Consider the following 121,896-nt stretch of genomic DNA (forward strand, 5'->3'; position numbering starts at 1 on the left):
TCTAAAGCCTAATGTTTTGCACCACTGCTCTATCTGGTTTGTTAATACATAAATTCATTTCGCATCGAAAATAGGATGTCGGTAGACAATTAATAATATTTGTCTATGAAGTTTCATGGTGGCTTTTAATTCAGTGTTATTTTTGTAAATATATTTTTAAGGTATTTTTTCCTATAAATACATGTAAAGAAAATCGCATCATCATCTTGATTAGATCTTAGTTTATAAAAATTATGACACATTGGACTGATTTAGCCAAAGTGCTGCTCAAACACTGGCACCTAAAAAATCTAAGATAAATGTACCAACCTACAAATAAATAATAAGTAAATAAATAAATATTTTAGGACAATTTACACACACGGCACGATCTGATCCCATACTAAGCTTTCGCTTGTGTTATGGAAACCAGATGGCTGATAAACATACATATATAATTTTAAATAAATACTTATATAGATAATTAAGACCCAGACACAGAGCAAATATCTATGTTTATCACAAAAATATTTGCCCCGGGTGGGAATCGAATCCACGACCTGTGGCTTGGAAGGCAGGGTCACTACCAACCACGCCAACCGGCCAGTCGATAAAATAAATAAAATAAATTAAAATAATATTTATTTGCTTAAAACATGGTACATATAGATGTCAAAATATTTCCATTGTTCATCATGTTTTGCTTAGTCTAAAGCATGCAAATACTCAATCAATCTAAATTAAATACATTATTGAAATAAAATTACTTTACAATTAATTGACAAATAACATTCACTATACATACAATTATAATAATTAACATTTATAGTCAAAAAATTCTTTTATGCTATAAAAACAATTTAGGATCAGCCATTTCTTCAGGTTATTTTTAAATACATTAATCTTTTGGTTTCGTATAGGTACCTTTGGGAACACGGTTGAATATTTTTATGAGCATAATAGAGTCATGATGACTTATAAAGTAAAGCGCAGTTTTACAACGTGGCATAATAAGTTTATCAGGGTCTTTAGAGGGAATAATGCTCACGTTAGCCGCCCTTGTGAAATATTGGGGGTGTTTTTTTACGATATATGTATAAATATATGTACTATTTCTTCATAAATAAAATGAGAACTACTCACCGTCTGAAGTCCCAACCCAGTTCTCATGCGCATGACCTATTTAAGACCATGAATAGACATCAAAAAGTCCAGATTACCATATGCCAAGCAAACAACACTAAGACATGAGTCATATTGTAATAATGCATTGATTGTAATTGCAAAGATCACGCGATTTATCAGTAAGTCACGGACTCCGATTATATTACGAGGTGTTATATTGTATGTTGATTAGTATGTTGTTTGGTAAAACCGATGAAATTCCGAAGTATTCAATACTGTTCTTATAGCATGGAAGAACATTAGGGATTAGTAACGTCCATCTCGTATTATTAATTATTGTAATGAATGTAATTGCAGAATGTAATAACTCTAAACAGCAGAACGATAGCGTCTTATCAAATCAAACGATAATAATTATTATAGAAGTTTTAATAATCAGGATATCAAATATAATTATAAACTATTCAGTGCGGTAATCACATTACGAAAAAAATTTTGAGCTAAAAACCGACATCGCCATTCAATTAATTCTTTATTAATTTATGAATCAAATCGTAAAGAACGTTAATTGGGAAAACTGGTTTCGCTCTATAATTATCATAAAATGAGCGAATTTAAATAACACTAAAATCAAGTGGCATATGAAAAGGTAAACTGCATAAAAAATAAGAATAGCAGGACCTACCTCTTATAAACACTGTATTATTATTAAGATGGACACTATGAGGATGGTGTATATGTTTACTAACAACACAGGAATGCAAATATGTATGTTTATTTTTTATATGAATCGTAGTACCTTTTGCGGCGTAGACCTACCGGTTCTGTGGCACCTGCCCAGAGTCCAGTAATAAAATTTACACTTCAATGTGGGTAAACAATTTTAGAGTTAAAAATTTAAAGTGCTCTTGTTAAATGATAAAAGTATGTAGTGAACGAGTCACGGCGTAAGTGTGAGTCTCCATTAAGCAGTTATTTGGTAGGTACCTATTATAAATCCATGTGTAATCGAAATCTTTTTGTAATTTAATGCATTACGTTGACATTCTCTTGGCTATAATATTTATAGTACTTTCATTATATAAATACATACATTTTTAGTACCATTTTCCAATATTTACAAATTAACTATTAGCTCTATTTCTGTCTACGTTGTATTGTGCTATTGTATAGTCATTCTAATTTAACTATCGTAACAAAACATAAAATAGCTTGTTACGAAAGCATTACTGATACGAATTTACTTCCTGTTTCGTATCAACCTGAAAACCAGGGGTAATAGACCTTGAAAACGAGCCCGCTCATATCAGTTGGCATTAAACTGTATTTAGTGAACTAACAGAATGCTAAAACGTTGCCAAATCCTATTCTCTACAATTCCTGATGTCTATGTTTTATTTTAAAATAAACGGTTTCGAAACAAAGGGTATATATTGGGATAATATCCAATGCTATTTTCGTTTGCGCTTGTTATGAATAAACATCCGGAGCCCCACACCTCGTTTTATGAAGTACATTGTATTTAAAGTGTAAAATCCTTTGTTTAAGTGACATTGGAAAGTTCTTAATTGAGGTATAACAATATATCACAACTTTCATTGTTTGGCTTTACTTTTATCGTGTTCTTTCGGAGAAGTGATATGCTTGGCTACGGTAAATTAAAGCTTATGTTGATATCTCGATGTAACTGACGAACACACAATGTAAGTTTAGGGGAATTATAGACGATGTTTAAAAAAGCTCTTCGCTGTATCCTACAACATATAAAAGAAAATTCGTGCTTTTTATGATGTTTGAATTAAATTGTTGATTTGAATTCAGTAAAATGTACCTATAGTAATATGTAAATAAAAAAAAATGTGAACAGAAACGTCTATGTCATTTTTGAAATGCGACTCTATATTCCATGCCGATATAATAAATCGTAAATTTATGCATTGTACAAGAAAATCTTCATGCTCCTGTCGCAATAACTGTCGGAGTTCCAGCTTAATTAATCTAAGCTTTCAATTTATCGTAGCACTAAGGAAACTCCGAGTAATCTAGATTTGAGTACACCGGGTTTGTATAAAGCCTACATAGATAGCGTACTTGGTGACTATAGATCACTCGACACCAAGGCTCAGCCTTGAAAGTTGAATTGCAATGCGGTACTGATAGTCGTGCCCGCCTCATGTACTACTACTGTTTATGTTAATTTATTTTATTATTCGATTAACATATCAACTCAAAATTGCTTTGAAAGAGCCCTTCAAATGAGCGTGGTTACTATGTAGGTATATGTTTGTATGTAAAACTAGCGGTCCGCCCCGGCTTCGCCCGTGGTACATGTTTACGTTTTCTCTACATAAGAACCATCCTCGTACTTCAAGGAATATAATAAAAAAAGAATTATCGAAATCGGTTCAGCCGTTCTCGAGTTATGCGCTTACCAACACATTTTGCGATTCATTTTTATACAGGGTGTCCCACTGTTGGTATACTAAGCTCAAAGGAGGTTATAGTTTTGCATACGCTGAGTACGTAAAAAATACTTAAAAAATTCCAGACGTATTTTTTTTCAAATAGATGAAATCTTAAAACTCTATGTGTACACCCATAGCAAGCAACCCGCCCATTTTTGCCACTAGCACGTGAGCTATCGTTTAAGATTATGTTTTCATAGACAAAATGCTCACATTAGAGAAGCGGTATATGACAGCTGCGCGAAGCTAGAGAAGAAAACATGGATTTTCAGGAAAAAATTATCAAAAATTTGTTAACGTAATTTTGTTGTTTATGTATTTTTTCGTGATCAGTGTATGCAAAACTACAATTTCCTTCGCGCTTAGTATACCAATAGTGGGACACCCTGTATATAAGATTAATTTAACACTTAAAATATTGCGAAGCATAAAGGTTATAAAGAACATAGATGCTGCCGTTGATTGTGTGTTTTTTGTGTTAGAATATAAATTAATATCAATTGACTTTAAAGAGCAAGACCTGAAATAAAAAATAAATTAAAGATACTATTCATTTTCATATTTATATGTAGATTGTATTTGGCGAGATTACGTAAACAAGCCACAAAAATATGTTTTCCAATTAAAGCGCATATCTTTATTCAACAAATTGTATGTTTTATAATTAAGGTCTTATCGTTATAGATTGCTTTGCTAGCCGCGGGCTAATGTAGAGCTTGCAATACGTCAATTGGGTATATTTGTCTATGGTAGTATGTACGAACTTAAAAGTATGTACATAGTAGCTTTCTTTTATACTAATGTCTAATGGCTTTGTGAATAAAATAATTGACGAATTCGAATCCAGTTAATTTATTTTTTTATAGAAAAAGTATTTCAATTTTTGTAACGTTTCAACAAGTTTAGTTAACCACAAAATATACTTTTTTACACTTCAAAGTTGTGTCCAGTAAAAACAAGATGGCGCTATGCGAATGTCGAGATCGAGATGTTTACAAGCTATTGCATTCACTTAGCGTATGTGACGTGAAGCAAGCCACCTAATTCTGGTGAGAGGTGGTTGCTCAAGCTGCTTGCCAACGAGGAAGCGATGGAGCAAGTGACCTTGGTGCTGCTTGCGTGTTGATAGCATTACAATCGCTGGACTACTCATCCGTTTATATAATGTAGATTTGTTTTGTAATCCACGATGGGTTTGATTATCCTTGGTCCTGTTTTTTAGATATCTATTTCGGATAGTGTGTATGGATTAGGATTTGGACGTTTATTATTTTAGGTATACCTACTTTCGTTATACTTACGGGAACTTTTAGAAATATATACTTACCTTTAAATTTAATTGACGATCAATTTAATTGCTCTTCTTATCTTCACTTCACTTTTCTTATTTTCTAATTAGGTATTGTAATAGTAGATATCTTTATTTTGCTCTTCCAAATGAATGATTACCTATTTCGCAAAAACAGTTTTGTATGTTTATGTATCTACACAATAATCTCGAAACCTATTATTAGAATTCAAATATATAATTAATTATATGCCTATATGCATAGTAAATAAGTATGTATACCTACTAGGATTGGCCGGTGGTCGAAATTCGACCTTCTAATGCTAACGACTCCCATCTGCGTTCCAAGACACGTATCGCGATTCGCGATGAAACAAACATTGGTCAATGTAATATAATAATAACGATATTATTTTATGTTGAGGAAATAGTCCATAATACGTATTAAAAGTTGATCTACTACGTATTTGATATGTATAGATACTAGTTGTCTTATACACAGGCATGCAAAATATTATACATGCAACACATCACGTGTCTATCTTTTATAACAAAGAGATGCGTAGTGATTGTGTCAGCGTATAAAAAGCGTTTTTGCAACACCACTGCTATTACTATGAAATTAATGTAACACGGCCGTTACTAATTTAAAATTTAGAACAGATATACAATTGCGTCGATACATGGCCGGAGCTGAATACATTTTATCCGTCATTTATAAACGTCAACTCAAAATTCATATTCAGTCGACTTTAACGCGACATCGAGTGAAGGAAATGCTTTCGAAACATCTAAAATAGGAATTTTCTCAAGGAAAATTTAATCGAAAATTTGACAACGATACGCAAGTACATGTCTAATACATGGTGAAATAGAATAAATTGGTTCCATATCAATGCCAGAAGTTATCAACTGTTTATACCGTATGTTGTACCTCAGGAGTCAGGCTACAGTAACAATGCTCATAATAAACTAAAATTTCGTGAGGTAACCCTAGTTGAATAAAAATGGATTCGAAATTATAAAACAACAAGTCATACGCGATGCATAATCGACCAATGTTACATGATCCGTCTTCGACGCCCATGTAGGTACTTGAAGAATACCTATACCTATAGGTATACTTACCAAGTATCTACAGCAACTACTTTCCTTCAAAACTTTTCTTTAAAAAGGAGGAAGTGAATTAAAAGAGCACTTACATAAGAGCTAAAAATACCTCGCTTATTTACTCTACATATATCCGATTTACATTCGTTTATTGATACTTCCTATCTTGAGTAGCGAGTTCCTTAAACAAATTCGCCTTATCGCCGTCAAACCGACACATTAAATAGTCTAATGTTTACCTTGTGAATTGATAAACATGCGGGTCCGCCAATCAATATTATGCTCTACTCCTTAAGTGTGTCTTGACAACGCGTGTGTGACTTGAACCATAGTTTGTGACGTATTTTTGAGACGTTTCAACTATTTGTGAACCATAAGATTGTAACTTTTTTCCTCCGATGATTTTTTCCTTTCAACATTTTCTTTCGTGGATAAAATATGTTCGTCTAATCTTTTGGAAATTCGCAAGACGCCTTCTATAAACCGGAAAGTAATTAAAATTAAATATAATGTCTAATGATTAAAGTGAATTCACAGTACATAGCAACTAATCATTGAAATATTAAGTATTAAATTCTTACTCAACCCTAATATGAACGCCTACTGGATTACTCAACATTATACGCAATTGCTTGTTGTATTAGGTATATCTTTTCATCTGATCGGTTTCTAAAGTAATTGTTGCTTTTAACTTCCAAATCTAGATTCCATGGTGAATCAGAATTATTCCAAATTCCGCTCTAAAAGTCGAATTCTTAAATCGAACAGTACGATTTTTTTATAATTTATTACGAAACTCAAATAGGAAATATTAAAACCAGAATTTAAATTATAAAATTAAATTATACAATATATACATAATAATATAAGCTATTAAAATAATATCTTCATCAATAAAGATTACACCCATAATATGCCTGGAGCAATTAAAATTGTGTTTTTTGAAGGTTTCCATTGGATTGTTGTGAAGGTTTTAGTACCTTCACTCGACCTAGTCAAGGCGAGCCCTAAGGCATTATGTTAGAATATATAATAGTTTGTTGGGAGGATCGTTAGCTTCCACTTATATTGAAATGAAACGTAATTTAAACGAACTGCATTGACATTTACTATCGTTGGAGATGACTAAGCTTTTGAAACTGGTTTGAATCATGACGTTGCGCACTAAAGTTGTGAAAAATGCTGTCCATATTAAAACGATACAGAGCATTCAAGTTATAAATACTAATATATATATTTTATTTTTAATCGTCTCGGTTAATTAAGCATAAGTGTATAAACAGTAAAAGTCATCAAATCCTATAAAAGTTAATATGAACGAACCTTGAGACTCTATGTATGTTTGCAAATAAATACTGTTATGGTCATGAGTAAGGAACCACATTTTTCCTTACACGTGTAAGTAATAATTTAAAAAATTGCATATTGTATGTGATCGTGCTGGAGCTGGAGCTCATTATGTAGGGATTGAAAAGTTATTTGGATTGGTGATATACGGAAAGCATTTATAAATAAAATACACAGTCGTTAAACCCAAATAATATTATAACATAATATGTAAATTATATTATATAATTTTGTTCAGTCCTGTATATGTTATGAAAGACTTCTTTTTAGATGTAATGGAAAATTAAAGTTTTGAAATGTTTAGTTCTACCCTAGTTATTCTAGAAGCCTGTACCTTTAGCTAAGTTGGATATAGCTGTTGAACATTAGAATTTCTTGAAGCTTGTTCTTTATCTGCAAGCTCGTTATCCTATAATAAAAAAGATATCTGAGGCCATACAAATTTAAACTCACTTTGATTTAACTTTTCTCTCGAGATTTTTCATATTTACCACATATATTTATCTGCATAAAATAGTTTTGAAAGATATAGTTAATATTGTGTCTTAGCAAACAACGAACAGTCCGTCATATCAACAACGCTAGTTTGTCATTTCGGCTCACCCACCATCGGTTCCTTCTTATCGATAGATAGCCTCGACCTCTTGTCCTCTGCTCTGTTGAACCACATTCATCTTTATGAATCTATATTTAAAGAAGTATATTGCATACATTGATAACCCAAATTTTGTTTGAAATTGTCATTAACAAAAAGTGTTTAAATTTGAAGAAAATATGCATTATCGCTCCCGCAGTTCTACATATTTTTGGAATGGTCGTTATATAATTTTTTGTTTGCTTTGTACACTCATGATGAACGTAAATACAGAATTTTGAAATAAACTTTATATGTATTTAATTACCAGTACAAAAAAAAATTATAAAGTGTGTTACTCCTATTTCAACTTGTTTTAATGTAAACATACATATTGCCTGCTTAACTACAATTAATGTGGTTAACCATCTAGTTATTCTTACCTATTAAGAACTGATAACTAATTCGATTGCCTGTATAAGCAATAAGGAACCGAGCTGTTATCAAAATGGAGCGATTTATAACAGATTGTAAGCCGACTAAGTATTTGGGTGTGGTAACAAGCTTTAAGTGTGAATTAAATGGACTTGCAAATATCTATCATTTATTAATATGCATTATAAGTACAAAATGAAAACATGCTTGCTTATAGAGAATCTACATCGTTATAAGTGGTTTAAATTATATTATTATAAGAACCTGATATTGTTTTTATGTATACATTATGTATTTTATGTACACATGTAGGTAGGTTCATATAATACGAGAGACATGTGAAGAAAGTCTTTAGTTGACAATTATGGCGAAAACATGTTATCAATGTTCAAGCAACTTTACATACATTACCTACTGTTTTGTGTCTATACTAGAATAGGTATGCCATATCATATAGATTCATATTATTATTAAAACAAAACAAGAACGCATAGTTCGCTTAGATACGCTAATACAGCTGTTTATTCATGAGCATTATTTTTTCCTGCAATAATATAAACTATTCATAATTTCATACCATATGTATGTGTTTGTTTCTATAATTAACAGTGTATAATAGCCATTTGCTTTGTTATTGACGTAATATGATGTGTAAATTGTGTAGAGTGTAAAGTAATATTTGAATAATTCAAAATCTTAGAAATATAGTCAACCTAATCTAAACCTATTAATTCACGTAATTACTGTTCATATTTAGATACTTAATATTTAATAATACTTATACATATTTGGTTAAATAAAGAAGTCTTTTATGTAGCAGTATATTTGTACATTAAAAAGTTTTGATGTTTTATTCGTGAACGTAACTCTGCAACTGACAAGAGCTTTTAAGCTCGCTTGTTCACGCGAAGATAGTCTAGGAGCGGAGGACTAAAGAAAATTATTGGAAAAACGTTACTGCAATAAAGTTGTAATCTTTCAATGTAATAATGGTAGAGTTGTGAGTAAATAATAAGAACATGAAGAAGTTTACCCGTCTATTATTAGTTAGTGATAAAAATACGCGTATTAATTGACTAAAATATTACATAATAATATTTCATTTAGTCATGAGAAAATGTATCGTGACTTTTCTGGTGAAATTTCGTATATCTGCCGCAATGTCGGTTTTGTAATAACGCGCCAATCGCAAATAGGATTACAAAAAGGATAGGGATTCCAAATATTTTATAACAAAGAGTAAATTTTATTCATTTTAATAAAATATATAAGACAACTACATTGTAGTTATAATTTGTAATACATAATATTAAAGTGTTTATTGACTCGCAGTCTATATTCTATACAGAAAGTTAACTGCGCTTGGTTCTAAGAAAGCCCGCGGTGGTCGCCACAGGGCTTTGTTTTCAAACGTGACTCGCGTGATGGATGCACGCAAATTAGTTAATTTTGGTCTGAGCCAGCAAATTAACGTCTGTTTGAATTTGCACAACTTTCTTCTAATGTAGTGTAAATGTAATAAATAGTCTTAATGTCGGTGATTTAAAACTCTTTTACCATTCTTGTAAGTTTCAATCTATTTAATTAAAGTATATTACGACGTCTTTCCGTTCTTAGAAAAATCCAAGGCGATTGATATTCATAATCCTCATTAAATACTTATATTTCAATGATATTCATCGTAAATTGCAATAGAATAATTATCGGCGTTAATCGCTCGCCAACAAAGTTATAACGCAATGAACCGCGCTCTATTAAGCATAATAATCATTGCATTAGTGAATGAAACTGTTGATCCATTTAGACACCCTTTCCGTACTTTTAATAACCCGCGTAGGGGAGTGAAACAAGATTGGCACGACTCATGCGGGCGGTTTCCCTCGTTGCTCGCATTCCCCACGCGCTTTTTCATTTAGTAACGGTTGCCTCGAAATTACCATATTGATTTCGAGATAAGTGCATAGTAATGAATTGATAGTTTTAATTTGTAACCATTGCTTGATTGCAGCAATTTATATGCATGTGTCGTTATTAAATAAATGTTGGTACAACCGGTTACATAGACACGTACGCTTCTGCACATAGTAAAATAATAGAAGAGAATGATTCAATTATAGAATCGTTGGAATTTGGAAATTGATTCTTAAGTAAATGAATTATAATGAAGTGGTCAGAGTGCTGGACTTAATGACTGTCATAAATTGTTTAATTTTGTAATTATTTATATTTCTTAAGGACATTGCATGAATATTTTACCATTTGATGTGAACATTAAAATAAAATAGTATAAATCTAACGTTTTATATGACGTGAACATCCATATTCGTTATGTTTGTCATATGTTTGAAGTTTCCGCAGATTAGGCAAGCCACCCCAACTGGTAGGTACCTAAGGGCCAATGAGGGGCAAAACATGCGGGTTAACCACCGTATTATTTAATTATCAGATTTATTTAAGCTATTTGACACATTATTATGAAAGTGTTAAGGTTCAATGTTATAAGGTTGGGTGAGAACAAATTTTCGCAATCAGCTATTAATGGAGAAATCAAAACAGGGAAGATTGATGCTCTGGGAATTTTATCGTGGGATCGTAGTGAGAAAATTGAACCCGAAATTTAATTTAAAACATGTTTTTAGCTATTTCATAATAATAAACCTAATCTATAGCAATATTTAATAAAAACACATACGATTAATAAGAATGGGATGTTGATGACGCTTATTAGTAGACAGTAATAATCATTCTCATTAAGTTCAATGGCGCAGTAACACGGCTCATAATTATTAATTAATAATTAAATTTATTTATGCTAAAGCTTTTTTTAAATAAAACCTGTTCATGATGAGATAAGTTATTTTAAACCTGGAAGATTTAAATATGAAAAAAAGTGAATACAAGTTAATAACAAAAATATTTTTTAGTGTCATGTTAAATTGTTTCTGGTAAAAAATATTAACAAAGGGCCGTTGAATTCAAACAATACACTCTTTAAAGCAACGTTTAGCTATTTAACACAGAATCTATGTCAAGGGTGCTTCATTACAGTTATATTTAACGGTCAAGTATACGAGGGGATGAGGTTAACGTATTTAGTTATCGAGGAGGGTGGCTAACTCTGTAATACAATATGTTTCATGTTATTTTACTGCTAAGCCAAAATAATTAACACTCATGACTGTTCTATGATTTCTGCATTAGCAAATAGATTTGTCTAGTTTAGTACCTTTTATTAGAAGACTGAACGGATCAACTTATTAAACACGTTTTAAGTCAATTTGGATGAATAATATAAGAGTATATAATATATACTAATAATAAACCCAAAATAACAAAAATAAAATTAGGTAACCTTTTCAAGAAATAAAGTGAACAATGTTGTTTCATTTGTATCTCGCCTGGCTGAGTTTCGTATCTTTAACTAATTACATGATTTACATGGCCTATATACGTAATATATTTACCAAAAATAACATATTTTTTTACAATTTAAAGGTTATATTTTGAGTAAATCTTCATGAATAGCAGCGCGTATTAATGTTCTATCTAAATTAATTGATCAGAAATTTGCGTGCGAAGCTAGTTCATAATTATCATACAAAATCTTTAGTCTGACATTTCGTATGACCTCACCATCACACCTTTTAGATTTAATTCGTAATCCACAAGTAGGCTTTCATTTTTTTATAATCATATTATTGTTTACATTATTCGAATCCGGCTTACAAACATAAAAAATATATATTTCCGCGATCGTATGTCATTATAAACAAAGAATAATATAGATGATAAATTTAAATCGTTATTCATATAACGTTTTAAAGAAGACACGCGAATCCATAATGATGTATGAAGTTACAATCCGGTTTCGAAATATCAACCGGGTACTCTGCGTATTGAGTTAATTATGTAAATCTGTTTATTTGTGGCGGGGAACCTTGATCTTTCACACTTTCCCTCTTGCTCACCCCTACTAATTGCTTTATAAGTGCTCCCTTCTTCAGCACTTACCTATAACATTGAGACTATGCAAATAACAAACAGAAGTAATAAATAGGATGTCGCATTTTTTAATAATTAAAGCTTAGAATTAAAGTCTATTTTTGTTAAAATGTATACTGAACATTTAGACGCAGGTTAGTCATTTCTTAAAATATACAAGAGCTTGTCATCATAAATTGTGTATTTTCCGTGTTATTATTAATAACATTTCCTTGTATCAAATTAAATATATTATAAAAAAAATGAATTCATCGTATCCATAAAGTTCATTATTGTCTCTACGGAAATCACGGTGATATAATTTATGTAAATATTTTTGTTTGTAGCGGAGCATCGTTCTCACCTTCTGAACCTACCCCAGAGTGTCATAAACGAAATATTGTCGTTTAAATGCCTGGTGTTTTAATATATGCGTGTTCCAAGTACCGAATAAAGGTTTTTATTGTTAAATTTGCGTGGTATGGGGGACACGCGCGTCGCACGCGACCCGCATTCGTTGTACACTGTATAGTTTATACTGAAGAGGGTTCGCTTTGTCAAGTGCGAATCCAAAACGAATAGTGTGGGACAAACGTTACTCATAACATACTTAAAATATCCTCCGGCAACAATAATCTTTTTATTTTTCATGCACAAAACGGAAACAAACGCGTTAACGCTCTACGAGAATTTGAATAAAATATGATGTTAAACTATTCATTTCCGTAAAGTTAGACTATTATCTAACACTTTTAATTGTGTGGTAATATGATTGCCTGTAATATGATTAAAAATATTAAATTGTAGAGAATTATGTAAAGTGCATTGAATTATCGCTTTAGGCCGATCCCACAAAAATCGTCTATCGACTATAAAAGTATCGTGTTCTATTACATGTATGTATGAGGTGGCGTGGGTATGTAAATCGCATTTTATATTCATAAGCTCTTTAACACACCGATACCTTGATTTGCTGTTAGTGTTGTATCCGAGAACTGATAAATATTAATTCGTATATCGTAAACAACGAATCCTTTACCCCTTTATACAACGGGATAGATTTTTTATGTACCTACTTTGTGGAAAATTTTGCGTCGTATTATCGAAGCTGCACAAAGTATCCGTTATATTATGAAATTCATATTGCTCAAGCGATAATGTTTTCAGCGGTTTCTATTTCACAATTCACAAATCAAAACAAGTGCGTGCTAAATCAATCAGTTTACTTTCTAGCACCTATCAATTTGCGCATCCAATTACATATTAAACGTAGGTGTGGTTCAAAAATTGTCCATTAATGGTAAATTTCCATAGTCACTGTACGCATGTTTTACTGTATTTCTTTCATGTTATTTTGGTCGTAACATATGTTAGTTGCCTAAAATAACATTGGGATGCCTGTCACGTCGAACTATGCTTAAATAGTTAAATTGCCTTCATCGTTATTTCTTGACATATTACGTATGAGGTTTGAATAAAAATTGTATATTAGTCGATTCGTAACAGATTTATGTATAGTTGTGGCCAATGTTTGCATTCGTCTGATTAAATTATTACGTTTAAAAGGGTTAATGAACGAAATAATACTCCTATTTTAGTTTAATTGTAAAATTGGGAAGCAAATCGATGGTAACAAATGTTACAAATTAAAAAGAGGTTCATTAATCATTCTTGGACTTACGAATGAAACATATTATGTCATAATTATTATTGCTATTCTTCTCTGCAAGAATGCAATATCCTGTTTCAATTAAATTATGACAATAATGTGACTATCGTGCAAATTGTTATATTACGACCCGACTACTAAGAATGGTAGAGCCCAAAAGTTACCAAAATACATAAAAATATAAAACTTTCATTATAAATAATAACTCTTTAAATGTTAAGTAGATAAATAATCGAAGCGAAAACGTTGATGATACAGAAGAAGTTATATGCAGATAGAAAAATAATAACGCAGTTATTGAGATTAATTGTCGATTGTTTGAAGGCTTTAAAAGGACGTAAGATAAGTGGTATACTCGTATTTTGTATGAGGCAATATTGATATATTGATGTTTGTGTAAATCGCACACAAGTTATTAATTGTACATCGAAAATGTACTTGTTATTAATATCAATTGATATGAAAAATGAACACTCGTTTAAAAACTGTGAAACATATTTACAACATAAGCAGGATAATTAATGTCTTTGTAGGGAAGACGGCAATTTATTAATAACGATTAAGAAACCATATATTATTTTCCTTTATCTTTTTTTAGTTTAAAATTTTTGACGCTGCAAATATAGTCACATTAAAACCATTAAAATATTATTATTTTTTGTTTAGCTGTACACACATTTCCCTAATACTGTAATTTATTGCACATTAATTGTTTTTAACTTCCCATTCTTTACTATAATAATTATTCCATCAACGTATCCAAAGAATCGTTCACAAAGGCAACGTAATTATTTCTCTAACAAAGATCAAGGTTGCTATTCGGAGATAAAACTTTTTTGCCATCGTTCGTGACCAGTCTTTGAATTTAACAAAAAAAGCGCGTGTTAAATCTTAAATGGACCCAAAATAGATACCATGGCACTTAGCGCGGTGTGCCGTGCAGTCTTTAGGTGGCTAGAAAGTACTGTTTTGATAAAACATAGTACACATAATATGTTGAATATAATATCAAATATGCCAACAACATATATGCCAAAATTGTAAGCTTTGACTGTGTGCTTGTTCAAATATTATGTTTTAAAGTCGTTGAAATGTGCTGATTCGGAGGTCTGTGTTGAAGTAGAATTTTAAGAATTTTATAGGGTCAGGAGAAATTTAATTAACAGGGGAATGTTTAGGAATATTCTACTAAATTTGAGTCCATTTATTTCAACCATAGGTTTCTGCCTGGTTATTGCCTTAATTTTTATGACTATAGAACGAAATACTGGAGAAAAGGAAGGTTTCTTTCAGCTAATGACGTCTGGCTAAACAACAATATATTTTATGGTAAATCTAGGCTTTTCATTAGTATGTAGGTATAACAAATTCCGTTAGTCATACTTATAAATTAACTCTTACATATATACATTATATCTATGGTTGCATTGTAAGTATTGTAGAAACAATGTCAATTGTCAACATACCAAACAGTCAAATCTTTGGTAAAATTCCTAAATCAATTCGTTTGACTTATTTTCGAGTTATATACGGTGATAAAATATAACAAACACTTAAATTCTGATCCATAATTTTAATAATTTTCATAACCTTTGAAGGAATAAAATATTTCAGTTCATTTTTATTAATTAATAAAACCGGCCAAGTGCGAGTCGGGCTCGCGCACAAAGGGTTCCGTAGCAGCAAATATAATAAATTACAGTTAAATCAACCTATCTCAAAAACTATAAGAGATACTTTGATCAAACCAAAAATCGTTGAAAGAGTTAATTAGCATGCATCACCTCTATTTTTTTTAGAATTTTATACCCCGTAGTTATAAAAATAGAGGGGGGGGGACATACTTTTTACGACTTTGAGAGCTGATATCTCAAAAACCGTTCACTTTAAGAAAAATGTTTTTTAGAAAACTTTATATCATTTTAAAAGACCTTTCCATTGATACCCCACACGGGTATGTACATCGAAAAAAAAAATTTCATCCCTCAGTTACATGTATGGGGGGCCCCACCCCCAATTCTTTTTTTTACTATTTAGTGTCATATTTTTGTAGCGGTTCATACAACACATATTCCCATCAAATTTCATCACTGTAGTACTTATAGTTTCCGAGTAAATCGGCTGTGACAGACGGACAGACGGACAGACGGACAGACGGACATGACGAAACTATAAGGGTTCCGTTTTTGCCATTTTGGCTACGGAACCCTAAAAAACTGATACGATGTCTGGATTACTACAGATAGTTTTAAAAATAAATTCATACTCATTTAATCGTCTGGATAAAATACTCAAAATCGAGCCTTATCATGATGGGACGTTATTCTATTGTTGTAAGGCACAGGTATCCAATTTCCATGATCGCGATACGGAAAGAATTAACTTACTGAGCGAGCATCCAGCCAAGGCCGCCTTATGCGGATATGCCTAACTTAATATTCATTTGTTGCCAACCCACAAACATGCCCGGTGTCTATGATAGACACAAACCGTGATGATCACTCAGTATTCATATAATTATTTATAAGTAACTCATGTAATAACATTTTTTTATAGTCGGGCGCAAAACATGCAGCTTACAAAACATACGCAATGGCAAATGCTTTATAAATTTCATAATAGCAAATCTGTCTGTTTTACCATATGTTTATAATTTAAATATGTATCTTAAATAAATATGAATGGTAGGTATATCGGCAATTTATAAAATTTTATAACGTATTGGTAGTAAAAGTCGATCACAACATCATATGATACGATACGGCCTCATATGGATAAATATTTGAATTTAAGTTGAACACAGTGAATCTATAAGATACATTTAAACGCACAAAACCTTATTTATGCGTTGGCATTTCGTGATTCAAAATCAATTAATTCACGTTCATTATTTTATAGAAAGGGCTACCTCCCGTTTCAGAAAAACTCGAGATTTCACGCCTCGTCAGATACACTTCTATCGAATCTGTGTTACTTATTTTTTACAGATTAAATTGGTTCGATATCTTTTGATAAATATCTCTCCGTAACCAACGATTCGTAAGACATTATGGAAGCATTTGAAATTTAATCTCTCGTTAACTACCAATTCCTATATTATTATTAAGAAGATTTTATTACTTGTACAAAGTTGATTTTTTATCCTATTAAGGAAAACAATCTTTTCAATAAAAAAGGGTAGAAATAAATATACTTATGTAGTTTGCTAACTTTAATTATTACTCCTAAGTATACGTGCTGTTTGAAATAAATGAGTTATTACGAAAAGCTCTCCCAAACTCAAATGTTTGCACATGTATGAACTACCTATTTGTTTTCTTTTTACACCAAGCATCCACAAAAATACAAGTCATGCCGATCGTTGATTTATCACAATTCACATGTCGCATCACGGTTGACAAGTTAATTATATTCCATTAATGGTTAAAAACTATTTTTTTTAATTTGTTTTGAATTTTTCTTTAAGTTTGGACTTCAGTTTGAAAAAAAAATTAGTATCTGTTTTCTGAATGGAAACTTAATAGTGATAATTATATCGATCTAAAGTTATATAACTTCTATAACAATATTTACTACATTTCCATAATATAAATTAAAGAAGTTTCAATCTTAACCACAATTTCACACTCATTAGAAAGGAAAAGCTATTCCATCGACCACGTAATGTACCTGCTTCACAAGGAAATGGGAAACAGTTCGCAGACTTAGTGTTACCATAGTATAAAGTGTTACGATATGTTCAGATAAAACAATGGATATAAATACGGAAAAATTAAATCACTAGTGCATAAGGCAGGTACGCAAAATATGCAAAATAACTTACAAGCTTACGATCTTACTTAGTTTATATTTAATTACTCTACCGTGGAAAATAACTCTACGTTACTATGCCATTTATAAAACATCAGTTTTAAGTTTAAACTGTTTTCTAGGGCGAATAAATGTAGAAGTTTATTATTCGAATCATATTTTATAGTTCTGTAGGCACCTATAGGGCAACCATGAAGCACTAATTTCCTTATGTCTTGTGCCTAGTATGTTCTATTTTAATATATCCGCATATGACAACCCATGAACCTAATTCTTAGAAAAAGGTTAGGCACGTGTTAAGTGTATATTATGTTTCTTATAGTCTCAAAAAATCTCTTAAAAATTCAGTCAATACTAGAGTTGGAGCATTAATATAAGAAATTTAAATTTAATTTAATCTTATAGTTATAGATATATTGTAAACGGCGAAAAGCAAATGACGGGTAAAGAAATAGATAACATTCCTAGTTTAAAGGTCTTTTCTAATTTACTAAACGTTCGAATCCTATTGTAGGTATGTAATAAGTTTCTTGTGAACAAACGTGAGATGTTTCACTGGTTAGACAATAAGATTTGAAGAATCTAGGCTTTAGTTATAGCTAAAACTGTATTTAGGCTTTGTTTAACATTTTCATGTCAGTCTGGTAATATATGAATCCTTAGTTTCGCACTTTGCTAAAAAATCGCACATTACACGCATAAAAGCTCTTTTTTATAAAATTTAACGTTAACTGTTAAGTAAAATATGTAATAGGATGAAATAATATTCAAATTCAATTCAATGGTTTAAAAAAGATTTTAATTACTTAGCCGAGAAGCCTTCTGTTTTCCTTAAACCACAAATGTTTCGTTGAAATATCTTCAAATTAATAATATTTATTATAAAATGTAGTCTACAATAAAAAAATATAACGTACGCATCAAATATACCAAACTAAAAAACTAATGGGATTTCCCACGTTGAATATAAAATATAAATTTGAATAAACAAGTTTGTAACAAAACACAGTTCCGAGTGCACAATTTAGCAGATGCGAAAACAAACGATGTCTGTGTGTGGGTACTGTGTGAGAGTGTAAGTGAGGCAGTAGTGTAGTGCGAGTGGTTATGACTATTATCTAACAGTGAAAGTGTAAGTGTGTGCGCGGTGACGTAACGGCCTGCGCGGGCGCTCTACTCTCACTGCAGATCGCTGATATTGGAACTAGGAAGTTCCAGGGTGGGCCTATGACGTCATAAGATTAATACATATTTTATTCAGGAAGTTTATAACAACGTTACAATATATTGTATATTATATTTCTTGTCTTTTATGCGTTAGACCATATTTATTATTAAAAACCAGAGATATCTTATTCTTTAATCACTTCGCTAATGATTTCATAAGGATCACATCATGAGTCCTTTTCAATTAAATTGAGAACAAACAAGCAAATGATTGCTATCTAAGTTAAAAATAATAATTATGAGAGTTATGGAGTGAAAACTGAAAAATGAAAAAACTAGGTCTATACCTAGTTTTTTCATTTTTCAGTTTTCAGTATACTATTATACATTTAGTAAACTATTATACTATACCTAGTTTTTTTCGCTGAAAGTGATTTATTTTTAACAAACTTCACAGTAGGTATGACTTTCGACAAGTTATCAGTCTAATTATTCAAAATCTATCAAGTTTGGTCGACTGGTCCCGTCAGTTCGCTCCAATGAACGTACTAGTTTACGTATAATAGTTCCACTTCGTTGGAATATTATTTTATCACGGTTGTAATCATGAATAATTGTAATGTATTCTGCATTCACTAAAACTATTTACATAACACTAAACTAGTGTAAGGGTTATTAGTAAAACTGGGTCTACGGAATTTGTAAATTAGTTATAATAACAAATAACAATTTGGCCTAATCCTTTGCGAACATAATTTTCAATTAAAATAGTTAACGAGTATCCTTACTAATATCTGTGCTAATATTGTAAATGCTAATATGAAATATCTCTCGCTATCATGGCTAGTAGAGCAAATTTTGAAGCTCAATTAATGAACCCTATTAACTATACATACTAATATCACAGTATTACCATATTTCCTACAGTAGTGCGACGAATGTACTTGTGCAGAGAAACGGAGGGGAACTGGCGGGGGTCGGGCGACGCGGGTCGCGTAAAGCAATCACGCTGAGATTGCTTTACCTATCGCGAAAGGACGACGCAGTCGTATTTTTTGTGTAATAATTTTATTATACATAGGTACTTACATATTCTATTATGGCGCGCACAAACTGTTCCGTTTACGGATGTAAATCTACATTGAAATCCCAGAAGGAAACAATATTTCAGAGAGATTGTATTACCTAATTTTATCTGTTGAATTAAAATCAAAGCTATGTATATGTTGTCCTCATTATTTTCTAATCAGATTGTACATCCCAATGCGAATGCATTACTTAGTTAAATGTTATAAATTATAATATACAATTAAGAACATCCAAAAATAAAGTGTCCACGTAAATAATATTTAGCAGTGCAATATCTATAATTATATATTTATGAACAAATAATTACATCAGATTTAATAATCGCAATTATTTTGAATGTACATATGAATAAATGATTTCATCATAATATTAATAATCACAATTGTTTTATTTCCCATTTGTTGCAACCCTAGCGTATTTTCGTGTGGCAGCGTAAGTACCTACGCTGGCGGCGGCATCGCGCGACATCAAAGGCGATTCCTTACTGTAGGAAATAATATTGTAATACTGTGCTAATATTATAAAGCTGAAGAGTTTGTTTGTTTGTTTGAACGCGCTAATCTCGGGAACTACTGGTCCGGTTGGAAAAATTCTTTCAGTGTTAGATAGCTCATTTATCGAGGAAGGCTATAGGCTATATATCATCCCGCTACGACTAACAGGAGTGGAGCCACGGGGGTGAAACCACGCGGAGCAGCTAGTTTCTCTATAAGTTTCAAGTAAGAGATTTTTGTTTTACCTGCAGCGTAAAATTGGTAGTTAATAGTTATAAACAACAAATCATTCATATTCAACAAATACCGATAATATTATTACGTTTATTCTATCTTAATTTCTTGAATATAAAGATAGCCGAGTTGCGCCTTGCAGTTAGGCCTTTAATATAATCATTATCAATTATCATAGCATTGGTTCGTTGCTATGTTGATAGTTGATACATAAATATCTTTAATCTAATTTTATTATAAGTTTATATATGTAATTGCAAATCATCACACGCATTCTACACAATCTAGTTGCAGTTCAAAGAAAATTAGATTGTAAATGTTAGATTGATAGATTCTTTTAACAACTTGTTATACTTTGTTTTAATTTTAATGACATTGTTAATGAGAGTTAAAATAATACAATTACGCCGTTTAATAAAATTCACATATACAACGTATCTTTTACAAAAGTATTTGAACTAATCATTTACATAAATGAAAAAGAATATCGGGCCCAAAATGGATCCCTGCGGGAACACCCTTTCGCGTCATTGATCCCCAATCTCTTACCAAAAAACCGTATCTTTCGTCGAGATTCCGGTAGGTTACTTGTAAGGATGACGATGCATGTCCACTGAGGTGGAGACCACGTTGTGACCGATTCGAGCCGCCACGGTCCGATACACAAAACTATTTTAAGCCTTTTATCTCTCTCAATCACCTTTATGACTAACCAATTCTTTTACTTACAGCCAGTGCACCAATTCTTATGCTTCTGGAACGTTTGATGTACATGGGTACGACCACTGCAAATAATAATTTAGACTAGGAGCTTTCCCAAAGTAAAAAGCTTACCGATGAATTTGTAAGTATCAATGTTGCAGTTTGCGAATAAATGAATCTGTATATTTTATTCTATACTCAAAATAATATAAATTATTGTAGGTATTCTAGTAACAAATGGTAGACGAATTCTAGTTAAGCAATTTGGAAGAGCTTATAATATTAATGCAGATAAATATATTTTGCTCTTTAAAACCCTGAGTTAACAAACAACTTAAAAAATGGCTTGCTTTATTTACAGTCGGTTCAAATACAATGAAAGTATCTGTAAATATTTAAGATGTTATACAACAAATGCCAGCATGGATCATCTTGTACGCAAATTCGTTTTGACCTTTCAGCTTAAGGTGTTTCGGAGTTGTAATGGAAAAGGTTATGACATTATTCTTTGGCAACATGTGGTACATGATGTATTGTGTGATTTCTCTTGACTCCTATTATTGAACAAACGTTTAAGAATTATCTTTTGTAGTTCATGAGGCAAATTGTGTCTCTGAAGTGACACGTGCCGTAACTTATAATAATAACACCTTATTTCTAATGCTAAATTAATTTCGTCATACAAAAGTGGAAAAAAACGATAAAGCTTCAGTTTATTATGAGGCAAGAAGGCTGAAGAAATATGCATGAACATAACCATATACATATAATCGTAGTGATGACCGTTGATGACCTCTTTAATTCATGCATGACCCCAATCGGAGCTAAACAGTAATCCTCAAATCCCATGAGTGTAGTTGAATAATTAAGATCTTTATTGAATTTTAATACACGTTATTAAGTTATAAATTAACAAATAAATATCAAAATTATAATTATTCATCACCCTTTATTTACAACTTTAATCAAAATAATGATCGCATTAAAACACTATAATCCCGTCTATAAAATCGATCATTAATATTAGTTACCACTTGATATAACTTCAAATAATCATACGTATTTTATATAATAGTAGCATATTGAAAAGGAAATTTAATGCAAGGTATATAATTTCATTATTAGGTCCACTTATGCGAAAATAGAAACCTTGTACACTGTTCCAGGTATGTACTGTAACAAAATGCTGAATAACGTAAAAGCCTTATTACCTGTAATTGCATACGTTACTTTGTAAGATGATATAACAACTTCTTTGTTGGCACTTAGTAAGCGTGAACAACAAATGATATTCGATGTTTGTGTTGAGTATTAAATAACGTTACAAAAATATCATTTTAGAAATTTATGTCGCTCGTTATAAACTACATTTATTTAGTCTTTATTTATCGACGAAACCAATTCTGTTACAGAACATTTTTAATAATTAAAACTTCATTTATCCCGTTGAAACATATTAATTTCAAGAAGTTATTAAATATAGTTCCTCGATTTAAAATTACGCGGTGTGCACTCAAAGCTATGTTCTTAGAATTCGTGGATGGAAAAAATGACATTGATTAATAGTTCCACGCTAATAATATATCGAAATTATTTTTTTTTATTAACATACAACATTTGTGCTAATAATACAGCAGCAATAATGCAAAACACAATAATTTATACATATGTTAATTGCCATCGGAGGTCAGTAGTTAACCAGGTCAGTTTTAAATTCATCAAATACGCATACATTTGCTATTAGCTCAAAGGTAAACGCGAATGTCATCGAAAAAGTTCATAATATTATGTAAAATGTTGACATCGTTGACGCAACGTGTTTTGGTGGATAAGTGTGCCGGGTATTACCACAGTATTACGGCCAGCCGATGGCACACTGCAGTGACATAACTAAGCTTCCGCCGTTCGCTAGTGAAAGGCTGAGGAAACATAAAGTTACCTGCGAAGCGGTAACAGCTCGACCACGATTATATCTCGCTGACATATTAATTGTTCGAGATTCAAATGGGAATTAATGGTTCTTGGTGTATGAAGAGCATACCAGTTTGGGATCTAGTTTTAAAAACTTCCTCGAATCCTTATCCATATTTCGTTTTTATAATAATCCCATATTGAGCTTTAGTAGGACATGTCGGATCTTTGTTAAAGTTGTACTAGGAAGTTCATTTTATTTTATGTAACTAAATAAATATACCTAAGAGATTGGACGATATGCTGATGTCCTAGAAAAGATTACAAATGACGAAAAATGTATTTATGCACTAATAAATATTTATACTAAAGAAATAAAAATTTAGTTTACAAATACTCTAATACTACTCACTTTGATTTTAATATCATTATACTGTAATCTTATGATATATTATTATAACATGAATGTATTCACTTTATCAAGTACTAGTAAATAATATTCAAATTACATAAATTACTTTATAAAATACAATAACTAAATGTTCACATGATTCGATTATATGTATAGCGAACAATACTTCTTAAATTAAATAACATTTTTATGTAACAGACTAATTATAATTTTGGGGTTTATAACACGTTTGCATACTTGTATAACAGCTTTACCTCAGAGATGTCATTATCAATGTCGGACCTACTTTTTGTCTTAAACACATAAATACTCGTACTTTACATAACGTGGAAGTGGGTTATGACGGCGCCAATTGGTTTTATTTTTTATGTTTTATTTGATATATTGCACGCAACAGTTCGGAGTTGTTATTGTTATGTAATGAGAAAAAATAAGTTTATGGTTGTTGGTTTATCTTTGGCGACCATTTATGGATTTAATATCTAACGTGCTAGAGTTTTATTGGTTTTTATTTGTTAATCAGTTATATTCTGGTTATATTATTCGGAATCATTTTGAAATTACATATAATCAGAGCGTACATTCAAATTTCTTCGCAGTACCTAGAGAATCTAATTATTACATGAAACTTTTAGATGAAACTCTTTAACAATTCTAGATATGTATTATAATTGTTGATTCATATTGTACATCTTCTTACAAACTAAACAGTATTTTAAAATGTATGTTATTGTAGTGAGAATGATGAATGCATGTTAAGTATGTTTACCATGTGCCTCTATCTAATTGGTTTATGTTGATATCACGAAATATATATATTTATAGTACGTATATTATTAGCAATATTTATTAACTGTAATGATTTAGCTTGTTGGTTTTATATCCCAGTAATTCAATCCGAAACTATTTCGAAAATCGTAGCACGTGCTTAGAACCTCTTGTCCACGAATAAACGTTAATCGATAATGGATTTTAATGGCTCTGTATTGTGGCACTGAAATATCAGTTTACAAGCCAGTTCCGAAGATATTGAGTTAATTAAAACGCAATAAATAAGGCATTGTGTTACAATACTAAACGGACCGGCCGAAATGCATTGGAAATGTTAGTGTCATTCGACGTTTTGCTGTTTATGTCGCAACGTTCATAGACATTTACTTGTAAAACTAGATGCCTAGCCAGCGGAGCGTGGCTTATCCGTGCATACTCGTAAAAAGTTGAATTATTTCCTGGTCATTCTCTATGTTACTAAGGCACAACTAATAAAAAATACAACGTAATATTATTCCTATTAAAGTGCGAGGACATGGATATACCTTACTTATGTTTTTTTCAGTAGCAGAAACCTTTCAAGTACATTTGTTTCCACGTTCCTGGACAGTAACATTTCCTTATAATATGTTACATGTCAGATATCACAAAATTCCTATACATTACCTTGCAATAAAACATTATGCTATTATCTGCATTAAAAAATATCATGAGTGATATCCAGAAATAAATTAAACAGAGGAAGTAGATTCAAACATCCCACGACTTACCATATAATAATATGTAAAACCGCATAACGTAGTCAGCGTATAACACCAAAATTGGTCTTTCTAATGTTGATTTGAGTAGTAACTAATGAGTTATATTTGTAAGCGGCTCGTTATATCGCAATCTTGTACTTCCGTATTCGTAACAAAAAACTGAGACAAGTTTCGTCATAATTCTCGTTTTTAAGTACCTCTTTTGCTAATACGAAACTTGTATGGTTATAGTTCACGGCACACATAAGTTTTTTGTGGCCGATTTTTTATTTATGATATAAATAATAAAACTCGCTTAGTTAGTTAATTTAAATTCTGTTACAATAATCACGTGACGTCCGAATTTTATTAAAGAAGAGGTAACATTTAATTAATGTACATTTAAAACAAAAATATATTTGTTTTATGACCTATTTCTTTATCAAATTAAGTAATGTATAAACATCCGGGTATGCTATTAATTATTCACACTTCAAAAACAATGCTTCAGAACTGCTTAATATAGAAGTATTTTAATTTTTAAGTATGTATAATGATTATGGCTCACATAATGTTGTTTATCTCTTTTACTTTACTGCATTACGATTTGGGGTGGCACTTTTAAATCAAAATTCATTAGTATAGAACGGGCACAAAGATCTATTATTAAAATTGCGCTATTTAAGAAAAAGAGATATAGAACCGATACCCTATATAAAGAAGCAAATGTCCTTACGGTAAGAAAACTATATATTCAGCAATGTATACTTAAAACTCATAAAAACATAAAAGTCGACCCAAACATTCTAAAAAAAAGAATACCATTCTCCGTTCTACCACAAATAAATAATAAAACACTATTTGCCTCCAGACAATTTTATTCGCAATCAATTAAATTATATAACAAAGTGAATAGAACTCTAAATATATACACAATGTCCTTTGCAGACTGTAAAAAAACAGTGCATAAATGGCTCAAAACTATCACTTATGATGATGCGGAAGATTTGCTATTGTAAAAAAATAAAAAAATAAAATTGACATGATTTTGTTTATATAAATTATTCTATTTTATTTATATATATGTATTTTATTTATATATATGTATGTATATTGTATATATCTTAATATAAAATATTCTGATTTTATTTATTGTATTTATTTACTTATTACTTATATAATATATTTATACATTTATTATTACTTAGTACCATATAAATTAAATAATTTTTGTGTTGTATTGTTAGCATGTAGCTATATTTCAGTAAGGAAGAGGGAACTTCCCTACTACAGGTCTATATGACTTAAAAGGGAAGTTCCAAATGATTGTGACCACACCACCATGCTGAACAATAAATAAATTGTTTAAATTGTTTGTTTAAATTGTTTAAATGTAGCAAAAAATAAAAAAACAATGAGAAATATCGCTGTTTAGTTTAGCTCTACATCATACAGGAACCAAGGCCAAACGCTCTATGGTAACGTAGAGTATGGCGCCTACAATCTGCAGAGTGGGGTCAATTGAAAGCTAATTGTGGAAGTCGACTGGACGCTGCGAATCATGCTCTACGAGTCGTTGGCCTACTAATGTATTTTTAGTAACTTTCCCATTAATAAAATGACGTCCTCCCCGTACACGCTTTATTAGTTATTACTACGACAAAGAAATTGTAAGCGGCTTTGTAATAATTGTCATTTATAATCGCGTTAATTATAAAGTTATCGTGCCCCAAATCGAAAGAGACATAAACACTCAGCTATATTGCTGCGATAACAATCATTATATGTCTTTAATTCAACTTTAAACGTAGATTTTTGCTTTAGATCTTACATTGAAGTTTCAATGGGGTTTTCTAATGGCTTTTACGCAATAATTGTGTTGTAAACCACATAACACAACATATTTATCACGAAGTTATAATTGTAGACATTCTCAAGTAGGTACATTTTATTCTTAATTGATTAGTTCTTTATACAATTATGTGGGTATATATAATTAGATATTATTATTGAACTGTTTATTAGTCTTTAGTTGTAATGATGTGCGGGACTGCGTTCAAATAGAACCATTCACGATTAAGTGGCTCGAAAATGACACAATGAACGATAACAGCAATTTAATAATCAGTCGTTGATTAGATATTTAGGAGCGCTCTTGAAAGTAATTCGCTTCAATTTAAAGATATAACGACTTTCTGATACATTGTTATCACAAGCGTGTCGAAACTACTTTATACATATTTATTTCATCAAGCATTTATTCAATACTAAATCGAAACCTTTAGATATTTGAGCTAACGTGGTTTAATGAAAGAGGTTATTTGTCATTAGTTGTAATTTAATGGATTCGTTTTTTCTTTTTTTTTGTACGTTAAAACCTTGATACTTTGCGAATGGTATTTTTTTATTTTATTATATTAAGTATTCAAAATAATTCCAGTATGATACGGTAATTACTTATCAAATGAATAAGCATAAATATTTAATGATATTAAAGACTGAAAAAATAGCACATATAATTAAAAAAAACACACACAGAAAAAAACTTAACAAAAAAACTTTAATTTCAACATCTGTGGAACAAATAAAGTTCTTACCAATAACACTTTTTTTCTTTATTGAATCTATATTTATAGATAACTGACCTTGGAATACTATATTAGTACATTACACATAAGTATACAGGGTGAATTACTTGGATTTATTATATCTACTTTTGTCTACATACCATATTTTATATATTAAAAAATATATATTAAAAGAGCTGGCAAAGCTAGTGCAAAATAAAAATTGCAAACATAAAAACTTAATAGATAGAGCTACAACTAATTTCTACTCTCAACTTCTAATTACAAAAATAAAACATAAACAAAAGGCAAGAAAAGACCTCAGTCGTACAAAAAGAATTATTAAACGTACATAATATAGTTTCTTTAGACTAAATATTACCCATTTAAAGCTTAATAGTTAGAGCATAATTAATCTCTTCAACTCATTTCTACTGTCAACTTCTAATTGCGATTAAACAAAATTAAGACCTCAGTCGTAAATGAAACATGAAATATCAATAAGTTATGGAATATTTATGTAGTGACCATGCCTCACTATCGGGTGCGCAGCGTGGGGTCGCGCTGATAACGCTATCAGGGACCTCGGAGCGTTCAATACAATTATTATTTGCAGGACATAGCTTTTGAGTTGTGTTGAATTTTGTATAACGCGTTTTTAAGTAAGACGAAGGATATTTTGAATTCTGATGTTATTATTTAAAATGTATATATGTATTTTATTAAATTTCGAAATGTGTACGTTTGCAGGAGGAAGGAAGTACTGATCCGATCTTGAAACTTTTTTGACAGACAGAAAATTAGGTACACTATTCACGAGTGACATAAACTATTATTTTACTCAGTTCAACGCGAGTGAAGACGGGGCTAGTGGCTATAAGTACCTATATTATAGTACCCTAGAAGATTCATTTCAGACACGTGTGCTCGACACACACGCTCTTTTTTTGTAAAAATAATACATTGTACAATTTTAATTTTTGAATAAGTAGATATCTTTCTTATATATAAAAATGAATCGCAAAATGTGTTGGTAAGCGCATAACTCGCGAACGGCTGAAACGATTTCGATAATTCTTTTTTTATTATATTCCTTGAAGTACGAGGATGGTTTTTATGTAGAGAAACGTAACTATGAGAACGTAAATATGTACCACGGGCGAAGTCGGGGCGGACCGCTATTACTTAATAAAATTATTACATATTTGAATGATCAGTGTTTGTAACTATAAAATATTAATTAGATCAATCGTAATCAATGCAATAATTTAAATATTTGTTAAATAAAATAATCTACTGCATTTTAAATATTGATAACATAAAACTCTTTAAGAGTTACAGGTCATACTGATAAGGTTTTATCAACATATATCCATCCGGGTACGTGCGGAAATATTAATATTCGCTACGCCAACCCACTTTTTGCCGATAATAATTAATAAATAGTGCCAAAGATAAGCAAGCTTTATTTTTTAAGCCACTACTTCAGTGAAACCGAAATGTAAGACTTGATTATAATCATAGAAATCTAAATAACAAGACACTAGAAGTCGTAAGCGTGCGTGACCTTGTCGCCACTCAGGTGATTTTCACATCACCAGTGCATTCGTCACTGTTCAGTTGCTCTGGAGACGTATGAGTGTATACATGGTGTGTTTCAGCAATTCCCATTGCGGAAATTCTTCCACAAGTTGTAATTATACTTATAAAGGAATAATATTTCATCGGAAAATATTTTTTTTTAGAAATAATGCCGTTTTTCCTTAAAATAATTATAGAATATTTACAAGTATTACGAGTGTCACCATAGTAATCGAAATAACAATGAATGACACAGTCGACCATTCTTATTATCACGTTTGTTCGTATTGGAGCAAAAAGTCTCATATACTTAGGGATGTTATTCTAAAATAAACCGTAAATTCGTGCGTTAGGATACATATTCAAAAGCTTAATTTAATAGTTAAGTTAGTTTTCACTAAAATCAAGCTGTCCAATAAAAGGCATAGTTTACTTGTGTGTACTGTTTAGCTTTCGGTTTGAATGTGTTGATTTTGGCGACAGCGGTTTTCATACGAATTATGACATTATAACACTTCTATGTGTCTTGTTATTTAGATTTCTATGATTATAATACATATATCGAGTGTCGCATTTACTTAAAAGTAGGATAATGTAGATTGTAGAATGTAAACGAATAATTATGTTTTGACCTTTTAGTACATTTGAATAGAGTATATGATACTTTATTATTTCACACACATGTATACTTACATATATATTTTTTTTACAAAAAATTGATGCTACAAAAATATCTGTTCCAAAACTTGAGAATTTAAACAAACATACAACTAATTAAGTACTTAAATGACTAATTAACTTGATAATTATTTTGATAATAAGTAATAAAAATATTTAAGTGTAATTGTAATAGTTGAATATACAAGAAATAGTTTAGTGAGATCATTATATTGCAATATGATCACACAATTTAAAAATTTTAGCATGTTATAAAATTGAATAACATTAGCATTAGCTGTTTTTCGTGAATTAGCGGACGTTATAACAAAGGCATCGCAATGCCAAATTCGTTCAACTGTCTCTATTATGCAATAGCGTTGGCCGAATTTCGTCGGGCAAAAAACCCGTTCGCTCGATCTTATTGTTTCCACAGACAATTTATGTGATGGCTTGTAACTTTTGAATAGCTCTACTTCGCGTTCAGCCGAAGAACATAACTTGCTCGAGACGTTTTATTTTGCTCCCAACTCTGCGGGTTAGTTTTTTTGGAGACCCTTTTGTTCTTAAATTATGTAACTCCACATTTTTGCTGCGTTGACAAAAAATAAAGTCCCGAGATGACGGATCGTTTGTTTTGTTAGCGACTTTGTTTATTATATATTCGTGCCTCAGGGACGGGTGTGTAAAAACGGTTTGGGTGTAAATGAAAATTGTGTAAAGTAAAAATAGGATTAAGTTCGGGACATATTCAGCGATGGCTGAGAGATGTGGGTTGTTTTATATCTTTTGGCGAAACCAGTCTTGCAGCAAGAATGGAAGTTTTACTGCTCCTTTATAGACCAGCATCCCTCGATCGTAAACCATTTTACCGCCCTATGCGGTCAATATATAACATGTGTTATCGAATGGATTTTTAAGAAATGTCGATGCAATATTATATGCATAAGTGCATCTGCAGTGAGGAAAATGTTGTTTTTGACAGATTTTTTCCTTATTTAAGAATTATATTTACATATTTTCAAAGAATAACGACATGAAATTGAAGTAATTTTGGGTTCGTAAATAACATTCAACTGAATTAGGAAAAATTCGCACTCTATTGTCCTGAATGAATAAAGAGATAAAGAATGGGAATTATGTTTTTTATCGTTTTGTCAATATTATTCATGTTAAATATTTCCGTACATTAATAACAAAGGAGCAGTACACAATGTAAGTAAAATGTAAGTTCCGACCTTACACAATTCAAGAATAGTCTTTGGTCACATCTTGTAGGACATATTTACGAGAATTAATTTATTGCGTTTATTGGTTTCTTATCTATCATGCATGTCGAATGAGATATAACTATGTTACTTGTAGGTTTATGACCTATTTGGCACTAATATTTATGTTTGTGTATTTAGCACTATATAGTGAATATTTTGCAGCTAGCTCTTTCTTCGCTCTTGCTGCTCAGTCTTGATTAATTACCTGTAATGGAAAATATAGTATTCATTTTAATTTTGAATTATTATATTATTATTTTACGAGAGATGTAAAAAATGACAATTACATGATAATTTCAGCTTTAACAACTTTGACCACTTTTAATTTGCTCTCCTTCTTATTTGTCTTCTTTTTCGCTAACTTATTTAGATTTGAATATATGTATTTCGCTATTTACTAGTATTTACTAGTACTGACACCAATTGCCTTGCAGAATCATACCGTTTAAATTTTTAACATGCTAAAAAGCAGTATATTTATTTTAATTAATTGCGCAATTTTCTCCATCAGCTCTACACAATGGCGGATATATTTTACTACTCATTAAACAAGTCAGATAAATACCTACCATATGCATTCCGCATGTAAACATGTTTTTCTAATTTTTATTTACGACATTGTTTGAAACATTGTAATTAAAATGTAACTTGCGACCTTACACAACTCAAGTAATCAGAATGGAGTGTTGTAGAAAAAAATAAGTATTTTTTACTATTTCCTGCTGAGAAACGAGGTTACATTGGTTGCCTAGTACAATTTTAAAAGTCTTTATAATTTTATTTTTTAACCATATTATCTATTCTATTATGAGTACCATACATATTCATATCATTCTATCTATACCTTACATTTAGAATAATAGCATTGCAATATTGCAAAATCCAAATGGACATCGCCGCGGGAAGCATCTAGTTAGCTGTATTCATAACAATGTGCGTGAGCCAACCGGTTCCAAGTTAACTTAGTTCATAATTCAGTTTAAACGTGCTGTTTATAATAATTTGACGTTTGCCTTTCTCTATTTCAACTATTTGCGCATACTTGAGTACCTTGAAAATTCAGATTGACAAGAGCCCTTACTGTGTTCCGTGGAATTTCATTTTGTTTAGTTCTTGTATGGTTTAATTACCTTTTAATTTCTTTATTTTTGGATCATATGTTATTTTCACTGAGTGAGTTTATATTAATCAAATTGAATTCATAACAACCAAAAAATGACAAATTGATGCGTTAGCTGTGTAAACAACATGTTGATTTTTGATTTCAACAATCTGAATAATTTCTTAAATCAGAACTTTATGTAATTGAACTTTACATACGTACACAAATCAAAGAACGGGTATCAAAGAGCCATTGCCTCCTATAAAGTATCCTAATGAATCCGTAATATTTCAGCTACGTAATTTACCAGCATGTTTCTGATTTAACAACAAAGCGTGATCTAAGAACATTTTAGCGTATTAGTGTAACAAAGAAATGTTACATGTACCACGCTTTTCGCTTGCTCAGTTCATTAGTCATTATGTTAAGACAACAATTAACTATGACGTTTAACGCAAAACTTCCTGGTAAGTCCACTGCAGTTAACTGTATATAAATAGTTGCGTCATACGAACTTTGGTCGGTTTTCTGCGGGGTAACAAATGGCATGTGTGTTCGCTGGCGACACGACGTCGGTTGTACCGTGTACGTACGGTGTACCACAGTATGTATAATGTATAGAGATAGACTATAGAGTACAGACCGGTTCCTTACTTCCTCGTATATCTACGTTATTGCTCTTATTGGAACGATTAGTGAGCCGGTTAGGCGCCGCCTGTATCGTCAACAAAGGGCATTATAAAACTTAACTAAGGCTCTTTAATACAAAATCAATAAATATGGATGTAGGGATATATAGAGAAAAGAAAAATACAACCGCTGAGATGACAGCAAGCGCAGTAAGAGATGTTTTGGCCTAAGACCAAAATCATATTAATTATGTTATATTGATGACTGGAAAATATCACCACTAATTAATAAGGCTGTCAATTAAACTATAATCCATTATTTCTATCATAGATAGATCTAACTTCCTTTATAATATATCTATACAAATATTATAAAGAGGAAAGGTTTGATTTTTTGTTTGTTTGTTTGTATGAATTGAATAGGCTCCGAAACTACTTGGCAGATTTGAAAAATTCTTTCACTGTTGGAAAGCTACATCATTTCTGAGTGACATAGGCTAGGTTTTATCCCGGAAATCCCACGGGAACGGGAACTATGCGGGTTTTTTTTGAAAACGCGGGCGAAGCCGCAGGCGGAAAGCTAGTAACTATATAAGAGCAAAGTTGTTACGTCCTGTGTAATTAATGCTACTTTCAAGAGGGTGGTACATCTCAAACAAATGACGTTAAAATAGTAGCACATTTACATATTACAGAAGGTGTATTATCACGTTCCTATGACTGACATGTAGAGGTCTTAACCTTTCGTCTTCCTATAGAGCAACCTCACCCATAACACCAATTTTACTTGAAGCTGACACTACATCCGCATTATTGAAATATTATTTATCAATGCATAGTTAAATATGGTTAAAATATTCACCTACTTATATGAATTTGGTTTTATTCAAACTTGTTCATCTACTCTTCAATTTATTGTTAAGGTTTTGAAAACTATACAAAAGATAGAAATAAATCCCTTGCATAGTGAATGACAAAATAAAATCATATATATTTACTTTCACTTACTCTTCTTTAAACGTAAACATTGTGATCAATCTACGATGTCCATGACATTTAAAGCTTTTTAAGAATAATGAAAATTGTTGATTCGATGGACAACATAATGAGATGGAATAATTATCATTAAATAACTCTTGCGCTTGATCCAATTTATGTCTGAGCTAAGCAATTACGGCAGAGATTTATTAAAAAATTCAAGCAATTTATTAAGCATATTCAAAATTGTATGTGGTACTTAAATAGCTAAAGAACATTTGTGCATATTTTGCAGATTTTGTTTAAATCAACGTAATAAATTGTTGAAATTAGTCGGCGACGTAGAAGACCAAAGCTCCAATGGTTCACTGGAAACATTATAAATTTAACATTGATTCTACGATATTCCTAACTGTTTGAATCTTATTGACATTCACAATTCATGGCCCCTATTATTGAAATTAATTATAATAACTTTCCACTCATGCTGTGATTATGGCACAAATGAAAACATACTTTACCACAAAACATCCGCGAATCAATGTTTACAGAGAGTTTGTTCCCTTTGTTTTCCTACTACTATTATTAATACAGTAATCATATTAATGTTATTAACTTATGTACAACGTGTTATTTATTTGAAATTAAAGTTTTAAAAGTTATATTTTATTCAACTCTTAATGAATAGACTTGCTGATAAACAATTAGGAACTATAGTTTTATTAGAATTGTGTCCATCGAGGTAAACATACAAATTGGCTATTAAAATATGAAGCTGTATACAATAAACATATATTGAACTAGCTTCCGCCCACGACTTCGTACGTGCATCCCCGTTTTTCCCCGTTCCCGCAAGAATTTCAGGAAATCCTTTCTTAGCGGATGCCTACGTCCTAACATCTACCTGCATGCCAAATTTCAGCCCGATACGTCCAGTGGTTTGGGCTGTGCGTTGATAGATCACTATATCAGTCACCTTTGAGTTTTATATACATATATATAGATAATCGAATAAACTTTCTTTCAAATACATCATAGGGTAAATGCAAGTATACTTCCCAACAATACCTTTTAAGGTAAAATATATGAACGGTTACAAAGCTCGTTGAACTTATTATCGGATTGTCGCGATCTCTTGTTTTTACTCATGAATTATCCATTGATTAATGTGTAGTGTACGAATACGAATAATCTTAACTATGTGAGAATGTTTTTCACGAATCACGCACAAAACTGCTGAATCATTCGGAAATTAGGTTTTAGCTTAGTGTGAAGAAGATTAATTGTATTTTTGTAATTCATTTTCCATGCGTTTCAAACATAACAAAATCGTGGAAAAATTTTTTAGGTTTTGATTAAGGATTATTATGTAACCTAAACCTCTAATACTTAATTATTAATGAGTAGTAAAAACTTTCAATCCACGTGTGTTATTAGTCCTTACTTTGCATAACTCGATATCTATAATATAGTTTCAATATAACGTGACCGGTGACTGTATTTGTTATTCACACAGCTATGTAGTAAATAACCAGAATAGGTAACTAACTTCCCATATCGTTCCAGACTCGCACATATTTTTATAATTACATCCTATTCAATAATACTTTAAAATAGGTTAACGAGGTACTTTAATCACTTGTTTACTTGTACAGGAAAACCGCTCGCAAAATATTAATAAAAACTGCAGAAACATAATTTTCCTGATTGCTATACAATTAAATACGTCGCTGTAATATTATGTTGCCAGTACATATTACGACGTTCACTTTTGAATTTATTAACAATATTTAATAAGTAATATAACGCTAATCATACGATTAGTCTCGTAAGTAAACACGACATCGTGCACCATTTGTATTCTGCGATCATGAGTTAAAATTGTTTGATATAAAACCAAGTTCAATACGTGGCAACATATTGTAGACGATGTATATATGAATAAGTACGTATTTTTATATCATAAAATAGAGCTAAAAAATATTGCTGGCTTAAATATCAAACGGGTAGTAAAATAACTTAAAATTAAGCGCCATTTATGTTTTAGTCTTTTTCTTGGAAAAAAAAAAGATTGATTTGAAGGGTGAAAAATATCGAAAGATGTACACAATTAAAATAACAGATATATTTAATTGAAATTACAATTTTTTTATAAAAACGAGAACCGAATACAAATTCGAATGAAATCGGTATTCATTCATTTATTTTATTTCTACGTGTGGTAATTTAACAGTCGCTGTTAGTTCGTTAATGTCACTAGAACAGTCGAATAAAATAATAACACTAACATATTACTTTTTGGGTTAGTACCTAAGTGAATGGAATACCAAAAACAGCGCGATGTTTACGCCACAGCTATACAGTGATAACAACGGAAACGTTATGATACCAGCTGAATACAAAATAAAGAATTAATTGAATGTTGTTAACAAAAACGGCAGTTATTAGTCCAAGACGACATATCTTTTTCCATAACGTACATTACCGTAAAAAGCAACTTGTAGCGCATTAATTGTTTCCATAAATACCAAGTTCATTATACAGTATTGAAACCGGTAATGATCTTACTCGTTCGTTATTGTTTTATTTGATATTTCTCGGCTATTTGCCAGGTGTCCTTCGTTGTCGATCCAGAGGAGAGGATATTTTAAAATTTAAATGCCTTTATAAAGTTTTAAAATGTACTATGAAGTAAACGTATAATAAAAAGGCTATATCTTAGTAAATATATGTTATTAATTGTGTTCATTATTTCTTAATAGATGTTATGATTTCTAGTTGTTGTAAATACAGCAATAACAAGCAATTATGTATTGACCTTAATTCTAGAACCAAAATATTAGTTTTTATCTCATTTTAATTATCTAGAGGCTTTTGGTTCAAGGGATTCATGACATGTAATAATCACCTTAGTATTAGGTATGCACAACGTAGTTTACGTTAACCGTTTTGTAAAAAGTTAATGATATAATAATACCACACCTATACTTTACTACACTCAGATTTTTAAAGATATGTAAATCTTCTACAGCTACTCAAATACAATGTTTCCCTAGTTGTGAATAATTGCGACAGTGATGCCACGCGGCAAACCAGCTTTTCGTTCGTTGGTTAGTTTTTTCTATACAGTACATACTCTAGCTAGAGACTAAAGTAATACATACTTTAGTCGTAGTATTACATAAATAAGCAATGAAATAAAATACTTTTTATTTTACAATCTTTTAAATCCCATTTAGATAAAAATTATATTTTTAGCCAATTTATAGTTAAGTATGAATAATCTTATTGTGAACAATAAGATCTTAAAAGGTTTACCAATGTGCCAGATATAATTTAAGCGGAGGATAATAAGCGTATAGCAAAAATATAATTAATGCTTATGATTCATGATTACAAAATACTGTGAAATATTTCATTTCTAAAGAATTATAATAGTAGCTCAAAAGATGTACCAAGTTGAACTGGTTTTTTGTTGATTATATCCAATTTAATTCTACTAATAACTACGTTACCTTATCTACCTCTTATTTTGAACAAATAATAATAAGAACCGTGAAATTTAACCGTTACTTCGTACAGTCGGTGTTGATTTAAAGTTTTAAACTATGACCAAACGATTACTTCACCCCGCAATTCTTTATTATGTTTGAACACGTAAGGTTTTTGTGGCAGCACTTTGCAATATGTGAGATTATAGATAAGACGTAGAAAGGAAAATTTTAGGTAATATGAAACATTCTGTATTGTAGAATAGGAGAAGACGTAGAGAAAAAAAAAGAGGCCTTTGTGACGTAACCTAGACCAAATGGCAGGTGGTTATAACTTATAACACACTCAAAATTTAACCTGTTTTAGGTAAGTAACTAATTCGATTTTTGTTGAATCAATAAGTTTGTTCAGAAAGGTAAGACAAGCTTTAGATAGGTCTTTATTTGTAGAAGCTGGAAGTTCAAATGAAAAAATTTCTCCGCAAAAAAGCAACGAAAAATATTTAACAACAGCGTTTCAAAATAAAAAATAAGAATGAGATACAAAGATAATAAATACCACTAATCATCAAACCGACATTTATGATTCCTGATTGTTTATCAGGGCGATATACATACCCTACTTTTTGCTTTGTATCAAAAAATGGAGATTACGATGGTCTGGGTCAACCCTAGGTTACACAGCTTACGATAAACGAATGTAGGTGTCGTTATACGCGATAAAAAGTTATATTATTACCCGGTAATAACTTATATTCTTGACTCTTGTTATTACAGTTAGCTTCTATATGTGGGTCAATATAGAAATAATCGATCAATCGACGTTTTTGTTTCATGAAAAGCATATTATGTCAAAAGTTAACACTAATCTCAATATTGCCTTTAAGCTCTAAATAATAAGTTAATAACATAGAATATCATAACAATAATTACTACCGAACCCTAGATATAACAAGCTAATAATATTTTTGTTTGTATTACAAAACTTATTATAGCCATCCCTATAAATAGCTACGACATCAAAGTACACCTACCGATAAAGGATCTTGGAACTAATTAGAACAACATTTAAAGTAAATTATAATCTTTTCACTCCATATCAGTCGCAATAGAAAGGCCGACAGAGACATAAATTCATGTAAACAATGGTCGTGTTTATTATTAGTATAAAGTTCTTTGTCCTTATATAAGCTGATTAAAACCAGAACTGCGCAGGGTTATTTTAACAATAATATCGGTGCTTGTATTATTATTGAAACAATAAACAGCTATTTATTTAAATGTTGGAGCACAATGCCTTCAAAATATTTATAGCCGTAACAAATATTTTTGCTTCCACATTCCTGATGGTTGGTAGCGATTATTATTTTTGGTGACATTTTTACAGAGACAATAATAAGAATATTGCAAATTATTTATAAGTATTTTTTTTTCTATTGTAATCTGAGTGTAGGTAATGAGCTGTTGTTGTCGAGCAGCTAAGTACATCTTAACATCTTCTATTCTATGGAAAAGAAGGTAATCTTTTCTCTCATTAAAATTTCGAAATTGTTCTCCACCACTTATGACTATGAGTAATGTTTAACACGTCACGTTACGGATAAGTATGGTCTTTTAATATAGGAACACGTTAACACGGAACCGAAGACAATCGTTTCCTATTTCACTTTGTATCGGCATCAGGAATTGGCCTTATGTATTTTAAAGTAACCAGCGAATGTTTACGCTCAAACCCGGCAGTAATCTCCGCTCGAGGTAATCAGTGAAGTGCCCTTTAAAATCGAATGTACGCCATACAGGGAAGATAGTTCGTGTTGAACTATCGTTGTTTTATATTTTGCCCTTTAATGTTATTTATGAAACTTTAGCACGCTCACTGATCCATAAGAAGCTTGCATAGGGTCATTGCGCCTGTTCGCGTCCACTTAGTGCAGTTGGAAAGTTTGAAGGAGAAAATAAAAATGTTCCAGAACTAATTTCAACGCAAAATTTATGTAACGTGTTCATTACATAGTCTATTTTAAGATTTACTTTCAATTGTGTTGGAAATATCATGTGTTTTTTATTTATCTAGACAAATAGCAGAATTAGGCGTTTTACCCAGTTCGCGTCCAAAAATTCCAGTTTGCGTCCACCCGTGGACCAGTTCGCGTCCACCAGCTTAGAAAAAGAATTAAGAGTGTATTGGGTGATATTTTATCAGATAAATGCAAATAAAAATTAGATTTTAATAAATTATTTATTTACGAATATAGTTATTTAATAAAAACCGGCCAAATGCGAGTGGGACTCGCACACCGAGGGTTCCTGTATAAACTGTTTTTTTTCATATGTTTTAACTGTAAATGATTATTTTTTCAATGTTTCCCTTATTTGTGCTATAAGACGTTGCTTCGTACCAAACTTCAAGTGTCTGTGTTCACGTAAAGAACCCTGTAAGTTTTGATTCCCTAGCGAATGTCGAAATTTGCGAAAATTTGCAGCATAAACGGCTGTATCTTCTGATTGCTATGGCTTATAATTTTGATTTTTTCACTGCTTCAAGGAACCGTAGACTTGAGTATTCAATATAAATTCCAGCTTTATATCTCAACGCGTTACTGAGAAAAAGGGTTTTGACAGAAAGACAGACCGGCAGACGGACATACAGACGAACGGATATCAAAGTGATCCTACAAGGATTCCGGTTTTTCCTTTTGAGGTTCGGAACCCTCAAATTAACATTATTATTAAAATAATTCACTGAAACTGGAAAAACTTATTTATATTTATCTTCTCATCATTAATAGAACTAAAAATTAACTAAAACCAAAGTTACGTTATGTAAATAAATAATAATCAGTTCTATTAAGATTTAACCTACCTACCCTATTTTTAGTTTCTAATGAATTAAATTTATTTTTTGTTTATATTATTTTCTTAACCACAGACTTATTGATTCTCATTCTCAAAGATACTAGTCTCATTCTTAGAAAACCCATTTTAAAATGAAAAAAATTGCATAAAAATTTGCTAATTTGAATGAAAATTTAAATTATCAACTTGTAGTCTTAGTCAGAAATTTACAATCTATTTTAAATTATATATTTTAACAAACAATTCATTGCTACTTAATGAAAAACAATGTGGACGCAATATGTTCTATTGTTATGCACTATAGGTATAGTTTGCGCCCACCGTGGACGCAAAATGGAAGTTGTACAAATTCGGTGTAGTAATTCGCGTCCACCTTATTTTAGCTATTAATTGTAAAAGAAATAAGCTGATTTATAATCCATACTATTCCATGTTTTGTAAGCAAAGTAAAGAAACAGTTAAATATTCTAAAATTCACATTTAACAATAAGATACTTACCGTCAAACGCGACGCTGCGCACTATTTTTTTCTCAAAATCCCGCGCGTTTTAGCTCTCTCGTGTAATAACCAAAATTAAATATTTTTTTTAAATAGGATAGGCGGTGCGCAGGCATATTTTGAATATGTGTGCATGTCTCTTATACATTGAGGTATTATCGGAAATTTTTCTTATTACAATTTTACTTAAAGTATACTTATTTTCGTGAATTTTCTAAAAGATATCCGCAAAATGGACGCGAATAGGCATGTGGACGCGAACAGGCGCAATGACCCTAAATCGCAATGGAGCTGATACTAACAAGAGAATCTGATTTTACATCATACTCATTTATTTATAAATACTGTAAACACGAACAGTCGAACACGTTTTGTTTTTGCCCTTTATGTACCTACTTCTATATGGGTTGTAACCTTGAATTCTATTTTGCCTTACAAAGAAGCACGTGTAATTTTAAAGAATTTCTGCTATCTCTTTGCTATTTTGTTATCATTGTTTCATTTACTTTCCAAAATAACAAAAACACAAGTATGTACCTAGTTTTATTTCCAAACTGTAAAAGATGACAATATAAAACACAAAATAAACCTAAATACAATTATTGTTCGTGCGTGTAGTTCGGTAGATAGGTAAAAAATATGATTGCACGACAGCTGTTAGTTTCATTACATAAGTATTTGGAGCAGTAAATATATCGTTTATCGTGTTACAAACTATTCTGCAATTTGTTCGCGTTCGTGATAAGCGGCGTCCGCACAAAACATTTGTATATACGCCACTGGATTTGACATTTGTGGATTTATAATACGATTTGAGAATTGTCTAAATACCTAGTTAAATTTTCCATGCCTTTGATACATCCAAATCGGAAACGACACGAGAACTGCTGTAGAGATAAGATTAAAATAATACGAATAGGGATTTGAGTAAATAAAACTATTGTAAACGAGTATGAAACAAATTAAAGTTTCGTTTTTAACATGATTGAATCAATTATTATTATAAAAATAGCAGAAACATTATTTACTTAATGCTATGGTATTTATAACTTGTGTAAAGAGAAAACTATAAAAAATAAAATAACTCGAAAGTAAACCACAGTACCTACCACAACTTGGAAAAAGAATAATGATAATGCGCAATAGATTACAACTGAGAATCGTATTATCATAAAGATTAGCCCGTAATTGGACACACTAGCGTATATTAACAAAACAGAAACTAGTTTTAAGTATTTGGCAATTATATTGAAATCGTGGATAGCAGGTCACTGCAACCACAATCTATGCGTATCATGCATACAATAGTAACGCAAGTAGACTGTGATTTTCGTTTGTATTCTGGCCTTATATTTTTGAGAGGCTATCTTGCCTGGCGGTTTGAAATAAATTCCTGGTTAGTAATTCTTTGTAAAATGTATTACGTGACACATTATCAATTCTTAAAACGGTCTATTGTTTTAAAAACAATGCCTTACTTACAGGTTACCAAAAGAATATCCATGATTTTCATCTTTACAATGCTTTATCTAGTTTTGTTTGTTTAAATATTTAACTATTCCAATGATAAATAATAAGGGTATACATACGCATTAAATTGATGACGCTCTCTTTCAGGTCAATCTCGGATCTCGGTACATGTTTAAGAACAATTGACTTAGATGCTATAAACAAATTGTACATCAATGTTTAGAGCATATCCAGTAGTACTTATATATCAACGTCTGCTTACAGGCCCGCATATATGGATGGTTCTAAAATTTTAATGTCTCTGGGCATGGTAGTGTTACTTAACAGTTGCCTAGTAACGGAAAGGTCTATTACACCAGATCACATTTTTATTACGTATAAATATACAAATAGCTGGCAATCAATCGTTTCTAATAATATAATGTCAAAGTAAATACTTCTAACTTTTGTGTAATAAACGTTCATTGCGTGTTTTATAAAAATATAATTTTAGATACATGTAGTAATTGAAGTATGCTTGCACAAGAATATATTAAATGTTTAAATACATAATTACTTAATTTCACGTTTTATTCGACCCAGTCGCATTCATAATTCGACTGTTATTCGTTATATGAATCGTTTATTTTTTATCATACTGGTGAATCTAAAAAAAGAAATAACTGAATTAGACATCCAGTAAGAACAATATTAAACCACATACAAGTTTTCGATGCTTGGGGTTATTACGAAATATTATGTTCCTTTAAACAACCTACTACATATACATACATGTAAATTAATGAATAATGAAATAGTTCAGTGTGCACATGACACGCCCACTTCTATTCTATTTAAATTATTGGGTCAAGGTCGTCTAAATCAGTTAATGACTATTATTATTTGTATACAATGGCCACGCATAAGGTATTAATATTAAGATTGCTTGCGTCTAGACGTGAGAACACCTGAAGGACTTACAACGTACAAACGAGTGACGTAACTAGAGCAAAAGAAGTAAACGCTGACCGTAGAAGAGCGCTGAAAAAGTTAATTTCAATTTTATTGTTTTATCCTTATTAATTATTATATTCTTTCGAATATGCTTCATTGATTAGGTAAATATGAAAGTTATGGGCTTCTTAACTTTTCTCAGTTTTAATTCTGTTGATATCATTATAATCACTAAATGAACGTTCTTATTTATTAAGTATAATATACTTTTACATGAACACTTTTTATTTAAAAGATATATGTATTTACTTCTCAATACAATACTGTGACAATACTATGATAATATAATTAATATACAGGTGAACATAAAAGTAAGACTTTTATAAGGTACGCACTTTATTTTACGTAAGTATGTATTATAATTTATATTAACTTCCAGACAAAATTCATTGAAAAGGTACCTACATAATATAAAATGAACGTTCACCTATTTATAACTTTCTGGAAGCTATAAAATGTATCGTCGCATTCCGTGATGACAATTTTAATGATTCCAATGATCAGAAAATATATCTGTCTTATTTTGAGACTTGAACTCGTTCAAAGCTTTTAAAATTTTGTAATAAATAACACTACTTTAGTAAATTCTATGAATAGAAACCTTAACTTTGTTATAAATCTGACATAGGTACAAAGTATAGGTACGTACAAGAATATGAAATTTGAATGTTTGCAATTTACGTAGACTACTATGTATAAGCAAAGGCTTATACGTGCTTATACTTTATTGGGTTAAATTATTACAATAGACATTTACTAAATTAGTTGATGTTGGAACTTGGAACTTAGTCCATTTTTTGGTCTCTAGTGTTAATTGTATGTTTGTTTACGTTTACAACTTTACATTGTGAGTTTAAGTTGCTACATCTACCTACTATATTTTCCATAAAATGCACACTATCTTAGTGATTACAGCAGTGAAATGTTTGGTTTTCGTAACTGCGTAATGCATTCAGTCAACTTTTATGGCTAAATATAATAACCATACATTAACGTAGGTCGTATATCAGCAAACCTCTATGCAATGTCACCTTTATTATCTATTTTATGTTGCAATAATAGGTTTCTAGTAACAATAAACAAAATACTTAAAGTAATATGATTCCAGTGCCCTGCCTTAGTGTATTATTGTGACGACGCGACGTAGAATTAAAAAATATATACAGTATAATATTTTATCCATTCTAGTATTTAAAGCTTTCGAAACATTCTGCTGTATTGTAAAACTTTTATTGTTTTAACTTACAATACGCTACGTATTGTTAGAGTTATCCCTTATTGTAATTGTTTTCTACTAGGTAGAGTCGTAGTCAATAGAGGGTTTGCAGATTTTATTATTATTTTAAAGCTTAATTTGAACGAGCATTGTTTATTTTATTTTTTTATAGTATACTTACTTTTATTCGTGATGTTTTTGTTTGAAAAGTAGTAACTGCAGGTCAACTTTGAAAACCTTTAATGAAAGCATATTGTTAAATAATATTACTTAGTAATATTTTAATTTTTAGCGAGTTAACTTATCATACTTATATAGAGCAGAATAATAATCCAATCGTAATAAAAATTAGTTAAATCTATATTATTAATATTATAAAGCTGAAGAGTTTGTTGGTTTGTTTGAACGCGCTAATCTCAGGTACTACCTACTGATCCACTCTGAAAAATTATTTCGCATAAAAAGTAAACACTATCGAAGAAGAGATTACTGAGAGGGATAACTCTGATTTCTAAATCGTTATTGTTGTCATTACTGACATAAAAGTATGTAACAAAAATATCTGTCATAAAGCCTGCAGTTTCTTTGATGCAGCAGAATATCAATATAAGATGTCCTAAAATCATATGTTGTTTGTTAAATATTTTAATAATAATTTACACGAGACCTCGAAAAACCTAGATGATTATTTACGCAAAAATGTCACGCTAGTTCGAAAAGGTCAACTGGTCAACTGTGCAATAATTTGGTCGTCTATATTTGTCGTATTTAATTACCTATGCAAGTAAACTACAGTATATTTAATTAACAATTTTTATACGGTTCCCACTAACCTAGATAGAAAATTGATCTACATATCTCCATTTTTTACGGCGTGGATAAGAACTTTAAGCCTTAATATCTATTTGCGTAGTCTTAGGAAACCCGCATTAAAATAACCAGGAAAATATATTTTAATCATGATTTACTAATGCTGATCTTTAAGTGGAAAAAAATTCATACATAGCACGATTTTTCAGCTTAACTTTATGCAGCCTTATAATAATACACAAACAGTAAATACAGATAGTTACAGAAACAATACAATAGCGGCATTTATCTGTCCTAAGCTTGTTAGAGAGACGCACGAGAGACGTTTTATATCTTGAGTCTTGAACCCATTTATACGTATCTTAATAAGCATAAATATGCGAGCAATGGGCGTTATACAAATTGAAAGGCAAATTAATTGACTTGCGAATAACCGAAGTCAATGTTTCGGCTTTCGAGTCAAATAGACTGAATTGCTCAAGGCCTTTTCTTGTCTCGGAAATGAATTAGTTGTTCCTTACAATTCGTAGGTATGAAATTTATTTACTTTCCATTTAATTTGTGTCAAGCTAATTAATAGCACAAAGGACTTTGTGGTAAGCATTCAGATAAATCAGACGTATATTATAAATTTACTATATTTATCTATTTAAATATTAAAAATTATACCAATACGCAAGGATTATACACAGACGAGATTATAAGGACTAAATGTTTTTCTTCTGTATGATTTTATAACTAATCTTCCAATGGAAGTCATGAATCTATTCTTAAAAAAACCGAATTGACATCGTTTATTTGAAGTCGACTAAAAATCAGATGTTGAAAAATCTCCTTGAATATTAAGTTCCGAGCACGGAGCACGTCTGTTACGAAGTACACAGCTAGTATTGCCTTGAAGAGAGAATTTTTGAATATAATATTTTATGTTTGCATACAATGTGTTTCTAAGCGTTATGTTATAGAAGTAAGCATTACGTGACCGACATTTGACACTGACACATTACCCATAGCGTCACGTGTGATGATTTTAAATTATATATTATTAAATTTAATACTTTGAAAAAAAAACTTCATTTCATATAATATGTAATAATATGTAGTAATATGTTAATACGTCTTTATGTATTGAAGTCAATGACACTATTTGACTTCGTCGTTTTGAACTTATTTATCAAGACGCAGCTTTTTGTCCCCTGATAAAATAAAACCAACTTTTAAATATAAATTTCTAGACTGCATATTCCTATTACCACAAGTAAAATTGGAAAATGCCTTTTGAATTTCCTTTCATCGTTTTCGTTGTAAATAAGAATCTGCGTTCGCTTATCCCAAATTCTATGATATCTAAATATTTAACTCGTACCTACTTAAATGTGATGTGATATTACATTGTGCAATGAACTCATAATAAATGTTATTACAGATCCCTAAACCCTATAAGAGTTTGTGTTTCAGCTCGCATTTCAAAATTTTTCCTATGAGAGCGTAAGCCATACATATTTATTATTTAGCTATATTGCAAGAAATACTATATATATTTTCATTATAAAATTATGTATGCGAAATATAACACTGCTGAGAGAATAGATAACGACTGCAGTTCTTTTGTTCTTTGAGGAATTGTTTTTAAAATGTTATCGAATTTAATAAACATTATATATTATAAAGAAAGCCTACATAATCAAATATTATTATTAAATAAATCATAACATTTACTAAGGCATTTTTGTTCAATTTATATTTTAGAATCATGTCAATTTTGAAAAAGTTTAATTAATAATTTTATTTGACACTGGACACATCTCGTTCATTAACGTACATATTCAATTCATACACATTATAAAAAAAATATCCTAGTCTCTTTTGAAAAATTTTAACATGAATCCGAGATACATTTTGTTATTATTACTTTGAAAAGCCAGCTAAATTAGACGCGTCCTCGAAATTGTCTTATATACAAACAAAAAGCACCACGGTGTTTGGAAACCCTTCTAATTCCCGTAAGCCCGTGCAACATAGCGCATAACACCAAAGAGTCAAACAAGTTTGCAACTAACGAATACCATAATAAAAAGTTGTTCGAGGGACGCTACAAGCGCTGACTATGCCACAGGCTTTAGCGGAAGCGAGTATACTAATAATCCCTAATCATCCTTATATATATTAAGAGAAATAGATACCTAAGTATTTACCTAAAAATTATTGTGATAGTATTTTTTTACCCGTGAAAGTTAAAAAAAGTATTTATAAGTATTTATATTCTGATTTTTGAAGCTATTTTGCAGATACACTACCTACCATAGAGATTCTGTGATCTGTGCTACCTACCATGATAAAATATGATTACTATGGTACAGACATTCTATCCTACACGTATAGGTCCCCAACTCAGCTGATAAAAACCCCTAAAAAAATATTTAATACTCGCAGCCTACTGCGATTTTTGAAGTTTTGCAAACGAGAAGTTTAATATCGTATGGAAATTGTTCAGTGAAAAGGACAGAATAAAGTTATATGAGTGACCATTTAATTATTGAAAATTTGTAAAATTATTATAGAAATAATTATAGAAATAAAATACCTATAAGTCAAGAATATAGAATATACATCATACGTTCATAGCATATGCTTCTACAGATAATAGTGTACTAGTACCACAGATAATCTAGTACTGTAACTGTCAGTTTACATTCCAATTTTATTCAAAACGCTCTTTTCGTATAAATCAAGGTATAAATGAACACGGTTCTCGCATAAGCACGAACAGCGGATACCTCGATTGGTCGAACCAGCTCTAAAATTACTACTTTTTGCGTTTATTCACCGTTCTGGCCACTTATTTTTTAGCACTTCCTCGCCAAAATGAATAAATATACATAGAAGTACTAAGTACCTATATTTACAGACCTGTTTAACTTGCTGCTGGATGATTCTAAATATGTACATAATAGGTAGGTAATTAATACAGATATCTATCAAATACCTAGGCACTAAAGAATTAATCGGTGGTAATTGTTAATTGTTAAATATGTTTATTATTATTCTAAATTACCTAAATATTAATACCTAATAGAAGTGAAGAAAATAATTTTAAAATTAATAATGAATGTGAAAAGAGACAATTAGAATTTTACTTTTGTATCAAATAATAAAAATTAAAATACTGATAGGTAGGTACGTAGGTAATTGATATTAATTTATAATACTTATATGTAGTAGTTAAATTATATGGGTACGTATCCAATAAGTATTTAAGGCTTATACATGCGCTAATAACCTTGACCATACTTGACGGATCTCAAACCTCTCCCGCTGCACCTTCTTTTTTCCTCGCATTTTGTATTTAAAAATATACCAATCAGTGAAACAAAAAATCCTCGTCAGGGACTGTTGTGTAACTGATAATTTATTAAACATAAAATTTTCAGAGCTCTAAGTCAGCAGGTTACGAAGTTTATAGAGTATTTGCGGAAAAATCGATGACCACTGCACATTTTTTTTCTAGAAATCTATTAACTTTGGAAAAAAGTCCTCGCGAGCAATTAAAGATCAAAGAACATCCTATTTTATATATTTTTTTCGGTATTGTGCTTTATGTTGTACCAGACTTTATAGAGGTTGAACATAGTCGAAATTGCCGATTAACGCCTTAAATTTAAAATTTTCATTGACTAGGTAACTACTTGCCTTTATAATTACATAATTAGTGCTAGTCATCTTACTTTTAAAATTATAAGTACATAATATTGGTACATTTATTAAGTAACAAAAAATGAAATATTTATACCTATTAGGTAGGTATTCTGAATTCGTAATAAATACTATCTAGCATAATATTACCTATTCCGTTATAAATTATTTTCTGTTCCTAAGTTTCTTAGGTATATGATATATCAAATTTGCTGTAGGTACTTGGAAAAGAGAGGACAATGATGAAGGAGTTTTGTCATTTTTGTTGTGGCGGGCTGGCAATAACAAAACAGTTCGCCGAGATTTGTCGATAGCGGCCGAGAGTACCCGAATCTCGTTCCAAAACGTGATCGTGCTGCTTGATTTGAAAACAAAATCCACCCGCCCGCTGCCGGCTCACGAGTCACGGGCGAACCGAATTGCAGGCTCAGTGCGCGAGCAAGCGTGATACGGAATGAACGTGTGGTGCGTTTTGCGCGGACGTTGACACTGCGATTTATTTTTTTTTAACTTGCGATTTATACAACCAGAATTAAAGACGTTTTGGAGTATAAAGTCGGACAAATAAAAAGTTTTTATTGTCCTGAGTTTACTTTTAAGTAGTTCGCGCAGAGTTTTGACCATTTTTTGTGAATTTCCGTATAGACGCGAAAAACAAGTGAAGAAGACAATTCGAAATCAAAGAACTGTTTTGTACATTTTCGCATCATTTGCGAAATTGTGTTCAAAAATTTACTGGCACTTACGTGGAGGGTGAATTAAAAAAATAACTGCCCCCGGCCATCTAGTTCGGATTCAATCTGTGGTCGCCGAACGAAAAAAACAAAAGCGCATCGATTCACATATATTACAACTTCAGATCTACAGCAGCATTTTAAAATTCTTGTTCAATTCATCGTGAACTTTTTATTAGCTCGCGCAAAAAAATTACAGTGAAATCCTAACCTAAAAATTGTCTTAGTGGATCAGTTCGCGACAAGAGAAGCGCGAAGCAAGTATTAAAACCTGGATCAAATTTAGTGCCTTCTTCGTTCTACATAATGTCTACTGCCATAATGCATCAGTCTGCGCTGTACGACTTTGGTGATCTGTTCTTGAAGGTAACTTAACTTCTTACAGTTTTAATTTTTCTCCGATGACCGATCATCAACAAACTGATTACTGTAGCTGTGTGATGTGTCTGCTTATTTCCTATAGGTTTTGAACTTTATTTAAATGAAATATTGACGTATACAATGTCTACCTACGTGTAATGATGACCTATATAAAAGTTTACCCTTACCTTTCGATTTTAGTACCTACCTACAATGAATTGGTTACAGAATTGTATTTAGCTGTTTTATCTTTGTCATAAATGAATCTGATAATCGCGTTGCGAACGTTTGAATGATATAAAAAGTAAAAACAATAAGTAGGTAGGTAAGTAAAAATTTACTCATAAATTAATCCAACCATATCGCAAGCATAATAATAATTGATTACCTCGCTTCCGAAACGTTTGATATTGTTTAATTGAGCACCACGTGTTGATAAATGTTTATATTTTTTTTCGATTCAAAACGTCGATAAAATTTGTCGTGTATTTTTTAGGTAGGTATATAGTTAGTAATAATTTATTGGAAAAGCTACCAAAATAGAAATTCCAAAAAACCAGGAAACGACATCAATTCACTAGTGAGAGGAAGGTATACCTACAGAAAATTACTACCTCAGCAATTAGTTACATTCTTACCTATTCGTTTTCCATTTCCACAGTATTACAATATTATTTCCTACTAGCGGTCCGCCCCGGCTTCGCCCGTGGTACATATTTACGTTTTCTCTACATAATAACCATCCTCGTACTTCAAGGAATATAATAAAAAAAGAATTATCGAAATCGGTTCAGCCGTTCTCGAGTTATGCGCTTACCAACACATTTTGCGATTCATTTTTATATATAAGAAGAAGATAAGAAGAAGATAGATATTGTAATACTGTGATTTGGTCGTGTAGGCAGTAAGTAGGGTTACCTACTACATCAAGCTTTATTGAATATTGCGTCGCAAAGTAAAAATTAAAGAAAAGTCTGTAGTAAAAGACGTCTGCGCTGTAATTATTGTATGACTGTGTCATCTTTGTTATTATTTTAAGATTTTTTGTTATTTAGGCACCTACTTGTAATTATGCAGGAAATCAGAGACCTCAATATATTTTACAACCTGAGATATTAGGCACGTCAATTGACGTAAAACATCAATACCAAATCCATACTAACTAATATTATAAATGCGAAAGTAACTCTGTCTGTCTGTCTGTTACTCAATCACGCCTAAACTACTGAACCAATTTGCATGAAATTTGGTATGGAGATATTTTGATACCCGAGAAAGGACATAGGCTACCTTTTATTGCGAAATATGTACCACGGGCGAAGCCGGGGCGGACCTCTAGTTGAAAATAAAAGTAATCTATCGTGTAACTGCTCGAACTTGTATTAAAAGTATCGACTGCTTAGTTTACCAATACATGAGTAGTATTACATCATATTGCCTACGTAAGTTTATCCCTTCGGTAATGTATTTATTTCACTTCTTTAGTCCAATTATAGCTTGGTATTTAAGATATTCCAGCATAGAAGTAGGTAGGCGTTTTTAACGCTAACGTAAAAAGGCTTGATAACACTTGAAATAATAATAATAGGTAAATGGAGCACAACAAAACTTTAAAAACATTACAGTATTATGTCTAATAGGTACCTATCCCCTAATATCATTTATTGGATAAGCTAGCTTGAATAGCATTACAATAAATATTTTTACAGAATTCTTAGGTAGCTACGTACTATATTATTAATTATTACGAATTTCCCATCCGCAACGCTAAATCGAGCTTTACAAGGTAAGCTGATTTTACCCTAATACCTTTTACCGCTCAACTCGATGGTTCCTACTACCGTAATTACAGATTACGGAAAATCTGTGGAACCAGTAACTTGTTGCGTGATGTTGCCATAGTTGATAGTTGCGGGACTTGTACACTCCGGTAGTTCCATTAAAAATCTGATCGGACCAGGCGAATAGCCAGTTTCCTCTAAAAGTAAAAGTAACTCGATACTACAGCCTCTTGAGAAATACTGGCGGTTTGTCGTATAATTATTTTCAGTAAATAATATACCTAATATAGGTATCTGTCAGTGGCATATAAAAACTTATAGGTGAACAACGAACCGAATTAATACTTTATTGTAAAAATCAGTAATCTTTGGATATAATAGTACTTAGGTACCTACAATAATTTTACATTTCGTGTAATCGCAAAGTGAATAGGTAGGTAATACCTTACTAATAAAACATGTTTACAAAAGATTTTAGATTAAATATTAAAAATATAGGCTAAACCTAAAATAAAACAATTTTTACAAATTATAATTAGGTACCTAGGCAGGTACGTGTAACATTGTTAAAACTACCTCATTGTTCATATCTTAATGCTCTTAATTCTTAAACTACATTTTAATTTTTAAAGTTATCGTTTTCTCAGAAATGGGGATTTTTTGTAGGTTAAGTTACCTATTTCACGTAAAATAATGTCAGTGACATTATTTTACGTGACATTATTTCCCTCAAGGAATTCTTTTTAAATATTCTTATACATATTTGTGTTTCATATTATTTGGTAGTAGGTACTTACATAATGAAAGTTTGTAAGGATGTATGGATGTTTGTTACTCTTTCACGTAAAAACTACTGAACCGATTACAATGAAATTTAGCACGCATATAGAGGGTAACTTGGATTAACACATAGGATAGGTTTTATCCCGGAAATCCCACGGGAACGGGAACTATGCGGGTTTTCCTTTGAAAACGCGGGCGAAGCCGCGGGCGGAAATCTAGTAAATACTAAATAATAATTAATAAGTAATCTGTATAAAAGTGTGAAGATAAATTTAAATTGTATTATAATTATTTCTTCAAATATAAAGTTAGATCGAACTAATTTTATTTCAATGCCAATGCTATGTAGGTATTTGGTTGAACTATATAGCATAACTTATGGAACCTGATGTTATTACTTGACAAATCCTTTTCAAATCTCAGCAGGGGTGAAGCACAGACGCGGCTAAGTGGTGTGACTGGTGTGGCTCATATTATGATTATTCAATTTTATAGATATGCACCTTATGCCCTGGACGTAAGAGTCATACTTGTTTATAGATAACTTTTTGTCTTCATTCGTGGCAGCAGAGTAAAACCAGTTCTATTAACTAAATCACATGGTTATAAATCGTTTGGTTCTTGTATACGCTACCTGCTCACGGTTTTTGTGGTTTCTTTATATTGCGTACAGCCACTTGTTGCTTAGGGTTGCCCTGTTTTATATTCAACGAAGCACATAACGGTGGGGTAGAGTGGAGACTAGATTAAAAATATTTTACAGTGCATTCAAGTTAACGTTAAATGAAGGCCCAAAATGTATATATTATGTATGTGATATACGTACCTTTAATGTTATAAGTTATAAGTTATAACGTCATTAAAAAACTATGTATTAGATACATAATATATTTTTTGGATAAAATGGGGTTGAATGTTATAATCGATCTCCCAAAATAATAAAATAACGATTTGAGTAACTCCACAAACATGATCGATATCCGTAAAGCTAAAATTACCATGATAACATTCAGTTGCAGTTAAACATTTTCAGATAAATGACAGTGGGAATTTTTAAAGGTGCACCGTAATGCCTTTACAACTTTTTGTTATTAGAGTTTTGGCCGTTGAAAAGCATCCGAACCGTTGTGCTCATAAATACACCTACAACCGTCTACCTGATGCCTATTTACAATACACGCCATTATATTGAATTTTTTTACAACTTGCCAGACACGAGATAAAGAGTCTTTGTCTGTAGATATAGCTTTGTTCAGATTTCTACAAGGTTGTATCCCAAAGTTCGAGGGGAGTGTAAACAATTGGAAAGTAACTTGCAAAAACTTTTTTTATAACTCGAGTCGATGCAAGGTGACGCAAATAGTAAACAATTTTAGTTTTACATACCATCATTAATATGGAGGGTGGACATTTACAGAAATACAAATAAGTATCTAGTCTAATTAAGTCGAATGATGCGGGCATGAAATACTTATATTTAAATTTCTATTAAAACTTAGGTCAATTAATCGTTTTTTAATTAGTCGCATACCAAAATCTTAAGTTATTATTATTACCTATTGTTAGTTGGTCAGTAAGCCGTGTAATCACGTGGGGTATCGAAGCGTGTTATCGCGTAGAGCCGCACTTATGTTGAATATTGCACTATACGTTATTATTACAATAATATTCGCAAAACTATCGGAATATTAATGTTTTCAATTCTGCGCTGCGTTTGCGTCGATGTAGGTTACGGTTATTTAAAATAATGGGTTATTGTAATATTGTAGACGAGATGTAACTTAAAAAGCTTTTATCAGGTTTGCCGTAAACGCAATTTCAGATGTATTTAATTATATATACTTACATTTTTAGAGAATACAAATATTTTATTTTAAAAAATGTGTCATTTCAGACGTATGCTAAATTCTTAAAACATTTTATTAATAAATGCGAAAAAAGATTGTGTATGTTTGATATTTTATTAATGTTATCAGTAATAAATAAATAAATAAATCATTTATTTGCACCATTAGATATATCTTACAAAAATTAAATGACCCAGGCTCCTAATATACCTAGTTGTAAACTGTTTTTCAGGAGCCTGTGTTCACACTAATTTATATTACACTGTTACAATGGCGTATGTACACGAATTTATTCAGCTTTAGACATAATTTATTATAATATTATTTGTTACATTTCAACATTTGTTCATTATAAATTATTATTAATAACCTATTTAATAATTATGCATGCATTAAAAAATAAAAATGTAATGTAATGCTTCAATGATTCATCTCACATAAAGATGTTTATGTAAAACGACGCGATCATTTTTACACGTGTGCTGATAAAAAGTAAAAACCATTATGTCTGCTTCATTCATTGCCAAATTTTGCTGTGTATGACGACATTGATATTCAGTAATCAGTATTGTCGAAATAAAACGAGCTAAATTAAATTTATATAACCGATATTTACATTTAATAAAATAATTTATATTTATAATGATTCCTACACATTTACATGTTTTCCGTTCACATATTTTATATATTCATAAGTTATGGTTGAAAATTTTCTCATGTAAATGAATGCGTACAAAAGTTGGTAGTCTTCATGCAAGTAAACACAAACTTTCCACGGTTTTCGCAATCAAGTTGTGAGGTTTCTCAAACGGCCGGTTCTGGCCTCAGTCACCTCCGTTTCCCAACAGCTAGACATTGCAGAAACCTTCGAGTGCAGCTCGAACAATAAGTGTCGATCGTGGGAGCAGTGGTGTCAGTTTGCATTGCTCGTGTACAATAAGTAATATCGAATTATTTCCTCGCATGCTGTGTTGGCGAAATGATATTCCGCGTGGGACGTCAAGGCGCCATTTTGCTACGCTGATCCAAGCAAAACGAAAAGTCAACATTGCCTATCTTTGTTTCAAGGCTTTAACAACAATACATTCATCAATATTCTCTCTTATGAGTATTTTACGTTCATATTAAGTAGTCGAGAATCGAGATCCATCGAGTTGTTGCGTTCACCTCTTTACGTATATTACGAAATGGGCCTACCGTAGTAGCAACTTCTAGTCTAATGCAACCGGTCGATGCCGTCCGATTAACGCCTCGCTGCCCAAGCTATAAATTCACTGCATGTAATTAGAATACTTCTCCTTGTAATGAATAAAAAATAACTAATTAAAAAAAATAATATTGCATGCAAATTGTGAGGATAGCTTGAACTGGTTAGCTTAAAACGTCCATTTTAGAATTCCTACATTAGCTTTGTCTCTTTACGCGTCTTTGCCGGCTTTACGCGTTTGTCTCCGGTCATAAGGGAACCTTTTGTTCCTGGCCTCGCTAAAAGGATACCACTCGACATTTCACTTATAGTCAACACAAGTCAAGGTATTGCGTTTTCTAACACAAATTTTGTTTAGATTTTTAATATGCGGCTTGCCTTGAACGGGCATCGTTCACACTGAAGAATCCATTACGCATCGGTTTCGACAAACCGTTGGGGGACACTTAATTTAAGACAAATGTGGTATGGCCCTGATGCATAGGTTACAGATATTGCCGCAATATTGACACCCACGTGTTATTTTAAGATTCATATAGGTACCTATACCTACTTACTCAATTTTTTTTAATATAAACGTAAAAATATTGAAAAAAATAATAATAATGCAAGTGAATGTTATCGAAGTAGTTATAATACGTTGCTAATTGCTTTAGCATCAAATGCGAAGGTTCATTGCCGTGAAGGCGGTGACGAGTATCGCCTACGTTCGCGTTCTATGCTAGGATGACACATTCTTATTGAAATAATAATATGTACGTACGTGTGTGTTTTATACTTTTTGTTTGGTTTCCTATTTTTCCAAAACCTTACCTCCAATGTTTCGCTGTTCTAAGACTCCTGCTTTGCTTTCAATGGAAACTCATTCCTGATAAGCAGTCACGTGTCGCAAACTATTATCGCAAATCGTTAACATGTTTTGTTATTAAACGTGAATTTGAAATGTTCGCATTTTAAGTCCCACGTTATACCTACTGCAAAAATTTTTGAATACGCAACAAATAATGATAAACGCTTAAATATAAAAAAAAATGTCTCTATCAGTAAAAAAATCATGACTCCGTTATCAGTATGGTTAATTCGATTTATAATAATTGGTTCCACATTTTTAAGTACCTACCTACATAATGCATATCATTCATAAAGCAATATTTTATCCACAATTTTATCGTATTACCTATATTGTTAACGTGACTTTAAATTAGAGAGTTCAAACAAGTTAATAGTTAGCGTAAGTACTTATACATATTGATAATGCATATCTGAGGTCTTATGTTGGAGTGCAGTGCATAAACAAAGGGTGATGTACTATCTTATCTCGACGACTGATAACGTCTGGAACATTATTAGTGTTGCTACAGAAAACAATGTGGCCTGTATACTCACTGTCGTTCAAACCTTTGTTTAAATACCTTTGTCAAGCTTATCCTTGTCTTTATAATTTCAAAAAATCATAACAACAACCGAAGGGATATATTCTGTCAGGAATTTGTATCCTTTATACAGGTAGAATAGAAATAAATCTGTATATTGGCATTATTTCAAAATCAGTTCCGATATCCGTTTCACCTGAAGCGTGTATAGAAATACACGTAATACTTAAGCCTGCTCAACGTCCATGTCGAGGGTTTGACTGCAGTTTTGGCACACATTCGCCACAACTGTTGCGTCACAGCTGCTCGGAATCGAGCACAGGCCACGGCGTGTAACACTTTTACCATAACTGCGGCATCGACCGACCGCTTTGCTCTCGCCTACCCACTTTTGCTAGTCGTTTTTACATAATTGCTCGTAAAGAACGTATCAGCGTGCTGTTACGCAACAGCAAAACATCATTTGATATTCTGGTCGTGCTTAAGAGGGTCACTGTTTCGTGACTGGTCTAGTTTAAGTATATGCACATATGAGGTAAGGCAGATTAAATCTTAGTACCCGAGGATTGGGTAGGTGCTTTATACACATAATGTTTTCGAGAATGGTTGTTTTATATTCTTAACCTTGATGAATATTTTTCGCTTATCGCTAATTATGTTAACCATTTTATATATGGTCATGTGTGTTTAATAGACTTTGTTAGATGGGAAGAGAAGGGGTTATAAGTATGATAGCCTCGAATCGTTCATTCAGCAAAGCATGCTTAGGAGCTGCGACCGCGCGTCTCTTGGTTGTGTACGGCACGTCGTGTTGGTTTTGAGATGCATTACAATAACAGCATAAGCGTAAGCCGAGCATAGCGACATTCTCTCGGCCGAAACGGTCTTAACTTTCCTTTCTGGTTTCGTAATGACATGGCCGAACGGAGAGGAGCTGACGCCTTCCAGCGCAGTCATTGTTTCACAAATCACAATCTTAACTCAACCGATTTTAATACACCATTCAGTTAAGCGGTATCGAAGGCACCGTATCTCATTTCACGGTGTCAAAAACTATTTAATTCAAAAATAGTTTTTATTTTCTCCAGCTATGGGACAGCTATTAACAATACTGAACCTTTTTTTAACATGAATCATTTCTACTAACAGTTAATGAAATTAATCCTAAAATTGGAATTATTACTGAATTTGGCTAGGCAGCCCATACGTAAAGTCCGTAACCAACAACCATAAACGAGATGAGTGCAATAGTTGCAGCGTCACATTGCGCATGTTTCGCACGATTGCAGTTTGCATAAGACCATTGCACAAACGTTGGTATTACAGTGATTATAATTCGCGCGTGCTGCGATATCTTATGTGCTCACGGTGCAGGAAGAGAACTTTATTCTCTTTCACTTTTAGTATTGTTTCATTGTACCCGCTTCGCCTTCCTATTTAATTTCCCTTCCTAATCCCTACTATTTCATATTATTGCGTCTCTTTATTACACCAGAGTACACCTTGAGTAATGACTAGGCTTCTAACCATTACAACATTTTATTATTGCGTAAATAGCACGTAACTTTTAACATGGGTATAGCCTATATCCTTTTTGCCTACTATATTATAACGTTATTATTTTTGGAAGATTTGGAGGTGTGAAATTTATTAATTACACGATAAATATTTAGCTTAAAATGAAAAATTTAATGACTTCATAATATATTACTTATCAAATTCACATTCACTTAACGACAAGTAACACTATTAAATGTATGTTCTTATTCCGTTTTATGTAAATAGGGTGTCACCCCAATTCAAAAAGCACTGCGCAATTGGGCACCTGTAAAACGAACCAACGACCTCGCGAGCCAGCATGTGTCATCCGACCCGACACATTGTATTTTAAACTAATGTAAAATTATAATTTATGGATCCGTGTTTCATTAACTTAGTCATTGCTATGTTAATTCTATTACAAAATGTTATAAATTTCCACCCTTCCAATTCTTATCTTGAATTAATTTTGTGGCCAACTTTTATTGAAGCTTCATTTAGTTATAAGTAGTCTACAATCTACACATAAATAGTGTTTACGCATACGACACAATATTACAATGATAAAACAAAGTTTATCAGCTTATATTGCTTACAATTTGAAGACGCGTTTTATCTCATTGTTTGTCAGTATTATAATTATTTATTTAAGCTACAATAATCACTTTATTAACACTACGTAGTTGTATTGTGAATACAAATATAAATTACAAGTCGCATTAAAATAGTATAATTTTGTAGTTATTGTTTGTATTCACCTAATGTGTGTAAATAAATGGTAATTAATGAAACGCAATTGCATTGCGTTTATCGCTTGTTTATTACAATGGACACTTAAATATACATAGCACTTATCACTGTGACTAGCGTCACGTTCACTAATGACTTATTGGTTTAAACGTAGCATTACAAATCGTATTATTTTAATTTCCAATTAGCTAAAATTATTACATAAATGTAGAACGGACTAAAGACTTCTGAATAGCTTGTTCGTTCGAGACCGAACTAGTATTTTTCCAAACATTTCAATTTTTATATTTTCTATGGGTACTTATATAGCCTATGTCCTTTCTCGGATATCAAAATATCTCCATACCAAATTTCATGCAAATTGGTTCAGTAGTTTAGGCGTGATTGAGTAACAGACAGACAGACAGAGTTACTTTCGCATTTATAATATTACTAGCGACCCGCCCCGGCTTCGCACGGGTGCAATGCTGATACTAAATACACTACAGAAAAACTGTGAACGTTGTATATAAAAATTAAAAACATAGCGTCCCGCTCCGGCTTCGCACGGGTATAAAATAGATAGCCGGCCGGCCGGCCTGTAGCGCTGCAGCAAACGCTACGTACGTCCCGCAGTTTTTAAATCTGTAATATCTTCGAAAATATTCACTTAAATCATACGGTGTAAAGGGCCATATAGATCTATATTAAATGAACAATGTATTCAAGGTATTTAATTGGTTAAGGATTAATGCTGTATTGGTTAAAATCGCATCGAAAATTAGCCATTATTTGTCGTAAAAAGTAAATGACAAAAAAAAGTTATTGTGGGTTATCCATAAGAGATAGACATATACCATCGCGGACTTTTCTGTAGACCTTTTCAATGTGTATAAAACTTAGTACATTATTTTGATAAAACTCGTAGGGTTCAGCCTGCGTTTGCAATTTAAGCGGGAAAAATGTAATTTTTTACGACATCACATTAGAAACCTCAAAAATACTTATCCACTATTTAATGGATGTTATTATACATATAAACCTTCCTCTTGAATCACTCTATCTATTAAAAAAAACCGCATCAAAATCCGTTGCGTAGTTTCAAAGATTTAAGCGTACAAAGGGACATAGGGACAGGGAAAGCGACTTTGTTTTATACTATGTAGTGATGATTAAAAGTTTCTTTAGCTTATTAATCTTATTATAAATAAGCAATTAAATTCCACAATATTGCCAAATAAGGAATTAGGAAACCAATGAAGAGTGAATAACAAGTGAAATAAGTGTTACGCTACAGGTGTTGTTTCGATCTGTGAGCACGTACTCGTTTCAGTGATAGTAATTCTGATCTCCGTTTATAGATAGTGTGTCAATAATGAAAGTGGCGCATTGCTCGACGGTAGGTCAGTGCCGTGGTTGTTGCATAATCTATGTCACAGTGAACATCATCGTGCCAATTTTGGTGTAGCCGATTGATCGACACTTAGATTTCCTATTTCGTCGCTTACGATTCAGCCTCGTCATCATAACAAAGACTAGTAGGGACGACTTATCTTCCTTGAGTTCTGAAATGTCATTATTGATTAAGGAAACTCGCATTATCTTAAGTGCCTACGTGGATATAAATACTATGGTTATAATTTATATTTTATATATATCTAGAACTGCATATTACCGGTTTTATAACATGGTGCATGTTGAGCGTGCAAAAGTGCAAAGCTCAAAGGTCAGGTTTCTCTCAGGTGACGGAAGTGCTAGGATGTCGTCATATTGGGTATTGAGCGTCTTGGTCGTTTATCAGTGTCAATGAACTCCTACGCTACCATATAACGATAAAAAAAGAGTTGTTTCATTGTTATATTTCAAGTAGGTAGGTAAAGAAAATGATATACTTATTATTGTCATTAAAGGCGTTGAACTTCCCAAGGTCCTCAGATATTTCCGCCTTTGCAATCCACAGCCGCTTCCCCGAGCTAAATTCGTATTGAAATGTTAAATGACTGCTTTGTTCTCGCTTTATTTATTGTGATAATGAAGTCCTTATACTTGTTGCTTTGTATTGGAGTTATGTAAATTTTTCCGTTAACGAATATAGGTCGCATGTAATTTAAATTTCGGTCACTTATTAACTGTGTTATTATATTGTGTAATGTTATATTAGAACGTAAGTGCAGTACATAATCTTGTATTACACTCCGTTATTATTACCGAGGTTATCTAAGTAACAACGCAACTAGATACACGTAATGTGGATGTAATCTAACATTAATAAATTAGTACCAGAGTTGAATGACTATTCACTATTAATCTATCAATCAATGTAACAGTTGTTATTTAATACGTTAGTATTTCTATACAAGTGCTTTGAATACGTCTGATCATGTAATTGACATGTTAATAATTATAGTATTCCGATATAAATTTGCTTTAAATTACACTTTTGTCCGACAAAAAAACTCAGTAACTTGAGCACAAAAACTTTACATAAGTATTTAATTAATATTTACTCTTAGACGTAGCATGAAATAAAATTGCTCGTTTCACGTAAAGGATCACACGAGTGTACATAAAATACCTGTTCATAGATTGTGTATAGATCAGTGATAGCACGGTATTATCAAATCGCGGCTCGCATGCATCGTGCACTGATGCGCACGAGTGGATTCGTACCTACGTACTCAAGGGCCCATGAAATGCAGCAAAGCATGCACGTGAATTATTAAAGTGAGCTCTTGTGCTCATTACAACCGTTATTATTCTAGCAGAAGAACTTTAATTATTCAATTGTAGGGAAAGGCCAAGGTGAAGATTAAGTTTATGTTACTCGTTAATTTTTATAGGCCCACATTCGGGAGAATTGGGTGGAGGGTTTCGTTTTCTGTTATGGCTTACCGCTTAATACTAATGATTAATATTCCTTCTTATTTAATTAAATATGGAAATAGGTTATTCTTTGGCGTTTATATTATACTTTTTTTGTAAATTCTTAGCTAGTTTATCAATTCTACGAATATGTTCATTAAACAGACGGTTTTTAGTCGCTATGAATTAAAACAAACATGAGAGTCTTGTACTGAAGCGTTTCCCAACATTAATTATTTATTTGTTAACGAGAAATGAGTTGCAGATAAATAATGTAGAAATATATTATGTACCTATATAGTGACAACTCAATACACAATTAGAAAATATAATAGGTACTTGTTTCCAGTGAAGTATTTCATAACGACGATATTATGTACCCTAACACATAACTTTTGGGTGAGGAGTCATCACCGTAACAAGTGGGGTGATCTATGACATGATAGTCAGACATGCATCAGTGCTTCATCGTGGAAAATTTTAACGTACTTTTCCTTTCGCGTTTTTATTTCATACAATTAAATTCGCATAAGACGTGAGGCTAATGAGCTTTTTGTTTTCGTTACAGGAAATCTTACACATATTCTGAAGTAGATAACCACTCAATGTTTCCAATAAACAAGGGTCACATAAAAATAATCGGAACGTGACGCAAGTTGATAACTTATCCGAAACTAGTACAGTCAGTTCAAAAGTTATCGGATTGACCCCCGCCTGATATTGTTTCCTCGACAGTTTACCGCAGTTTGTTCAACCTGCTTTGTGTTTTCACTGCTTTATTTACAATGGCCGATGCACTAAAAATAATCGCGCAGGAGTCACGTCCGGTTCTCAAACACATCTTTCTATGAATTGCTAAGCGAAGTGGTACACACATGTTGCTAATTCACACATGCATTATACATAATTGCGGCAGCTTATTTGATATTAAATTAAACTAGCGAGCTTGTTTGAAAGTATTACGCATATTTTATTCGACTCAAAGCGAGTAACGATGCACAACACTGACCCGCATGCATGCGTCGTTAAACGAAAGTGAAACTGGTCGTAATCGTGGTTGAACTTCTCTATTTTTGACAGATCCGTGGGCTTGGAACATCTGAACAAAAGGTTATTTACGGTTTTTACACGCCTCTCTTGAACATGCATTATTTAATAATTCACGACTGAGTTTGGTGTGTTTCATTACTGTCAAAACATTTTACAAAACTAGCACAATACAATACCTACGTCCTCGTCGCCTCGACTAAATTGCCATATATAATTTGATTTACACACAAAGTTATGCCGTGATATGTAGATATACTTTGCACTATTTGTGATTTAAAGAACTTCATTAGAATATAGTTGATATACCAATGTAGACTGCAATAATTATTATAGAAAAACCTAGTGCATTTCAAGTATAGTTAAAATGTAAACATCAATAGGTAATAATCCTATAAATTTAAACCATAATTATTGCAATCGTCGCCATAACTGACGCATCCGCCAAGATAAAGACAACCATATTTAATTTACAACGTGTGTGATAAAGAAAAACATCGCACGATCAAAGGTCAATTACGTATTCGCGCTGTTTTAATTGAATTGTTGGAGATGATCATAATATTGAGGAAGTAAATCTAATGATTCCTCACCAAATCTCTCCTTAGTTTGACTTTTTTTTGCTCTATTGTTTGTCAAAATAAATCTATAGGTAAGGTTATCTCGATTCTTTGAACATTAAATTTTGGGCAGATTTTCGGATTTAAAATTTTTAGGTCTATAAAACCTAAGTACCTCCTACCCATTTGAAATGTCATGTCAAGTGTAATAATTTGCGCTAATTCGCAGTGGGAAAAGTTGAGCGCGTTTTGTGAGCGGATGTGGCACATCTGTTGCCTTGGAGACATAATAATAAGTAATTAGCGAGAAGGATGCCCACGACCCGGGTATGTTCGCATAATGTGTCCCACACAATGTATCCTTAGGGCTGGCATGAATTTTAAATTCGCTGCAAATAATTTGTAGGATATCATCGTTTGTTTGATTTAATATTGTGTTTAATAGAATTAGTACTGTATTTTTGTCTTTTGATATGATTTTCATGAGAAAAATATATAAAAAATAAAAATATATAAGGGTAGGTATTTCAAATTTAATAGATTTGTTTATTTGGTTTAATAAATATTAATACTTAATAATAAGTCTAATTTGTTAATTAATTCCACAAGCGCGTTCACATCCCTCCATTTCCGTGCACCCCCAACAATGGACGAATAGTGCCCGTAATTGAACAATTGAAGACGCTACTTGACTTAGGTACTGTTACAATATCTTACTCACGACTCACAGGATGTTACCCATATTGTACAGCCTATTTTAAACATTTTATTGCACTTCCTAATTTTAAAATTTAAGTTTATACTTTGTAATTGTTAATTTTATCACCAATGCGATTTGTTATCAATATCAACTGATTGATCTAGACGAGCGATGAAAGGATTGTTAACACAATATTAGTTATCTTAACGTTATGACTTATGAACATTATCTTGATTACCAATCTAATTACTTCTATAAATGTGATTTTGATATCTACGTTTGCTTTATAATATTATGTATACAGCAGTTTACTCTTCAAACTATTTGAAGAAATGAAATTATGGTATTTTGTGTAATTTGCTGTTATAATACTGATTCAATTCTAGCTATTTAATATTTATGGACTACTTATTGCTGTTTAAGTATACAAACTTTTATTTTGATAAATATTTCCTAAATAGATCGCAATATGTAAATAGTTCTAAGGATATCTTATTTTATTTTACATTAAATAATAAATTAATACATATTATGACGAATTAATGTTTTGATTACAAAATTATACAAATAATAATAATAAAGTGTTTAATGAATTATCCTTATATCCGCTAGAGCCAAAATGATATTTTCATATCAAATAACTTCGTTAATATCGCCTTATTAGCATGTTTAATGGGTGGCAAGATAATCATAAGAATAGTAATTATTAAAAGCATATAATATACGCATATAAAATAGGTGAAGCGTTTGTTGATGGGCCCATTCGCCTCGCGCGAACGGCGAAGGTCAAGCCATTCGCTCGCACAATACGGCCGCGGCCGCGGCGTCTTTGCTTGACGACCGAACATCTCATCCACGATAAATAAATAAATTATATTTAATTATATAATTGGAACGACGCACGCCAACAGACTCCACTAGGTTCGATAGTTAGCTAATAGATAATAATTTTATTATTGAATTTATATTGAAATACTATCTTAAATTATAGATTGAGCTTGGGACTGGGAGCTTATGTATATATTCATTATTCGTCTCATTTATAAATCACACGGACTTATAAATTTCGTAATTCATAACGAAATAAACAACCATTATTCAAGCTTTGCGAATAAAGGAAATTCTGTCGATTTTTAAAAAAAAAAGATTACATATAACAATTTATGGCAACATACAAGTATGTTGCCATAAATTGTTATGGCAACATACAAGTATGTTGCCATAAATTGTTATATCAGATCCTTATTAGGTACTACAATAGATTTGTACTGAGTCAAATATAATATAAGTATAATACATTGGAATTTTAGTAAAATTTTAATAGACGTTAGCATATTTCATGCCATTTATATGCTGTGAAGTGTGTGGTTGCATATATGTAGGTTCAATTCAGGTTTTTGGCTACCCAATTGTTATTATGAATGCAAATGCTTAATTGAAACGAAAACAATTTGAAGGCGCGTGGGCACGTCCGCGTCGGCTGCGTGGTCAATGTTGCTAATCCAGTATTTCAGTAAAGTTGTGAAAACGCCGGGTTGCACAACGCGAGCGTGTTACCTCTTGATGCAACACTTGCAAGTTTGCAACGATATCCCCGCTACGGGACAACCTTCGATTTCCCTCATTATGACACACTCGCGTTTGCTCGTCAAAACCAATCTCATGACGACCTATGAGAGTATCTTTATTTAACACATTTCAAGTAAAGATGCTGCCCGTGCTAAGCTACATTGAATTACACAAGAGACCTACATTTCGAAATCACAGCGCTGAGAATACTAATGCTTTGCTTTAGAGCCCTGGCCTATACGAAATGTATTTAACCCAGATGTTACTGAAACAATTTTTGTTATCATATTAAGGTGAAATTTACATATTGTGTCCATATTGCAAAAAGTTTAACTGGAAAAATAGTATAAAAATTTTATCTATCGTGGAAATCTCGGAAAATGGTGTCCTTTTAAAAGGACGGTAGTAATATGTACTACTAAGTAGGTAGACTATGATATTAAAATGACAACATACATTTCACATATTTTTATGTAGCAATATGAAAGTTTTCAAAACATAATTTAGAATGCAAGGTTCCATTACATTTAGGACAATAGAAATTGGCTTTCTTGTGACATTCTATACACCGAAGCTGCTTGTCTCTGTACCTAATGATGTGATCTTTTCCATCAAATCCAGAGGTTTCACGGAAACTCTAGCACCTCCTCATTCTTATACAGAGGCGGCTCGCCCTAAGGAGCGCTGGTGCAGTGAACTCCCATAAATAATTATAATAAAATCATACGCCTTAATTTCATTATTAATATTAATTATTACTATTTAAAATCAATCGTAATCGTAAAAAACTACTGTCAATACCAATGAATATATCCATCATTCCATCATTCCATACACCTGAATAATACTGTATTATGCAGTAACGCGCGAAGCGGAGCGCTCACGATTGCGCTCCAATGAAAAAATATTTAGTACATTTCCTAATACGAAATCAAATAGGAGTGAAAGAGAGGGTATGCCAGTGCCCTGCGCGCGTGAAACAGAAGATTTTCTATGGAAAAATAGCAAAATTCGGAGCGCCGCTCCCGCAAACGTTGCCGGTTCGTTTTTACCGCCGCGCCTGGGCGCCCGTACACAGGACAGCGATTGCGCGCGACATTGCCGCTCTCTATAATATTATAAACAAACACTCGACTCTCGAGTCAACTTCAATGCACGCGCGCGAATGCAAATTCGGGAATTTTCTAATTAAAATCATAAGATACGTGTTGAAATAGTCTGTAGTTATCAGTATTACTTGTGAGTGTGAAAATGAACAATTATAATGTGGCGTTCATTAAAAAGTGTGTTAAAACGTTACAAATTCGGCTTGAATTGAAAGCTAAGGGACTGCCACGGCCAAAATGTACGACAAAAACGAAAACATATACGCGTGTGTTTAAATCCGAACAATATTATGTGAAAACACCGTGGTTGTGTGGTTGTGATGAAAGCAACAACAGACATTTACGAATGTCTTGTCGCTTTAAGTTATAGATATTTTTGCACACCAAAAAGAAAGACGTATGTATTTCCTTTATAAGTAATTTTTTTGATAAATGTACTGCTTTACACCATGTATTTTCAGTGTTTTATTTCAAGTGAACACCCATAAAATTTTGTCACGAGCCGCCTCTGTTCTTATATGTTTCGAGCAGAGCAGTTCCAACACTTCTACGAATGTGGAGATAATCATAATGGCCCCCTTTTACTTATATATTTGCCAAGAATTATGTACTGCCATATCTAGTCCATGACAAGTCAAAGAAAAATACCACTTCTTGCCTCTGATAGATGTCTTGTACAAACCGATGCTCTGGTCGGATCTGTCCACCCCTCCCATCCCATTTTCTCGTACTTTTTTTACGACATGTATATTTTTCTTCTGTTGTTGTGAAAATCTCTTTACCGTAGACACAGGCTGAATCGTATCAACGTTTGATGCAACAGTCACAACACTGTTATCATTCCATTTGCAAAATAAATTTGTTCTGCTCTGGTCGATTGATGCTTGAATGTACCTCGTGGTGTCTTTTTCAATTCTCAAAGGCAGCAGGCAAAGGGCATTTCGCGACGCGATTTTCCCGTACTGTGCCAGTAGCCTTTATTCCTCGTACTCGAAGTTCATCAATGAGATGAATGGACGTAAAAAAGTTGTTAAAAAATAAATGGAATGCAGCTTTGCCCTATATTTGTCGCAGTACATCGGCATACTGTAATACAACGCTTGCACCCAATCCCAGAGGCATTTGGTATTTGTGTTGATTACCAACATCATTCGATTGTTCTTGGTATGGATCACACCAAACTCTGCAACCTAACCGTGTCGCTCCCACCCAAAATTCATACCCCCATCTTATTGGTTTCCCTCTTATGAATTGCTTGCATGGATGGCCGCCATAGTAGAGCACCATGGCTTCGCCGATGCTGTGATGCTCTTCAAAGAGTGCATGCGCAAAAAAGTACTCTGTAGTAGTACATATTACTACTGGCCTTTTAAAAGAACGGCAATTAAAACTGCATAAATATCACAAATAAAATGTAATCTAATAGTAGGTAATATATATTTCTGATAAAACACGTTTCAAATTACGTGTATTTAAAATAAATCAAGTAATTTGTTGTAATTTATTGATAACACATTTAACTTGATTTATCAATGGAAAATGACTGAAATTCTAAAATAATTTAAAAATATACAGCTGTTATAAAACGACACAACACTTTAATTTTCCAATTCCTACAACCGTGAGGTTTCAAACGAATATAAACATTTTTTTCAAAAATGCCCTCATTGTTAATAACAATTTTATTTATGGTGCGTCCTTTTAAAAGAACGATAGTAACAACTGGGTTAAATAACAATTAAATATTCATTACGGTTGATTGACGTTAGTGATGGGAACAAACATTTAATTGTATATTAACTGATTCTTAATCCTATGACCACATAATCGAATTGAGTTGACTCAAAAATCTAGAAAGGGAAATGTCATTTAATAATTTATTTATTGACTCAGTAATAGATGGTAATAGGAAGTGCTTTATATAATAATTAGGGATGTAACGATACCGATATAGATACCGATATATCGGCCGATATATCGGCAAGCCGATATATCGGTATCGCCGATAATAAATCAACCGATACCGATATTTTTTTATTAAATTTTTTCTTTTATGTTTTTGCATTGTATTCATTCATATTGTTTTATTTCTGTTTCTGTAATAGTGTTAAGGAAGAGCGGAACCTCCTGACACCAGGATTTTATTTGCTTACTAGGAGTGTTCCAATCACAAATTTGTTTATGTAAAGGAAAGAAATAAATAATTTTGAATTTTTTTAATTTTTAACGTGATAACGTTTTTAAAATCGTTTTAGTCGGGTGACATGTTCATAAACTTGTGTCACACCAAAACCTCACGAGCGCGATCGCAGGTATAACGAGAGAGAGACGGACCGATCTCCCGTTTCATCTCGAGCGCTGCCACTGCATTATGTTATCACGTAAACATCTCGATCGTAAACCTACTTTACAAACAACCAATTTTTTTGATATCAAATAATTCAAAAATCCGCGCCCAATGAACGATGCGGGAGGCCGCCCGCGCGTGCGCACTTTGTTTTCTGAAAAAACTCTACCAATACTGCCGTCCTTTAACTAAAAAGCCGTTAACCCTCAAATGGTCAATTTTCAGTTTTAAATGTAGCGTGATAGAGTTCAGAATTCTCTATCTTTCTGTCTAAGAATGATTTCTCTAGCATTAATAGTTATAAATATATGAAAATATTGTAAGCCGTTAAGTGTCACAATTTTCAGCGATTCCATAACTTGAAAGCGTCTAACCAACACTACTTCGCTAAATTTCCTTAAAAGTACCTTAACCGCCAGATTTAATTATTATTTTTTAGCTTTTTACTTGACTAAAAGTACGTTATCAGATTATACTTGACTATAGGGACGCAAAAGGACTATAACTGCTTTATGATATGCTTTCATATAACGATTCCAATGGAAATCCTTACCTTATTTGCAGTTACTCGCCCTTAACGCTTTTTTAGTTAAGTAATTTTATTTAGGAAAAATTCTAATAACACTTTTTTGCTTAGCTACAAAGCAGCTAACCCTCATTTTTAAGCTAAAAGGCAGTTATCCGATTCTGGTGATGCATCAGTTTTGGGGATGAGAGTGATGATGAAATAATGTCGCTCCCAAGCAGAGTACCGATTGTTTTTGATTTTTTTTTACAAGACGTATTGTTTCTGATCAGGTTTACTAAGTTTTAAACAATCTAGCAGCTAAATTACGGAAAATATAACAAGTCAAAGTTACGAAAATTTGGTAGGTAATGGTTACGACAGTGCGAACTTTTAATCGTACTTCTCTGTTTAGACTCTGATTTGTCTCTGTAACCGAGAAAGAGAAGAAAGACAGTCTGTACTATTTAATTTTTAAAACTATTTATTAATTATGTAATTTACCCCTTGGGTGGAATTAGTAATCGACTGTCAAGCAATGTACTAGAGATGGTGATACAAAAATTGTTAGGAGTACACTACCTTTGACCCGCTGACGGGGAGTCCATTTTGCAACTATTGCTATTTTTTCTTATCTTTATATGTATTAGATTATTAAGATTTGTATTTTTTACATAGTAGCAAATAAAAAGTTTTCTACCTCCTGCTATTTTCCACATATTCTGATTTCTGGTATATTATATTTTCTGAATGTGGATGAAAGAGTCTTCTAATCATTTGATAAGCGGTTCTACATTATTTATTAAGAGCATCCCACATGTAAGAGCTTGAAGCCCTATTGAAACCAGGGTTTTATTTTTTCAAAAACCTTGTGCACAAGTCTTAATTTTTTTTTCAGGAAACGATTTATGTTTATATGTTTGTGGTTCTATATGTACTCACATATCCGTGACTCGTATGATGGCTTCGCAGAAGAATATTTATAAAATAACGTTAAAATTGCAATTCTAAATGAATATACGGTTCCAAAAAAGAAAAGCGAGAAGATTTATCTCAATCTTAACCCCTTAATGAGCCACTGTAATGAAATAAACGTGAACATGACGAGAAATAAAGGTTAATTTTATCGAAAACTTAAAAGAGTCATTTAGTAAAAGAGTTTAAAATACTTGTTACTCACAATAAGACGCTAAATTTAGATAGTGTTTAAATCCTTAATACTTAAACCTAAAAGCTTTTGATCCTTTTCCTTTCCATTGGTTGATGGTTGACCTAGAGGATGTAATTCCCGAGAGCAAAGCCTCAGACAGCAGCAAATTTTTAACATTAGTAAGATTAATATTTAGTACAACTATATAGAATCATAGTACAAAAGCATCCAAAAACCCTTAAACGCTGATTATAAAGTTTTTGAAATTTAAATTAAAACGAAAGTCATAGCTTAAAAGTAGTTATAGTAGCTTAACGACGTTTTAGGTAAGCATTTTATTACTAAATAAAAAAAAAATCACAAAATGAAAATAAAAATACTAAATTACTTAGCTAAAAAGTCGCTATGGTATGTGAACGGCCGTCTTGTCCAGTAAATAGTTAAAATTTTCAGATTATTATGCTGAACTAAACGAGAAAAAGTGAATTTAAAAATAAATTATAACAGTTTCTGGGTAAAAACTAATATTTATATATAATTAAATGTCGATCGATGTATCTCACAATAATTATTGTAAGTGTCATAATTTTTAAGAAATAACGATTTCCGTGTTTTTTGCCATTTACTCGAAACTCACTTCGTGGGCTTAACGGCTTTCTAGTTAAAGGACGGCAGAATAGTAAACTTTTATTAGGTACTGATTGTATGTGTATTACTTAAAGTTTAACTGACTTCGTAAAATAATAATACTAAAATAAATGGTTTTGTTGTTTTTTGATTTGGCATTTTTATTTAAAAGAATACGATTAACAGTTGTCTCTGTTAAATGTTGGTAACTTTTTATGCATAATTCACTATTTATTTTTCTACCAAGCCATCGATATCGGTATCGGTATCGGTATCGCCGATACATTACTACAAATATCGGTATCGGTATCGTATCGGCAAAATCATGTATCGTTACATCCCTAATAATAATGTATTTTGCTATATACACTTAGGTATAATTATGTAGTTAATAAACGCCAACGTTACAAAACCAAATAATAACAGGCAGTTATAAGACTTGTGTTCCGTGATCATAGGCCGAAACCAAGGCTCTCGAAGACAATGCGCCAGCACAGGGACACCGCGGAATCCACATCAGTGAACGTAAATTGTGATTATGTCAGCTGTTCCATAGAGTGCTTCGTAACGACTATCTGAGCATTGTTTTGCACGCACGTGGGATCTTATGTGGTACAGGGAGAAAGTGGCACAGCCGCCGGCAAGGCCGTCTTGTCGCTCTCCGACCTTCGAAGTTTAAGTTTCCGGGATGTACGCAACTAAATTATTCTTAAATGCAAACAGCATTGCGATTGCTTTAATGTCATTAGCGTAAGTGTTAGGTAAATGCATGTTAGCTAATGAGAGTTATTTTTTAAAACATTACGAAAAGATTACATTGAACGATAATTTCTGTACATTAACATTATTTTACATTACATGCTTCTAGCGACTATTTGAAATTTTGTGCGTATTGAAGGTTTAGTGCAGTGCATACTTGGACAGGCATCAGTGAATGCTTGTCTATTTTAATCCAGTGTAGCTGCTGCGTTTTGAATAACACATTATCTGCGAGTGCTTACCTATGATGCGACTCGCGTGACAATATATTGTGATTGCAACATCGTGCGCAAGAGTTGCAGTCGCGTGCATCACGCCCGCAAGCAACTGTAGCGTAGATCCGCAAATATAATGTCTCCATAACGTCGCATTATCACGACAAAGTAACAAGCACAAATTATATGCTCAAAACTAGGTTTTACATATTCACTAAAATAATAATTGTAGAATGCATGTTGCCTACATAACATTAAGATTAAGGGTCAGCTCACACCGAGACGCGACGCGGCGCGACGCTGCGCGCACATTTTTCATAGAGCGACTCAGAATATACTTTATTCACTACACGAAAAGATACACATTGCTACGCCGCGAGGCACCTCGAGGCGCAGCGCTGCGTGGTGCAACGTAATCTGAATTCTCACAATGTAATGTGTATCTTTTCGTGTAGTGAATAAAGTATATTCTGAGTCGCTCTATGAAAAAAGTGCGCGCAGCGTCGCGCCGCGTCGCGTCTCGGTGTGAGCTGACCCTTACATTAAATAAAACTAAAACTAGAAATGAAGTTAATTCTTTAACATAATTATCTTGAATTCATATATTTAAGTGCACAAATAAAACTGAACATTTTTGAGGTTGTTGGAAATATTTTAATTTTTAACTATATAGTTCTCAATTGTTTTAATCTTCATTTATGTAGATGAGTTAAAAAAAGAAACATCTGACATGTACAAAAAATATTAGATAACATTCCTTGGTTTCAACAGGTAAATTATAATGTACGATAGTCCGTAGCATGGCATATTTGATTGGTTTCATAGAATCGCCACGTGGTTTTCAATTCACAATGTCATATTGATCACTGCACAGCGGGACTGTTGTTGAAATATTATACGACATTGCTTTAGATATATGATATTCGAGTCTGGTCTATAAACATTAAACACATTATAATACTTTGATATTTTTATATTAATGAAACGACATCAATACTACGGCTATAATTTGAAAATCCGATTTTTGCTCACTCATTTAATTAGTGATTATCACATCCTACTTTGCAACAATTTCAATTGAACCGTGTTTTATATGAGACATTTTACCACACACAATGTACTTCTTTATTAGATTCAGACATAATATATTCTTGCCTAATATTTTAAATTAAATGTTTCTGTTGCTCTCGGCCTTGACGTCGGCGCTCGTTTATATAATTACATATATGTACAGATATTTACGATTTATCTATTGTAATAATTCACAGCAAAATGGACTATGTATTTATTATTTATGCCTTTTATTACAACCGTGCGTATTTAACTATATAAAATAATTATTGAAATATTCTTACTTACACCTATCACCTAAGCTTGAAAACAGTAAGACGGTGTGACCGTGTGAGTCATTGAAGTGAGGTTACAGAATAATATCATATTTATTTAAAACGGAAATAGTAATTGAAAATGCTGACAGAAACTTATGAAAGTCATTGTCATGAAAACTGAACAGTTTATACGTACATGCACTTTATGATAGTAAATTAACTACAAGATAATCCAATAATGTTGATCAACTAGACAACGTAAGTCGATGTTAACACGATCATTAAAGTTTGTGGCTATTTTATGGCAGTTTATCAACCGTTAATTGCATACATCCTAATGTCTGGTGTACCTAAAGTTTTAAGTATTTAAACGGTTGATGATACGGACGAACGTTGAATTTATTTTGGATCGATTAGATTTACAGCCCTTTAACATAGGTATTTTTAACCGACTTCAAAAAAAGGGGGAGGTTATCAATTCGGCCGGTATGTTTTTTTTTGTGTCTTTCAAACGCAAATTATGTATACATATATGTATTTCCTTAAAATTAGTATTTCTTTTCAATAATTCGAATATACAGTTAATTTTAAAGCAAAATTGTAATAACTTGGCTGATCCATCGAGATAGTATGTACTACTAGAGGGGTTATTCCAAACAAAAACATTGCGCGCGGCCGATGTGGTGGGGTACGTGTGGAACGAGCGAGGCGTGGCTTCAAGTTCAAAGATTAAGCAATGCGTGCAGATGCGACACATTGTGCAATCTGTTTACTCGGTACTATCTGGTGGTACTGATACTAGGGAATTAATAAAACGAGGATTTTATATTAAACTATGTATTTTAATTTCCTTTAAATAATATCAATTTAGTAAGCTTTTGTCGTTTTGTGCAGTAATCAATAGTTTTATCAGTTTTTGCTTCATGATGTAATCGAATTTTGGAGTATTGGTTTATAATAGCCCTAATTAAATGGATACGATGATTCAATGTTGATGGCGTTTACGTATAAGAAACTCACATTTTGAAAAATCTCACGTGAGATTCGAGGATGGGGGAGGGGTTGAATAAATTCTCACGACATCTCACCAGGGGGGGAGGGAGGTGCAGAAAATTTAAAAAAACACCTCACGAAATTTATGGACGCCCCCTTACTCGATCACAATTTTTGTAACGAATGTGAAAGACGAAACAATAAATACGCAAAGCGGCTTTTACTATAAACGGAACTACATTTAAAAATATACTTTATTTATTGAGTTATAAGGTTGCTTCCATTCTGTTTATTTACATTCTCAAAAACATCAATCGCCGCAGAGGTGGCTTGCGACAAAGGCGGCTTGTGTCAAAGGCCTCGGCGATATCATTTAAGAACATAATATTATGTACTTTAGGCAAACTTGTAATAAGATCTATTTTACTTTCTTATTATTCCATTTGACAAGGATATTGGGTAAGATACCTATTGGAATAATTTTATTATTATGTATGTACTTATTAAATCCGCGAATAAAAAAATTTTTAGTCGTGAATATAGAAATTGGGTTTTTTTAATCCGCGAATAGTGAAAACACGAATAAAGGAAGCGCGATTAAGGAACTTTTACTGTATTAGTTTCTGTGAATGTTGTGTTTATTTGTAATTGTTGTGCATAATAATTTATAAATCCTATTGGAACAACTGTTGATTAACCTTTTTTTAATAAATAAAAATAGGTAAATAAATAAATATTACTTAATATAACCTACCGTTTTACTTTGCGTAGTCGGGTAAAAGTATAAATATTTAGGTACTACACCACGATAATCTTTCCTAGTATATAATATATATACATAGTTAAAAAAATCCAGTTACATTTTTTTAACAGACTCATCGATAGTGTCACGTCTGTGCTATTAGTCTATGAAAAATGGCGCGAAACGCAGAACGCGTGGTGATTTTTCGCAAAATGATAACAATATTAGTAAAATGCATGACTTACTCATAATAAGGAAACTTACTGGTGAAAAGTCACTCCTCGGGCTTTGTTTGTATTATGGGAACTTGTAAAACAATATCTAAGCAAACACGAAGGCATTTTGAACAGAGCAATAACACGTGTTGACGCGGCAAGCGGGGGGCACAGTCCGACACAGACTAAAGAGACTTGTGATTCTTACCTCTAGCTCGTGTTAAAGAGAGTGTAGTAGCGATCGCCTCTCTAGTACGTAGTACATACTATCTCGATGGGCTGATCAGTAATTTTCCATGCGCGTCTGGAGGTATCTATTATTATTTGTTAGCAATGTAAACAGCAACGATACGCTCGCTGAATTAATGTCCCCAATTCAATTGAAGTGTTTCATTAGCACAAGTGGCTGCGATTGCTTCGTTGATCGTGCGCAAAACTGAACCCGACTTCCAACTGTCACTTACACATAACAAGAACTGCTTGAAAACTCGCAGATATTTTTTTTTCCTTTACAATTTTATATGTCGGCGCAACGACGATAAACGACTACCCTCAAACTACTAAATAATTAAAACTAGCTAAAGTTTACTTTGATCTTTTTAAATAAGTGGTTGATTCATTAATCAACCACTAATGAAATAATTAAATTAACGAAATAATTAATGTTTGTTAAAACTGATGAAAATTCATTGTAAAAATTCGAGTGGCAACACTCCAACTAATTCTTGTGAGTCATTGTTTGCTTTAAATACGAGCGACCGACGGCACAGAGGACATTCACTCGCCGGCCGTTGGAGCGTTCGGAGCTCTCTCTATAATTTCCACGTAGATTAAAAAGGCAGTAAAAAATACCCACAGGCGTTCTACTTCGAGTATGAGCGCCTGCTCTGATGATGGTGACGTCAGAATTGCTGACGTCACTCTTTTTAAAAATAGCCTTTTGGGCCCCTTCTTCCGTCATATACGATATTAAATCGCCGATTCCTACTCGTCACGGATACATTACCTTATCACCGTACCATTAAATGAAAAACCGTTAAAAATTCGTTTATTTCAATGTAGAACCATCGCGAAATTGTACATGTATTGAAATATTTAATTTATATACATAACTTTTATTTGTAAACTTATTTAGTTGGCAGTAATAACGAATATAATTAAAATAAACATCTTGTAAGTTACGAGCCGTAAACACTTGGTTTTACCGTGTGTTAGCGGACATTTAATAACCGGTATTGAGAAAATCTTTCGATTTATTTTCATTTATTTTATGATTATCTTTAAAATCGTTATAAACATTCGAAAACTACTCACGTATTCATTAAACAAGCATAATGAATAGGTACTACCTTTACCTGCCAATGTTGTTAAATTTGAAAGAGCCCTTGCATACTATTGAATATAGAAGATATGATATAATTTCTTGGAAGTAATTACATTGTGTGTCAAAGTGAGATTGAAGACATCGTCGTCTGATTTAATTAGGGTACAGCCGGTTGCGTTGGATCATTGTATGACTTGTTTGTTGGTACTCGGGTACCGGGGTCAATTCTGATGAAGTGACGTAACGTTCACAAGTAAATGTTCCCTGGACCTGAGTGCTGCCTGTCAACTGTCTCGCGAGTATCCACAAATCTTAATATAGGAAGATGTTACTCCTAAGTCCTAGACCATCTATAAATTCTTTAAAACTTTAACGTAAAACAAATAATTAGGTATAATTTCGTTAAACCAGTTTTGCGATATTTATTAATGTAATGATAAAACAAATCGTTCACTTAGCCAACGGAATGCGGGATCAGTAGGTAATTTCGTACAATTTGATTTAAATGACATTAAAGAAAATAACACGATACTCTTTACTCTTTAGTTAATATTTTCACAAATATACTAAAGATGTTTTATGATAACAGGTGTTAGATTGTGAACAAAATATTTAGTCAAATTGAAACCCTTTGTTGTTGTTATAATTAATAAAATTGAAGTGAATATTTTTTTAACTTTATTTATCAATAAAGTTCCTTTAAAATTATTTCATTATAAGTGTTACCTAGTGTCAAAGTAGGTCCCAGAGCAATTTCTTAAATAATTATCATGGCTTATTGAATTTCTATACGAATATATGTATACCGTAAGGCGTAAGACTATGACATATAATTTCAATCTTCAGCTGTTGCTTTTATCTGTAAATTAAATATGATCTAATTTGTTGAGTACAAAATAATTATCTTAGTTTTCCGGGCGCTAGCTGGCGTAGAGTACGGTTTTACTTTCTTATAGGAAGCTATCGCTTTCATCCGAGACCGGTTCGCTGCCTACTAGATGCTTATTAATTTTATTCAACCTACAGGATACGTTTAAATTAAAAGTTTAAATGCTTGGGATGATTTACTAATGGGGTCAGCACATTTTTGGAGGACTTCTATTGTCTTGCTTATTTAGTATTTATCGAGAAGTATATTATTATACCTACTTTTGACTTATATTTATTTATGATCAATTTACACATTGTATGCGTGTAATAACCTCCAATACATGATACATACTATAAAAATGCAATGCCTTTAATTAAAACATTTTTTTATTTCAGGTGAGACCCGATTACATGGTCGATGATGGAGTAACGAACTCTGTAAGTTGAACTGTTAACTCAATCATTTTCGTAAAAATGATGACCTAAACTTTTCGAGCATGCTTGTTAAATTTTTAATGTTTTGAAGAAATCCGTTATATCGTGTCGCTTCGCAGTCATCGCATCGTTTACGAATTTTAATAGTACCTAATTAGATATAAAATAATTTCACACTATACATATTACAAGATATTAAATCTAATCATATTTGCTAGGAGTCTAGTATAAAAATAGCCAAAAGCTATCTAGTAACCTTGTAACTAACATTGACCTTGCAATGTCGATGCACTTGCAACTAAACAGTGTCTATTTGCTGGCGGTCGAGGTTTTTATTGAAATTATTACTCGTCAAGTATTTAACCAACATAAATTTGTTTCAAGATACAATTGTGTACGTACTCGTCCTCAGCCATTTCGCTATCTCTCACTGTTGACATTCAACTCGGCTTGAAAACAATTAGACTATGTTCATTACGCTTTAAAAGGGTTTTGATAACTTTCTAAAATGGGCAGCGAAAATTTGCTTGTACTTGACCGTCAACACAATAGGAGCTAACAACATGTTGGGCATAGAAAATGTTTTTCCATTGTTCACTATTATTTTTGTATTAGTCATATTCTACAAATCGCGGGGAAAGTTTTGCCCGATGTGACGCAACAATAAAAATTGCGCGGACAAAGGAATTGCTGCAACGAGATATGATTGACGTAAGGTCCCTAATGATCGACACTAATGACTTGTTCTATTCAAACATTTTTAACATATTTCGACTCGTGTTTAACATTATCATAACTATAACCATAGTTGACTGTTAACATAGTTGTCGTGAGCGACGTTGTTTACTCGTCCTGTTCTGCAAATCGACATCGAGGCAGCTTTCTGTTGTTGCATCTATAAATAAGGAGGTGCTAAAAGCGGCCCGACCAGGGGACTACTTCCTCTGCTTTGAACGGCCGAGGGGTAAACATGCTCGACTTGTACGGAGCCCTTTGTTGACACTCGCTTTACGGCTCCACCTCGCTTCGAAGTTTATAGCGCTCGCAATAAACACGCCACACTGGCCCGCCATAACCCGCGTTCGTCCATCTTTAATCGAGCTCAAACGTCTTAGTCATCATGTAGTTGCAGCGCTCCGATGAAAGATGTAAATATTATTTCTCAACTGCGCTTTACAATATGTACCTACGTGTCATGTCCCAACGCTGTTGTTGTTTTATAACACGTTTCACGAAGTCGACTAGTTCAACAATGTGAGATTGTGGTTATAAGTTTAACTGCCGCATGTCAATATCGTGCCATTGTTTATGTCAACGAACTCATATGTGCATTAGATGTGGTCGTTAATAACGTAATGTAATAGTCGTTAACAGACAACGATTCAACGATTCTCGAAACATCGGCTTCTACTACGTGATTTCCTGTACGGCTAGCGTCTCTGTGAAAATTCTAAATTCAATATGTCGTATTGTTTCGAATAATAACCAGAAACAATCGTTCTGTGGGTATTCAAATAAAGGTGAACGAGTGATGGAATTTTTACCATAGGCGGCGCGTTCTTGCATCGCAATCAGAGTCGGCGGCCAATCTGCATGCGAGGTGGCCGGTGCGCGTCCGGTCTTACTCACCCACCAGTCGCGCGAAGTCACGCTTAACATATAGCCGATAGGCATGCGATATGTGTGTAGGATCACTAGCATCCTGAAATATCATTTCATTAGTCATCAACATACTTTAATAATTATCACAGCCCACATGCGTGGTTATCTCATAATTCCTACATCCCAAAAAAGCAAGTGTCTCGTTGAATATATTCGTATATATGTTTCAATTCTAATTCTATCTTCTCCCCAACTGCACTAATCAACAAGTGTTCGTTCCAATTACGTTACCATCGGATTCCTAGTCTTTGCGGGAGAGCATAAGCCGTACAAATTGACATTCTGTAGCTATTAATGGAATGTATGGCAATTATTACATTTATATGTGCTCGTAATGTTATCTTTTGTAATAATGAGACCGGTTGTGGTAAATGCGTCATTTATATAACGACACACAGTTAAAACAGACAGCAGTCAGTTGTAACGCTCTGTCACAGACTGATTCATAGCTCTTTGTTTATGATTTCAAAATACTCCATTTAATGCTTTCAAAGAAAGCCTTATTAATCTCGTTGTTTATGTATCTCCAATAAAGATATCAATATTTATTGAACTATACATAGTAATACGTAAACAATGTACGAATGCAAAATAGCGTCGTAAAGTTTAACAATAGAAAAACAATGTATGAGACATCCGCGCAAGTATTAACCGCGACTCGCGACACCAACCTCCCTTATATGCAAATCTAAACAAACAAAGAGAACGTTTTTATATAAGACAAAAGGGGCGAGGCGTAAGATTGAAAGGTTAATGACTATATTGCCATTATTGGAGGCTGTTTGTGAGACTTACGAGGGGACACAGGATCTCTGCGCTGGTTATTTTCGCGCAATCATTCAATAAACGTGATGGTAGCAATCGACAAGACCCTCGTCTTGGCTCTTGGAGAAATGGGCCAATTTGGATAGCCCGTCAAACTTATTTGATCATAACCAAATGAATAATCCTGTTTATCATAGGATAATATTACGAAAAAATATATTGATATTATTTTCATATGTTTTACTTTTCTAATAAATTAATTAAATAATGCCTTTACAAGAAAAAGAACAACGATGAACGATTCAACAATTGATTCTCCCTTGATTTAAGCTCTGTCCCGAGAAAGGACCCACCTATATGACGCATGTGTCGCAAATCCCACGCGAAGTCTAGTTTAATGTTAAACTTTGTTGATAATTAAAGTTTAAAGTGTTCAGATTAGCAGAAGTCTAGACATTAAATCCATCTCTGATAAAAACAAAAAAGTTATTGCGACGACCGAGCGTTTTATATCGTTAAAAGTTCATTTAAATATAGAACGCATTTGATTAAAACCAATTAACGTTCAATTAAGCTACGAGTGGTCCCTTGTTTGGTTGTCGCTATATCAATTGTCACGAGACTGTCTTCGAATCGAGTTCATGTTATTTGTATTATGTTGCAGGAAATAATAGACGTATCCATAATGAAAACGTCTCCAAGATAATAAATGATATTATCGTTATAGCAATATTATAGTTTAACAACATTTATAGATAATGTGATACGATAACTTTTGCGTTTGTTTTAAATCTATACAGATGTAAAATGTTTAGTCTAGTCTTTGTTATAAACTGGGTTAGTTTTAAATCTTTTCGCGGTCGTGATTTGAATTGTTAAAATTCGATCTTTGTACCGTTTAACATTTGCTGAAAACCGGTAACCTGAATTTGTCTCTTTGTTGCGGTGCCGTTGCCCTCTTAGGTTATCTGAAAACAGAATATATTTAGCAGGACCTCGCATGTACACTCGCAAGAATCGGCGAGGTGTAAATTTTACTCATTGCTAAAGTAAATACACATGCTGTCATGAGTGTTTTCAGTCGGGTCGATAACCACACAAAAATAACTCTATTTCGAGCTTAACTATAAAAAAAAATTAACAGAATATTATTCATGAATAATATCTTTTTAGTGATAGATATTCAATAAAAACATTTGGGTAACCTTCTTTAACGCATTTCTATACGAAGCGCGGTGCCATTTTTATAAGTTGGCCGGTAAATTTTATAATTATTATTTTAAAATCCTGTTTGTGTTATCCTCATTTGGTTTTTAAGCTGATTTGCCGGTTTTCGTAATGTTGACATTATCATATGTTTGAGATCATCGTGTATTCCACAGTTGTAGAGGATTTAGATCGCCTTACATTATTACATAACGTATGAATTAGGCGCATGCTAATAAATAGTATTTACTTATGTACAGGTTGCAATTGCACTTACGCTGTTTCCTTACGATCTAATCTTTGATGCGTTGTATAATTTGGACTTATCTGATTAAAAACGTTGATAAAAATTGTGTCTTTATGAATACACAAGTATTATCTGAAAAGTCAATGGCCTTTCTACAAATCGCTTGAATCACGATGAAGTAAGTCATTTTAGTTTTAGTGATCCCTAAATGGTATTCTAATCATTGGTCGACATACGTCGTGATAATTTAGTTTCCTGTTCGGGCACATTGGAGTGTGTGGTTTATGCAACGTGTTGCTAACAAAGAGAAGAACAAACAAGTGCTGTGGCCGCGTGTCCGCTCGGTTGACACAATCGCACGCTAATAGACACAGCACACACATGAGATGATACATCGCCCGTGCTCACTTTGGAATTTTCTTGCTATACTTGGAAATGCTTTAGACCGTGTTTGCTAAACGGAGGCATATATACTGGTGGCTTGTGTAAACTGGTGGCGTGACGTTTCTCTAATTGTTACATGCTAATGTAAATTGTGTATAATAGCGTCTGATTGCCCTCGGTGTAGTTGCGGCCGTTTGAAATCGACAGTGATTACAATTTTCCCTACAGCTCAGTCGGCGCAACGTCCGATGGAAAGCGCTTAGCCAATGTTTCGCTCTGATAACTCTAATTACACTTCGGTCACCGTTTTCCATCGACACTTGGTGACCGGAGTTGTAACTTGTAACCCTTGAGCTTTTCACTGCCAAGTTTTGAGATGGAACAACGCCGTTCATTCGTTGGTCACACTTTCGCCTTCTAGCGTTTAAAATCACTATTATAATGTATTTTGTAATTTTCACTTCGATTAGTAATAGAATTAATTATTTTATTTCAACACAAGTTAAAGATGTTACGATGTGAATGGCATTCTTCGCTCTATAGGTCGGAACCCATAGGTATATCCAACATATTATATAAGCTAGTACAGTAAAGGTTTTCTGGAATTTGCCGGCTCATCGCTTATTGAAAATTCTTAGCAATAGATCTTTCTCATTGGTGAAACTAGAAACACAGAAATTCACAATAGGCACTCGCATACCCTTATTGCTCTGGCGCAGTTGTTTGCCTTGCGCTTTATGCTTATAGTAGACATTTTACTCAAGTTACTTGCGTAAACAGATGACGAACCTACATATGCACGTCTTTGTCTATTGTGTTTTATCGTTAATACAATTGTTTAAAACAAGCGGCCTAAAGGTTATTTAAAATAAGTTTGGAATTATTGCCTATATAACAAATGCCAAAACAGCGGAGAATTTAAACAAGTTTATTCCTCGGTCGGTACAAATTATTTCCGATTTTGCGGCGTATATGATACACATAATAATGGGTCTGTTTTATTCCAAAACACAAGTGTTTTTGTGTTTATGAGCTCCGACCAAAGCATAGGCGAATAGAATATACAATGATGTGTCATTCACATCGATTGAGGCCGCATACAAGATGCGGAGATACATTAACTATTAATGTAACTACCATGGAGCTAGACGACCTTAGTTATAGTTAATCTCTCAGTTTGGATAACAATATTGTGAATAATGATATATAAACAATGCCCTTTTAGAATCTACCCTATGTTGATTGCATAGCTGTAGGTACATATATATAATTTGATGTAGAATATCTTTATTGCTGTATGTGTAAAATAATAATAATACTATACGATATTTATTTTAACCCATTGACCACCGAGCGGCCCGATCGGGCCGAGACACAATAGATTTTCTATTGTGTCTGTGATCCGAGGACTGACGGATTAATATATAAAACGCCTAATAAAAGTTTAGCCGCTTAACCCTTTGTAATAAATACCAGACATTGCCAGAAATAACTATCACAAGCAATCATGTAATCAATGAATGCTGTTCAAATGACGACCATTTCTCTAATATACTGTCGCGATAACAATTACTCCTCATTGCGGCAACGGAACGACGTTTACTGAACAATAGTATACAATCACAGCGACTATACTACTATACCCGTGCCTCTTATATTGTTATGGTGATGTCTCGTAGCTAAGTTCGACGATCCTAAGAAACAAAAGGCGACCAAACGAACATTTGCATTTTTAAACTCCGCTGGAATAAGAAACAGCTAACATTGAAAGCGTCCATTTTTAAACAAAATAAATAATTCACGGCAGGAGACCGGACGGATACAATCTGGTTGTAGCCATTAAAATTCGGTTCACCCCGGGGTTGTAATGTGCCAGTTAAGGTTTAGTTAATTGGGAATATTAACAATTTTAACTTAAAGCCATCGCCAAAATAGCAGGTAGATGAAGGCAGTGCCAAGGGATCTTTTTTTGTTCACTAGCAGGTATAGAACCCTTCGCAACCAGATTGAATAGGTTTTTTTGTTTAGCAAAAAAATTTTAAACCGTACTTTAGAAAAACTTGTGCCATATATTTTGTTGTTTAGTTATCTCTCTATAAATATTGCTTCAAATTTCATTTTATTTTTTGCCCATTTGAGTGATATTTAAAGGTTATTTTCAATTACTGTTTAAATAATTATATCAGTAGTTATTCGGTAACAACTAACACCCAATTTCTTATCCATGTGACGGTTTTAAATAAAGCTATTGTTTTCTTTTTTTCAGAACCAATCTCGACCAGTGCAGACGATGACTGGGGCGCTAAACAGTGCGCTCGGCCCCGTTGGTGCGACCACGGTCACCACCAGTGTCACATGGGACCAACACGCCGTGTTGACACGCGCAGCATCCGTTCCTGCACAGAGAGCTCTCGCAGGGATCCTGAACAGCCTAGGCCATCGACGGCTCGAACGTACGACCAGCGACCCGGCCCCACCACCGCCAGCCACCAGCAGATACAAGACCGAACTTTGCAGACCTTTTGAGGAAGCTGGCGTATGCAAATATGGAGACAAGTGTCAATTCGCTCATGGCGTCCGTGAGCTTCGCAATCTTCAACGCCACCCAAAATACAAGACAGAATTGTGCCGCACTTTTCACTCGGTCGGTTTCTGTCCATATGGACCACGTTGTCACTTTGTCCACAACGCAGAAGAGGCGAGACGCCGTGAGCCCTCATCCCCTGGTGGTTCATTAGCGTCCTTGTCATCCGGTGGTTCTCTAGCTTCTTACATGAGCGATGGTTCCCGTTCGCCGCGATCCCCACACTCCCCGTTGACCCCGCAATCTCCGTTGACTCCTCAATCGCCTCCAGCGATGTCACCGCCCGCGCATGCGTCAGCCTTTGCGTTCCGTCCCACGCAATCGCCAGACCCAGAAGAGGAAAGGCTACCTGTGTTCAACCGCCTGTCATCAGCGTTTGGCGATCTTGTGATCGCTTAGGTGCGAACTGCCTAGTCCTAAGTTAACGAATCGAGCGTAGCGTATAAGGATCGTCCGTCACCTTAGTGCCTACTCGACGTCTTCCAGCCAGCGCCCGAGCCGTCCCGCTCGTCGCGCCTCGCGCCCGCACACCCGCTCAACGAATGATCTCCAGTCTACTGATGTCCTTAGTACATTTCCCTGTAATATTTTAAAGATAAAAGTGTTACTGGCGTCTCGAAAGTTTGCGGTGTGAATATAGTGGTATTCATCTTTTTAAGTTATCGGCACGCACTTGTAAATGGCACCTTATAATATTAGATATTTATTGCGTAGCTCGCGGAAGTCTTCCCGATGCGATCCTCCGCCGAGCGGTGGTCTCTGTAAAGTTAGTTTATAGTTACATTATTATTATTTATTTCGTAAACTGCCTATCCGCGCTCGGTACCGTACCGCGAGAAGGCGCTCGTGATCTATTTTTAAGGATTAAGATAATAATTTATTATTTATTTCGAGTCTCTTAACTATAATTATTGTATTTGTAGCTAGCAGCTGCGATGCCGCACCGCATACGGACGAGGTACGCGTCGACGGGACGTGGCTCGTTTCAGTTCATGAGTCGATCGCTTCCACTTTTGGTACCTCAATTTAATTGTTTTGCCACAAAATTATCCGAGTGGAAATGACCGACTACCTAGACTTTACGGGTTTATTCTCAGAGATATTGCGCTATTGTTTACCTAGTTTATAGCACCATTCGCGAACCTGAACATGATTACAAGATTGCGACTAACGAATGCCGCTAGCCATATCAATCATCTGTAGCTCATTTAAGAGCTATCGCAGCGATCCTGCCGCGCGCCGCCTCCAGCGGCTCGTCTGCGAGGATTTTTCTTTTTTTCGTCGAGCGAGGGCGAGCAGCGAACGTAAACCAGTTTCTCAGTTTTGGTGGTTATTTTTTTCATCCATACTCGAGCCCCTCGCTCGATGCTATCGTGTCCGGACGCAAATAAAAATCGGAGAATACACCCGTCAATGTCTCTTTGCTCTGTACCGACGTACTTGTATTATAAAATGATCGAAGACAATAGTGTAAGAAGCCAGTTGATACAAATGGCGAGCGGTTGCAGGGTGCGTGGAGGCGGCCTCTCCCCTCGCGCTTCCAAGCCGTCGACCGCGCACCGCGCACACAATGAGTGCCTTTTACTTTATAACAGAAATAAATCGATTATAATATTTAATTTTTAGTTTATCGAAATAGATGGATTGTTTATTTATTGTCTCTTTTGAATATAATATTCAAATTGGCACAGTTATTATTTTGTACTTTTTGACAGAGCTAAGTGATTAGTTTCGACGTAGAATAGTTTTTTTCTTTGAATTTAAAGTGTGATATTTTATAATATTTATATAACAAAGTTTAAAGATTTAATTAAGGGACCAATTAAGTGATTAGGAGAAATTCTGATATGAACAGACGACATGTTATTCTTACATACAAAGGAATTGTATCCTCGCGCCACATATTGATACTATTTTTGTACTCTCATATATTAACGTATAATAAAATAGCATTTTTCCTATTCTTGGTTTTGTATTATTTATAACTGACGATGATAGAACTGAGGCGGTAGTGTTGTTGTTTTGTTAACCAGTATATTTGATTATACAATATTTTCAGTTTTTCTCCGTGTCATTCAAGTCGATGCATGCTGACCACTAAAAGATAATAATTTTGTACCTAATATTAAGTATTTAGTTTTAAGCGTTTTCATGAAGTTCGCGAATATTATTTATTATCAGTTCATTACGAATTATAAACCATTAAAGTTGATTTATTTAATTTCTTTTGTATTTAAACGGACATTTGAATATAAGTATGATTACTTTGTAACTTAATGTTAGTAATATTATCATGAGTCATTTAATATAACATGCATTAGTTTAAAACTCTAGTACCTATGTCACTTATAATTAAGTATTTAATTTTTTAATTTAATTTTCATTATAAGTTAATCTTCCAAAAAATGACTATTATCTCTTACGGACAAAACAAATTAAGGCTAAAGCTTGTTTATGACATTTTCTTGTAAGTTTCCCTTATTTTCCATCTGCATTTTTATTGAATTATAGTCAAAATATGTTAAATTTTTTTATTTTTGTTTTCTTGTCCTCCCAGTTCCATATCCTGCAATCCTATAACATTCTTAAGTGTAAGAAATATAAGTCGAAATATGTAGTGGTTGTGAAAGAGCTTGTAACAAACAATCGAACCCGGAACCAAAGTCACACAATAGTTTGCAACGTTTTTTGCTACATTCATTACGTAAGTTGGGCATGAGACGAAGCGTTGGCGAACCAGCTTGATGCTTTGTGAATTGCTTCCATACAGATATATTATATTATCTAAAGCTATATTATATGAAGATGAAAGTAATGTTTCGGTTAAATTTAATGAAAACTACTTATTTTAGTTGCTAATGAAACAATATACAGATTCTAAATTACAAAGGCAGAATCTTAATTGAAGTAGTTTGTAGTTTTTGCTTACACACAATGCATATAGACTTTTATATTTAGACAAATGATAGTGAGACGTCAAATTCATCATATTAAATGTAAATAATATATTCTTTGTGATATTCTTAGATATCCCATAAAGAATATGAAATACTCTGGGTGTGATTGGCAAAATGAAATATTTAGATGATAATTGTGGGAAGAATTTATAGGGCATTCACCATCCATGTACATACAATATGTTCAAAGAAGCAGCTAAAACACTAAACCGAGTTTCATAAAAAAGTTGAAAAAAAAGAAATGAAAGTTGAGGAAATACCATATAACAATGTAAAAAATTACTTTCCTGGATATTATATAGGTACACCTTAATTATGGATATAATTGGATATTAGAGATTACTTTATACCCACGCGTAAGAAGTCGCAGGTACCTATTGGCCAAATGTTACATACACATATATTTAGATGTTTCGAGTGGAACTGTGACCAAGTTACGAATCTATCGAAAAATAGAGTAATTACTAAAAAGTAAAGTTGGTAAAAACCACACCAATATAAAACGCATTTACTTTTTATCGTTAAGTGAGTAACCAGTGAGCAGAACAATGAGGTTTTAAATATGTACGGCCTTGGGGCTGAATTATAAAAAGTTATATACCAGTTAAAAATGTAATCTACATTCGTTAACTACACAATTTACTTTAGCAGATTTGTGTAAAGTTTTTGTACCAGTTATTATAAGTAATTAAATTGTCTTATTGAATTAAAGTTTCGCTTGGATTTTCTTATGAAAACGTTTTAATTTTTTAATGTGGCCTATAACTGGCTAGAATTTAAGAATACATACAAATTAAACAAAATAAATAAATAACAAACGATATAAACTAGCTAGAAGAACTAGGTACCATTTTATAATTACTATGAGCTCATAAAATCTCTAATTTGAAAGTAAGCAATATTTATAATAAAAATGTTTGTTAGTAACTACTTATTCCTAGTTACTATACACATATCATATGTACAATGTTTAGATATTGTCATATCAGTAGGTTTAATTCATAAACATAAAAACTGTTAATTTAGAAGTTTACTAACTAGCATCGAGTTGCAATTCCTGGAGCCCAGTCGGCCACTCTTGTAACCAAATATCCAGATAAGGCCGAACCTTGACAAAACCGCCCGGGCCCGGCCAAATGAACTAAATAAATAAAACAATCTTTATTCCCATACAGTTAAAGTACATTTTTGCAAATACATCTAAACATACAAAACGGATGTGATAATCTTGGCTGTACATAATGAACGCATTTTTATAAACTTGGTGTGCTGTTAATTAAGACTTACTTTTGATAAATAGAACTAATAAACTAAAGCAATGTGACTTTTACGCACGAATGCATTTTATGGTTACCCCACGTGTGCATCACATGCGGGTAGGTAGAAATTTTTAATTGTTTGCAAAAATTCCCTTTTAGTTTATCTATCCATACTAATATTATAAATGCGAAAGTAACTCGGTCTGTCTGTCTGTTACTCAATCACGCCTAAACTACTGAACCAATTTTCATGAAATTTGGTATGGAGATATTTTGATACCCGAGAAAGGACATAGGCTACTTTTTATCCCGGGAAAATGACGCAATCCCGGAAAACCCACGGGAACGGGAACTATGCGGGTTTTTCTATGACTGCGCGGGCGGAAACCTAGTCGATTATATATTATGGAATCGTTTTAAGTGAGTAAGTACTTAGTTGTATAATGTAAGTTAAATATTTAAAGTTTTTGAGTTGGATTACATCGTCGTCTTACAGACGGGAATAAAATACCGAAATATCTGCAGTAAACTTGAAACGACTAAAAGGATTTCGATGTAGTTTTATTGCACAATGTCCCTAGGCCTGACTGCAGACCAAAAAAACAATATGTAGGTAGAAAGATACTTTCTTCTGAGCATGTAGGTATGTAGGTAGTTTATATCGATATTGTGAAATCTGAAGAATAATGATTAATTTTAATAATTTGGCTTAGGACTTATGTCAGGGTTAGTTGGTAAGAACTACAGTCAGGGCTGGCTTAGGTATTTTTAGTGATAATAATTTTAATAGGCCCTATTAGTAGATTCATGTAAAAATAAACTTAAATATACTTCACAAACGATATATGTAGATACCTTATATAATTTTTATACATTAAGCATGAATTATTTACCGATAATATAGTAAAAGATAACGCTGATTATATATATGTATATACGACTCTGTGTGTAGCCTTGAATAAATCGACATTTAAGCCAATTGCATAATTTTTGTACAGTTAAACGAACTTACCTGACATAAGTCATAAGGTATGGCCAGCCAAAGCTTAACCCAGTAAAGTGCGGCAAATTTAAAAAATATGGACCTGGTAACATCGGCTTTAGAAGGAAAAAAACATTTTGATACTTTTGATATTCTTAAAGGTGATCATAGTATATAGGTACATTAGGAACACAACAAAGCAGGATTTAAACGTTATTAAAGCAAATGATTTGAACCGTTTTCAACAAAACTGACATCCAGAAACATTCCATAGTGTGGCCGCTACAAGAATCACTGGGTTCAGCTTTGGCTGGCCAGACTCTAGTATCATAGTAACTATTAGAAGAATATTTTGCACCAAACCAGAAGTATTATCATCATAATATTATACACATAATAAATGCAACAGATTGAACAGACACATAATTCTATCAAAGTACATACTACATAAGAGCCGATATTTCCGGCAGAAAGAACATTTCCTTGCTCGTTATCAATTATATGGAAATATGTATAAGCCAAATAAGAAGTTGGCTTAAGCCGTCTTAAAATTGTCTTGTATCAGTCGACATTTTGAACGCAAGAAAGTAAATACGAGAACGAATGTTAGTTCAGTGATAATAATAATTGCTGCTGGATGGGTATGATAAGGGGTCCCATTATCTAATATTTGTACAATGAACTGTGATTAGATAACAAGCAAGATGTGTGGTAGAATAAAATTTACTGTATATATATCGGTATATAATAACTCTTTTGTGACTTCACTACTGGTTAATCATTGATGTATGTATTAGACTAAATTTGACAATTTATTAGGATGAAAAATAAAATAGTACAAATTAATTAATGCACATATGAAAAGTCTGGCTATCATTTGTTGTTTTCCTCCTTTATATAGCTTTGTGTGCAATTTTTACCCAAGTTTGTATGTGAGAATCAGGAGGCTGGAGGTGATAACTGATAATGTGAATCATAGAATCGGCGAAAATTTGACTTGGAAATTGGATTGAAAATAGGACAAAGCTTGATAAAACGTATTTTACATTGCTAAGCGATACATTATCGACTCTCGACTCTGGAAAGATTAAAAATGCAAGAAAAGTAACTTAAAATAATAACAATCTATTGTTAAGTGGTGATGAATATAAGACGTAGCATATACAAATAAAATCCATTCCAAATCATTAATAATAAATAAATAAGGAAAGTCACGTTTTCAAGGGTAGACGTTAAAAAAGGAAATCGCAAAACTTACAATCCGCTCCGTCGAAATTGTTCCGTGTTTATTTATGGGCTTAGCCGCTTACCATCGATAAGATATTTTTTTCCAACTAGCCTTTATATGTTTTCATAATTCTGCGTACATTTTTACGGTGGTTCATGAGAATAAAAATAAAAGCATGTTGATTGTTGAAATATTTTAAGTATCAATGCTTTTTTAAGAAAATTAGTTTTTAATAAACGTAATGGGTTAAATATTTTTTTCAGTTTAGCAGGTACTTGGTTGTTGTGAATATTTAATATACTTTCATATCACGTACAATATGTATTGAGCATATCGGCGACTGACCCGGTAGCTTATGATATGATTTTTACTACCGCTACTTGGTACTGTCGCGAACAATTACTTACTTACATCGTCAAATAATACATTTGTTGTTCTTATATGTAAAATATATTAGATAAAGATTATAAAAAAAATTTCGGGGGCTAAGCAGGATAAGTTTTGTACTAACTATTTTACATTTACCACGTCCAGTGTCCACATACGTCACAAAAAAAACAGTTAATATTTATCGCATCATACAAATTATAGAATCAAACTTTTGTCTTACTTTAATAATTAAGTTAACTTGATATTTAATAGATAAGTTATGATTTAGGTTTACTTAAGCAATATAAAATTATCTTGCGCGTTATTTCGAATTAGCATGCATATATTTTTTACAATTTAACGTAACGCGGGATACAAGATAATAATATTATGTTCTTAATTTTTTCATTCAACACGTTTTTCATAGTGTGTTTCATTTTTTAATGAAAATGAAACTGCAAAAATCCTGTTTCCACATTCAATGCCCCGTAATCGGTAGCAATATTTATGATTCCTAATATTGATTGAGTAGGTAGTTAAAGGACTACAAAAACATTGTTTTACATGCATATACTATATGTTCTATCTTGTTCACTTTGAATAAATTATAAAATAAATTAATGGGAAATGAATTAGAAAATGTCGGTAAAGAAATTTGCGTATTTAAAGTTCATTGGCCTTTAACCTGCCGAGTTAATGTACGAACTGAAAATAAGTTTCCGAATGAGTATCGACATTTTTGCCAATATTAGAAGGAAAAAAGCCTGCTCGTTAGTAAACTTGATTGTGCAAAAAATGTCTTGAAATCATTGAACTGCGCATCCGATCTTATTGCGAATATTTTAGGTAGAATTAAGTGTGCATTTCCTCATTATCTAAATAATTTACAAAGGCAGTTTTATCTTTATGGAACTAATATGAATACATTTAATGCTTCCTAATTTGGTAGATTGAAAATTTTATAGGTTCCTTATTTGTTGCTCTATTTCATATTTTTCCTTGTTCTTGAAAAACGTTGCTTTAATCATTACTACACTAGACATGCCATATATATATAAGTATGTATATATTTTTTTAATTCACTGTTGAAAGCGACTGTACGCGCGCATTACGCTTCGAAGCAATCAAGACAAAGGCTCATAAAGATACGCTGTGTATCGTAGGCCTTACGTAACACGAGCACACACCATAACATAGGCATTGTTACTATGCTTTCCATGTTTATGTTTTGAATACATATATTTTTATTTCATATTGTATTAAAATTTTCTACGCATATTTCTTACAGAACTACTGGAGCCTCCAACTGGCTCGACAAGAAATCATCACATAACTTTTTTTCCTCATTCAAGTCTTCTTGCTATTTCCATGATCTTAGATCTTTCTTTTAATAGGTATGCTACTGTGTGAATTGTCGCATTGTCGCATCCACTATGAGACTATTAACATTCAGAATAGTATCCTTAATAAACAATTAATGAGTAATGCTTAGCATTGTTTAGATTTATTTATGTATGACTGCATAGTGATTAAATTTATCGCAAGCGTGTGCAAGTTGTAGGTATACCCTCATAGTCAAGGCATAATAAATAATAATTATTAATAATCATTTCAAAACGATTCTCAGACAGAATATTATTCTGAATCTCAAAGGCGATGATTATGTTCAATATGTTGTTTTAATAGAACTTTGTAAAATTCGTAGTTTTGGTACAGGAAACTCTTGCATGAATAATAAGTGACCTTATGACTTAGTGGTTTCTTCTACGTCTAAAACGCGGTTGATGACTTCAGCTTTTATAAGAATTTTACTCACATATTTTATTTTCTATATAGATAATAATAACAAAGTCATAATGGTTGTGTTTTTGTATTTTACTAGTGACATTCAGGAAAGAAAAAAAATCGTAAAAATGTCTGCGTTTCTATTACTTATTTCATATCTCTCACAGTAAACAGATGCACGGACATTGGTACATTTTCATTAAATTTCAATGTAATAAAATGCTACGACACAACAACAAAGACAGGTTAATTACATTAATTTGTAAAGATTTTATTCACTAGTATTCGAAGACGTGAACTTTGTATCTTGTCTTTTGCCACTGTGAAAGAAGAATGTGGAAAAAGTTAAAAGGCGCCAAACAAAAATCTTTTTTTTATTACTAACGGGTTTCTAAAAAAGGATATTTGAATTCGACGAATGTTATTTTTTTGTAGATATATGTTCACCTGTTGGCTATTACTTAAAACGCTCAGAACCGATTTAACTACCTAGTACCTACCTAACGTTATGCATAGTATCAACAACTTATGACATCTCATATAGTTACGCACTATGTGGACAATTCAGTGTCTTCAAGCAGATGGTAACTGTCAAACAATACAACAAATGATAAATGCGTCGAGAACGAGTTCCTAACCGCGAACCTTCTAGTCAGTTAGACGCAATGCCTGCTATGACTCAGTGTCTCAGTTTTCCTATAGGATGATGAACCATAGGTTAAGAATACCTATGGGTACTATTATAAATGTAGGTAAATATTGGGTCAATAAACCAAGAAGTATGATTTGTCATTTATTCCGAATCCGCATTGAAATAATTTTCTAATGGCATTGTTTTTCCTTATTTAGTAATATTGTAGATATAAATATTTTCTTCTGCAATAATGTGGCAATAATCATGTAATCGACCCGGAGTGCTGACATGCGAGGACGATGAGGGAACAATTTTTCTCTATACCCATTCTTTAACGATCTAGACGCGAAAAAAATAATTAACATAACTAAATAAGTAATGTCTAAAATATAAGGAAATGAGAAGTGGGAAATCATTAATCAAGAATCAAGATGATCAAAGATTTGCACAATTTTTAAATTAGTCGCCGTAATTATTTAGTTCGAAATATTTTGTTCTTCGATTAGAATTTAGAACGATAAGATTCAACATTATAAATTGTCCGATAATCAGGTCAACAAACTGCCAAAATAAATACGCGAATTTACATCATTTAAATATTATCGAGTGAGGTAAAATTTATTTAGTTATCTACTTTTACTTAGTTTTTTTTGTTTTAGTTTTTGCAGCTACCTTAATAGAAACTTATACATAATTATAAGAAAATAATGTTTCCTATGTACTAGTACATGTATCTCAATGTGTTTCCTAAAAAATATTATTTTATACCTACATCATTACAGATAAAACAATCTGTCCTCACGTTTATTCGTTAAGTTGGAACACGGTTATTTAATATTTAACCAAGTGCCACCTTGTATTTTAACACCTGTCTATGGGAATGTCGTATAAGAACTTGTGCACACAAATTTAAGATAATATATCAGCGTCTAACAAAAGTGGTATCCGTATGTAAGTAAGTATATCTATTGAAAAAATAATTACAAAAAATATAAAAGAAGAATAATGCATGATTCTAAGATAAGCTATAACTCCACATAACTATAATAGTACGGGAGCCAGGAACAGATTTTATGACCAAGTTCCTCTCAAGCGGTAATTAGTAAAATGCATCAAAGTATAGTATTATGAAGCCTCGTGAACGTCAGCTGGAGCTCGGTTGGGGGGAAGAGCGGTTGTAGCCTCCCGTATCAGCTGACGGTTTTTCCACCAAGATACAGCCAGCTGACATATATATTTATCCACAGTTACATATAAGCTATCATCAGGTAAATTTTTGTTTGAGAGGAAATAACGGAAAATAAATTTTTCCTTAAATTTAACTTTCATGTTCGAGACACCAGCTGACGTATAATACACCATGTTGTAACCAGCTGACTATTTTTTTTCGTTGAGATATTGGGTTAGCTACAATTTGACAAATTTTTAGCTGAGAGGAAATGAATGAATGAATGTATTTTTTTTCCTATGTGCGTGGGAGGCTACAACCGCTCACCCCCCCAACCGAGCGCCAGCTGACGTTCACGAGGCTTTATAATACTATACTCTGATGCTTCTGACGAATTATCTCTTGAGAGGAAATAATGAACCCAATTTGCACCTGGCTCCCTAACCATAATTATAAAGTTGTTCTTCTAAAATATTGATTTGAAAGGAGAATGGGCATTTTACTATGGAAGTTGGGCCTGAACCCTTGAGTTGGACCAATACACATGAGATATTGTTTTTATAATAGATCATAACACATACATAACGGGAAAAATATATATAAAAAAATAATCAACCGGGTTTTTGTACAGTCACATCAAGTTTTATTTCTTTGTGTATAATATTTTTTGCAATAAATAACTGTTATAAGACAATGACAATATCTTTATGTTACTCCAATTCACTTTCACTTACAAATACGTACTAATCATAAGCCTTCTAATAAACGAAATACACTAATATTATGTTTTGTAACAGGTACATAAACCGTGTTTATTCACTTTATTATAATTCAACGTAGTTAGACGTTTTTTGTGGTTAAACTTAAACACTCCAGTGACATTTTGATTCATATTTACTTCACTCGAATTAAAAACACCGTTATTGTGCGAAAAATAATAGCCAAATAAATAAAACTTTTTGCCTTGACTGTACAAGAACCCGGTTGATTTATTTTTTTATTTTATTTATTTCGTAAGGTATGTGTAATGATCTATCACAACAACAATATTTCGTGTGTATTGGTCCTAGCCCAAGTTTCAGGCCCAATTTGCCCATTCTCCTTTATCGGCGACAAAATAATTTTTAAAGAATAACATCGATTTTAGCTTCCTTTGCTCAGACGAAGAGATTTGAAGTTATATTCGCTTTATCTTTATTAAGGTATAATTAAAGTTTAAGCTTTATTTTAATTTGTATTGTATTATAATATAAACAGTGTAATCGCAGCATAATATAATAATTAATAAACAGGAAAATATGGAACGCAGTAATGTGCTCGACACTTATGGCGCGGAAAAATGCGCTGCGTTCACCGTAGAGTGTAGACTGGTGCTTTTGCTTTATTGTCGCTGTTATTCTATTGTATTGTTGGTACGTTCGATAAACTTTGTTTATAGCTAAATGAGCGATACACTGGTCATTGACCCCCTTCCTGAAATAGTACATTACGAGTACGTTGTTGCGTACAGATTGCGTTGATAGACGTCCGTCGTGCCAATTGAGATCGTTTCATATGATCATGTGCATATTAGGTGTAATTACATCACGGAATATCTATATCAATACACGTTGTTCTTACATTGTATTTGTTTAGTATTTTTACTTTCAAATGGCGTGTACTTTTCTTTTTATGAGGAACGGTTTTAATGTTAAATTCTTAAGTTTTTAATTAAGTAGGTATAATAAAGTTAAGTACATATATATAGGTAATTTTCTTACACTTAATATAAATTAATCCTAGATTGTGTTTTTTTTTTTATTATTTTGGGTCATTGAACGAAAAACCAAACAATTACATATTATTAAGTGCAAAAAAAGAAAGAACGAAGCCGTTATAACGTAGTATGATTTCAATGCTTTGTATGTAATGAAAATACGTTATATTTATTTATGTCTGGTCTAATATCTTATCTCCTTAATCAAAAAATAGCTATTATAATTTGTAGATGCTCTTGATACAATTTGCTGTAGGAAAAAAACCTGAAATAAATAAAACAATCTAGTCGGAGAAAGTAAGATAGTATGATTGAGAATTATCTAATTATTGCAAATATTATACCAGAATAAGTACTATTTATTATCATCAAGGGTGTAGAATGCCTTAAATACAAACCATTTACTCACATAGCACATAATATGACATACATACAACATCAACAACATAGCACGCCATATTATAGCATCAATAGACAATAAGTACACCAATATTAAAATTCGACTGTCTTATCTATACTTACTAAGCTTGGGTAAAGGATTTTAAAGAGTGCAAGTAAGTGGAGCCTTGTTTATTCGATTAGGTATTGTTCCCAATTCCCATAAACTATTGTCAGACAGTCGCTTATCGTGTCCTTATCTAGGTTTAATTAGTTTCTATATCAACAACAACGCCCGATAAAGTATAAGCTTAAGACAGTTTTTACTAGCATATAAATCATTATTATCAGGCGGCCTATGTTCCTGCTATCAGTCATTGTAATGAGATGATTGTTGCTCATTAAGACGATACACAAAAAAAAATCCACTGCTTGGCGGGCGGAGTCTAATAGCTCGCTATCGCGAACGCGGGTGTGCGCGAAGTCATTCTTGCAAACTCGCCGCGCTGCCGCTGGCCGACTCGGGACAAACATGTATGGAGTCGTCATACAGTTATAATATTGTTATACATTTATTCAATTGTTGATTTATTGGTTTTATTTTCTTGCTTATAAACAAATAATCTTCTTTCCAACAACTACTTAGACATTATTAATAATTATTATTATTTCGTAATGTTTACTTTATTACAAAATAATACAGGTTATAAAATATAATCTTTAAAATAACAAAAAATATTGTTACTCTGAAAAAATGAAATGGTAATCAATAACGCGGACTACTGAATTGATTTAGATAGAATTTGATGCTGACGTAGATATTACATCATGCCCAGAAATGAAAGGTACTATTTCTGAAAGAAGTTATAAACCCTAATTCTTCTCAGTCAAAGTCAAGAGTGGAAGATATCACTAATACAGTAAAACTGATGCGAAACTTTGGATGTTAATTTGTATATTTTTTTGTTAGTTGTTACTTAATCACGTCAAGACTACATTACCAATTTTGATAAAATATAGCTAATTGCCTGGATTTACACATAGGATACTTTTTATCCGAACTGAACACTTCTGTGGGATAAAACAGGATTCACGATATAACCTAATTCCAAGCGGGCAAAGCCGCGGTCGGAATGATATTTTTTTAAATAGAAAAATTGTTTAAAAAAAAACACAAAATATATTGACGCATGTATTTATTTTTTGCACTCTATTATAATTGTAATTATTCATTACAAATAATCAAAATAAAATAGCCAGAACAAAGTTAGGCCCTGGTAGGGTAGGTAGGCAGGTACAGCAATGTGAGACGAACACTGGCTTATTTATACCAATAATAATGTATTATAAACATTAAATTAAGTTTACAACAAAAATACATAATACATATTAGCTAATGTGAAAACGAATCAACCAATCATCCCACAACAATGAAATGTGCACACAAATATTCATCCAAATCGGTTCATGTGATTAGGAGGAGTGACTGCAGCGCCATCTTCCGGGCCCAATTGTGTTTCCAGATCACCCAGGAACTCAATTTAATATACTTACACAAAATTTTTCGAAATTAAAACTCACATTACTATGTAAATATGAATATAAACCTGTTTTAGTACTAAGCAATTTCCCGCACAGGTGTAGTAAGTATAAATGAAATAAATATCAACATCAAATTCTTTATACAACATACTTATCTACCACCTACTAAGAAATGTAATTCTTGAAATTTTTTCGTATTTTTTTTAAATATAATACTACTCCAATGAGCTCCTGTTCCATATTATGTCCGCCATACTTCCACTAAGTTCACCATGATTTTTTATTTCTTTGCACTTTGTTGCTTTTTGCTAAAAATGGAATCATGCGATAAAACCAGTAGAACGTTGATAACATACATTTTTGACTGAATAAAGGTACTTACGAAGGAGTGGGTTCACATTGTGAACAATCAGTGGGTTTATTTTCCTTCTGGATTCCGGATTTCTGAAAAGATTATCTATGCTATAAATGAAAAAAATCTTACACATTCGTTATGTACTTAAAACAGGGGTACATATCAAACATCGTCTATAATACAATTATCATCAAATTTAAAATAAAACCAACTTCTTCATTAATTTGTTCCAATTGTAAGCATTCTTTTTTCTCCAACCTTTATGTTTCTTCTTCTTATTTTCTTTATTGTCCCCATTTGTCTCATTTTGTCTTATCGTGTTGTCACCCTTTTTTACGATTGCGCGAGCGACACAAGTTCCCCGTGTGACGGCCGTAGCGGGAATGACTCGTGCAGCGATCGGGGTAGGAAGGTACAGGGCGGCTCTCGCTATATTGGCTGGTCGCGCGCTAATTTCAAGTATTTCTTGTTTATTTCAAAACCATCGCATATTTCAAAATTCTAAATCGGTAGACGTATAGGTTGTATATTTTATAGTTAATATCCAAAAAGTCGTAACTTTACGTTTGTTATTTTGAAGATGCCAGAGATTATAAAAAAATAACAATGAGAACTTTGTATTTTTTTTCTATCGAGAAAATATCATGGAATCATGTTTCTAAAACGGTAGACGTATTGTGTTACTATTGAACTTTCTTGTCAAGAATTTTCATCACGACAACTTTAATAATATAAAAATTACGAAGGTTTGAAAAGGGCCGTAAATGTTAGAAAAATTAATTCATCACCTTAAGCATTCTATTTTAGTTCGACGTATAAAGGTTGACCTACGTCCAAGGATTGTTAAATAGACGTTCGTTTAGGTTTCAACTGCTAACATTATTACATTAAACCTTTTTTGTTCTATTGTTAAGGATATCTTTTCGACCCTTTAGACCACTCGCTGTGATTAAAACCAGACAAAAAATAAAACAAACATTTAAACTGTCTTTGTCGAAAATTGGTAATAGCTCACAATTATAACTTTATGTAAATAATAATTTGGGTACTTACTAATACTTATAAACAACTAGAGGTCCGCCCCGGCTTCGCCCGTGGTACATATTTCGCAATAAAAGGTAGCCTATGTCCTTTCTCGGGTATCAAAATATTATCTCCATACCAAATTTCATGCAAATTGGTTCAGTAGTTTAGGCGTGATTGAGTAACAGACAGACAGACAGAGTTACTTTCGCATTTATAATATTAGTATGGATTGTAGCGCCTGTAACTTATCTACATTATAAATGTGTTTTATTCAACATTGTTTTACATTTAAACAGGCGTAGGTTGTTGTGTGCTTACCAATCGAAACAACAACAATTAACACATAAGTATTTAAGTATTATTAGCCAATTACAATGTGTTTGTTCACATATAAAACAAAGCAGCGCGATGGAACAGAGTGGGGTTTTAGTCGGTAGAAATCCGACATAACCACGGCTCCATCCCCGGGAGCCGGGGGTATCTAAGAAGATTTCCCCACTATAAAAAAAAAAAAAAAAGGATAGATTTAATAGATAAAAATGTATGTTGAGGTAGATTGTTATTAATAGCTTTGGGTACCTATACTTAATATTATATTGTAAATCAGCAGTCGTGAAACCAAATGGAATGCTAACGCAAACCATAGGCATCTGAAATTTATTGATGTTTTCTTCAATAGTACCTTCATAATTAAAATGCAACAAACACGCATACATCGTTCGTCATTCGCCAGCGTGCGGGTCGCGATGTGAGTTGTGAGTTGTGACCGATAGCCGGGGCAATAACCTCCTTATCACAACACTGCGCCGATCTTGTTTCAGTGCTTCAGTTCTACACTAATTCACATCCTTTACACAATGACTAATATTATAATATGTACTTTCCATTCAGGTTTAAGACGATAAGAGGGCTGTAAGCTGATTCATGTATACGCAATTACCTATATATAGCTGAAATTTGAGGCGTCAAACTAGACCCATACATTATCATTAATAATTAATATTATATTATTTGAGATACTGACCGTGGCTCTACCGCATGGTGATGATAAACAAACAATTCTAATTAATCGTAGGCTAAAAGTATAGAAATTGACGAAATTATTATGGAAAAAAATTAAAGAATAGAAAAAGTTCGATCAACAGTGGGATTGAATCACCCATAGAGTGCAGTGGAATCACCTCTATTCTTTTATATATTTTTTTATATTTATTAGCACTCAATGCTGGAATAAAAAAGAGGATGTGTGCCGAGCACACGTGTCAGAAGTGAAACTTCTTTGGCAAGATTCACATAATACATATATAAAAATTGTCGCCATACTCCACGACGTGACTGCAAAGGTGTGTAGTTTTCTCTGTTGCATCGAATGAAAAACTAGTAAGTGATGAAAGGATAGGACAGGATATAATAATTATTATGAAGTATCTTCTCATATATACTAAAGTGTACCTTAATAAATAAACAAACAAACCATTCCAGAAAACATCATAAAATAATTAAACAAAGTTATAAAAGTTAGTGCCTTTCTAGGTCGCTGATAAATACCGTCTGTATCTATTTACATTTCCTTATTATTGTTACACACATAAAGTGTAGGTACATATAAAACTTGTATAGAAATATTCCATTTATGTGGTCGTTTAAATCGACTTATGTTTGATCAAGTGTGGACTTATCAATACAGTGTGTTCGCTGTATGAGCCATCAACGGGGTCTTTGTGAACGATGTCCGCTGATCCGATTCACGTCGTTTATATATTATAAGTTTATTTCTCTTTATGGCACAAGTATCATTATGATAAACTCGGTATAATGTTGGTAAATATAATAAATAGTAGATAAACCAACTGTAAAAACTAACCATGCTTCCATTCGAAGATTCGACCACCTGGGAAATACCAGTATATTAGTCTATGGAAATACTAAGAAATTAGACAAATGAGCTCAAAATTAATTGTTGGCATGGCCGAAATACCAATACGAAAACATTATAAAGTCTACGAATTGTGACCATAAATAAATAAATAAATACATATATTTGTTCTTACATATCCTTTTTTTTATTTTATTTTATGTCGCCTGATGGTTTCATCCCCCATGAACAGGTCTTTCGCCTCCGCAAATAAATTGCCGACTTTAAAAGATAAGGGAAAGGTTGATGAGGGAAATAAAGGAAAGGACTGAGTAAGGAAAAGGATACGCGCCTTCGGCTCCGCCACACACCACACGCCGCGCCGCGGCCGGTCGGGTCTTCTGTAATGGTATAATACCTACCTACCCGAATGCGAGTTGTCCCCATTTGTGTCAAAGCACCATCGACTCCCACATAAAACTTGCCGAATGATGAATGAACCTACTTCATGAACTTGGCGAATGGTTCTAAACTTTTGAATTTAGAGTGGCAAACATGTTGTTGCTGTGTTTTGCGTCTGTGGTTTTGCGCCTAAAATATATTGAAAAAATATATATAGAAGACGAAAAGAGTGAAATGTTGAATAGAAAGCAAGACGACGCAGATAACGTTCTTAGCACAATGAAGTGTTACTATTTATTGTACGGCCTATGTATATTATTTATATTTAAATAGAATAAAAAATAAATACAGTCATTAGTGAGCGATTATCATTAAATGGTTGTAAATTGTAATTGTACCGAAAGAAACTCTATTTAATAATGAAACAAATGTGTATTATCACGTAGTCTAGTATAGTTATGTAAAACCTTATTAAATCTAACCAAAATCAATTAAATTTAAAAAACTCGTCTATGACCGTGTGTCACTTAAAATTTGACAGCTATCCGAGCTATCAGCTGCTTGTCATGTGACAGTTGACAGTGACATTGTATTTAGATTTCATTTTACGGCTAATTATTTTATTTACGAAGCAAAAAACTGCAAAAAACAAGAAACTATTTTTATTTTTTACACAACAAGAAACTAGTTTTCCACGACGCAGAACATTATGTATAAAGAATCGGAATTCTCAAAATATAGAGATGGAATTTATTCGCATATATTGTAAACATAGCTGTTGCTGACGACAAACGAGTCAGAATAATTTAGTTAAATCAATTCAAGCCACAAGGTCACGATATCACTTTGTAATTTAATCAGTCGGCCAGGCCCCCCTAGTCACATAACCACCGGCGCAAGATTACTCTTCTTCGGAGAAATATTTCGTAGCCATGGCTTCCACAATGATAAAATTACTCAAATCAGAGGTAAGTGTAGTTTTTGTATTTTCTTCTGTTAATTCATAAAAATCATAACACAAAATATATTTGATAATAACTTTTAAATTTGTGTTTATTAAAATGTTGCTTTATTATAATTTATTCCATGACATGCTGGTTTTGGAACCACATTTTAATATTAAACAAGTTGTTAATAATATTTTGTGATGAATGGTTTCTTGATTTTACAAGTATCCTGTTACTAAAAATGTAAAATAACAAAGGTCTTGATACATCATTCAAATAATTTGGAATTTAAAACATTTAGTAAATAATTCATGATACTGCGCCTGTACCTTACTGCGTAGTTGAATATTTTTCTCTGAAAGTTTCATCATTTTTCAATCAATAATTCACATGTTGTTGTGGTATAGAATTTGTAGGCACATAATTTATTGTAAGGATAAGTTTTAGATGTTACTCTATTTTTTTTTTTGTGATTTATTTTCAATTATTTGAACCGAATTAAAACTTTTATCAAATCTACAAAAATTATTGATCATATTTGGTTATATTTAATACATAATTTCATATGCAGATAAACTGTATTTGCAATAACATATTGACAATTCTTATCTTTGCATCATTCTATTGAGATAAATAACACAATCAATAACATAACTACATTATTATTTAACTTCTGTTTCAGTCTCAAATATTCCTACGTAAAAACTACAGCAGTGCTGCGCCAACCACAAAATTGTACATTGACGGACAATTTGTAGACTCGAAAACTAGCCAATGGATAGAACTAACAAACCCTGCAACTAATGAAGTAATTGGAAGGTGAATACAAGGGTTTAAAACTTTCCTTTATTCATTAAAATATGTTTCATTTAAACGGGTATAAAGGCTTTACATTCATAGTAGATATGAACTGATAGTAGGTATACAATTTTTCTTGATAAGTGGAATTTTTGTTGAAACAAGATTTTTATTGTTCACATGATAAAAAAATGTTGTGTGGTTTTATGAAACCACGGTAAAAGTGAAACTGTTTGAACGGTTCCGAACACTGCTTTGTGTCGCGCATGTCGCGTGTATCGTACCGTACCGTACCGTCAGACCAAAAAGTTTGAGACGATGTAATAAAAGTTTCACTTTAAAAGATTTTTTATTGGACTGTGCACAATTGTTTCATTTATTAAACATTTTGAAAGTGAACTTTATATGAGTTGAATTGGGTTAATAATGTGAATGAATAAATCATGGTTTAATCTTTAATGTATTCATGTAAATTTATGGTGATATCGAGATTGAGTGTCACAATGTCAAATTAAACTCTGGATACCTATTCATTTTATCAATGTTGATAATAATTTTCTAATTTGATTTCTTTAAGTTTAAATAGGGTTCAACATGATGTACAATTTCAAAAGAATAAGAGAAAAATTAATTTAAGTACATGTCATTCTATATTTTTTATATCAATTATTATTATTTGTTATATCTATAAAAGTTCAGCTCAAAAATCATATTTTATTGTTAATCAGATGTACCAGGTCAAATGATCTTATTATATAACTATTTAAATTGTGTCTTTATATCAGTAATGTTTATTTAGCAAATAATACATTAATTTGTAATCTCGACCTTGTTGCTAAGGTAAACAACAAAAATTTATCTTATTATCTGATACCAAGTCATTTTGCAGAACTCATCCTCTTTTTACATATTAACATTATGAAACATTTAAATTATAAGAAAAATATTCATTCTTGTCTTCTTATCTTCTTATATATAAAAATGAATTGCAAAATGTGTTGGTAAGTGCATAACTCGAGAACGGCTGAACCGATTTCGATAATTCTTTTTTTATTATATTCCTTGAAGTACGAGGATGGTTCTTATGTAGAGAAAACGTAAATATGTACCACGGGCGAAGCTGGGGCGGACCGCTAGTTATATTATAAATGTGTTTACATCACACTATACATATTTTTATACTATCTTATATCATACTTTCCTTAAGCAGCTTCGCCTGCTTTGTCTACAACTTAATAAGTTGGCTAGATATTTTTATCAACTGTTGAGAAACAAAAATATAGAATAATTTTGTGCTTTAAAAAGCCATAAAAACGTGACCTATATTAGATTAACTTAATTATTTGATTTTTACAGAGTTCCAGAGACCACACAAGATGAATTGAACACAGCTCTCAACGCAGCTAAAAGGGCATATAAATCATGGAGCCAAAGTACTATTATGACACGTCAGCAACTTATGTTCAAGTAAATAAAAAAAATTGAATATTGTTTATTATGGTTGATCTCTGTTTTAAAAGATGGCATTTTAAATTTTTGCTGTGATGTAACTGCCTTGTTATCTAAATTATGAAGGATTTAAGTTTTTTTAAACTGTAGTCCTATGTCCATATAGGGCAGATGCATACTTTGCTTGTTTGTTTTCCACAAAAATCGAATCTATAACTTTTTACTTACTTTTATAAAGAAGCTCTCTTTGGAGTAATTAATAAGATTCCTCAATGAAAATCATTGCTAAAGGTTTGCGCGTTTACTTCGAGAGAACCAATCTAAACTGGCTGCCAAAATCACAGAAGAACAAGGCAAGACCATTGCTGATGCTGAAGGTGACGTTCTTCGCGGAATACGTAAGTATTGATTAAAAAAAACATAAAAAATGCTTCTTTCTTAGATATATCTATATACTTAGATTACTACAGTATTATAATGCAGAAATATTAAAAATGCAAGACTCAAAGGCAATTTTAAACAACAAATTAAGAATTCAAACGAATTTGTTTTAATTCTTAATTTCTATACTTTTTTAATAAATGCTTATACATCCTGTCGTCGTCAAATATTATATAAGTAAAAATCAGTTATAAAACTTGTACAAAATTTAATAATTATTCCTTAGTTATAAAATGTATTATGAACACGATACAGATTACCATAAAACATACATGTACAAAAAATCTTATCAGTTTCCCTATTTCAGAATCGGTTGAACATTGCTGCAGTATAACATCTCTACAACTTGGTGACTGCATACAGAACATTTCTAAGGACATGGACACACACAGCTATAAAGTGCCTCTCGGTGTGGTTGGTGGTAAGTAGATAAAAAAAAATACTTTTGTGTATCAAAAAAGGCAAGATTCAGTTGGAAAACATTTTTTAAGCTAAATTAAAGAAGTTCAAATGTCAGTTTTTCGTATAATGGCTTGTATTTGCTTCAGTTTCTCTATACAAAAATATTGTTATCAATCATAATACATAATATTTGTTATCACTTCATCATTACCCTTATAAAATTTAATCTATTCAGGTGTTGCCGCATTCAACTTCCCCGTAATGATCCCACTATGGATGTTCCCACCTGCGATCGTGACTGGCAACACTTGTCTGATCAAACCTTCGGAACAAGACCCTGGAGCGACGGTCATGATGATGGAACTGCTCCAGGAGGCTGGAGCGCCACCTGGTATTGTCAATGTAAGTATTTTTTAATTATTTTCTATATATATTTTGTTTACAATTTTTAAAATCTTTGTTCGATTACTGTCAAATGTCAATATTGCAAAATGTTGTGTGTTGTTTTGTTTTTACTCCATTTATTGTGCACATGGCAGTTTGCTCATACAAAAGTAGATGCATCTTACGTAAACAAATAATAATAAATTATTATGAAATTCTTATTGGTTGTTTGAAATTATTGGTTGATGTCCTATTTTTCATTGTTTTTTTACAAAACCATTTCTTTAACGATCAAGCGACGTTTTCTATAATAAATAATGGTCTATGAATATTATAGGTTGTCCACGGTACACACGACACGGTTAACTTCTTCTGCGACAATCCCGACATCAAAGCGGTCTCATTTGTGGGTGGAGATGCTGCCGGCAAACATATTTATTCAAGAGCTTCTGCTGCAGGTATTCTATTTATAATTATTTGAAAAAAAAGTCCGTTATTAGAAACTTGTATAAATTTTTATGCAGTATTTGAATGCTATAAAAAAATAACAAAAATGTGTGCGTGTACTAGTATACACACGTAAGAAGTGAAACACCTTTATGACCTTATTTTTCAAAAAATAATTTACTATATGAAACTTTACAGAAATACGTCAAATCACGCGTGGTAGGGATAAGAAAAAGATGGCGCGTAACGGAAAAATGTTACACTAAATTTTTTTCCAACCCCAATAAAGGAGTTTCACTTCATAATGTAAACATGAACAAGACTAATCTATATTTGAAGAAGCAATCTCAATTACAAAAATAATTTTCAAATACATGCTTGACGCGATATATTGTTTTATACATATAACACAGATTCAACGATTTCTTTCATTGGCAGATACTGCTTTAATCAGCAAAATCTGCACAATACGATACAATACAATACAAAAAAGATTTATTGCAACAAAAGAACACAATGATATTTTTATACACTATAAAAAATAAAATAAAAAATACAAAAAATTACAAAAATTAAATAGCATAATCACAATCGAATAACAACACTTCTTCACAGTTTTTGAAGTGAAAACTTCTTTAGCGGCGTTGGGTATAAAATCTTAAACTCGCGTCAGGACACGTGGCCTGATCGAAAAAGCGTAAGACGGATTTTTTTTAGCCCTTATATTCCATGCGTAAGACGGATACCATTCCAAAATATCAAATATACTGAACGTTACTAATCAAGTTTTCACTTCTGCCAGCACTCCCGGAGTGCAACCCGTCTTTTTTTTTCCATAAGAGCGTATACGCACTATGCGGGTAACCGCATTGCGGGTAGCCGTCCGGCTGACCGCAAGCACAATTATGTACGTAATATTCATTTCTATGCGCACTGCGATGCGGCTACCGCAGACCGCACAGTGCGCATAGAAATGAATATTACGTACATAATTGTGATTGCGGTCAGCCGGACGGCTACCCGCATAGTGCGTACACGCTCTTACTTCTCACACTTTATTCAACTATATGTGTTTTTTCCCAAGGCAAGCGCGTGCAAAGCAACATGGGCGCGAAGAACCACGGCGTGGTGATGCCGGACGCGAACAAGGAGCACACGCTGAACCAGCTCGCCGGCGCCGCCTTCGGTGCGGCCGGACAGCGCTGCATGGCGCTCAGTACTGCTGTGTTTGTGGGTATGTAACATCACTACATAGTCACAGAATACATAATATGTAGTAGCTAAACGCTACAGAACGGACACTCCACCTCCCGCCAAAATTAAACACTTACCTCACCCCGCAAGATCAGTCTAAAAATGGTCCACATTTTTCTACAGGGACGATACGCAACGAAGATTACCATTAATCAAATTGACTTAAAGTAATTTTATTATTTTGGATTTGTGATTATCGTTTTTCGTAGAAGATGGTTAGATATTATGCTGTTTACGGATGTATTTCATCAGAAAAACGCGATTTTTTTTTACGCTAGTCAAAGATGTGCCAACCATAAAGCGTTAACACACACATTTGCAGTCTCTACAGTGTGACTGTCAAAACGATAATTTTGTATGGAGTGCCCGGGGTGTGACATAGTATAAAACAAAGTCGCTTTTTCTGTTCCTATATCCCTATGTATGCTTAAATCTTTAAAACGCAATGGATTTTGATGCGGTTTTTTTAATAGTGATTCAAGAGAAAGCTTTTAGTATATAATTTATTAGGTTTTAGACAAAGCGGGCGAAGCCGCGGGTGGAAAGCTAGTAAGTAATAAGTTCTTAAATAAACGTGTTTCTTTTGTGTTTAAATTCCTCATTTAGGTAGGTTTCGAAGGCTGTAAAAAATTCAAATTAAAAAACATCTTTTCTTTTTTATTTGCAAATGGAATTACATAATATTTCTTAGATTTAGAAAGAGCATCATAAGTAGGTGACTTATGTACAATGGTCTATGTAGTATTCAGTTGCAGGTTGGAAATATGAATCACTTCATCAATATGTTATTTTATGTACTTTTTTGTGTGTAAAAGTATCACAAAAAACTAGCAAAGATGAAACTGAAAATGTCCCATATTGAACTTGCCTTATAGAAAAACTTTGTTCTCAGGTGAAGCGAAAGAATGGATTCCTGACTTGGTTGAACGTGCAAAGGCCCTGAAAGTGAACGCAGGACATGTTCCCGGCACTGATGTTGGACCCGTTATATCCGTGAAGGCCAAGGAAAGAATTCTGAAACTCATTGAATCAGGTATGTATTATGTTAAATTTGATCTATGTAAAAAATTGTGTTAGCTTTATTTATAACATGTTTTAATAATTCTCAAGACTTGCACAACACTATGTCGTCCAAATAATTTTGCTTTCTATGAAAAATTCTTGATTTTAATTATATCGAATAAAATTCTTGCAGGAGTGAAAGAAGGCGCTCAATTAGTTCTCGATGGCCGTAAAGTCACGGTGCCCGGTTTCGAAAAGGGCAACTTCGTCGGTCCGACAATTCTGACACATGTCAAACCTAACATGGAATGTTACAAGGAAGAAATATTCGGCCCAGTTCTAGTGTGCCTCTTTGTGGATACTCTGGATGAAGCTATTCAATTGGTTAACGCGAATCCCTACGGAAATGGAACAGCTGTGTTCACCACAAATGGAGCAACCGCCAGGAAGTTTGCCTCAGAAATCGACGTCGGACAAGTCGGTGTGAATGTGCCCATCCCTGTCCCGTTGTCTATGTTCTCTTTCACGGGAACTCGTGGAAGTTTCCTGGGAACAAACCACTTCTGCGGCAAGCAAGGGCTCGACTTCTACACTGAATTGAAAACGGTTGTCTCTTTCTGGAGGCAAAGCGATGTATCCCACGCTAAAGCAGCTGTGTCTATGCCTACTCAACAATAATAATGCATAATATAATATGTAATACATTCATACGAATTTCTCCCACCTAGGTTTAAGAAAATATAGTCGTTTAAATATGAAATCATATAAGAAAAAGTGTCATAAAGCATTTATTAATGTTTGTTTTTATTTTTTAATGTTTTTATTGTTATCGCTGCGTCTTTCATAAACTGTGATTGTTATATGCATTCTATTTTTATCAAGCTTAAATACTTCTATTTTGAAATAAATAATATTTATAAATTGACGTTTTTTTATTTGCACAAATACTGGTATAGGTAACATTTACAAAATTGGACACGATCCACAGCTATCTGTAGCGAGGATTTGTAGCACAACACAATCCATTTTTCTTTTTATATCTAAGGTGATAAAATGGAATAAGTATAGTAACGAAACAAAACAAACAAATGTTGTTTTCAGTATAAATGCCACAATATTTCGTTGGGAAGACTTATTATTAATTATTAAGCATATTAAACCAGGGTTGGACGCAGAGCGTAGTAACTCATATAAATATAAAATTAATCTTAATACATATATTATTGATAATAAATCATAAGATCTTAATCAATTAATAAAAAATCCTAATAAGTTTAAAATTTAATTATATCATTTTAAATAAACTCCTGCGCATCACTGTGACATTGAAAAACTGGCAAGCCGAGTTTGACAAGCGTCAATTTTGAATTTTCATTGTTGTTTTGTTTGGCATCATGAAAATAAACAACAGCTTTGTTTTGATTGTAAACAAAAATCTTCATATTCGTTACATACAATGATTTCATTCTGATGTTTATAATAAGTGGTAGATTCGGCACCAATTAATTTGCAATGTTTGTAAACTTTTCATTGTTTTGACGAAACGCAAGCGCAAGGCGTCGTAACGCATGACATCACAAACAAGTAGCAATTTGAGTTTCCTTTGGCTCCTATTACTTTGTCAGTGGAAACGATGGAATCAACACGTTTCGTTTTTAGTTGGTCGAGTTTAGTGTTTGCATTATTTGCATCTAGCACTTTAGCTTTAACACCGCAGTGCCGAAATGAACGAGGTGAACCAGTGGATTGGTAAGTGCTTCAACCTTGGTCCTAGATTCCTTGTAATATTCCTATACCTAGATGAAGTATTAATCGGGGTTTTAAATACCAGTATATATATTTATATATTACAATTGTGTTAAGTATAAGGAAATCATTTGTACAACATAATTATTAAATGAATCATAATGTTTATGATAAAATGGTTATTAATAGTATGAGCAATAGTACTTAATATTATATCTTGACTTTAGAATAAATAAATATCTAGTTATATCTGGCTAAATATCAAGTTATAATTTATTTTTCTGCTTATTTAACAATTAATTATAATAATATGTAAACTTCTTACGCGTAGGGATGTGACGACCCCATCGCCCACGGTTGGAATATCTATTGTCTATGTGACAATAGATATTCCACCCGTGCAGTCAGTCAACCCGCAGGACACCTTGTGGCGGGGTGTCGGGGAGTAGCGACCCCGCGGGAACCGAGTGCTCCCGGGGGAGGCCCCTGTCTTCATCTCCGGCTTGCCTTCACCGGCCGGTCGGAGTGAAGCCTGACGAGGACAGGACCCCCACCTCTGGCTTGCCTTAACCGGCCGGCCAGAGTGGAGCCGCGAGAGCTTTTAGCTCGAAGGGTGGATGCGAAGCGTAAGTGGCGAGTGGGCACGTGATGCTGGACCCTCAGGGAGCGCGTGATCGTAGTTTAAAGTCCAGGGACGCCTCTCCACCCTTAGCTGCTCACAATATGTTGCCCCCTTGTCGCACTATTGCAGCGACTTATTTCGGGGGCCCATACAGTGAGAGGGCGAGTCACCACCTGCCAACATATTTTTACTTTCTTTTAGTAGAAAGGCAGGTGCCATAGTTTCCAATAGTCCCCAAATACCGGCCCATTTAACATCCCACTCCATAGCCCAGTTTATTTTGTTTTCCATATCTCGAAATAGTCCTACATCGGCCGCGGACTGCCTAGGACTGTATCTCTATAGTGCAGTCATGGGCAGGCTGCGGCTGGTGTCCCACAACACAGTAAAGTTCTCTAAAGGGCCTCTGCGTGTTGGATCCGTGTCCCCACGTAAGCCTTCCAAAGGACCGGGTACCTTCCTTATGATGGTACCCGAGTATTATGGATGAGATACACATAATATGTAAACTTCTTAATTCTATTAAAACTACTCTTTAATGAAAACTAAATCCACAGAGATTTTTTTTGATTTATACAAACATTACATTTAACATTTAAGTACATATATAAAAAAGTTAAAAACTTGTAGTATTTAAAAATGAAAAACAATATGAATTGATGTTTTCATATTCAATCATAATAACTCTGATTTATAGGTTCTATGTGTACAAATTACCCAGAGAGAAGAACCACTTAAATCCTCTAGTTAGAAGAGGAGTAGCTTACATGCATTTAACACCATCAAAATTGAGAGGGGGTTGGATAATGTCTGATTTGGCTATTGGTGACCCAAGATCTATGGTTGGGAAAACTCTGGCACCATTATACCAGGTAAATTTAGAATAAGACTAAAAACAAAATTTCTATTTAATATTTTCCATTATTTATAATGTATTTAAGGGCCGATTTTTCAATGCTTGGATAAAACTAATTCGTCAAATAATGTATAAAACTACCATTTTAAAAACGTATTCCAATTGCCCGTATTTGACAGTTTACGTGACATTTTAATATTAACGTGTAATACTTTATTGGACGGATAAGTTTTATGCAAGCATTGAAAAATTGACCCTAAATGAAATAAATGATAAAATCATCATATATTTTCAGGATAAGAACATAATTTCCTTAGTGTACAATGATCAGCCACCTGCCACTGAACACCAACCAGATATATTGCAAACAGTTGCAGAGATGTATTCCAGGAGCAAGAAAGGTAATTATTATTTTTACATTTACATTACGTGAATAGTGATTGTTATGAGTTCAATAATTATAGCTAAAATTTTCCTGCCTCATTGTAGTGGTTAGGATTATTAATTTGTTACTAGGTTTGAGGTGCAAGCCATGTTAAAATTATTAAGTTAAAATCTCTATAATTAAATGGTCAAAGTTAGAGAATTAGTTATACAATTTAAAAATTGCCTATATTTTCAGGACAGCAGAAACAATCAACTATCAGAAAGTACAAGAAGTTTAAGCTTGGTGACAAATATTATGATGACTATGATTTAGCGGAAATGTGTAAAATGCATTCAAAGTTTATGAAAAACAGAGTTGAGAATGGTCACACAAAAGGTGTTATACTTGGAGATAAATTTACTTCTCTGTGGCTTGTTCATTCCGTACCTCGTTTTCCACCTATACCTGATAGTAAGTTTTACCCATTTAATAATGCTAATAAAATAAATAAAATAATTTATGTACCCTTGGTCCAAAAATAAACAATTTTGAATAAAAAAAAAGAACAAAAATCATTATACACACCCTGTATACTGTGGTATTTTATTTTTAAATTTTACAAATATTGAGTCATCAATATAATTGAAATTAATTTAATTTTTTTGAGAAGCTTTGAGGTAAATATTTTAAATATGACATTGAAAATGTATGGTCAGTATTAAAATTTATGGGTCTTTGCTAATATTAGCGAATGGTGAATTGTCTTCCATATCTTACGATTTGATCAATTTTTTTACTTATTTTCCAGTGAATGGGCTCAATGTAAGCTCATACAGCTACCCAGCGACTGGTATGAAGTATGGCCAGTCATTTCTCTGTGTGTCTGTCCAAACCTCCACACTGAACCAAATCGGCACCCAGTTGAAATACAATGAGCCTTTGATCGTATTTCATAGAATACCACAGGAATTTGAAAGTGAACTACCAAATTTAGTTGATGTTATAAGAAATAAAACTGTTGACTCTTCTCCATGGTAAGCACTACTAATATTATTTGTAGCATAAAAATAGTAATTTTAACGGAAATATTCGATAAATTATAGGAATTGCTTCTAGCAGTAACAAAGGAAACAATACAAAAAATAATGCTTAAAAAATTATTATAACTAATGCCATAATTGATAAGGTCAACTGAAGGGAGTCATGCACCACTGATTATTTTATGTATACAGAGCTGAGTGATAAATAATTATTTTTTGTTATATCTATGCTTTAATACTCATAAATAAAATATAAAGGCATTATTTGGAAAAACAAATGGACATACAATATAGTTTATATTAAACATAATGTTTTCAGGTATCACATAGAAAGTTTTGAAACACTTGTCGGTCGTAAATTCCTCTCTTTCGCAAAAAGTGCTATGTTCAATGACGATTTATATAGTGGGTTAGTAGCTGAAGTATTGCAGTCAGACTTACTCGTTGAGTCTTGGACAAATGGACCAGGGACTTTGGACTCGGAATGCAATAGGAACTTTCAGTGAGTATTTGTTGTACGCTTTATTAATGCTACTATAATATTTATACAAACTTTTAAAATCTTGTCCAACTGCATACCTAATGGTTATGTCAATATTTTTTCTTTTTCGTGTATGAATTGAATCATCTTTATATTTAATCAAAGTAAACATAATTTCCATTCAAAAATAAAAATTCTTACATATTTATTTCAAAAGGTTTAGTTATTTTAAGCATTTTTTAGGCAATTTTGCCATCTTCCTGCAAAGATTTCGTCCATGTTTTTATATTTTGTAGTAATTATTTTTTATATTTTTTTCCATAGAGTAAGAAACATAGAGCGTCTCAAGTTTCCAATCGCCAAAATGTCGTTCACATCGCACAATGACCACTCAAAATGGACAGTAGCGGTCGCACATAAAATGCACAACAGTCAAGATACTAAAGTCGCTGACTATTGGGTCTGCGTGGGAGATATTAATCGAGCGGTAAGATATAATAACGTGTATGTGGTCTTATTTATACTTATTTTCAATTTTTTTTTTTTATTATAGAAATAATGTAAGCAGGAATTTATCATGTTTATATATTAGTGCAATGCATTTTTAAAAAGCCATTATTTTACGCATTTTTAGTTTAAATACTTAATAAAATATAATGTCGAAGGCATTCTCGAAATTCGTCATTTATTTTGTCAACAAAATGTATGAAGCTGTTATACTTCATTATTTTTATTTTATTTTACAAAAACGGAAATACAGGGTGTCCCAAAAAGTAGTGATGAACGAAAGCTGGGAGGTAGAAGACCAAGAGGGCTATCCGAATCACCCCCATGTGTGTTATGCGATTTTTCGTATTTTCGGAGTTATTACATTTTTTTCAATTTTTCATCTATCGCCGAGTACGATGAGATTTTTATTTATGGTAACGTGAATTATTGCGCTAGATGCTTGATTTTTTTTGTGTGCTAAGCTGAAAGATAGGCCAATTCAGTATGGTAACATTTACTATCGTTAGATCTTCGAATGGAATAAAAAAAAGAATTAAATGCCAAGAAAGATAAAATTATCCAGTATGTTCATAACTTCAAGGGCCCATAAAAAAATAAAATCACATAAAAAAGGTTTTCCATTTGGCTTTTAAAAACTTGCTCTATCGATCAGGTAGCTACCCTAAAAATTTCATTTTATTATTCTGAAGGCTTCAATCGAAAAATTGAAATCTAAATGTGGTAAGTGCAAAATTTTTATTAACATGATGATCATTAAAACCAATAAATAGGTGTTTAATTACCAGAATTTTTTTAAATAGCCCCGCTGTTGCTCAGTGCAAGTGCGACATCACCGTAAAAAGTTGTCTTTTAAATGTCTGAATGCTTTTTTATCATTTTTAATGGTTTCTTCTGCTACTATGAATTTCCGGGTTATTTCGTCCAAATTGGGGCATTCTCTCAAGTAGCCGAAGTCTTTTTAGTATCCCCATTGAAACAAATCAATGGGGTTTAGGTCGAGGGACCGTGGAGGCTAGGCTTTAAAGCAGGCGTCACCGGCGCATGCGCAGGCTGCAACGACCAATCCATCTTTCAGGGTATTTTTGCCCTTTAGCCTGGCCTCCACGGTCTCCGGACATAAACCCTATTGAATTTTTTCCGTGGGGATACTACAAAGACGAGAGACTGCCACAATTTGGACGAAATAACCCGGAAATTCATAGTAGCAGAAGAAACCATTAAAAATGATAAAAGAGCATTCAGACATTAAAAAGACAACTTTTTACGGTGATGTCGCACTTGCATTGAGCAACAGCGGGGCTATTTAAAAAAAAAATCATTTTTAAACACCTATTTATTGGTTTTAATGATCATCATGTTACTAAAAATTTTGCACTTACCACATTTAGATTTCAATTTTTCGATTGAAGCCTTCAGAATAATAAAATGAAATTTTTAGGGTAGCTACCTGATCGATAGAGCAAGTTTTTAAAAGCCAAATGGAAAACCTTTTTTATGTGATTTTATTTTTTTATGGGCCCTTGAAGTTATGAACATACTGGGTAATTTTATCTTTCTTGGCATTTAATTCTTTTTTTTATTCCATTCGAAGATCTAACGATAGTAAATGTTACCATACTGAATTGGCCTATCTTTCAGCTTAGCACACAAAAAAAATCAAGCATCTAGCGCAATAATTCACGTCACCATAAATAAAAATCTCATCGTACTCGGCGATAGATGAAAAATTGAAAAAAATGTAATAACTCCGAAAATACGAAAAATCGCATAACACACATGGGGGTGATTCGGATAGCCCTCTAAGTCCTCTACCTCCCAGCTTCAGTATATCACTACTTTTTGGGACACCCTGTATATATTCATGTCATCATATTTTTATAATAATTATGAAAAACAACAACAAAAATGGAATTGCAATTAGATTTTTGTTAATAAATAATTATTATTTACAGTTACCACAAGAATCACGGGGTGGTGGTACGGTGTGTACTTCCGGACCAATTCTGTGGGGAAATTTCGCTCATCTTATTGAATCTGTGCAAACTTGTAATTAGTTTATAAGCTATTCTAATTTAAGATTTACTGTGATAAATATAGATTAGGCAGTTGTAAATATAAGTTAAGATAAGTTAAGTAACTAAATATAATTATTTAAGAAATTTTGATTAAATAAGGGAAGTTGATATAACTTTTTGAATATGAGATTAAGTAATGTGATATTTGTCGCAAATAATACTTCCTCGAGTAGTAAAACATCAAATAAAATGACATCACATATCGATAAAATTTGTGTTGAAAAATAATTACGGTAAAATACAAATTTGTGTATTTATAGCCAAGATTAATTTGATTTAGGTTAAGAATTATTAAGTATCTTATTCTATTTGTATGGCTTTATTATTTTTAATGTAGTAATGCTCAAACTTCAGTGATTTTACCATACCTTACCATGTATGTTTTTATATCTTTTGTATTTTATATTGATTTTTAAGTAAATAAATTTAACTTCTCTACAATACGTTTTTTGATGTTTCAACAAAATGCCATTATACCAATAATTTCAAAAGCAAGCGCAAGCATAAAATTATTTTACAGTTTATAGCGCCATAAAAATGAAAATAAAAAATTGTTTTGTTAAATCATGAACAAGTTGTATATCTTTGGTATTTATTTAGTTATTTTAATTTATTGCTGTAACTTAACGTATGGTTTGGATGTAGAAGGATGGAATTATTTAAACCTACATTGTAGAGATAATGATAATATACCCATTGATTGGTAAGTTATAAAAGTATTATTATTATTTTTATAACTACATTTTATTAATTTAAGATTCACACTAATGTTGCGCTATTCATGAACTAAACTTACTAAAGGTTTTATACATTTTATTTCTACAACTTATTGAGCACTAAATAAGTTGCAGAAAATATTTTATTTTCGATATATTTATATTAGTGATCTAGAAATGTGGATAACGTATACTTTCGTGTTATCTGTGAAAATTTATGCATTCCAAGTTTACACAGAAACACTACTATAAAACGTCAACTAACAAATGTTTCTAGGTGGTTCATTTACAAGCCGCCGACCGAAATAATACCATACACTCGATTGGGTAGAAACTTTACCTTCATAACATCAGACGAGCCCGGCAGGTGGCGCGCGTCGTTCCCACATACTAATATTAATTCCAATTCTCTATTGCAACATACTTTATCACCTATTTTTAGGGTAAGTTATGTTTTTACCTAAATTGCACATGAATTTACTAACATTAAATGCTAGAACTTTAGAATATAGTCAAATATTTATAATTTTGTGGATATTATTATTTTGCTTTTTTTTAAAACCGTACATAATTATCTAGTTATCCAGTTAGCCAAATCTTATCGTTTATATTTTAATAATAAATGAAAATCTTAGGAATTAAAGATAGCTCAGTAGAAAAGTTTAACATTTTGATAGTTGTAAAACTCAATATGATCTAAAAAATAGCAGAACTCAATGTACGAGATTTGTTTCCCTATTTCAGCCGACATATTCAGATCATATAGCTATAGCAATATATGATAAAAAAAAGGATAGTAAAAACTTGGGTTCTGCAGCACATGGAGTGCTCATGGCTGATGAAGTCGGAGGTGTGTGGATCGGCCATACCGTCCCAGACCTTATTAATTTTAAACGTAAGTAGAGATTATAACGCACAAGACACAAGTGATAATTATTGATCATTTATCCTAGTTAGAATAAATGCGAAAGATTGGAAGCATAGATGTATGAATGTATCTCAATTAGGCCAAAACTACTGCATTGATTTTAATCTAATTTGGCAGTGTTACAGCTTATGTAGCATCTAGTTATCATATCTAATTATTATGCACAAAGATACACACTATTTGTTGTTTGGTGGTATGAACAAATATCAAAAATCTATTTTCGAACGATGTTTTCAGGTGAACGTCCTTTATTTCCTGAGGAAGAAACTGCAAATGGGCATCTACTTATGTGTCTATCAGTTGATTTAGAAACAATAAACCTGATAGCAAGATATCTTTCCCATACATCGCCTCATTTCACTCATATTCAAATACCAGAGACATTGATAAAGTATCTTCCTGAATGGAGTTTTCAAGAATCACCATTAACAGTGTAAGGTTTTTAATATGCATGTTTGGATTCAGCTCTATAATATAATGTTTAGATTTAAAATAATATTAAATGATAATTTGGCACTGTATTTATTATGTTGACTATAAAAATTTCTTGGACCTATACTGTAGTTGTAGTCTATGCAAGTAACGACTTAGTCTTAAAACTTTCATTTAGTAGTCTAGAAAGTAGAAATTAATATTTCGCTCACATTCAAGGTCACGACTAAAACCGCTAACATTTACGACAAAAGGCAAAAACCTACAATCTGAGTTGCATGTAAGACGGCCAGGGGACCAACAGTGCCTATACAGAAGCTTTGCGAGGGCGAAACATATCATACTCGACGTGTTTGGACAGTCTGAAAGTGATTATTTGACTACTGTATGTGCGCAGAGTTTTGGGTAAGATTTCTAAATGTAACTATGTCTCTTTTTAGTAAAAGATAAAGTATGCAATTATTTACCTACTAATAATTAGTTGAGAAGATTTTTAGTTATAGACATCGATTTTTACTTTCCAAAAAAAGGATGTGGCTTAAGTAGCGAATATATAGAAAGGAATAAGTTTTCAGGAAACTAACTCGGTCTATATAAGTTTAAGTTGAGTTGTTTCAATCTCTCTATTAAGACTAACTTTTTTCCCCCAAAATTAGTGCACTTTTCTTCACAATTTATTACAGTTCTTTATTTATTACAGTGTGCGCAACATAGAGAAAATATCACTGAAACAACACGATCCCGACCGCGTGTTTTATTTCCACAACATGACAGACCGTATGAGGTTTGCTGTGAGCACAGCAGCTCATTGGCAAAAGAGAGGCTCCGGTCCCATACAATATTGGACTTGCATCAGTGATTTAGATAAAGAAGATACGAGAGGAGTCGGGGGACATCTGCTGTGTATCCATGATTATAAAGTGTGGTGGGCGTTCGATAATTTCAAAATAAAAGAGCCTAATTGTTATTCGTTTTTTTATTTCACAATTAACACCTATAGACGTATAGTGGTGTAGACGTATAAAAATAAACTCTACCTATAGACGTATAGTTTGTGATACGGATTTTTTTTCTAATAAACGTACCGCGTACGTAAGATTAGTTCCTAGACAGTAAGAATTTTTAAATTTAGGTATTGGTTCAATTAGTAGTGACTAACTTTTTATACAACAATTTTAACAATCTATTTAACATTTATATTCAAAATAAAACTAACTGTAAAAAAACTGTCACTAATTACCTTAAGTCCCAAACATACGAAGAAACTGAAAATCTGCTATCTCCACCGAAGTAATGTTTTATATACTTTTGTCCCTTTAAGACTTTAACTTTGTACATTTGCACCCAAAATGTTTCCAACTTCAATTTCACCCACATACATTCAGATTCAACACATCACAAATACAAGCACATTAAGACACACACACACACATTAAGGCTGCAGTCTAGCAAAATTGCGTTTTCAACAAGTTATTTGACAATTTTTTCCCGGCTAATGAAATGATAAACTTAATTTTTTTTTCTTGTTTATCAATTAGTGTTATATACGCAATGCGCGTGAATTTTTTCACATTTGTAAAGTTACTTTATGTTACCTTAATCAGGCTTTCAAGATAAGTCTCTTTCCCCCAA

At 32.6% G+C, this 121,896-nt stretch overlaps 4 protein-coding genes across 5 annotated transcripts; all 4 read left to right on the forward strand.

The window, feature by feature from the left end:
• Nucleotides 1-49,516: 49,516 nt before the first annotated feature.
• On the forward strand, nucleotides 49,517-88,203 carry Tis11 (Tis11 zinc finger protein). 2 transcript variants are annotated; one of them, XM_090104108.1, is made up of 3 exons: nucleotides 49,517-50,216; nucleotides 78,785-78,826; nucleotides 85,354-88,203. In XM_090104108.1, exons 1-3 carry the CDS (start codon nucleotides 50,157-50,159, stop codon nucleotides 86,068-86,070), a joined length of 819 nt encoding a protein of 272 aa, XP_089960234.1. In that variant the 5' UTR covers nucleotides 49,517-50,156; the 3' UTR covers nucleotides 86,071-88,203. The 2 variants fall into 2 exon arrangements, with proteins under 2 accessions (XP_089960234.1, XP_089960235.1); XM_090104109.1 differs by lacking the exon at nucleotides 78,785-78,826.
• Nucleotides 88,204-103,947: 15,744 nt separating this feature from the next.
• Nucleotides 103,948-111,412, forward strand: LOC149907048 (putative methylmalonate-semialdehyde/malonate-semialdehyde dehydrogenase [acylating], mitochondrial). Its single transcript, XM_090104110.1, has 10 exons — nucleotides 103,948-104,335; nucleotides 104,997-105,133; nucleotides 106,469-106,579; nucleotides 106,853-106,959; nucleotides 107,310-107,423; nucleotides 107,640-107,806; nucleotides 108,126-108,246; nucleotides 109,320-109,469; nucleotides 110,382-110,522; nucleotides 110,685-111,412. The coding sequence occupies exons 1-10, from the start codon at nucleotides 104,300-104,302 to the stop codon at nucleotides 111,167-111,169; spliced, it is 1,569 nt and encodes a 522-aa protein (XP_089960236.1). The 5' UTR covers nucleotides 103,948-104,299; the 3' UTR covers nucleotides 111,170-111,412.
• Nucleotides 111,413-111,848: 436 nt separating this feature from the next.
• LOC149907049 (deoxyribonuclease-2-alpha-like) lies at nucleotides 111,849-118,233 on the forward strand. Its single transcript, XM_090104111.1, has 8 exons — nucleotides 111,849-112,240; nucleotides 113,557-113,731; nucleotides 114,011-114,116; nucleotides 114,338-114,553; nucleotides 114,891-115,116; nucleotides 115,442-115,624; nucleotides 115,928-116,090; nucleotides 118,066-118,233. Exons 1-8 carry the CDS (start codon nucleotides 112,125-112,127, stop codon nucleotides 118,165-118,167), a joined length of 1,287 nt encoding a protein of 428 aa, XP_089960237.1. The 5' UTR covers nucleotides 111,849-112,124; the 3' UTR covers nucleotides 118,168-118,233.
• An 848-nt stretch (nucleotides 118,234-119,081) lies between these two features.
• LOC149907050 (deoxyribonuclease-2-alpha-like) lies at nucleotides 119,082-121,280 on the forward strand. The gene is made up of 6 exons (XM_090103823.1): nucleotides 119,082-119,092; nucleotides 119,182-119,347; nucleotides 119,649-119,799; nucleotides 120,070-120,265; nucleotides 120,484-120,669; nucleotides 120,965-121,280. Exons 1-6 carry the CDS (start codon nucleotides 119,082-119,084, stop codon nucleotides 121,278-121,280), a joined length of 1,026 nt encoding a protein of 341 aa, XP_089959949.1.
• Nucleotides 121,281-121,896: the final 616 nt, after the last annotated feature.

Source organism: Colias eurytheme, chromosome 7, assembly GCF_061535395.1.
Source record: "Colias eurytheme isolate Ceu_HAF_F1 chromosome 7, ilColEury1 Martin Lab GWU primary, whole genome shotgun sequence".
NCBI lineage: Eukaryota > Metazoa > Arthropoda > Insecta > Lepidoptera > Pieridae > Colias > Colias eurytheme.

What these genes read in the sequence shown, in the direction of transcription:
- Tis11 (XM_090104108.1), top strand. Translation starts at nt 50,157, where the DNA reads ATGTCTACTGCCATAATGCATCAGTCTGCGCTGTACGACTTTGGTGAT. An exon ending in TTGGTGATCTGTTCTTGAAG is followed by an intron (nt 50,217 to 78,784) that starts GTAACTTAACTT and finishes TTTTTATTTCAG; the next exon opens with GTGAGACCCGATTACATGGT. An exon ending in ATGATGGAGTAACGAACTCT is followed by an intron (nt 78,827 to 85,353) that starts GTAAGTTGAACT and finishes TCTTTTTTTCAG; the next exon opens with AACCAATCTCGACCAGTGCA.
- LOC149907048 (XM_090104110.1), top strand. Translation starts at nt 104,300, where the DNA reads ATGGCTTCCACAATGATAAAATTACTCAAATCAGAG. An exon ending in ACTAATGAAGTAATTGGAAG is followed by an intron (nt 105,134 to 106,468) that starts GTGAATACAAGG and finishes TGATTTTTACAG; the next exon opens with AGTTCCAGAGACCACACAAG. An exon ending in TGACGTTCTTCGCGGAATAC is followed by an intron (nt 106,960 to 107,309) that starts GTAAGTATTGAT and finishes TCCCTATTTCAG; the next exon opens with AATCGGTTGAACATTGCTGC.
- LOC149907050 (XM_090103823.1), top strand. An exon ending in CTTTATCACCTATTTTTAGG is followed by an intron (nt 119,348 to 119,648) that starts GTAAGTTATGTT and finishes TCCCTATTTCAG; the next exon opens with CCGACATATTCAGATCATAT. An exon ending in GTATGTGCGCAGAGTTTTGG is followed by an intron (nt 120,670 to 120,964) that starts GTAAGATTTCTA and finishes TATTTATTACAG; the next exon opens with TGTGCGCAACATAGAGAAAA.
- LOC149907049 (XM_090104111.1), top strand. Translation starts at nt 112,125, where the DNA reads ATGGAATCAACACGTTTCGTTTTTAGTTGGTCGAGTTTAGTGTTTGCA. An exon ending in CTCTGGCACCATTATACCAG is followed by an intron (nt 113,732 to 114,010) that starts GTAAATTTAGAA and finishes ATATATTTTCAG; the next exon opens with GATAAGAACATAATTTCCTT. An exon ending in TTTTCCACCTATACCTGATA is followed by an intron (nt 114,554 to 114,890) that starts GTAAGTTTTACC and finishes CTTATTTTCCAG; the next exon opens with TGAATGGGCTCAATGTAAGC.